The following is a 144,179-nucleotide window of genomic DNA, read 5'->3' as shown; positions in this document are numbered from 1 at the left end:
GTTTGGAGGCGCGGCATCTGCCAGAAAAGCCGCACCTCTGCATGGTTTATGACTGTTTATATTCTTACAGCACTTTAAAAAAATAAAAAATAAAACTTTTAGCCTAAAACAAAGATAGATTAAATAATAAATACGTTTATGTTTTAACTTTATACAGAATGATATAATCTGACAGAATTTCAGCCTCACTAAGGCAGAAGTTTGTTTGTTGTTCCTGTTTAATTGAAAAAAAAAAATCAACAAACTCACAGAGCTCTGTGGTGGATTATTGATCAGATTACAGATTATGTGAAAGAGAGCCTCAGTTATCAGCTAATAAAAATGGATCTGTAGGTTACATAGATGAGGATATTAACACTGATTAAATGGTTGAGTTTATAAACCAAATAAACATTCTTCTGATAATCAGATATGTAATATAAAGAATGCTTTTCTTAATCCACCTTATTCCTAGTCCCCATGATTCTTTGCGTGAAATATGGGTGCAACTTCCAGTCCCTTCTATCTAAATGGGACTTTGCATTGAATGCGAGATGTGAAACGCAATTTTTAGAGAAATTTGGACATTAAAATATGTAACTTTCGACTGCTTCACCTCAATTGGGACAATATTTTTATTTCTCTGCCTTCTACTAACCTAGACAAGCATATTTAGCTAACTTTATTAGCTTCATATCAGTATAGTAATAAACAATCATGTTTTGTTAAATGAGTTGGGACACCACCTTCAGATAACATTTCTAGTTTGTGGGGTTGCTGAAATTCTTATTCCACCAACTAATCCCTCTTAAAATGTGGGAATTATATTAAATAATATTATCCATGACTGAAGTTGTCACTTCTTCAGTTTGGTAAATGTCAAGTTTTGAATTAATGATGAATTAATATTGAAAGAATTACATCCCAAATGCATTTAAACAGTGAACAACATGTTTAAAACACTGTTGTTAAAGACATTAACTTTGTCACGTAATTAGTACCACAACCGAGACCACAGGTACTGAGCATTTTAGAAAATATTCAAACATTCAGCTCATTTAACATTTTTGAGTCAACAAAAATAAAGCAATAAGTGCGCAGGGTTCAAGTTCATGACGTATTTATCAGATGAAAGATCTGAAAATCATATCTGAAAATAATGGACCCAAGCGTGCAAAGGTCTTAAGTGTGTTATTCATGACTAATGTGTTAAAGAGCATGTTTCTTATCATCTGTCATCAAATTTGCCTATTTTATAATTTTCAAATCTAGCTAGCTAACCAAGCTAGCTAACATTAGATAGATGTACTGCATTGCATGCATTGTTTGTGTGCACACATATGCAATACATACAGCACTGTTAGCTAGCTTAGCTAGCTAGCTAGTGTTAATGTGTTGATACAAAAGACTTACCCTTTCACTCACTAGTAATGAATGACACGCCATACAACCATTTCTGAGGTAAAAATGAAAAATACAGTACTTCCATGTATCAGATCATGCTGTGTAAAATAATCTTCTTAAGGGGATACTTAAACATTTTGGCAAATTAGCCCATTGCCATAATTCCTATAGTCTTAGTTATAGGTTCGTTTCCTTTAGTTGTCAGTGAAAGCTGTTTTTAGATCTGGGGGGACCAATATAGCAGCTGCACAGCTAACGCTATGGAAGCAAAACTCATCAAACTCATCAAATACACAATCCAGCAACTCCAAAACACTCTCGTGGACAAGTTGTGACCTGCACATTCACAACGCTATGAAATAATAACCTTATAATTATGTAACATTATGACACATAAAGCAAATACTCTGAACTATTTCTTGAGTAAACCACTGGGTGGAGTGACACAGTGCAGCAGCCATGTCTGGAGTGTAGTTCCAGCTTTGCATTTAACTTTAAAACATCTCCGTCTCATAATGTTCCATGATTATTTCATAGCGTGGTGAATGTACAGGTCACAACGTGTCCACGAGAGTGTTTTGGAGTTGCTGGATTGTGTATTTGATGAGTTTGATGAGGGAAAGCAAAAAATACCGTCTCCTTTCATAGCGTTAGCTGTGCAGCTGGTATATCAGTCCCCCCAGATCTAGAAACAGCTTGTACCAACAACTAAAGGAAACAAACCTATTACTAAGACTACAGGAATTATGGCAATGGGCGAATTTGCCAAAATGTTGAATCATCCCTTGAAGGGGTGACACTTAGGCTATCATATAGACTGTGTGGTTCACAAAATACATATTCCTGACAGTCACAGTTGATAAGAATCAAAGGTTCTCATGTAAGTCCGTAAGAAATGGATGTAAGGCATGTTTGAGCCAATTATGGTAGAGTGGGGTAGTAATATAAAAACTAGAATTTTATAAAATGTAGTCTATAAAAGATAAGTAACAATTTTAAATGGCATGATACCAATAACACGTTTTTGTTGAATAGCTGGAATATGAAATGATACCAACTTTTCATTACAAATATATTGCAACATCATTTTGACCTACTTATGCATCTAAGGGTTAAAGTGTCAAAACCAGCAACAAGTGGCAAAAAATGGTTAAAAGAGGCAAAAATACGTGAAAACGTGCGATAAAAGGGGTAAAAGTGGCATGAATTTGTAATTTAAACATCAAATTCTAATAATAGAATATTATAATATAGAATGTTATAGAATATTATGACCTGTTAAACAACAGAAGCTGGATTTGACCTCAGTCAAACAAAGTTATTCATCCATGACATCATCGAAGAAAAATGTTGGTGATGGCCACAAGGGAACAGGCGGGCGGGGCGGCAGAAGAACTTTTCTGAGCATGTGCAGAGGGCAACACTTATGGAAGCAAACTTGGAAAGTTTGTGACTTTTAAGGGCAGTTGTTTCTAATTTAAATGATCAGGTTATATTTCCGCACATAATAATACGCTAAGAATATAAGTGTTTAGTTTTATGAGATGTTTTTCAAGTTTTTATAGTTGGAAATGTTGAATGTTATATTGACTTTCATAAATCTGAAGGCTGAAGAATAAAAAATAATTCCTGAACTGTTTGCAGGACAGCTGAGATGTCAAACCTTTATTACATTTACATCAACTGATTATTTTTTTCTGGTTTAAGAACAATTTCAAAAACATCTTACTGCCATTTATACAGTCCAGTGTAATGTAAGAACGTATTCATCCATTTCTTGAAGCTTTTTATAACTGTTCTTTTTTTAGAAAGTGAAAAAAGAGAAATGCCTGTGTATCATATTGAGTTTTCATGCATGAAACAATGAATGAGCCTACCATCGAAGTTGTTCAGACCACACCCATCAGAGCGAGGTAGAGTTTTCTGCTTTTTCTCTCGAAGTGGTATTTCTGAGTGTGATTGAGACACAAAAGAAAACAGGCTGTTAGTCACTGAAATTATTATCCAGGTTATTTTTTTCTATTTCCCTCTGTACTCTCTCCAGTGTCAAGTTAAGCTGGCATCCTACTGTGATCAAAGGATGGAGGGGCTTATTCTTAGATAAGAAGTCACATAAAGTGTCTTACCTTCAGCCATTATTTTGGATTTACCTTCCCCAGTTCCCAGGTGGCCAAAAAAGTAATCCCAGCCCTGAGTAATGATATTAGAGCAGCTCCGGGCTTGACGTGAGACATGAGTGTTGTGGGAAACTTGTGGAAGCCTGGCCTTAGCACAGGGGGGCTTCCTATTTCCTTGTATTGTCTTTGGTTTACATCAGAAATGTGCATCCCCCACAGAGCCTGTCCAAAGTTTGACCGCTACTCAAGAGGAGCGCTCAGCTTCTTTAGCTGGCCATTAGACGTACTTTAACCATGACTATAGGACTCTTGTGGGCATTGTATACATAAAATGTTTTCTATTAGTCAAAAGTCTAGACTGCAGCAGGCCAGTTTAGCACCCAGACTCTTCTACTGTGGAGCCATGCTGTTGGCCTTCACTGAAAGACACATCTGTATGGAAACATATACTGCTCTAAAGCCTTTCCAGTCCTTCCTGATGTGTAAGCTGCCCATGCCATAGATTCTAATACAACCCCATACTATCAGAGATTGCAGGCTTTTAAACTGTGCACTGATAAGCTGGATGGTCTCTCTCCTCTTTACTCCACAGGACACTGCAATCAGTGGTTTCCAAAAAAAATAAATACATTTTTGATTCATGTGACCACAGAACATTTTTCCATTTTGCCTCAGTCAATTTTAAATGAGCTTTGGCCCAGAGAGGATGGCGTCATGTCTGGATCGTGTTCTTGTTTGCATGACACGGTTTAACTAAGCATTTGTGGATGGCACGGCAAGACAGTGGTTTCTGGAAGCCCAGTGATTTCCAGTAAAGACTCTAGCTTTTAATGCAGTGCTGCCTGGGGGCCTGAATATCATGAGCATCCATTATTGACCTCAGCCTTGTCCCTTGTACACAAAAGTCTTCCGGATTCTCTGAATCTTTTGATGTTATTATGGACTGTAAATGGTGAGATATTCACTCTTCACAATTTCACATTTTGAACATTTTTCTGAATTTGCTCCACAATTTTTAGATGCAGTTTTTTACATTTTGGTGAACCTGTGCCCATCTTTACTTGGGCACAGACTCTGCCTCTCCAAAACTTTCCTTTTATACCCAGTCATGTTACTGACCTGTTTCCAATTAACCTAATTAGTTGTACAATACTCCTCCAGCTGTTTACATCAGTCCCACTTTCTTTTCCTGCCTTTTGTTGTCCTTTCCCTTTATTTCAGATGTGTTACAGTCATCAAATTCAAAATAAGCTCATATTTGTCTTGAAATGGTAAAATGTCTCAGTTTCAACATCTGACATGCTGTTTATGCTCTACTTCAGATAAAATATGGGTCAATGAGATTTGTAAGTCATTGCATTGTTTTTATAAACATTTTACATAGTGCCCCAACTTTTTTGGAATAAGAATTATGTTAAGCAGATATGGTACAGCATTAAGAGGCATCTTTAGTGAGGCAATAACCTGTGTGAAGACATATTAGTTCTTAAATGTCCACATTTGTTTTGTTGCAGGTGATCCCAAGACAAGATGAATACATTTCTAAAGCAATCAAGCGCTTCCAGTCATAAAGCACCACAGTGATGGGGGTAAAGCAACAGTTTCTACAATAGCAGACATTACACATTTACACCTAGCAACCTTAAGATCCTTATCTTTTTGTCCCTTCCTGCTTTGCTCTGCCTGTGCTTCCCCCTCTTCCTCAGTTTCCTCCTGAGGTCCTGGTAAATCTCATATCTGTATCTCATTGGTGAAGTATGAAGCCTCCTGTTTTATCCATGGCCATAGATATTTTGACACTTTATATGTAGTTATGGTCAAAATAAGAGCATATCTCTCTCTCGCTATATATAACAAGAGAGCGATGTGCTCTTATTTTGATATATATAACATTATATATATCAACATTTTTGCTGCTCTTTGATCCATTTGAATGGTAGTTATTTCCTTGTCATTTCCTTCCAAGTCTTTCAGATTTTGGTTGCCATTTTTAAGCATTTGAGACATTTTTAGCTGAGCAGCCTATCATTTTCTGCATTTCTTTATGTTTCCTCCTCTCCAATCAACTTTTTCCCATTTTACTCAGACTTTCAGAGAAATCCACTATAACCAGAATGAACATGTGCTGCCTTCATCCTTATGACCTCATTATGAATAAATGACCTTAATGATTGAACTCCATACAGCTATTATTTTAACCAGTTAAAGATTCAATTATACAAAATCAGCAGCATGGATGTCATGACTGTTGGTTTTCCATTACTCTATAACACCTACAGGAAAAAAAATGGTTTAACTATTCTACCAAACAGTGATCTGGTCATTGATGTTGGCCTGCTATTATTTTGAGCACCACTATCAAAGTTTAGAGGATAAATATAAGCATATACAATCAGCTCAAAAACAAATCAATTTAAACTCAGGCTTTATTAAAATATTTTTAACAGACACCATCACATGGAAAAAATTGTCAAATGCAAAGAAATCGGTAAAAGTAACATGTTTCCATTTCCCAGTAGCCCACAGAGATTACATAATATTTATTTCAAAGTTTGGTTTAAGGTTTGAGCAGAAAACTTCAGTTTTAGGCTATCCATCTCTTTTTGCCCCCTGCTTAGTTTTGTTGAAGTCTTTGACTATTTGAACATGTCTTTAACGCAATCAAAAGCTTCCCGTCCCAGCACTCCAGCTATAAGTGAAACTAAATGTGAGGGATACCATGCTCCTAATCCAAGCAGTCCCATAAAACCATAAGCTACCATTTTACATGAACCCATTCTCTCCTTTGCCTTTCTGATTGTCTCTTCCTCCTCCATCCTTCTTCTCTCCTCCTCCTCTAGTTCCTTCTGGGCTTTCTGGTACATCTCGCTGGTGTAGTGGCTTCCTCCATTGAACTCCACCATTGCATCTATCTTATCTAGAAGTTGATGGACCTGGTCTCTGCTTTGTCTCTTGCCATTAATAAGAGAGTGGTATCTTCCTCCACACTCTGTGATGAGTTTTCGTAAATATTTGCTCTCTGACACAAAGTCCTCTACAGATTTACCCTCTAAAAAGTCAGCATGTGTGAACAGGACTATTGTATACATGGAGGAGTCAGAGCCAAAATTATCCTGGATCCACTTCACAGACGTCTTCTCCTCCTCGGTGAACCTCGCCTTCAGACTGACCACCAACAGAAAAACATGGGGTCCAGGAACAGACTGTTTAATACAATTCTCAATCTCCCCTTTCACGTCCTTTTTTGTTTGGCTGGTATCAAACAGCCCTGGGCTGTCCACCACAGCTATGCTCCTGCCACCATCCTGAACCTCCACTCTGTGACACTTGGCAGTCACAGACTCGGGTGAAATGTCTCTTTTAAAGGCACTTTCACGCCCCAGGATGGTGTTTCCAGAAGCACTCTTCCCTGATCCTGTTTTCCCCACCAGAACCAGTCTCAGGTCCTCCAGTTGTTTAGAACCTGGGGTCAAAAAACAAAAGACTCAATAATCAGGAGTGTGTTTATTTCAGGAGCTGTGTACAGCAGTTTGAATATTAAAATAATTACCAAATTATGAGTAATTATCAGGAAAAGGCTTGTGGTGGCTGATCTGTCTTAGAACATGATACAGGATTTTTTTTTTTTTTGACAATATCTTACATGCCAACATTTACAAATTAAAAAACACAAGTCCTTAAAACACACTGCAAAGTTCAAAAATGAGCAAAGAATTCAGCTAAAACAGGTCTGTTGGTCCTGCCTAAAACCCCACAAACTTAATCATTTGTATAGCCAATATTTACAGTTGGACCATGTCTAGTCCACATGTAGGCAGGTATTTTGAAAACAGCCCTCTCTAACAGACCACTAAAGGGGGACGCTGCCACTGTCAGGTCTAATCCAGGATTTAATTATTAATAGACCCTTTAGAAGTAGTTATGTTAACAGTGGCTCACTTTATCTTTGTTAGCTTTAGCTAAAGCTAACATAGCTTTATAAGCTGTGCAGTTAATGTTTCAACGTAAGCCACTGCAGCTGTGTTAGCTTTAGCTAAAGCTAACATAGCTTTATAAGCTGTGCAGTTAATGTTTCAACGTAAGCCACAGCAGCTGTGTTAGCTTTAGCTAAAGATAGCAAGCTAAAGCATGCTACCATTGCCATAAAAATCTCTAAAACAGGGCTAGCTTTAGTAAACGTAGCATAATCTAACTTAGCTAACGCCATTTTGTTTGCTTTAGCTTTAGCTATGTTAGTTTTTAGCTATGTTACCTACAAGTAGATTTGTTAGCTTTAGATTTAGCCCAAGATTTAGCTACATAGCTATTTTAGCTTAGTTTATATTTCTCTATGCTACCTATGTAGCTTAAATAGCTAACTTTTTTTAGCTTTAACTACAAAGCTATTGTAGCAAAATTAGTTCTATATTTTGCTACATTACCTACATAGCTTAAATAGCAAACATAGCCTCTTTGGGGTTTAGATTAAGCTAGCTATCATAGCTTTGTGAGCTTTATATTTAACTGCAATACCTAAGTAGCTTAAATAGCTAACATAGCTAATTTTAGCGTTAGATTTAGCTACGCTAGCCACATAGCTATCACCTGGGTAAATAGTCTAGCTCCATTGGCTTCAGCTGTAGCTGTGTTAGGGTGTTTTTAATTAAGGAAAAGCTTTTTCCTGTAAGCAGTTTATTTGATTTTGCAGGTCACATTTTTGGCTTCTTACTTGTAAGATAAGATAATACTTTATTGGTCCCCAGAGGGGAAATTCTGGTATCCTACCTTGTAAGGGCTTACACTTTAAAGCCTGATAACTCAAATAAATGCAAGAAAATTCTACATTTTTTTTAAACTGAAATTTTATTTAACCTTCAACTGAAATCCAACAAAAAAAAGAAACAATTTCCATAAAATTTCACATATATTTTTTTTTTCACATTTGATACATTCAGCCATTTTGGCAACTGATAATCCACTGGAAGGCTCTTTTGTTATCATTTATCAGATCGTATCCAAAACATTTTAAAGTAATTTATTGATCATGTTGATTAGATAAAGGTCTCATAAAAGTGTGTTTCAAATATGATATACAGTAATATGCTTTAAAGGGGTAAGGGTAAGGGTTAATGCCATAACCAGAACTTTAATACAGTTTTATTTTGAAAGTTTTAGCATGTATTTCCATCCTCACAGAGATGAAGTCTCACTGTAGTGGTCTGGAAAGGCACTGTGTGCAGTCTGCAGCCAGGCCGTCTTCCTTCAAAGAGAGGACAAACCTGTGCACAGTGTGACTTTACAAGTCAGAATGTCAGTTTTCCTATCTACACATATGTTCCTAGCTCTTATTTTAATGAAGAAATGTGGTCCAGCTCTGATGAAAGTACTGCTTTACTACAGCTACATCCAAGCAAATCCCCACACCTGCAGCAGCTATAATCACCTACTTCTGGTACAATTAAACCCCACCTGCAGCTACCGCCTCGTCCTCTTCAAATGACATTAATTGGCTAGGTCCGTTCTCAGACCTGGCACGAACTCAGATTGGAGCTTTACACTGTGGGTTTACCAGAGACAGACATGGAAATCTGACAATTCCATCAGCTTTGTCAAGTTACAGAAATAGTAAAAACAGAGTTTCTAAAAAAGCTCCACCCTGGGAGGAGTTCGGAAAAATGGTGTACTGTCAGTGAGCTAAAATGTGGTCTCTGAGTGTACAGAGGGTCGAAAGAAGGAGAAACCTCAGTTTTTGAAATACCTGCAAACGTGTGGACAAGGCCTTAGGCTGATATTCACAGCCCACATATTGGTTTAAAGTGTCTGCAGAAACGTTCAAATCTGCCGATATCAATACCATTCTGATAATACTGTGCATCCCTAGTGTGTGTATGGGTGTGTGTAAATTAAGAAAACATATAAGTCCTGGGCTCTTCATTGACTTGTAAATTACAGGTGCACATTGGTTCCTCTAGGTTCCTAGAGGTGGAGGAGTGCTCTTTGTCTGTGACTCTTATACACCTCCACCCACAGGTGAAGAGGGATAAGTCCCATGGGTGGAGACAAGAAAGGTGAGGCACACAGTGTTTAACAACAGCAGTCTTTTTGTTACCACAGAGTTTCAGAAATGTCTGTACAAATAAGGGCATACGGTGTTGATTGTTAAATAAAATGATCATTTCCTTGGCTAAATCATACTAATTCAGTTGGCCAGTACTGGCATCTTTCTTTATGTGTGGGCATCAAGCTCATGAACTAAGGTGGTCCATTTGTGAGAAAGCGTGACCACTGAAGAATTAAACACCAGCCACCACTAGATAAAAGTCATTCAAATGATGGATTCTACAGGGTGTTTTACGGATGTACGGAGTTTGTTTTAACTAATTTATTTCAGCTATATTTTGTCATTTTATTGGCTTCACACCTTTGCTTTCTTCTTTTCTGTATACGTACCTTCGTGCTGAGTTTTGCAGTAAGCAGTTGGAGCACATAAGGTCATCAGCACAAGCAGGGTGCACCCAAGGATCCAGGTTCTAAGTTGCAACATCTCTGTGACAGCAAATCCTGTCTAAAATGTACAATTAAACATAAAGAATTAAGAGGTTTAGTAAAACATATATATGTATTTTTTTCGCAAATCATTTCCCCTTTGTTCAAACATGTTTTGACCTACCTGTAACAGTGTCTCTGAAGCTGTGTGATGCAATCTCTCAGGTGGAAGGATTCTTTTATAGCAGCAGCCAGAGCACACCCATTTTTCAAACGTCACTTTCGCTTTCTGTCTAGTTTCATTTTTCAGAAAACAGTTCAGAAACTGACATGACACACCCACTGAGGAGTCTCAAACAGGAGGGAGCTGGTCTGTCTACAGAATTGGCTGTGTCCCTGAGAAAACCCAGTGAGTGGGAATTCCCCAGTTGTGATTTATTGATGGTATCAATGCATGAATGTGGGATCACATCTTTGCAATTTTTCAGGCATTTTTCTGCCTTTTTTGCAGCTTCTTTTTGCCACTTTCTCTCTTTTCAGCCTTTTTGCTTCTTTTCACAACCATACTATTCTTTTCTAATAAAGTTTCTCAGTTTTCTGACATCCTGGCATTTGTGCACATCATTACCAAGCTATGAAGTCTGACATGACTTTCCTGATCATTTAGTTCAATGTGTCCATTCACATTGTTAACATCACCAAGTAAGAGGGTAATTCTGTTTTAAGAGGAGGGGTTTACATTTACAAAAAGGCTTTAGCAAGAATAAATAAAAATCATTTTGTTGCTTTGATTTCGAACTCAAGGCCCAGGGGCCAAATCTGGCCCGTGGTACAGGTACACCCGGCCCGCAAGATCATGTCATATTCTCATTATAACTGGCCCTAAAATATGAGGTCCGCAGATTTCCTCCAGTATAAAAAAAATGTAAATTTAACCTTCTTTAAGTCATGAAAATGTGGGAAAAAAATAAAAGTAAAAATAATTAGATAAAAAGAAATATAGGAAAAGACATTCATTTGTGTTTTCATTTCATATTATACATTTTTCATTGCACAATTTTGACTTTATCTAATATTTTGGCCTTTTCAATTTACTCTTTTCACTATTCATTGAATATTTTGACATTGTCAATTTATTATTTTCACTATTTATTGAATATTTTGACTTTGTAATTTATTGTTTTCACTTTTTATTCAATATTTTGACTTTGTTAATTTATTAATTTCACTTTTTATTGAATATTTTCACCATTATCATATATATTAACCTTCAGGTGCACCATTTTAGATTTTAAGTCATATTTTTTCCTTAAAAACATGATTGCGACTTTCTTCATTTGGTTAACTGTGGACCCCTTTAGGCTGTCAGGTTAGACCTTAATTCAGAATCCGGATCCCTTCTGTGATTGAGTTTGATGCCCCTGCTTTAATGACAGTTGTCATTAAAGCAGGGGGTTATTTGTGGTTAAAATGAGTGACTAATAACAGCACACCAACTTCATACACCCTTTTTTACAGATTTGCAAAATTTAACATGGAACCCAAACAATAAATACTTTTAACACAGGCCTATCTAAACAACAGTTTAAAAACTTCATGACTGTTAACATGATGAGAAATCATTACTCAACAAAATGACTGAAGAGAGAGACAATACAAGAAAAGTTTGAAAAGCACATCAAAGCATTAAAGGAGTCTGGAGAGGGCATGCATGCATACAAAGTATTTTAGAAATCATTACAAACTGTTTAAAGAGTCATATATTTATTACTTTAAACAGGTTTTCTTACTCCTCTGCCTTCTTCTTTCTCTCCTCATCATAGCTGTCATGCTTTTCATACCATACATATCACACATCTGGCTGCTGCTGTGTTTTCTTTCACAGTCCTGGAGATTTTATTTCCCTGTCTACAAAAGAAAGGACGCAGAGGTCGCTGATCAGTTTCAGTGTGGCTTCGGTATGTGTTTCACTTTCTAGTTCCAAGATCCAAACTTTCATTTTGTTCATCACAGTCCAGAACAAAACTCTATGCGCCTTGTCTGCCCTCTTGAGGGCATAATGAAGAACTGCAGCATTTTCACTAAACCCAAACAACTTGCTCACCCCCTGTACTGCCTTTTCAGCCCTTGCTTCTATCACTCTTTCCCGTTAACAGTTAACCCTGCTGAAACCTTAAAGAAAGTTAGTGATACATGAAAAACACACACATATTAAACTCAACTAGAAACACTGCCTGCACTTACATGCCTCCATGAGCTATCCTTCTGCCTGACAGTGAAAGTACAGAGGTGGGTCAAGAAAGGTTTTCATGTTTTCTTTGATGGTGTAAATCATAGAAATGTGTTATAAGCAAATGCTAAACATGAGGCCTTATTGCCTTGACCTTTGACCACTGAAATGTAATCATTTCATCGTGTCAGAGTGAGCATTTGTGCAAAGTTTGAAGACTAGAAAAGCACTCAGAGAGTGCAGACCTCTGCCATCAGCTCTATCTCCCAATAGTGAAGAATCCTTTAATAACATTCCTGGATTTAGACAGTAATCCGGATGACTCAAAAAATCTAACTCGCCAATTACTACCTCCCCGGTGGGGTGGAGACACGGTGGGGAAAAGCATTGGCTTCGCTACATGTGGACTGTCATGGCGGAAGCACCCATGGTCTCACCAGACGACTGAAAGTCATGGCAGATGTTGAATATTCCTCTATTCCTCCCAGCATTGTGAGTATTGTGTGAGCTATTGTCGCTACAATTCGCTGTCTCTCTGTGTTACGCTCCGACTCGTCTCCTCGACCAGGCGTGTCTTACAAAGTCTATACACTCCAAAACTTTGAATAAGTTACTCATGTCCGCCATCTCCTGGTGGAAAATGGTAACAGCGCAGCCCTATCTCTCAATAGAATGGAATCCTTTAAAAATTCCTTGATCCAGACAGTGATCCGGATCAGTCCCAAAATCTAATCAGTTCTTCCTTATGCCATTTCTGACATTTCCTGAAAATTTCATGAAAATCCGTCCATGACTTTTTGAGTTATGTTGCTAACAAACTAAAAAACAAACAAACAAACAAACCCACCTGATCACATAACCTCCTTGGCGGAGGTAAAAATCATGTCAAGTGTTCTTTAGATATTGCACTCACAAACAAGTGATGCATACGAGCCCAGTGACACTGGCCTTTAAATGACTTTATAAATGAGATCAGTTCATCCTTGAGAGAGGATGAACATTTTTTTAACTTGAAGGAAAATCCCTAAAAATGTGATAACATGAGAACGGCCTGAAAAACAGGGGCTTAACATGAAGCCTAATGACCTTGATCTTTAACCTATGACCTCAAAACATAGTTGTGACACAAATATGTACAGGAGTCTCAAACATCCATCTGGAAAACCACTCATATACAGCATTTGGGAAAGGGCAGAACCTTTCGGAGAGTGATTGGATGAACGTTCTGTCTGTCACATGTTTACGGGCCAACCAGAGCAAAAAAACACGTGACATAACTGCTAACGAGCTGCGACCCTACCGAAGGAGTAAACTCCATATAGAACTGCACAACGTGAACCATGGTGACCGTAGACATGTCAGCACGTGACTTTTGTCGTTTTTGAAAGGAAAACGACTCAATATCATCATGTTCTGATAAAATTGGCGCTTGAGCAGCATCCACGCTAATGTCTTCCGCCATAATTGCACCAGCCTCTTGTTGCTGCTTGCTTACGTCAAGACTCCACCATGCCCAAAAGTACTGCCCCTTGACCCTGATTGGTGCTGTCACTTTCTAACCGGACCGAAACAGTTCAGATGGGAGCTTTGCAAGATGGATTCGCCAGTGAGAAGTAGAGAAACAGGCGAATTCATCTGCTTTGCAATTTTACATTTGGCCAGTGTTGGAAAAAAAATAATCAAACTACACACAGCAGTTGTTTACAGGAGATTAATATCATACTGTATGTACTTAATGTACCTGTGCAAGTGTTTCTTCAGCCCTCTATAACCATCACTCCCAAATATGTTAGAAATCCAACAGTTAAAGTGTCAGGTTTCATTATTTGTCACCTTCTTTGAAAACAGCTGAACTCTGCAGGCCAAACTAGAAGAGATTAAGCATTTTATTTCTCTTTCATTGCGTGACAAGCCTCCTTCCTCCCTCCATCCTTATCCGAATGATCTCAAACTAGACGCTGTGAACTATAACGGCTGATTGGGCTGTTGACGACTGTGTACACTCAGCCAAGACTAGCCTGTGTTCATATTTTGTTTTTTAAGTCATGGGCATAAAATAATGGGCGCTTTACATCAAGTAACCTAAGGTCATGGAGTTGAGGAGTTGACACACTTTGTGCCACAGAAGGGTTTTACCGGCTATTCATACAAGTCAGGTTTATGTAAATATTACAATGTACAGTGTCACCTATGTCTGTAAGATGCATGGCACAGGGTAAAATAGCCTGCTGACTTGTGAATGGGTCATATCTGCTTTATATAGATCTAGTTACATTTATTTAATCATTTAAGATGGTCACAGTGCAAGTCCATTATTTCAACTCATAACAAATTTGATAAAATGAAGTATGAAGAACTCTTCACTGAATCTCCTTTTAAAATAACATTTATCATTTAACTTACCATCATCAATTAATAGCGCTTTCACACTTGCACAAAAGTCCTATACTATTTTTTTTAATGGGCTGCATGAATGAATGCAAGCAGTTGATTATTCTTTGGCTTCAGTCATACATTTTCCTGCTGACCTACTTGTGAGTGTGAAGTTGGGTGAGCTTGTGTGAAACACTGATGTGAGAAATATTCAGGAACACTCACCATGAGCAAGCAGGAGGAGGTGGTGGCGTTTCTATCCTGCAAATGGTGCTCAAGCTTAATGCTGTATGCCTGTCACTGGTATGATGTCTTCAGGTCATTTGCTGTCATTCGTTTCAGTGACTCACGAACGTCACATAAAGCCAGGCATACACCGTGCGATTTCAAGCTGACTCTGACTCCACTATTGACGGTGGTATTGCAATGTTTGATATTGCAACATTTTACAAAAAAAGTGAAAGATTTTCCTGGTATGAAGGAGATCAATATTACATATTACTTTTTCTATGCAGACCCTCTACAGGTGGAGCCAAATGAAGGGAGTCAAGATTTTTGAGGAGTCTTGTACTGAGATGCTAGCTGCGTCCCTTTAACAGCTTTTCTCCCTCATTCTGCCATAAAAATGCTTTTAGCGGGGACGCTGATGTACATGTGGGGTAAACGTGGCGCATGAGACAGTGTAGTGAGTGTCAGTCACAAACCTATTCAACAAAACAGCTCTTTTATGTGAACCACAGTAGCTGGTTCATGTTTGAGAATGAGTCTTTTCTTCAAGTTTTGTCTTTATCTTACAAGCTGTTTCAAAAATTAAACTGTTGCTGAATGAAGAGCCTTTAGGAAGCCTAATACAAGTGTAAGTGTAACAAGTACTGCTTGTTCAAGTAGACTTGAAACTGTGTCACTACAACAGTGTAAATGTCCTACAGACTAGATAATGTATGCAATATTGAATATCAATATTGTGTTAGATATTGAAAGCAAAGCAGTGAATCATGTTTGAAGGACTGACAGCTGTAGATTGTGGGGAACCTTCAGCAAAATAACAATTCTTTCAAAAGAACAGACAAGGCTGAATCCAAGACAGCATCACGTTTCAGTCATCAATCCTGAGAAAAAGCCCTGCGTGTGTGTGTGTTTGTGTGAGTATCAGAGAAAGAGATAGAGAACAACAGGAACATATGTGAATCCTCTCCACGTGCGAGCAGAGGCAGGGGCATCTGGTCTTAAGTGGCAGCTGTATGTGTGGGTGGATGTTTGTGTGTGAGCTTTGTAATAGAACAAGACCACAAGTGCTGCTGCACGTGCAAGAAAGTCATCGAGGCCACACAGGAGTTAAACTGGTTGCGTCTTCCCTGAAATGTGAAATTGTTGACACGCGACAGCAGAGAGAGAAACCCTGGAATGATTCACTGCAGAGACAGGAAACAAAGATGTTTATTTATCAGATTAATTTGACTAATAATCTACACCAGACTGGTTCCTGGGCCTTTCACTACCACTACAACTAAAATCTGGTGAAGCCTTCATAGTATACTTTTAACTGTAGCTGAGCTCTGAGCTTAATGCTGCACTGAGCAAGTGTGGGTGTTTAGCTATCACAGAATAACTTGAAAAATGCCCCCCTTGACATTATAGCGACTGCAATGCCTGGTTCTCGTTCAAATGATACATTTTTCCCATTAACTTTGAGCTCTTTTCTTGGTTCTTAGGAGTGACTATCACATTCAGACTGTACACTGTCATGTAACCCTCTTTAATCTCTTTGCACACTAAGTCCATCTTTTTCGTCTGAATCTTTGCATGTTGAAAAATACAACTGAACTCATGTTATGCTAATTATTTTTACATACTGATGCTGAAACTTTCATCTATCATTTTTTTTGCTTTTTTTTTGCATCAGATCTAGTCATTTAATTGGTTGATTGACGATTCAGATCAGCACCTGCTGCTTCCTTCTCTCTCACTCACTCACCCCCTCCACTCTCTCTCCTTCTCTCAAAGTGAATCCTTAATTAAAACACTGATTTTTCCATGTATTATGTGGATATCAGTCATATATAAAAGATTATTAGTTTGTACTCACAGCTGTCTAGCAGAGACGAAGTTTCTTTGAATCTCTCCATTTTGGCACAGCGATGATGATGCATGAGCAGATGCTGTATGAAGATCTCTGTTGGGTTGGATAGAACCAGTGTGATTTTGGAGTACACTAAGTAACTTTAAAAACGCACATTGTAAAATTTGCTAGAATTGTCATGAGATGTACTCAGATGCTTCAAACAACTTCTCAGACACACAATATACCTTTGTTCTGCATGACTGATTGTGCCTTTTCTCAACCACAGACCAATTCATGAGAGCTGTACTCACAAGTATATAAACTGGGTAGGTGAGTGAAATATTGGGATGGGATAAATTGTTGACTAAAAAACGTGTAGGTGCGTACAGCTCTTCAGGAGGAAAGGCAGGCGATCCCACAGAAACAGATTAATGGCCTCATAACATCTATGCCTCGGAGATTGGCCGATTTGGTGCAAGCAAATGGAGGTCATACCAGATATTAAAATTTGGACTTGTAAGAATGAGTGGTACTGTCAACTTTTTATTGCATGATTGAATAAACTGTTTCCTTGATTCCTGATTTTTGTGTGTATGTCTCCCACAAGATGCATGCATTAAGAACAATAACTATAATTGGAAATATAGTTCATGAATTACAAGTAATATATTCATGAATATCAATGTGCGTTTTTAAAGTTACTTAGTTCAGTTATAGAGCCACAGGCTCACAGCACAAAACAATTCGCCACATTCTATGATTTTTTCCAATTTTTCATTTAAATACAAATAAAACACAACTGACTCAGTGTGCACAGTTCCAGTGTGTGACTTTTTTCTGCATTACCGACCCAAAAGAAATGCATCCCAAAATCACAAACCTAGCATGTGATGACCTTCTTGACTCAACTCAGCCTCTATAAGGTAGCTGTGATACATAGTTCTCACTATCTCCCACTTCCTCTTGTATGAAATTAGCTCTCTTTTGTACTTCTTTTTCTCCCTCTTAAACTGTATAGTGTTTTCTTTACCCCCTGTTTTGTTTCAGCTCTTTTTATGTGTCCCACTTTTCCACAGTTTCCACAGTTTTTCATTTGCAAACATGCAGTCCTTGGCCAGGTGGTTTTCTCCACCGCATCTGTAGCATTTTCTAATGTCTTGCTGGAGCTTTGGTTGTGTGTCACTGACATAACCTCAGATATTATATGATAATATTTCTATTTCATATTCTGAATTGTGGAACCTCAGATTGAGGTACGTCTGTAATTTTATTTTCTTCATGTTAATGATTTGTTGAGATTTGAAAGGGCCACAGTAACTGAGGAAGGTGGTTGTTCTCTGCTGATGTTGCTTGTACTCTTTATTGCATTACTTCCAGAGAGCAAATATTGATTCCTGATCAAATACTTTGCAACATTTATTCAGTTACAGTGGCATGGAAAAACATCCTTTAAATGAGGTGAAACCTAGAGCAGAACCAGAGTCATGGTGAACTGACATCTGCTGCAACTGTGTTGAGCTTGGAGAAAAAGAGCTAGAAAAAGAAAACCAAACAGAGAGCAGCTAAGAGCGACTGTAACAGAAATAATAAGTTATGGATGGACCAATTATTGGCCAGGCCATTTTCTTCACAATGACCCACAAAGGAGGACGTCAGTAAACATTAACTTTATAACAAGGAGCAATGGCACCAATGTTCTCCATTATACTGGACATTTGCTCGAGAGCAGTGGTTCTCAACTGATGGGTTGGGACCCAACAGTGGGTCACAAAGCACTTTTTAATGGGTTGCTCATGTGTGCTGGGGGAAAATGTGGCAAAAAGACTATCTGCAGAAGCTAGAAGTGGGCTTACAGTAAATTTTTACATGTATTTTTGAGGTTTTCCTACACTCAAAAAATATTTAGGCTATACCAAATTTAAATTTTGAGTTTTCCATGTTTTTCATTACATTTGGTTAAGGTAATATACTATATTAAAACTCTATACATAATGGGTTCACTGCATTGAACTCCATCAGCCCAGTCGTGCTGTCTGTACGATAGCACATGTGCCCCGCCCCCCTTTCAGAGAAAGTTAGACCAGACTCATCTGATCACATAGACTTCACTCAGATAGCTTTAATCGAGTTTATGCAAAGAATATTTACGTTGGGTTTAGTAATTATTGTTGAATAACATTTTATTTGATGTAATTTAGTTATACTTTACTCAAAAATCGATGTTAAGTTTACTAAATTGTTTTTATTTAGGTTTATATGAAGCATATTTACATTTTGTTCAGCTATAATGATTGAATGACATTTGATTTGATATAATTTAGTTAAACTTTACTCCAAAATAAAGCTTAAATATTACTAAAGCCTAGTATCATTTTTTTGAGTGTATGATTATTAGTACATTTATTCACATTTATGTCCTTTATGTAGTATAACCAAGCTGGTTTTCCCAAGATAAAGAGAAAATTACAAGAGGAATTACCAAATGTCCATTATACCTTGAGTCAAATTGAGTCAAATAAGACATATGCATGCAAATCCTTCTGTAATGACATGCTTTTCAACGTGTTTTGTCCCGACTCTTAAAGAGGAGGCGGTGGCCTCAGTTAGAAATATATATATATATATATATATATATATATATATATATATATATATATATATACATAACAGAAAGCAGCATAAACAAGCTATAACAGCTTCAGCTCATCTGGGGAGGCTTTCCACAAGGTTTAGGAGTGTGTTCATGGGAATTTTTGACCATTCCTCCAGAAGTGCATTTGTGAGGTCACACACTGATGTTGGACGAGAAGGCCTGGCTCTCAGTCTCCGCTCTAATTCATCCTAAAGGTGTTCTAGCGGGTTGAGGTCAGGACTCTGTGCAGGCCAGTCAAGTTCATCCACACCAAACTCTCTCATCCATGTCTTTATGGACCTTGGTTTGTGCACTGGTGCACAGTCATGTTGGAACAGGAAGGGGCCATCCCCAAACTGTTCCCACAAAGTTGGGAGCATGGATTGTCCAAAATCTCTTGGTATGTTGAAGCATTCAGAGTTCCTTTCATTGGAACTAAGGGGCCAAGCCCAGCTCCTGAAAAACAACCCCACACCATAATCCCCCCTCCACAAAACTTTACACTTGGCACAATGCAGTCAGACAAGTACAGTTCTCCTGGCAAGAGTCCAGTGGCAGTGTGCTTTACACCATTGCATCTGATGCTTTGCATTGCACTTGGTGATGTGTGGCTTGAATGCAGCTGTTCGACAGAAAAAAACATTCCATGAGGCTCTCTACGCACTGTTCTTCAGCTAATCTGAAGGCCTCATGAAGTTTGGGGGTCTGTAGCAAAAGTTAAGAAAGTTGCCAACCTCTGCGCACTATGCGACTTAGCATCCGCTGACCCTGCTCTGTCATTTTACGTGGCTTACCACTTCATGGCTGAGTTGCTGTTGTTCCCAATCACTTCCACTCTGTTATAATACCACTGTCAGTTGACTGTGGAATATTTAGGAGCGAGGAAATTTCACCACTGGACTTGTTGCACAGGTAGCATCCTATGAAGGAATACTTTTGGCAATACAGTACATATATATATATATATATATATATATATATATATATGTAGAAATGTTCACCTTTAAATTAACATAGAAATTTCAGTGCAGAAATTCTTCATAGATTCTTCAAACTTTAAAGGTCCACTAAAAATGACCTTGGGGGCCTGATCTGGCCCCAAGGCTTCCAATTGAATAGACTGGCCCTAGAGGGTATTTAACCACATATCACCCCTTAAAGGAGGACGCTGGAGGAAAAATGGCAAAAACTGGTGGGAAAAAGTGATGTAAACTGGTTAGAATACAGCAAAATTAGTGGTGTAACGAGGCAAAAATCGGTGCAAATTGCGCCAAATAGATTAATAGTGGCAAATAGTAGCAAAATTGGGCGGGAAAAGTGGTTAAAATTCTTTCAACATTAAAACCCGATAAGCTGGTAAAACACACATGCATTGATATCATCAAAAAGTCACAACTGGGCACAGCCCAGTCTCTGGGGCAAATCCAAATCTGTGGGTAGGCCTGTGTGCAGACTTACTTCTTACGGATTTTTTAAATAATACTTTGAGTTCAGCATACATCTCATCAAATGACCATGTATATATCATACATTTAATTATTTCTATGCAAATATTTTCATACAAATTGGTAAAATATATAATTTGAAATCATTTAAAAACATTCTTAGTTTTTATTTTCAAGGTATCTGGCAACCCCCTCTCAGTATCCCCGACCCTCAAGGGGGTCCTGACCCCCACGCTGAGAACTGGTGTGCTAGAGTATGGACTAATGGGGTGTCTGTGGACAGCCTCTAGTAGACATTCACTGAGTTATTGCCCCGCCCCCTCCATGCCTACAGTCTACATAAAGGAAAGATGAATGGTTGTCACACAGCAACAGTTACTAAGGAAACTGGGCCGCTGTTTGTAGAGTTACGAGGAGAATTTCAGCTTATTTTCTCAGGTGAGGGAAATATTCTATTTCCTTAGAGCAGATGAGAATGGCTGCAGCTTTATTGCTTTTTTCCTTGTTGGGCCTAAAATGGCTCAATGGAAGAAAAGGTTTGCTACAAAAATACAGCCATTAGGAGCCTTTCTTTGTAGCATAAAAAAATGAAAATGTTTCCTCAAACGTCCTTATCCTTGTCTGACCACAGCACAGATAGTGTTCTGAGGCTTTTAAACACGCTTACTCACATATTCCCACTCTGCTCCTGAACAATGGTGTCCAATTAGAGCAGTGAGAGTAAAAGAAGCTTCTCTCACATTTCCTTTTAAGAGACAAAACAACACAGGGGATCTCGGTGACATGGTGTGATGATCACGTTCAGTGCGCAAAGAGGGGGATTGTGAGTTCACACTTTTATCACTGGATGACTGCGTAGGAAAGGAGTTATTACTTCATTTATATTGCACATGAGAAGTAACGAGACTATCTACATCATATTTTGTTGATTGCTAACAATGAGCACGTTTTGGCTCCAGAGAGGGCACTTTAGCACAGGTTTTAGCTCCCAAGAGGTCACTTTATCAAGCATTTTGGCTCTCGAGGGCACTTTAAGACAGATTTAAGCTCCCAGGAGGGCACATCAGTGCGCGTTTTGCCTCCCAAGGGGGCACTTTAGCACGTGTTTTGGCTCTCTAGGGCACTTTAACACACATTTTAGCTCCCAAGAGGGCACTTCAGTGTACGTTTTGGCTCCCAAGAGGGCACTTTAACACATGTTTTGCCTCCCAAGATGGGCACTTAGGCACGCGTTTTGGCTCCCAAGAGGGCACTTTAGCACCTGTTTTTCATGGTGTGATGATCACGTTCAGTGCGCAAAGAGGGGGATTGTGAGTTCACACTTTTATTACTGGATGACTGCGTAGGAAAGGAGTTATTACTTCATTTATATTGCACATGAGAAGTAACGAGACTATCTACATCATATTTTGTTGATTGCTAACAATGAGCACACTGGATAAAATTACACTGGTAAAGGAAGTGCTTTCTAGTTGTCTGACAACTCAAAGCACTTTTACACTGAAGGTCACACTTACCCATTGTCACCCATTCACTCCACTTTGACTGATGGCAGATAGGACTCTGGAGAGAGGTTATCAGTATAGCTAACCCCGCTCCTTTGCATCCATACCTATTCACACATCACATACACAGCAGTGGGAGCAAACTGGGATTAAGAGTTTTGCCAAAGGAGGCTGGCAGTTGCAAGCCAACTGGCCTCCTTGATACTGGAGTTAAGGCCTGTCAGTGAGCACCTAATGCACACAAGACCAGTGGCGTGCACAGACTTTTCAAGGGCAGGGGCAAAAAAAAAAAAAAGGGCACATTCAGCGCGTTTTTTGCCACCCAAGAGAGCAGTTTATTATGTTTTAACCAGCCAAGAGGGCAATTAAGTGTTTTTTTTTCACCCAAAAGGGCAGTTTATCATGTTTTGACCAGCCAAGGGGGCAGTTTAGTGTGTTTTGCCAACCAGGACGGCACTTTAGCACACGTTTTGCCTCCCAAGAGGGCATTTTAGCATGCGTTTTGGCTCTCGAGAGGGCACTTTAGCGTGTGTTTTGGCTCCCAAGAGGGGACTTTAGCACACGTTTTGGCTCCCAAGAGGGCACTTTAGCGCACATTTTGGCTCTTGAGACGGCATTTTAGCACCCGTTTTGGCTCCCAAGAGGGCACTTTAGCACACGTTTTGGCTCCCAAGAGGGCTCTATAGCATATGTTTTGGCTCTCAAGGGAACTTTAACACATTTTGGCTCCCAAGAGGGCACAATAGCATATGTTTTGGCTCTCGAGGGAACTTTATCACACATTTTGCCTCCCAAGAGGACACTTTAGCATGTGTTTTGGCTCCCAAGAGGGCAATTTAGAGCACACGTTTTGGCTCCAGAGAGGGAACTTTATCACACGTTTTGCCTCCCAAGAGGACACTTTAGCGTGTGTTTTGCCTCCCAAGAGGGCACTTTAACACAGATTTAAGCTCCCAAGAGGGCACATTAGTGCACGTTTTGCCTCCCAAGGGGGCACTTTAGCACGTGTTTTGGCTCTCTGGGGCACTTTAACACACATTTTAGCTCCCAAGAGGGCACTTCAGCGTACGTTTTGGCTCCCAAGAGGGCACTTTAACACATGTTTTGCCTTCCAAGAGGGCACCCCCCCCGTGCACACCACTGCACAAGACTGACCATTTATTGGGTTCAGTCTTGTCTTTCCCAGTCTAGGCTCCATCTCTGTTCAACAGACTCAACTTGGTGGTAGATTTGGTCCCCAAAGGTGATGCCTTGGTGACCAGCACTGACAGGAAGGGCTATGAGGCATGTGTTGGTCCACATGGCTCTGGAAAGCAAGATGAAAGCTCCTAAATGCTCCCTGACTTTGGCAGCAGTCGGTGCTAGAGGATTGCAAGATCGTTGTTCCAGAGACCTGATTCATCACGAAGAAGGAGACTGCCCATGTACCTGTGGCTGGACACTGAGGGTTCTCAGGGACTGCAGGGTTTTCAGGGATGCACAGTTCTTTAGTTGTGACCATGGGCTTCTGGTTGCAACCCTGAAATTGCAGCTCGAACTGGGCAGGAGGCTGAAGCATGAGGCTGCAAGAGCAATGCAGAGAGATGTGGGGGCCAGGGTTTGTGACCTATGAGATAGAAGAGTGCCATCTGGGCACAAGTCATGTCCATTGGCTTACAAGGCCATACAGAGCCTCTGTGTTGCTCTGCGGTAAAGTCACCTCATGGCATGATCCTGACAGTGGAGTCAAATATCAAGGAATGATGGTCTGGTTACTTTGAGGAGTTGCTCCACCTAATCCACAAAGGCAAGCACTAACTGCAGCAGACACTAAAATTGCAAGATATTATAAGATGCAAAATTACATGTTAACAATGACATGTACTGGGGGCAACTCAGTGACTTTCAAGGATTATGCAGGTTGGGGCCCCCATGTCCCTCCTGTGATTTACATGTATGGTTCAAGCTACTAGGCCAAAGTTGCTGCACACTACAAAAACTTTTGTTAGCACGTCTTGGTTGAATTTCTAATCAAATATCAGACTCCTGGGCGTAGCACAGGGGGGAAACAGGGTACTGATTACCTGGGCCCACAGTAGGGAGGGGTCCTTGAAAAGCCTGCAATGAAAAGTGTGTTTTTATTTATTTTTTCCTAGTCATTAGTGTCATCATTGAATCAAAACTAAATGAATCGGTAAACAGGCCAAAATTGATATTAAATGGAGTAAAATACAATACTGGGGGGGCTTGCTCCTCCCTTAAACATGTCCAAATAATGCAAGTCAATTTAATTTAATCATAGTGAAATTATTGCTTATAAATGGGGAAATTAGGGTTCAAAAAGACATTCAAATGCAGAGAAATTCTTAAAAATGATGCAACATTTGTTGCCTGGCTAGCCGGTTAAGGGGGGCCCTGTGTAATTTTCTTTCTGGGGCCCAAAATCCCTAGCTGCACCCCTGATCAGATTACACTTATTTGAGGCCACATTCATGTCACAAATAAAGATAGAATTCTTATTTAAGATATAGACTCAGAAATGAGGCCTGCATTGCTGATAGGAATATGAATTCTGCAAACGGAGCAAGTATAACTTGTATATGTCATGGTTTGGGTTTAGTTATGTTAATTTTTTAGTTACTTGGGTTTCTGGTGCTCCTTATGTTTGTTTTTCTACCTCCTGGGTTCCCTTGTCTTTAGTTTCAAGTTGTGTCAGTTACCCTCCATGTGTTCCACATGCTCCTGTTCGGTGTTTCCTGTTTTATTTTGTAGTTTTCTTCTCCTCGTGTGTGTCCTCTGGCTTTCTTCCTGCCCTTGTGTTTTTTTTCTCCACCCTGATTGCCTTCACCTGTGTCTTGTTCTCCCTCACCTGTGTCATTGGCCTCACCTGTCTCCCAGTGTCTAATCACCCCCTGTCTATTTAGTTTCTGGGTCGCCCTGTGTCTGTGTCAGTTCGTCTGCATATCCTGCCTGTGACTCCCCTGCGTGTAACCTCTTGTGATTTTCAAACAGTGTTCCCTCGTGTTCTTTTGGTGATCTTTAGGTTTAGTATTTTGGCCTTTTTGTGCATTTTGATTTTGTTAGCACCTTTGTTGTAGTTTTTGCATTTTTAGTTAATTAAAGAGTTTTTTTGTGCCTTTGCAATTGAGTCCTTCCCTTTTGAGTTTTTACCAATCCTGACAGTATATATTGAAACAATTTTTTTGCAGCATGGGGCTTCATGCAAGGTCTGTTGTACAGTATAAACTTCCTCTACATGCAGAGTTGGATCCTGCTGCCATCCTTTATTCTGCATCATTCATTCTGAGGAGGATTGTCATGGAGGTAAAGCAAAAATATTCTGTTAATTTTTGATCTGACAGGCAGGAAGAGCCCACAGTGTGCTAGGCCTACATGATAAGTCATTTATAGACTTAAGTGTAGGATGGGAAGGTATATGCCAACTGGAATCCCCAGCTTTAATTTGGCTGCTGTGGGACGTGTGGGATTCGGGTTGCGGACTTGTGGCTATCACGACTACAGCATAACACACACAAAAACAAATGCACACTCATACACACACAGGAAGGACAAAAACAGAGTGGGCAGGAGAAAGAGTTGCTATCTACCAGATCTCTGAATCCGTGTTATGCAACAGGCAAACAGTCAAGTTTCTGACTCAACATCCTCCCACCTTCTCCTTCACAGTGAATGGGTGGCACAGTCACACACACAAACTCAGATAGATAGATAGATAGATAGATAGATAGATAGATAGATAAACCAGCTTCTTATATTAAATAGCAAGTCAAGGTGCTATCAAAATATTTTATTTAAAAACATGTCATGTGCATGTACTTTCATAATGCAATAAATTAGAATAAGCCCAGTTCCTTATTCACAGTTTTTTTTCGCTCTGCACCACTTCACCTCATTCTCTAAGAGTCTTTCACTGAATTTGACATTTTTCCAGTGGTTTTCCAGGCTTTCTTGCCACATGTGGCCCAATAACTTGTCGCAGATCCGTGCTAAAACTCGGCCGCCGGGCCAGTGGGTACAGGGCACCGCATGCATCTTCGCCCCCCTGGTTCTTGCTCCCTCTTTCTCCCGACGCACGGCCTGTGCGTATTGCCTGGTACGACCTGAGGGAGACTTTGCGGTGCTGGGACGGGCCCGTTTCAGTAGGGAGCCCTCCTCGCTTTGCCAAAGTCTCAAAAACTTTCTCGAGATTTGTACTGTCCTTTGCAGATGTTTCGAAATATGCACAGTCCTCACCGAAAGCTTGGAACACCTCTACTTTCGATATTGCCCTCTCTGACTCCAGGAGATCCACTTTATTGGCGCAGATCACCAGCGGAACTTGCAGCTGTGCGCACTGATCTGGCGCAGACGATTTGGTGAGTTTGGATTTAGCAGCCAGGATCTCCCCTCGCAGGGCGCACACCTCTTCAAAAGAGCTCCGGTCATCCAGACTGAATACTAAGAGGAAAATATCTCCTATGGACAAGATATCAAAGTGGAAAGGATATGAATTATTTTCCTCTCAGTTATGTTTAACGCACACTACTACATTCTTCATGTTAAAGAAACCTTTACGCATGCACTAGCCACATGCAGTGTCCTTCTGATCAAAGGAATAACCTGCATTTATTCTTATTTGTATGTCAAAGAGATGATCAAAGGGAAAATACGCACCAGTAAGGATGGATAGCCGCCGCTTGGCTGGGAAATCCCTCTCCTTGGATGCATCCAGGATGTCGATTTGGTAAGTCTCTCCTCGAATACGAAAAAGTTTCCTGAGGAAATCTTCTGAAGTGGGGTTGTAGTCCTCCACAAATCCGTCCCGAAGATATCTCCTGAGGATGGAGGTCTTTCCTACCCGTGGCGCACCAAGAACCACGATGCGCTTACTGTTCTGTGGCTTGGTGGAGTGAGGGGGGTCTTGTCGGTGCTCTTGGGCAATCTGGCGCTGCCGGGCTTGACCGTGCAGAACCAGAGCTGCCAGCTGATCCAGCGGGGATCGCTTGCAGGGATGACTACTGTTAGCAGAGGAGAGCTGCCTCATGGCTGACTCTGAACGCGTCTTCTTCTCCTGTTTCCACTGAGACGTGGCCACTTTAAGTATCCCCAAGCCTGATTTTATTCCCGATGAACTGAGGTGCTGCGACGCGTTTTTGTAAGCCAGTAAGAATTTGGAGGACCCGGCACACTGTCCGTCCATGTTCCCATGAAACTGAGGACCGTCTATGGAGCGGCTGAGCTGCTGGTGCGGAACAGGGATGGAGGTGGTCTTTGCGCCGGCGGGGATGTTGCTCCTGTCCATAGCTTTGACACTGCTTTGCGCTTAGAGTCCGCGCAACAAAGTGCACAGATTGTACAATGTTCACGTTCTGAAGGTTGCCTTCGCCTATGGCGCAGTATTGTTGTCAGTGGTCTTTATATAAGCCTTCCTACACCCCATGTTCACGTGCGTCATGCTGAGTAGCAGGAGGGGCTGTTAAGTTCCTATAAGGAGAAGACTGTTTTGAGGAACTTAGTGCTCAGATAGAACGGTTCCATAGCTGAGCATAAAAACAAATCCGTCTGGATTTTTGTTTCAAGGTTTCGAAAGCCCTAACTAATGATTCAAACTTTATTATAGCAGCTATAATAATAATAATAATAATAATAATAATAATGATCGATGATGATGATGATAATTATAACAATAGTAATAATGTAAACCATTAAAGGTGTAAAATCTGTCGGCCTGTAAGCTGGTTTCCTTTTATGTTATGATGCACAGGGTTTTATGGAGGCTAATAAAGATAGAAATAAGAAAGAAAGAAAGAAAGAAAGAAAGAAAAGAAAAGAAAGAAACTTTACCTAGGCTATTTCACTCAGTATAACAAGATGTCCTGTCAGCGACATGACCCATATGCCTCCTTCTTATAAAATTGTTCTTACATCTTGAATAGAGTAGGCCAAATATTGCATTCCCAAAAAACAGAACAGAAATTGCAAAATTGGCTCAATATAAATAAATTCACCCAGGCTAACTTGTTGCAAACCCCCGCCACTATGGGACGCAGGCAAGACGTCTGTATCAGAGAGGTCTTCGAGCTGCAGCCAACTGCAGCTAACGGCTTCCGTTGTCATGGTTACGAAAGGAGCGACTCACTCACCTAAACATACTTGAAGCTAAGTGCAGCGCTAGCTTAGTTAGCACCGCTTTTTTCCTCTACCAAAGTTGTAAGTGACAGTATATGTCCAGACAGTTTGACCAAATTATCGGCATTGTATCACCGAACAACGAATATAGACCTCTACCTCACCCAGGTAAGCAACAATCATGCGTGTCTTTCTATTCTCTCTCTCTTTATTCATCCTCCTCCTCGGGTGTTTATCACAGTTTAACTTGTCCACCTGTTTTAGGGGTTTCCCTTATGACCGTGAATAGCCTTATCCATGCCTTAAAAAAGTCTTAACATAACATTTTAACGAGCGCTGATGGAAGTATAGACAGACTAGAGTAAAAATATGGCAGAAGTGGCTGATTCGTTACGTGACTATAGATGCATTAAAGTTTTCACCGATATAACTAGGGTGTCAGCTTTACTGAATGATTGCAGCTATAGCTATACATCACGATAGACGTCAATAAAGTATGATAAAGCTCCTGTGAGGAGTTTTCAACTGAGTATGAATGCAACTAATACTAGTGCCTCTGTATGACCAACAAAGGCAAACAATAACTACAAGACTCATTTTTGTCGAAAGTGTCTAATTGTCTCTAGCCTAACGGTTAAACTTGAGTCATTGTGAGATTGGTCCACTGTTCATCTGAAATAGCTAGTGGAGCTTAACGTCCAAACTAACAAAAACATGTCGCAAATACGACGTTCCTACTAAGTTTCATTCACTCTCAGTTCATGAAAAGCACTTTTACTTCGTTCAGTGTGTGTAGCAGCTCTGCCTCTCTTGTGGTGGCTAACCACCGTTAGTCTTCTAACCGTTAAAATGACACATGGGACTCTTTAGCCGACCAGCTAAACAAACGATGGTGCGCCATTTAACCAATATCTGTGCAGTTCAATGCATTTTTGAAATGTAATTTCCCTGTATTAATGAGCAGTATTATACTATGGTCAAATTAAATTGACTGGTATTATTCCTTTACAATAGTTTGTGTTTATCATCCTCTGTCCCTGCTTTTCTCTCCTCCATCATCTTCATCCTGCTCTCTGTCTCTGCTTTCCTCTCCAGCTCTAGAAGTGGACTGTTACTTGGGCATTTTTAAATGGAGGAACAGCTGTCCCACAATAGTTTTTTCCTGCTCTATTTAATGAAAATTTCACTCTGTTGGCTAATTCCATTAGTTGCTTCTGATTCAATAATGTCTCTAGTTACTAAAAAAATAGATAAAACACTTTCCATTCCAGGCTTCCCAAGCCACCCCAACCCAAGGTCAATAAAAGAAAGTGTTCAGTTACATGTACCTTTCTCTGTTGTATTGCTGTTTGTTTATAGTGTGGAAGCAGCTAGTCAGTGCTGATAATGCACAGAAAGGAGTACAGAAATCTCAGTTAGAAAGTGGGTCATCATCATAGGCTATTGAAAGTTGAATGTGAAAAGACAAATAGAAATACTGCAGCAATTTCTTGTCCTTGAGGGCCAAGGGTATCTCATGTCTGAAGCAAATCAGAGCATATTTTCTAAAGAAATGAACTGAGGCTGTAAAGGAAAACATGGAGGAGGCAAAGTGGAAGAAAGAGCAGAGACAAAAAAGCAAGGTTTACAAAGTTTTTTGTGGAAATGGTAGCCAGCTTTAATCAGACTTTTATTTGAGCTCTTTTCTACAATGTAAACAGGAAGGTTGATCATTGTTGCACATGTTGTGAAATTCAAAAGTCAAAAATTAGGGATAGTAGATCATACAGAGAGTTACTTGTATCATCCACTCTGCAACACATAAACAGGCAGACAGTTGTTTCGGTCCTCCAGCAAAGAAGATAAAAACTGCAGAGGAGCTCTATATCCTGGGTAACAACCAATCCAAGAGCTCTAGTCTTAAAGGCAGGGATATTCAGTAGCTTTCCTTGAGGATATTTATGCAATAAACACCTTACTGTATTGTGGTGTAAAGTCTTGATTAAAATTAGACAAACTACCAGTAATTTCTTTGTAACAACAAATCACTGTAGTTTTAATCATCAATCAATCTATCAATCAAGAACTTTATTTGTCCCCAATAGGGTCGATTCAATGTGCAAAATATGGGGAGCATAAGAAACATACAAGACACATAAAACATGTAAAAGAACATAAAAACATGGAACAGCACAGTCTGACACATTTAAGCACAAACTACATAAAACAAGAGACAAATTGAAAACCCTATAAGGAAATTGATCAATTATTTTATCACACTGGCTGTCACAACGTGCAAAATAAGGAATAAAACTATCTCTTCCTACTGGAGTTACGAAGAGAGATGGCAGTAGGAATAAAGGAGTGTTTGAATCTGTTGGTTTTGATTGGTGGGAGTCTGAGAGGGGAACCTGATGGAAGAAGCTCAAATTGTTGATGTAATGGATGAGAGTTGTCTGATAAGATAGACCTGGCCGTATTGTACACCCTTTAGTTGTACAAATCCTGAAGAGGTTCCTGAGTCACACCAATTATTTTACTGCAGACTTTAACTACTCTTAAAAAGACATTTTTGTTTTTAATGTTTAGGGATTGAAACCAACAGATAAAAGAAAAGGTGAGCACTGGCTCAATAAAAGAACGATAAAACATATTTAACAAGGACCTGTCAACCTGGAATTTAGCAAGCTTTCTGAGACAGAAGAGGCGCTGCTGGCTTTTCTTTGTCACTGCGTTAGTGTTATGCTCAAGTCAGTTTCTTAAAGATTATAGTACCTAAGTACTTATAGGACTCCACTATTTTAATGTTCTGTCCATTGATTATAGTGCTGGCAGGAGAAGGAGGGAAGTTTCTGAAATCGATCAACATGTCTTTTGTCTTGGTCACATTAAGTGATAAGAAAGAATCCTGACACCAAGTTGTAAAGTAATCAACAACGGGACCATGAGAGAGTTCCTCACTGTTCAACAAGCTAACAATTACAGTATCGTACGCAAACTTTAAAATATGCTGTTTAATGCAGTTGTTGTACAGTATGTGTAACTGCATGTGTCCTTGTGTCTGCAGCTTCGCATCCCAAAGCCACTAAAGTGACAGCAAAAATCGACACTCATGGCAAGTGAGCAGGAAGTGAAGCCAGATGATGAAGAAAAGGAAATTGCTTTGGGTGCTCACCAAGCAAATCCTGGTCCAAAGCCCCACGTTCCAGGCTATCCATGTGAGCTATTCTCCGTTACACTCATGAGCAAGACAATTCAGTACTGAATTCTCTTTGCTATTTTCCTTTAGTAAAAGAGGATGTAATCTTCCCACTAGGGACAGCATGATAGCAGTATCAGCAGATGTTAGCTTATAAAGTTAAATATTGGTAAAAATAAGTAAATAAATGAATACTGCTGATATTTATAGTTGATATATCCGGTGTACATATCATCAGTATAAATCATGTATCCTGATTCTCTCTAAGCTCTATTTGACTCAGCACTGAGGACACCTGATTTTTTTTGCAATAGAAAAATGTGTTTATCAGTATTGGTATCGGTATTAACTAAAATGATTTCTGCATATTGAATACTGACAAAAATCCAATATTGTACATCCCTTCTTCTCAGTACAGGGATGGATTTATTGGGTAAATGGTATTTATATTACAAAGAGTATGACTTTTTATACACTAAACTCTGGACAAGTGAGCCAAATATATAAGGGCATATTTTGTTGGAGTTGCAAACAAAGACCATGTTATGTTGTCACTCTGTAGTTTCTTTCTGATATGTTTTTGTTTCTTCTGTGTACATTCTTTATCTTTTTATTGATGTATTTAATCTAATATCTTAGAAAATAGCCATTATTGTCTCAGTGTTTTGTAATAAAACTGCGCACCTTAAAGATGCAGAGAATATGACCTTATTTTGAATATGCATCCTGAAGGCTGTTGTTTGTATCCTTTTTTTCACTTTGTGGACCTAAAGGGCTTCAGCTCAATGACCAAGGGATGATTCTTCCACACTGCATCCTGGGAAATATGGAGAATTTCAGGATTTATTGCGAGGCCAAAGGGGAGACAGAGGTAAAACCAGTACTAATAAACATAATTCTGTTTCAATTCTTTCAATCAATAAAAGCTCACCTTTTGTTTTCAATAAATACTACATTGACAGAGTTCTGTCTGTCCTTCCTCTACTATCCAGTTGTTGAAAAGGATCCCAGTGTCCCAGAGAGATCCAGGGAGGCCTCACACTAAGACTGTGAAGAAGGACAGTGTGAACCCCTCAGGTTACAGAAACATTCAGAGTAACGCTCTGCAGAACTGGAACACCCATATGACACAGCGCAGACAGCAGCAGGACTTCTTATCTGGTGAGCTCATTAAAGAGTGCAAAAACTCTCATAAATGTATTTTGATTCACATGGTATTATTTGGGAAACTTTCTTCACATCTTCATACATACTTTTCAAATTGTGATTCTTATGATCAGACATTGAAGAGCACCATGTTTGTTCTTTCATAACCAATTCTGTGATTTGATTACACATTTATGTCTACTTTATTTGCATGTCTTTATCATCTGATCTTCCCCACTCCTCTAAGATCTGCTTAACAGGCCAGTGGAAAACTTATTGATGAACCAAGCTGACCATTTCAGAGAAACTCAGGAGCGGAGGGAATTGTTAAATCAAGGCACACCGCTCCCCCACCGTGGATATGTATAACACACTTGCTGTCTCTTTCCACATTATCCGTCAGACTTATATGTCATTTTATATTGTTCTTATATAACCAAAAACCCTTACTGTCTCAGTAGCTTCTTTAAGAGTGTGTTGGGTTGTTTCAATGCATTAGGGTTATCGTGTGGGAAGTGAGTTTTGGACTCTGCCTCAGCGTTATGGGGATGACATGAGTGGCATCTCAGCTACTCTGACTCAGACAGAGCTGGGCAGACGGGAACCTGTCACACATGTCGGGCAGCCAAGCAGCATACGGAAGGAATCAGGTACACAAAAACATACTTGAGTAGGCTGTGTCCTCATTTTCCCTTCTGAGTATTGAGCATTGATGTGAACCCTTGTCATATATAAATTAGATAAATACTTTGTGAAGAGAGAGTTTCGGTCCATCTTTGCATTAAGGCTGATTCCGATGCATCAATAGAAGGAGAGGAGTTAAGGAGAGACATTTAGTTGCATTATTCTACAGAACTGGTGTCATCCAATCCACACAAGACCAAGCAGTGCTTTATTGTGAGAATGACTGTGATTTTTCCTCTTCTTAGGATTACCATGTGATAAGACTCTGCGTCCAAGCTCTCGGACTTGGGACCAGAGTTCATACCTGCAGCAACGATGCCAGGAGCTTGGAGAGGTTCTACAGGATACGGACATGAAAAAGCCGGTAACAAAACACAACAAAACAAAGAACAACTGTCATGATAAAAACCTCATGATTCTTCAGCTATCTGGCTGACATGGAGCAACCACAATACTGGTAAATGAAAAAAATGTTTCTTTAAATCTTAGATTGCAGAAAATAATACCTGGGGTCATAGGTGTTGAAACTATTTTCACACAAATGTACACACACAGTACTGACATAATACTGATCATGGGTTTGTTTTAAAATTATTTGATAAATTCCCAGCTAGTCAAAGAAATAGAATGTAAAATATTGACTTCCACAACAAAGTATCTTGGACATTTCCTTAAGAAATCAAGCCGCTGAGGGAACATGGCCCTGTTTCAAATAACCTTGACAAACAGTCAGACAAATGAACTGCTATTATAGTTACATACTGCAGAATCAGTGCCGGAATAAACTAGATTTGGGACATTAAGATAACTGTAGTCGGGCGCAAACTGCCATTTATAATTCTACAGTATTTATTCATATACAAAGGTGTAAATTTATCTCATAGGCAAATTCAAAGAAGAAGCTGGGACACATGATTCATTACAATTAAATTTGGTGCAGAGGACTAAGTCTTTATCAGCGTCAGCCTGGTAAATAATAGAATATACTAAAACAATCAGTAAGTACTTGTTTCATTGTATTAAAAAGGTTAAGCTGAAATTTGTTTGAATCCCATGTTGAATTTATTGAATTAAGCATTTCTATTTGCGTTTAACTTTAAAAATATAAATGTTGGAATGTTAACTTATTTATATTTTTGTGAAATTGAAAGTAACTAGAGAGACTGACTCTTTTCTTATCTGATTTCTGACCATTACCGCCCACTCCTGCCCGCTTTTTGCAACAATCGGGCATAGATTCGGCCAATCCATGTTAGATATTCAGAATTACAGACAGTGGGTTTAATTGTATCAGTGTGTTCACTTATGCACTACCTTGACAAAGTTTCCTCCCTGAATGAAGGAAAAGTCTAAGTCTATCTACACATCATTTATCATCATTTATTTTTAAGTCATACAGAGGTGAAATTGTTTCCTGATCTCTGGAGAGTTTTCAAATCATAAAAACTGCAGTGTACTTCCATCAGCTCTCACAGACAGTAGACTAATTTTTACCTTTATTAATGCTTTGCTGTTACAGTCCTCATCATTAGATTCTTAATGCAATAAGGCCAATTTGCATGGAAAAGGGTGTTTTTTTACCCCTAAATAACTGCATAATGGCTCAGCATCTCTGCATGCGGTGCTTGTTTGCTGTGATTGGCTTACTGTATAACGAAGGGATAATTAAAGCTGTGCCTTTTGACTTTTTACAAAGTTTCAGTGCACACACTTTATTGTGGAGCTTTACAAAGCATCATCTGTTTGGCTACATCGAGCTAGACACATACTCGAACATGTTTTACGCAGCACCACTAACTACAACTGACAAATAACAGCAAATAAACCGGGATTTCTAACACTAATGTGTGGCACATCTCCTGTGTTAGCTTATGTAGACCTTTAAGACCTATGGGAACGCTTGCGCTCCCATTGCATATCTATTTTCAACTGTGGGTAGAATTGCAACTAAATGAGTTAGAGCAATAACTTTTCTTAGGGCCGTCAATAGATTAAAATTTTTAATTGCGATTAATTGCACAAATTTCATAGTTAACTCGAGATTAATCGTAAATTAATCACACTTTTTCATCTGTTGAAAGTGTATCTGACAGGACTATTTCTCAAGATTTAAATACCCTTATCTAGATGAATGGAAAAAAATGTTTTCCTTATGCAAATGTTTGTTCATGTCAACAACCCAAAACAACAACAGATAATGTCCAGAAAATTCTCTAGACTAAGACCAAAGATACTGAAGGCTCCAAAAATATGCTGAGAGCATAACATGGTAAACTCAATCCCAACAAGGAGAACAGATGGAGATACTGACCTTAATGTAACATTACTGAATAATACATTGTAGAGTCTACCTTCAGACTAGAAGTTACTCCTCTGTTCTCAGCAGCTTAACACAGAACAGCAGATCTAATCATCACACATGGACATAAAGAGCATGGTCAGTGAAGTTTAAGATCATTCTTGATCTTTCACACTACAGCAGATAATTTCAGCTTCACATGGGGGAAATAAAGGCTCACAATCATCCCTTTACACCAAGAGGACTCACAACAGGATGATACAGAAAGAGAGACTAAATACAGTTAGGGAATTAGACTACAGATTACTAGAAAGAGTCAAGTCACTGTTCACTGTTCACTGCTCTGATGTGAGTAAGGTAGACACATCTGCCCTATTCAAGAGAGAAATTAAGTTATTACTTTAAAATGTCTGCTATTATTTATCATCTTTTTATTTTCTAATTAAAAAATGCCCAAATGTAAAATAAATGCTGACAGTAAGAAATGACTGTTATCAGTCCAGTAGATTTACTGGAATGATGTCAATAAACACACATTTGAAGCTGCTTTTCAAAACTCATAAACACACAAAGTAAAAGAAGTCTCAGTGGAGAATTTTTAAGGTGTAGTAAGAGGACTTAACCGTCTTTTCATTCTTCAAATCATAGAAGAGTTACAACCACTTTTTTCTTCATAAATAAAGGGGACCCACAGTCTAAAAATGCTTTTAGCTTATATTATGATACTCTACAGAGCTTCTTCACTCTCAGGCTCACCTGTAACACCTCTGGTCCTGTTACACACCAGCCTGTGCTGCTCTGTCTCCTCCTCCTCCTCATGAGAGCTGCATATTCACCAGGGTCAGACAGTCTCCTACAGGGTCTGCAGTCTTTAAAACTTTTGCTGCATCTTGATTGACTGTTTTTTTTTTTTTAAATTTGGCGTTTATTTACAGTTCCAGTTGATCGTTTAAGCGCATAAGTTTCGTTTTCTCCACATACTTTCACTTTCAAGCAGGAGCTGAGTGGGGATGGGAGAGGTAAACGGACCTTTAGGAAACGTGATCGGACCAGTCAACAGTCAATATAAAGGGTCAGTGCGGCTGTAATGCCGGTTCATAGCAGATATAGATAAATAAATAAATCATGCTGGCCCAAAAGTGGATCCACCCACCAGGAAATGCCTGGTATGCTAGATAGCGAGTCCATCCCTGCTTGCAGAGTTGTCTGAGCATCTCTGTTGTAAACGAATCCAGCATGGAGGGGGCAGCTCTGCATTAGTGGTGTGCATGGCCAGCGAGTGGTACAGGCTATTTAAGACTACGAACTCCTGGTAACTCAGTTCATGTCAACAGTAGGAGAAAACAACTTCAGTTTTATCTGACATGATCTGAAAGCTGAACCTGCTTTTCAAAAGCCTCTGTCCTTTATTCATTTCTGCTCGCTTGCACTGCATCACAGCACTGCTTCCTGATCTGGCATGCATTAATCGTGCGACAAAAAAATAGTGGCGTTAAAAGTAATTTGAGTTAACGAGATATTAGCGCATTAACTTTGACAGCCCTACTTTTTTTGCATATAAAACCAGAGGAGTAACACTAACATATCACACATTGTGTGTCCCAGAGTACTGTTTCCTTCCAGGTATGTCCTTCATTCTTTTGCAGAAATGTAGTACGAAGCACACACATCAAAAACAGTATACTATAATATTATCTGGACTGCTGCCTTTCACAGTACTTCCTACTTTACGTGTACATGATGACGTACGATGACGTTTTGTCTGCACAAACCTACAAACCCACAAACCTAAATGCATTGTTTTTTTGCTGGTCATGAGTCTCACTTGTTGTCGTTTCAACATGGCCTTCTGCAAACATATGTATGCTCAAAAGTATTTGGCACACTTAAAGCTGTCTTCTTGCAGATTGGGCAAAATTTCATTTTCTTTTCGTTTTTGCCTTCTATGATAGGTCATAAAGGGTTAATATGAGCATGGTCAAGTGCTTCAAAGAGAGCTGACTTTAATCAGGGATTGTAGCTGTTTTAGCTGGTGCTCCAGGCAGGAATATTCCAACAGTAGATATATCCAAGGCAAACTTTGATTATACTGGAGGGTTAATGGCGATGCTTTTTGTAGTGGTTTTGAGGTGATTGAGTCTATTTTTTTTTTTATTTCTGTTCCAGGTTAGAAATGTGCTTGGTCCAGATCATATGGCTCTAAAGTATGATTTCATGGAAAGTAGCTCCTGCTAGGCTGATAGGACCATGCACTTTTCACTATAATGAGTGGGTAGGAAGGTTTGCAGACCTGGATGAGTGAGATCAGGTGGGTTAGAGCTGTTTGTTGTTGTTGCTGTTTTATAAGAGAGCAACACGTTTTTGAATTTGATGTGAGAAGCAAATGCTAGCCAGTAGAGCGTGATAAACAGCGGGGTGGCGTGTGCTGTTTTTGGCTGGTAGAAGACCAGTCACGCATTGGATGTGCAATGCAGGGAGGCCTGCCAGTAGGAGCTGAAATGTATGACAGCAGCCTGTAGGAGTTGTGTTGTGTCACTCTGGCAGGTATTATCTGATCTTTCTGATATATAGTCCTTAATAAATTTATTAGACCACCTGTCATAAAAACGAGAAAACATAAATGTTTTAGAAATATTTCAAAAACTTGTTTAAAACTAAAAATGGTATTGTTCTTTATTTGGCAAATAACAAAGTGAAACAACTAAATAGTCCTTTTTCACACATAATAACCAGAAAACTTCATATTTTGTATGGCCTCCTTCGGCCTTGATAACAGCTTGCATTCTTGCTGGCGTTGTTTTTACGTACTTTTCGACAGTCTCTTTTGTTATTGAGTTCCAGTCCATCAGTTCCAGTACTTCAGATTCCTTTTTCTTGGTCAAATAGTCTCTGCACAGCTTTGAAGTATGCTTGGGGTCATGGTCTTGTTGGTATATGAACCCACTACCAATCAGATTCAGTCCAGAAGGGATTCTATGATGCACTAAGATGTTGTGGTAGACGTTCTTGTTCATGATACTGTCGATTTTCACTTATTTGCCCACGCTGTATCCACAAATGGAACCCCATACCATAATGGAATCTCCACTGTGTTTCACTGTGGGTGCAATGCATCTGGCATCAAAACATTCTCCACCTTTTCTGCGGACATAAACACGACGATTCTGACCGAAGAGTTCAAACTTGGACTCGTCTGTCCAGAGTACCTTCTTCCAGTCATCAACAGTCCAGTGTTTGTGCTCCCTGGCAAATCTGAGGTGTTTCTGGATGTTTGTCAGGCCTCAATAATGGCTTCTTCACAGCTATTCTTCCCTTTAAGCCTTGTTCTCTCAGTCGTCTGCTTACGGTCATTCTGGAGACTTTCTCAGACTCTGATCTAGAAGCAATCATCTCTGCCTGAAGATCAGCAGTGGTCTTCCTTCTGTCTCTAGTACTTCAAATCTTGAGGTGTCTGACATCTGCCTCAGTTAACTTTGGTTTCCTGCCTCTTCCTTGGCGCATTTTGTAAGTACCAGTCTCGGCAATTGACTCCAAAGCATACTTGACCACACTGTGAGAACACTTTATGTCTTTCCCTATTTGTCTCAGAGACCATCCAGCATCATGAAGTGCTTTAATGCGGACTCTTTCATTTTCAGTGAGCTCTTGACATTTTACCATTTTGAACAGGAATGAGGAATTTCAAACTGAACTCACCTTTTCATACCCAAATTTGAGCCGACTCACTGGCCTTCTCTGAGAAGTCAGAAATGAATCAAGCATAACATTCAACCACTAAAACTCATTTTTCTGTTCAGGAATGCAAGTAAATAACTATAATTTCATATATTAATCAAGAAATAATAATGTGCTTTACTATTTTTTCAGTTTTTTTTGTAAATCAGTAAATTTGGGAATTCATGGATAACATTAATAATTATATTTTAACATTAAAAATATCATTTGGGTTAAAGAGCTTCTACATATTGGTGTATTAACCATTGCAGAAACATCAAAAATGATTTTGGTAATTACCAATGCTGTTAAATTAGGGCAGCTGTGGCATACACCTTACTTTGGGTGGTGGTCTAATAAATTTGTTAAGCACTGTGTGACAGGCCATATTGGCAAAAAAACATGGAGGTCATGAGATCCCCAAAGGTCATGACGCTCAGGATCAGGGCAGTCCATGTTTCCATTATAATCCATTTTAGAGAAACATCCACCCCAGACAACTTAGTATTACCCACATTTACATCATGTACTTTATTGGAAGAAACAGGTGGTAGTGAAGAAGGCTATTGCCATTTTACTTTCACAATAAAATAATTAATCAAAGAAAATACAATTACCTCTCTCACTCGTATCATATTATCTCATAAAGATATTTTATGACGGAAGCTGCTCTGTAAAAGGTCTGAGTAAATATGTAAACATGTTAAATCAGGGGGTTTATAAGGGGTGGAGTGAAGATCGTAGGCCTCTAGCTGAAACATTCTAAAATATAATTTCTCCGATTTCATCCTTACAGCGTGTAAAATCTGCTATTACACAACAACATAATTCCCACTTTTTTTCAAATGCTTTTGTTCTTTCTAATAACGTACAAGAACCTAATTTCATATGCACAGCACAGATCTAGATTGCATCTGATTAGTTTCAACATGAAACGGCTTCATTATTGGCCCACTCGTTGTCCAAGCACACAACCCACTGAAGCTGCTCACACACTCAGGACACTGTGTCCCTCTGGAGCTGCTATCTGCTCATGATCAGTCTGTATCTTCACAAACAGGCTGTGATCATCCTTTCTTTGGCACACTATTCTGGGTTTTCTGTTCAAACGTTAGCGGCAAAACATGGGCATGGCGGACAAGCACGTGTACATGTACAACCACAGCAGGTGCATTCATATGTACACTGAAATGTGTCTGAGTATCTTCTGAGTATGGTAACATTTTTAACCAATTAAATCAAATGACCTGTCCAATGTCAGTCAAAGTTAGAATGCATATTAGGATTAAAGCCCCTACTCCACAATTACTCTAATCTCACCAAGGGTTTTTTTTATGATTTCAGGTCAGAAATATGTCATTACACATTTTGAGTTATAATCACCTGACAAGTCCAGGTAATTTCTCATTTCAGGATATAAAGACAGAAAATAAAGCTTGAATTGCTTTTGATAAAGAAAAGTATCTGCAAAGGGGGTGTCTCTAGTAGTACGTATATTTACAGTGCTGTAAAAAAAAAGTATTTGCCTCCTTCCTGATTTCCATACTGTATGCATACCACTTAAGATGTTGCAGTTTCAAATGCAGCTTTTTAATGATGATTTCATTTATTTAGGTGTTAAAAGCCTTCCAAACCTACCTGGACCCATGTAAAAACATAATTGCTGCCAAAAACTAGTAACTGGCCGTATCGCCCTTGGCAGCAACAGTTGCAAGCAAACTTTTACAGTTACAGTAAGCTTTACCCACCTCTTACCCCCCTTTATGCTTTAACCGCCTCCAGGGACAGCGTAGCTACCTGTTTTCTGGGGGTGGTTTGTGGATCCTCGGCTTTAAAGTTTGGGAACTGTTGATCTAAGGCAGTGTTACACAACGCGTGCCTCTGGAGTCACATGTGGCTCTTTTGTGATGGTTACGTCTTAATTTGAAATATTATTCCCCTAGAAAACCTTAAGAAAAGCAAACTTTGACCTCAGAAATTATCCAGTGCAAGTCACATTAATCAGGTTGTTTCTCACGCTTGTACAGTAGGCTTTAATCAGCCACTTTTAATCAATTTTTGCTGCTTTCAGCCTATTTTTGCTATTTCTTTTCACCTATTTTTGCCACTTTTGTCCTGCTTTTTGCCATTTGCTATTTTCCCCCTTTTTTGCCATTTTCTGCCACTTTCTGCCCATATAAGCTGCCTTTTGCCATTAAATGCCACTTTTTCTTCTTTTTTGCCACCTTTTAACAGCTTTTTGCCCATTTTTACCAACTTTATGCTGCTTTTTGCCCGTTTTAGTCACTTTTCATTGCTTTTTCGCTACATTTTCACTGCTTTTGAACATTGCCACCTGTAATTCATTTTTTGTCACTTCTCACACATTTTTGCCTCTTTCTGCCCATTTTTGCTACTTTTCCTCCCCATTTTTGTCCATTTTTTGCCGCTTTTTGGTCTTTTTTGCCACTTTCACCACTTGGCCCTTGCTAAGACATTTTTCAACTATCTTGCCCCCCTGGTTGAGCAGGGTTGAGAAACACTGATCTAAGGTGTTGTAGAGAATAGCATAGTAGAAATAGTTATAGCATAGTCTTAAATCACAATGTCAGTCTTAAACCTAATCCTGGTAGGTGTAAATTCACTTTTGAAACACTGTTGCCATTCTGCATCATTTTGAAAAGTGGAATTACTTGATATTGAGGAGAACCAGAGGGTTTCACTTGCTGTTTGGATTGTACAGTGCATTTACTTTGATAGATTACATCCTTTAGAAATGTATGATACCTTTTTTTGTACTCAAAAAACTGTTTTCCATGAGTGGAGATAGATAAATCTTTTTAACAATTGAGTGCTGTTATATTACTACCCTACGTCACAGATTTTATGTTTGCTGGTAGAAAATTAAGGCTATTGGTAATAGTTATCACCTAATAATGATGCTTTGTGTTGCTAACATTTATGTTGCTTTGTGCAGATTAATAGCAATTAACAGGGGACACTTTCAACTGTTCTTGTGTTCAAAGATAGTTAGTAAAGGTCCCATAAAAATCGACTCACATCAAAATAGGATATATTGATATTTAAAATTCTAAAATGATTCAAAATACCCAGGAATTAATGTATTTAAATATACTTTATTACATCCTGAGTGATTTTCATCAACAGACTGTCTACTTTCCTCCGTCTGCCATTTCCAACACAGATACAGCAGGAGGATATGTGGCTCTGGCTGCACAGTAAGCAATAGCTCCTAGTGACAGTAATGTTAACCAGGCTGTGTTTGCCATACTTACGTACTGCCAGCACTGTCTATGGACACTTGAGTTACTCAGCATGTACTGTTTTCCCAAAAGGAAAATTCTAACACTCACTGTGGATTCTGCAATCCAGGTAAGAGAGGCCTGACACAACATGTATGCAAAATGTGCTAAACCAAAGTAATGTAGCCTATGATTGAAACTTTTCAAAAGGTCACCAGTGAACACAGTCACTTGTGAAAATGTAACACCTGCTCTCCCCCGGCATTGTTTACAGTGACGGCTTTAGATTTATGATCGTGTTTTTTCCACTGACTAGTGTCCAAAAACAAATACGTGTTCCACATAAGCCTACATGTTTTATTCTCGTTAAAATATTTGCAGTTTTATCCCAAATTGCTGATTTTTGCAGGGGGGAAGTGACTGATTACATTTACTCAGTTACTGTAATTCAGTAGGGTTTTTTATGTCCTTGTACATTTTTGAGTAAATTTTGAAATCAGTACTTTTACTTCAACTTAAGTAAATTTTATTTAGAGTAACTGTACTTTTACTTGAGTACAATACTCTTGTACTCTTTCCATGTCTGTTGACTTCACAATAGCACAGAGTAAGAGAATGATTCCACATCTAATCCCAAAAAAGCAAAAACTGTTGTGTTGATATCTGAGTGTTGAATATTATTGATTTTAACTCCCAAAATGTACTTTTAACTCAATTCTGAGGAAAATGGTCTTCGGTGTTGAAGTTATTTGACAGAGTTGGCCCACCAGTCTTAGTCAAAGAGTCAACTGCTCTGAGCTTGGTCCACTGCCATCTCAAATCGCAAAGGGTTTGAGTTCCCTGCCATGCCCTTTGGCAAGAGTGTTTAGATCTGTTTTAGTGATCCTTGCTGGGGATCTTTTGGTCATATTTTTGGTATATTGTTGTTTTTGATGTTAAACACATTTGTACTATGAGTGAAGTTATCCATCGAGTTAGAGTTAATGCCTGGGACTTTTGGCAATCATAAAGTACATAAATGCATTAGTGTGCATTGCCTTGCTATGAGGTTGACTCTGATAGTGTAGTTTACATGTGGTGTGTACCAATAAAAACACTTTTAAAGTGGTATATTTAATTTTGAGGTTTATTTACAATGTCAAATTTTCTATGTGTTTTACTTCATTAAGGAGGTATGACTTTACCTGAACAGCTTGGTTGGAGATCTGTTCTCTTGTTGTTTTTGCCAATAAGGAACACGGAACAACTTTACTGAACATCAGTGGCGACTCAGTACTTAAAGTAAACTTTAAATTGAATACTTTTAACTTTTCCCTGATTAGATGTATAGACCAGTATTTTTTATTTTCACTTAAGTAAATTTCAACCAGAGTTGCTGTGCTTTTACTTGAGTACAATGGTCATGTACTGTTTCTTTGTTATTTATGTAATCAACAGAGAAAAAAACATGAAAAATTTGCTTAAAAAACATTATCTCTAGCCAAGCATGTTTCACTAAGCATTTTAATGTCAAATGATAATAAACAGCTCCTAAATGGACAGACTGGAGCAGATGCTGAAATCATCACCTATTTTTAAGAAATAGAGAAAGTGTTGTAAATCAGGAATTGTTTTGTATTGAATTGTGACCCACAGAATCGGAATTGCATTGTTAGATACTTTTGAGATACACATCTCTCAAAATTCAGCATCTTTAAATCATGTGTGTGATGTCTGTTTTCAACAGCTCAACAATTGTTCACTGGGTACTGCCTCCTGGCCAAAAAAGATGCATCCTTATTTCCACCGATGGTCAGAAATGATACTCAGCTTTAATCTTGGCAGTGGAAAATTTAAACAAAAGCTGTTTTGTATGTGGCCTTGACTGACACCAACCTGTTGACAGCAGCAACAGCAATTAAAGATTGGGACATGAAAATCAGCCCTACTTGCCGATTATTTTGTCTGCAGTTTAAGTTCTTAGGCAGTTTCATAGCATGTAAAAAAAGTGCAGTTTATTTTGCTCCAATGGGGCCTTGCAGCTCTTCCATAAACTCATAACTGTTCAGCTATATGCAGAGAAGGTACGGTTATAAAATGACCATGTATGCTCCCTTAATTCCTTTCATAGAGTAGTACTGTTGGGGTGACAGAGTCTGAGAAAAGGGGTTCATGCTTTCTCTGCATCACAATGACTCCATCAGTGGGGGCAGAAAGTGCAGGTGTAAACATTTCTCCTCTGCACAGCCAGTTCCCAGTTAATCCTATTAACACATTAATTAACAGGTGCTGTTTAAGGGGAGGTTTATTCAAATTACATATTTTTTCTGTTCCTCTCTCTCTCTCTCTGTCTTACCCTTTTTTCCATACACACATCAGTATCAGTGACATAAGACAAAATGGTAGCAGTGTGTTCTGCCAGGCCGACATAATGTGATGCTGAAATAATTTGTGACCTGAAGTACGCTCCAAAAGAGACAGACTGTCCTGTTGGCAGCTGATTTGCTTTTTGTGGCATATATGTGCAAAGGTAGAAGAGAGATGAAGGGGACAGGGTGGAGTTTTTAGGACAGGAAGGGGGGCTCTGGAACAGTGTTCAAACAGAGAGATCCCAAGAGTGTTTACATCACATGCCTCACTCTTCTATCAGGTAACATTATTTTTAATGCATCAGATGTAAAGCAAACCATACCTATCTGTTTCCATAGCTAGGCTAACTGCTTCCAGACTCCTGTTTCTTTATCATCACAACCATGAGACGGAAATCAATATTAGGTCTAAATGTACAATGGATGTTTTTCTTTAGCACCAGTCATTTTCTTTAAATTGAACATTTTGGGAATGCACAATTTGTTTAATATCTCTATCAGCAGTTTTACCATATGCAAAGGCTGGCAATTTCCTTGGGCCATGTGTTCCAAGGGGCGTCTAAAATTACTTTCAATTAATAGGGTCTACATTTTTAACATAAATACAGGGTTGTGGGTAAATAAAATAGCATCGAAATAGATTTTGGTTGTCCAAAACTGTCCCTGAGGAGGACCCCTGGCCTCAAGCGAGGTCCAAGCCCCTTCAAAGAGCCACAGAAGTCTTTACATCAAACACATTATGGTTATCTAGATTCCTTTTTACATTTTATTGCAATGTATTAATAGATCAATATTGTAAGCGATACATTTGAAAATGGAATTGTTACAGAGAAACATATATTGAATCACAGCAAGCATTTTTTTTAAGTTACACCTGGGTTGAGAGAAATTAAGCTAGTAAATATGATTATATTATGCTCTTCCCAGAAGTGAGGAGCAACTAATGTTGAGTATTTGGGTATTTATATTTCAGATTTGGATGTGTCCTGTAGTTTTCTGGCTTTATTATCTAAAACAAAATGCTTCAAGATATTTGGTTCACTCACTATGATTGCTTATAGCTAAATGGAGAAGAGCCTTATATTGATCTTTGCCTGGAGCCTACAGATGACTCAAACTACCCCTGAATGCCTTCAATGATATATAAATGAGTAGTAACAAAAGAAATATTTGGAACCCACACAAGTCGGACAAAAATATCATACTGTTCTTGTATCAAATGACAATTTGTTTTGATTTAACATTTTTAGTATCCACTGATTAGAAATATACATTCAGTATGACTGTTTATGGCCATAAAATAGCAACCTGTTGGCCACAATATCTGATCTAACCTTGAGATTATTTTACCTGAACTAGGATCAGTCCAAAGAGTCCACAGGGAGGGAGATAGAGGAGGATTCTATGGAGGTTTATCTCTCTCTGCTGCTAAAAGAGCTTCAATCTCTTCTCCTGCTGAGCACACGTCTGAGCCCCTCCAGTCATTCTTACGCATGTCCATTCAATCAGAACCCACCTGAGATCCCTGCACACGTTTTGAACAGGGGCATCTCTGTGCAGAATTTCGGATGCCTTTTTGCGCTGCACCAAGACCAAACATGCCGACCCTTCATGTCCTAGGACAGCCTGTGTCAAGATTAAGATTCAATACTCAAACAATTTTTATACCGTTATTAGACAAATTGTTACTGTTTGATGAGACCTGGCGTTAAATACGCTACAGTATGATGTGCAGTTTAAATGTAAGCAATCAAAACTACCATTTCACTTCTTGTTAACATAAAATTAAATCACATATAAATAAATTCAGTAGATATTAGTTGGGCATTATGGTTTTATTGTAATGAGGGATTCAGGGATCACATTCATTAAGGCTCAACATGCAAGAAACTGGTAAGAGGTGCAGACAGGACTGGACTCCATCAGAATGAGAGCAGTGTGCAGTTGTCTATGCTGGTTAAGTTCTTCATCTTTGTAACTTGTTACAACAAAGTTAGACAAGAGGAATACTTCTCCTCCAGTCTTTAAAAGCATACAGTCTGTATCAGCCTCTCTTATGGACAGCATGTTTGCTGAGCGGAGGTGAGGCTGCAGCTGTGCTGCTGTGCATCTTTTTTCACGTTGTTCCTCCCTGCTCTAAAGAGAGTTTAAGCTCTTCCTTTGCTATAATTAGATATAGTTCATAATACATGGTTGAAAACCTGTTTTAAATATTTCAATTTGTAGATATGGAAAAATAATATTTTTGACAAATTTCCCTCTTTTCCCCAAAACATCCCGCGGGCTGGATGACACCTGCTGGCGGGCCTTGAGTTTGACACCCACTTGCCAAACCAAATACCACATCCATCACAACAGAATGGTTTTAAAGTAGAAAAGTCTGGGTGCAACTAGCCCACCTGCAGTTTAGACCTTTCACTAACAGAAAACCCATAATCATAAACGACAAAGTCTGGCAAAGAAGAACTGGGACTGTTTAGCGGATGGGGCAACATAACAAAACCAAAACTCCTCAGTGACTTCTCAGATGTTTACAGACTGTTGTGTTAAGAATAGGGCATTTTACACATTGGTAAACATGGCCCTGTCCCTATTTTTATGAGATGTGTTGCTGCCATCAAATTCCAAATCAGTATTTTTAGGGAAATGGTAAAATGTCTCAGTTTCAACATCTGATATGTTGTTTTTGTTCTATTGTGAATGACATATGGGTTTATGAGATTTGCAAATCATTGCATTCGGTTTTTATTTACAGTACAGAAAAGTGCTCCAACTTTTTTTGAATAGGGTTTGAATCCTCTTCTGTTTGATTCAATGTGAAATTATGTAGTATAACATTTAATATCTGGGATGGAAATGTTTAAATGTTGTACATTATGCTTACAAGCACAACACTGAAAAATCAAGGACAACTCTAACAGTCCATAGGTACAAAGACAGGTTTAGATGGTATTTCTCTTCATGCTATTGATGTGGGCTGAAAATGGTTTTGACTCTACAGAATGAACTTTTTGCTCTCTTCTCCGTGTCTCTGTTTGTAGGACATCAGTAAACTGGAGGTGATTGGCTCGTGTAAGCCGCTCACTCATGTCACAGAGTGCTCTAGTCCCTCAATTGAGAAGGAAGCCAATGAAAATGGGACAAAGAAGAAAGAGAACCTGTGAGAAAAAATGTTTACTCTGCTTTACTGACATTTCTGATATTGTCCATACTTCTCAACCAAAAACATTTTTTCAAGACTGAGTAAGTCAAAATCAAGTCTTTATTGCTGCCTGCTTAGTTATTAGCTGTTATTTACTCAATGATGCAGTCAAATAACTGTTAAAGTCAGGAAATGCTATGCTGCTCTGATGTATGTACTGGTTATTTGGACAGTAAAGCTACTTAAAGGGACAGTCACATATAAAATATATATTTGTTTGCAGTTATGGTGGGAAATGTGATAAAAAATGTTGCTGTTTACCAATAAAGCTTAAAATTTTTCATTCATTTCAAGGATAAGATTTAAAAATCACTATAATGCATATTCATTCTGACACATGACATGGACCTCTCTTTGTCTTTTAAGGATCTGACCTCTGAATGGGACACAGTTCAAAACAAAGTGACTCATTCCTTGTGTTCACTGAGTAGTATCACTCTGTTCTTTCCAGAGACCCACTGGCACAGTATGATGATGTTCACTCAGATGCCCTCCCTGGTCCTGCTTTGAGGTTCTGTGGTCTGCTTGCCCGTTGGACAGGAAACTCTCCCATTAAGCAGGTACAGAACAGCCTGTACACTATGAGGTGGTCACAGCAAATGGTTGACACAATGATGGACCAAATGTAAGACTCCACATGAGTGTTGTGAAAGATTTTGTTCAATCCAGGTCAGTTGCAAAAAAATATATGTAACATTCAAGGTCTGATGTGGCAGGCAAAAGGAAGAGGTTAAATTACTCAAAATGTCACAAAGACCAACAAGAAGACTGTTGGAACAAGGTAACACAGCAGAATGCGCAAAAAACTGGCAACATCAGGAAGGGCATAGAGGGATTAAATTCACAAATAATCTGGGTGAGGTTGGGGTCAGAGACAAGGCAGGACGCAGGGAACAGAAATAAGGGTCACTATAAACAATGAATGGATAAATGAAAACAGAACATGACCTTGACAAAAATGGCCAATAGTGCCAAAAACACCAACTCTTAAATATAATCACTAACTAAGGCCAGGATCATATTAGACACAGGAATTTATTCAGTTACCTCCTTATGATAACAGCAGTTTCCAAAAATCTCTCCCTATCAGCAGGGACTAGGGCTCCAGTAAACTTTTTGTATCTAAGTATTCTATTGATTCTTCTGGCGATTAATCGAGCACTCTAATAAAAAATATTGTATTTTTTTAATCACTCACTTTTGCTTTCTCAGGAAAAGTAGTACTAGACAAATGAGAAAAGAAGCTGGGCCCCTAAAATAAACTACTTCTACATTAAAAAATGGTATTTACAAGTTCTCTTCAGAAAAAATATTCTACAAAGTACAACAAAGTTCTGATGACAATTTACATTTCTTACAGTTACAAGGAAAGGAAGTTAAATAATTACATTAGATTATGCCATATTTGGGGTTTGGGATCCTCTCCCAGGAAATTTTTGGTGCTTAAACTTTATTTCTTCTATTGTAGTTTATTTCTATTTTCCAATTTGTTATTAAAGTAAAGGGACACTTAATCATTTTGAAATCCTCTATTTTATGCATAAATCTAATCTTTCACGTTATAGCAAGAATAAAGCTCCATCATTCACACAGTGGTCTGATGATGTCTGAAAAGTGAACCTTTAGATAACAGGAATATAGTCTATTTTTTTCAAAGGTTGTTCACTTTCATTTTTGCACATTTTTTGTTTGTGAGTTCATCCACCATAAAAATCTAACCTTTTAAGACCATCCACTGACCTGGAGAATACATTTTAACTGATAAAGCTTCTTCTGTGACCTGTTGAATCCTGACTGTATGATAATGAACTTCAGCCTATTTAGTCTCTCTATCCATCACTGTCTGTGGCAATAGCGTGTTTCTATTTAATCGGTGTCAATTTATTTTCAGTATAAGTTTTATTAAATTATTCAGGATGCTGAATATGCTGCAATCAAGATGTCAGTGTGCTGAATTTTAAATAATTTATGATTAAATGTATGCGCACGCGGAAGAGAGAGAGAGCGAGAGAGAGGGAAAGCATCAAAAAAGGACTTGAATTGTGACGCCAGATGGGGTTCTGTGAAATCGTGGGGTTAATCAGAGACGTGTATGAAATTCCCTGAAGTCTGCAGACACAGACTGAGCGCTGTCTCACACCAGAAAGTCATGCAAGCAGCGCGTAAATTTAGCGATCTGCATAGGTTCACCAGTGCAGGCGAAGCCACAGGCAGTGGATGAGTAAAAACATCACTGCATCAGCTTTTCTTCTCTCGTGATTTTAAGCCTCGTATCATGCATGTTGCGTTATAGTAACAGCGAAACGAGTGCACTGTGCCACACAAATAGCCGTCCATGCGAAACACAGCATGGCGTGATGTCCAAGCCTACTGCATGGGCATATATGGATACATGAGTGATTTAAGCGAAGCTTCGAGGCAGATAATTGTCTTCAAGGAATTTTTTGAATGGAATCACTTGGATAATTTGAGGAATCATCTTAGCCCTAGCAGGGACACACAAACGTTGGATATTTGTTCCTCTGCCTTTTCCCCTAATCTCTTAACCCTTCTGCAATATTGTCTACCTGATAGATCTGATAGATGCCTTGTGCCTCTGAAACTTGACATGAATATTTTCCTAGATCTAGTGAAGCCAGTGACTTGCGTGAAATGACGTCCAGGCAAGATTTCCTCTCTTACATGTGGCATTTATGTCTGCAGTGTAAAAGCTGTCAATTCTTTTATCCCTGACGTAGTGGCATTCATCTGATGAGTGTCAGTTCCACAGCAGACTATACCTAAAATGTCATGGTTTTAACTCATGCTCACCTCAGTGCTATAAGCCCAAAATGAACACAAATTAAAGAGTTTTCCTCACAATCAGTGGGAATCAAATTTGGTGCTATAACACCATCTTGATGTAGATTAGGGTTCCAGGTAGTGAGGATATATAACCATGGAGTGGCTTTATACTCAGTGCCAATCAGAAGCTCAAGTTGAAATATTTGATCTACACTGATTTTTTAGTGTTAGCTTTTTTCAACTGATTGTTATCCTCCCCATCTGCACAGACTGGCAAGGGAAAAGTAGTACCAAACCTTGATGTAAAATATTATTCTTATGCTAAAATCAGTTTTGAAATAAGTAGGGGGAAAAGTAAACTAGCTCACATAAAAAGCTATGGGATGATCATGTGTTATGTGTTAACAGGATGTGTGATATGTCAGCTCAGAAGGACAACTATTTTTTACTTTTAGGTAAATGTAAATAAAATGTCAAGTTGTCATGTTATGTTTAAATTTAATACCAAGAAAAAAGAAAATTCTGTTTTTGACAAGAAAGAAAGAATGTTGTGAGAACAAGATTTTTTTTTCAGCAGTCTAAAACAGATATAACAGGTGGAATTATGACCACTTCTGTTAAAAATGACCATAATTTAGTTTTCTACCAGAAAAGTATTGGCGGTTGTAGCAATAAGGACTCAGATTAATGAGAAGTATTGATAAAGGTGTCATTACCAATGAATATTAACAATACCCATCCCTAGTAATCAGTGTGGATAATTTCCACCTCTGCCAATATTTTATCTGTATACAACTATGCCTGCTGAGATGTGACTAATCAATACAGCTTTAAGTACAAATTCACTACAACAAGAAACCAGTACACTTAACATTGTGAAAATCAAAACTCTTATGCTTCCACATTTATCTATAGGATCTGTCAGTACAGTTTATTTTCCTCCTGAAAAAGGAAACACTGTGACTGAAAGCCAATATTTTCTACAGATTTCATCTTGCTGCTTCACAAAAGCCGTCTGTCCAGGATTTCATTGTTTTTTCCTGAATAAAATGCCGAACTTGGCAGCAGCCTTTTGAAAAAGGCAAAACTACAAAGTCCACTGGCTGAGTGAAGTGTCTGTTACAGTCAGTTTCTCTGTCAGGATACAGAAGAGAATGTGTGGAAAAACTCAAATAGATTGCAATAAAAAAGGTTTTGCACAAATAATCTTTACATGATTTATTAGATGTGCATAGTTCTAGTAGTTTCCTAGTACAAAGAGTGAAAGATTTAAACTGGAAATAAATATATAAAGAGGCTAATCTGAAATTAACAAATACTGAGTAAACAAAGTGGTTGGAGTGCAATAAAATGAAATGTAAATGTACAAATAAAAATATAAGCAGAAGTAAAGGAAGTAGACTGGGTTGAAAAAAGATGTATTAATTCAAAATTTGCAGAGTTATATCACAGACTGCTGAGTAGTCATCAGAATGACTCCATGACTGCTAAGTGACTATCAGAGTAACTCAATGACTGCTGAGTGGTCATTAGATAAACTCTGTGACTGCTGAGTGGTCATTAGAGTAACTCTGTGACTGCTGAGTGGTCATCAGAGTAACTCTGTGACTGCTGAGTGGTCACTCAGCAGTAACTCTGTGACTGCTTAGTGGTCATCAGAGTAACTCTGTGACTGCTGAGTGATCATCAGAGTAACTCTGTGACTGCTGAGTGGTCATTAGAGTAACTCCGTGACTGCTGAATGGTCATCAGAGTAACTCTGTGACTGCTGAGTGGTCAACGGGATGACCCTAATCCAAACATTAGGTTCAGGGTTATGCTGGTAAAAAAAAAAAAAAACTCTGATTGGTGGAAAGTTTGAAACAGTTTCTGATCAGCATCGCTCCTCTTTGCCGGGTATCAGGAAATAGCCAAGGGGACTGCAAATCATTTTCTACTTGGATCAAAAATGTACAAAAAGCAGAATCGGCTTTATTAGCAAAGTATGCTTACACAACAAGGAATTTGACTCTGGTTAGGTTTGCTCTTTAAGAATGGGAATAAAAATAAATAGATTAAACTGAAGAAGTATGAAAACTGAGATTTGAATATGTAAACGCTCTTGTTGTTGTTTTAACTAGGATATACAAGTCCATGAGGATTAATGGTATGGTTGCAAGGTGTGCAAGAGATGCAAGGATGTTGGATAAACTTGATCAAAAAAAATAAACTGTGCATTGATGTTGCATATTTACATGACTTAGTTAAGATACTTTAGGATAATTTACACTACTTTTGCAAATGTACAGTGAGTTTCTATCTTGGTGACATAAAGTAGTAAAGAGAGAGTGTATGATATTTTAACATTAAAGAGGGCCAAAGTGCTCATGAGATGAAAGTTCTTTAAAATAAAAGATTTTCTGATACTTTGTGATTGTTAAGCATTCATCAGAGAGACAGCCTGGGCAAAGAAACTGTTCCTGTGTCAGGCTGTTGAGCACGCTCACTAAAACGGTGTGGGGATTGGCTGGATTTATGTGCTTAATCAAAGCATCCAAATTATCCAGACTGACTGAAACAGACGTTAAAGTTGTATAAACACTTCTTTTACTCACTGTAACAGAGAACAGCAGGGTTTTGGTTAAAGAAGTAGTTGTACCACAGCTGTACTTACAAACCTGTGCTGATGACAGTTACAATGTTGTAAACTAACGATGCTATATGCTGTATTCTTTGACACTTTTGACACTTTTGGCATGTGTTTCTTGAATTTCCCCCCTCCTCACCTCGAAACATGAAATGACCAGGGAGAAGTAGGCATCAGTGAGACCATACTTTTTGAAGCTCTAACAGGAGAAAGAGCTTTTACCCACCTGGAGCTGCACAATGTGGGCAGCACAGCCATCTTCTACAGCTGGCAGCAGCTTCCCATACCACGCTACTTCCCTCACCTGATAAAACAAAGAAAGGGTCCACACTTCTACTTCAACTCCTCCTCTGGTACAAACAAACAAACACCATCAGACACCTGTTCCTGCGGTCTTGCGTCACAAACTGTTTGCTCCTGTGTCAGCACATCTTTCTGGGTCTCTCAACCAGAACATAACTCACTTTCCTGCTTTCCATATACACCCCCTTCCCCCCTTCACAGGTGTGATCCTTCCAGGTGATACAAAGAAGGTGGAGTTTATCTTTAAGTCAGCTAAGCCAGGCATCATTAACGAGCTGTGGCAGTTCAGGACCCACCCTTTGTTGCTGGAGGGAGCCTCCATACAGGTCACATTGACAGGAATGGCTCTGAACCGGGACACAACTGCAGAAAAGAGACGTTTCCTAGAGGTGCTGTACAGTCAACGGTGTTTGAAAACAAGGCAGAAAATGCATGAAACATGAAGCTGTACTTCTTTTTGCATGTGTGTTTTGAAAGCAGGAAAGGCTGGAAAAGAAAGTGACAATTAGGATGTGCCAATCCATAATCGATGAAATCATGCAGGGGATCAGCAGCCCAGAGAGACCCAGCTCTCCTGCAGAGCTCTACTTCACTGAAGAGCAAAAGTTTTTAAGCAAAAATCCCAAGGTAACCCCTTCATTGTTCAGTTACATTCTCAGAGCATCTCATGGTAATGTCATTCACACACTAAATTTCAAGTGCAGCAGAGACACTTAGGCTTTTTTAACCCTTGGCACCCCAAGCCAGTTCTTACAGTTTTTTAACCGCCTGTATTCAATGCAATAATGCCTGTAGAACCTCAACCCTTTTGAGCACAATCAACTTACAGACATATTCAGGACAACTGGGACTATCCAGAATATGTGTGTTGCAAGGATCTCAGATGAATGTTTTAAAAGTTATACGACCAGAAACACCAAATAAAAGAACAAAATGGAAATTAAATCTCACTAAACTTTAAACAAATCACACCCAAATTAACAGGGAAGAAGACTTTTCACATCCGCATTTGGTTCCTACAGGCCTTGTCTATTAGGAGAAAAAGTAACTTTCTGAGAACCACACTACAGAAACTATCACCATGACTTTCACTGATTTATCTCTATAAAACTAATTCACATTTTGAGCATATGAGATATTCAAAAGTGTAAAATGTGCATGATTCCCATTTTAAGAGTTCAAATGTCCTTCTTCAAAATTTGGACCATAGAGGACTATTTGTATTACATGATTCCCTGCTACCACCCAAAAAAAATAGAAGAAGAAATGAAAGCATCATGTGGGGTTCTGAGGATTAAGGAACTTCTGATTTGAGTCTGTTCTGGCAAAGCTTTATGTCTTATCACTTTGTTGATCTTTTCTTGCCAAAAAAGAAAGGGGTTGTTTTTGGAAAAGAAATATTGTCTTTATGTACATCCCACTTTTTTCATGGAAACACAACACTTATTATTAGGGCTGTTAAAGGATTAGTATTTTTAATTATGATCGATCTTGGAAATTCTTTTATCGTGATTATTCACATCCTTTTTTTAAAATCACATTTTAAACTCACCATATTTGTAATTCCAAACTGTTTTTGCATCATTTTGAGTTTTTCTGTCTTCATCTAAGTGTAATTGACTTCCTGTTTGGACACAGCCTGTCTGTGAGGTTTTTAAACTGAAATGAGACATTAATGAGCAGTGCTGGACTTATTTCAAATTAGAGAGACACTGCAGTAGCTTAACCAAGGTGTGTTGAAAGGGAAAATAAGGCTTCCAATAATTTAAGAAATATTAGTGCACTCATTGTAGAACTTGATTAATTATGATTAATGCAGTCAATCTTGACAGCCCTACTTATAATGAATATGTGCTAATGTAAAACTGTTTCTTGTGTGTTAATCCATAAAGTGAACTAACTTCAGTGTAAACCACTTTGTTTGTTTGTGATGAAGCCTTCTGGTTAGGGGGCTTCTCACAAAGCACTCTAGCAGTGCTTGGAATATTAAGTCAGTTAACGCTGTCACTTTCATAAGCTTTTCTCCTTTGATATGTGATATGTATCCATGTAACCAAGAATATTACAGTCAACTAAAACTAACAAAATAATGAAATGTAGAAATTATTTTAGGAGACTGACACTAAAAATGCAAACAAGGCTAAAACTGTACTGTGTTCTTACAAAACTAAGATTAAAAAAATGAGAGACAAAATATCCTCAGTTTTTGACATACTGACTTGCACGTTTTTTGTGATTTGTCTCAGGCACAGTGATTTCCATTTTTGATGAGCATGTTAATTGCAAAAGTTAAAAATGGGATATTATACAATATTCTTCAACTTTTTAGATAACTTTTGGGGACCTAGGACACTGACTTATGGACTTATGCAAGAGTGGCATCAAGTTGAGTGAATAGCATATATTTACATATTCAACACGAGATCTCCAATAATCTGATAAACTTATACCTCTAACATTAAAGTTAATATGGACCATTCAACCCCTTTCTCTAGCCACCCAAGCCTGGTTTGATATGATTGTTCAAGACTGCACACAATATTCTTTTAGGTCTTGAGCTGTATTCATATATCAAATTCAAATAGAATAAAAGAGTAAAGTAGCCTATTTGATAACTTTTTTTATTTTTTTATTTTATAATGTTTACTTTTTCTGGATTTTTATTCTCGTCATTTATAGGTATCCCATATTACTGAAAACAAAACCTTTTTCTGTTTTTTTTTTTTGTTTTCAAAAATACAAAGCAAGACAATGACGTCAACAGATCACATGACATACATTTAAAGGCGAGGAAAGGAGGGGGGTGTTCAAACTCACACTGGTACAGTTTATCTGAATTATTATTATTCTCTTTCATACACAAATATGCCTGCATAATTAGGATCAGTCATATTTTTATTCCATGATTTTAATCTACCCCTGATAGTAGTCCGCAAGGCATCTAGTTGACTATTGCCACAGAGACCTAAGGCCACACTCTCCCTTGATTCAAGTCTAAAAAGTCCAGTTATGTATGTTACAGCAGTCCAGTTTCCAATTTTTCCAGTTTTCAAGTATTTTCCTCTTTGCAGAAAAGAAAGCTAAAGCAACAATACATTGTGTAGTCTTTAGTTGTGTAATGTCAAACATATTTCCAAGTGTGCACACGTCAGGACATTAACGTATACAAACATCCATTGATATTGTGTCACATTGGACCTGTGTATTATCTTTATTTGGGTAATTTTACATTTCACACAGTGTTTTCACATTAACAGCAGCCTTATTCCAATAATCTAGTGTGTTAAGACACAAAATTTTATTTTACAGGGATTTTTAGTCATGATACATCTATGCTCTCCATATATCTGTTTTTTTTTTTTGCTTTGACCTGTTCCTGGACCAAATGACTTGCTGTCCTTTTGTTTTTTCATTACAAGCTCATGCTAGCACGTGAACAGATAATACATCATAACTGCTATTATCTTAAATCAGTAACTGTGCTACAAAGGATTATGGCTTTACTTATGTTATATGGAGGCTAATTAAATTGTGTTTTAAAATAGAACATGTTGCTACCCTGCAATTTAGATTCAAGAAGGATTTTTCCTTACAAAGCCACATCTGCCATCACCAAATAGAAAATGATAACAGCTGTCAGGAGACACTCATTACATTGTGCATTTTCCTTTTTTATAACCTCAAAGGCAAGAGAGACTGAATCATGATTGCCGACGGAGTATAACCTCATCCTGTTGTCTGTTCACGTGGGTTTAAGGTCACGTTAATAATTCTCACAGAAAAGACTGCTTGATTCTTGGTTTTAGTTGCAGTTTCTTGATGACACGGTGGAGGACCTGAACAAATTGTGGCAAGAAGTGAATCCAGGACAAACTTGGGATCTCTCTGTTGATACACTCCGACAGGTAAAGACATTATGTGGTGTTAAAGTGAGTGATTACGCTCTAAGACGGCAGATGTAGATGTAAAATCAGCAGTTTGATCCATATAACCACTCCGTTTGGGTTCACCCTTCTGTTCAAATTTTACATCATGATGATTCATTAAAGACGTGAAATATACATATAGTATATATAATATATAGATGAGACTCCAGACAAATGGATTTCCCTTTGGGGATAAATAAAGTTATTGTATTGTATGCATCCATTAATCTGATTCTCTGCTACAGGCTGTGCTGGCTCATCCAGATCTGGTAAAGAATCTGGACCAGTTTAATTCTCTGGTTCTGCAGCTTTGTGAACCCTCTGTTCCAAAATACAAAAGTTCATCAGCAGCTGCAGTAGGGTGAGACATGCACAGGCATGAGTCATACAGCATCTCCATTACAGCTTCTTGTCTGTGTCATACACCCACCCCCAACATCCGAAGTGTAGATACTGACAAGTTTTTGTGGTGTGTGCTGCCCCCTGCAGGCGGCAGCTGTGGAGGAAACTGCTGGACAGGACAGATGATGAGGCCGGGAGGCTGAGAAACCTGCTGTGCCTTCCACCAAATGACACATGGAGCCAGGAAACAGAGGAATCCCTCACCTCTAATACTGGTCAGACTCACAGTAATCACTCAAACAAAGTTTTATGAAGAAATACTAAATTCATGTTGTGTGTTATTGCAATACAGATATGGCTGACAACAAAGATGAAACTGATGAAAATAAGGAGAGAGCAGCTGCTAAAGAGGAGAGGAGTTGGATGAGGTCCGAAGTTAAAAATGACAGTAAAAGAGAGAGCGAACCAGCTACAATGGAAAAAGTGGAGGTGAGAGGGCAAAAGGTGTTTCTGTTGATGCATCATTTCATCATTGATACTGTACATCTAAAAGTAACAAAATTAGTCTTGTGTTTGGTACTATGGGCTGCATCCCTTAACTACTTAATTTATCAGCAATATTATATTAGAGCATTGGTTCCCAACCTCAGGTCCGAGAGTCGCGAGGCTCTGTTTGCTTTGAGGTTGCCAAAATAACATTCAGTCATACTAACTAAAATTATGATAAAAAATTTATGAATAGTTCATGCATAGGTCTCTCGATAAGAAAACCTTTGTGTGGGGCTATTTTGTATAAATTTGAACAATGAAAACTTTTAAATTTGAGGTTAATTTTTTACATCCATGTATCACTTTTGGTTTGTGTTGGTCCTGGGGATCCTTAGCTCCATTACAAGTAAGGGGGGCTCATAGAAAAAAGGTTGGGAGCCACTGTTATGGAGCCCAGTTTGTGTCGTGCCCCATTCAATAAAGAGTTGGAGTTAAATGTAAATAAAAAAGAATGAGATGAAGAGAAAATCCTAAACCCTGAATTCATAGAAATAGAACAAAGAAAACATACTGGATGTCAAAAATGAAAACCATTACTACTTGAAGAAAAGGATATGCCCATTTTGAATTTGAAACCATCAACACATTCAAAAAAATTGGGTTAGGGTTATTTTAGCACTGTGAAGCATCCCCTCATATCATGACACTCTGAAAGTTTGAAAATTTGAGTCTCGGAATTTTAAAAGTGAAAAAATCTTGCTTGGAGTAGAATTTCTGAGGCTCACCAATCTGGGATCTCCTTTGTTGTGTTTTACATTTCAATGCTGTGCCAAGTAATTTAAATGAGTTACATGTCAGGACTGCAGACAGAACAGTTTAGCACAGGACTGTTTAACTTAAGAGCCATGCTGTGGTAATATAACCTTGCAAAGCTGATGGATACGCCAGTTTCCTTGTTTTTCACTGGCGAATCCATCTCGCAAAGCTCCCATCTGAACCATTTGGGCCCGGTTAGAAAGTGACAGGACCAATCAGCGATGAGGGGCAGTACTTTCAGGCGCAGCAGAGTCGTGACGTAAACAAGCAGCAGCAAGAGCTGGTGCAGTTATGGAGGAAGAGATTAGCATGGATGCTGCTAAAGCGCCAGTTTTATCAGAACTTGACAACATTTCTTTGTTAAAAGAAGAAAAGAGAACAGCAGTGAGTTGTTTTCTTTTCAAAAATGACAAAAGTTGAGCACTTACATGTCTATAGTCACTATGTTTCGCGCTATTCCTGAGTAGCTGCGCACGTGCAGCTTGATAGCGGCTACGTCACATGTTTTGTTGCTCTGATTGGCCCGTAGAGATGTGACAGACAGAGCGTTCACCCAGTCATACTCCAAATTTTTTTCAAAGCCTCTGCCTTTTCTCAAACATTTCCTATTGAAGCTTTCCCAGATGCATGTGTAAAACATATCCATCTGGCATGTCAGGTTAGTGGTAATACATAATACATAATACTTAGTTTTGATTTAGTTTCAGTTAACTTAAATGATTTTTGAATTTTAGTTTTAGCTATGTAGTTAGTTTTGGTTAACTATAATAACCTTGGTCATAACCTCAAATAAAAATCATTTCAGAATGAAAGAGAGCGTTTTTTATGCATGCTCCCTCTTTAGTTTCCCCTTTTACTTGTTTTGTAAATGTTGTTGTTCTCAAATATTTGACAACATTTACGTGTTGGGGTCATGTGACAGAAGTTTTCAGTAATTCTAATTCACTTGAATGACAAAATTAGCATGTTTCTTGTTACAGAGTACTCTAACAGATGACTTTATAACACATTACCTCCCACATGCTAACCTGAAGCCATTTTAACAAAATACACTATGTGTTGTCCTACCAGAGTTTTAAGTATTTCACAACTTTTACAGTCTTTTGTTTCAACAGTCCTAACTGTTTGTGAAATTGTTTGTATTATTATATCCAGATTGGGCATATACTTCTCCAGAAACACTACATTTCTCAGTTTCAACATCTGAAGCTTGTCATTTTGCTATTTTCAATAAAAAATGAATCCTCACATTTTGGTTTTATTAGGACTACCATGTCTTAACTTTCCCAACTATTATCTCACAGTCTGTGTTAGACCAGCAATTCTGCAGTCTGACTTCATGTGAAAAGCTAATACCCAGAGGCAGTGTTTTCTTACCCAAAGATATAATTTGAGAAGCTGAGCATAACAGTAATAGTCACTTCTTTCCAGCAGTGTTGGCTGGTCAGGGGAGATAATGAGCAAAAACTGTTCATTTTAATGCAAATTGTTGTTTTCTTGCACCCATTCCCCTCATTATACCCATTATACTTTTGCATCACCCTGGTCACAGTTGGGAATTAAAGAATCCTAGGAGCTCACGAGCAGAGGGACTGAGGGCCTAAATAAGCTGTGTTGGTCAAATATGGATGAGATGCTGAGCCTTGTTGGCTCAGTTTGTCATGTCATCCACTGTGACCCAGGTGTGAAACTGGCTCAGGACCCGTTTCCTTTCTCTTCTAATTGTTCACGTTGTCATTTTCAGTCATCAAAGGACAGAAAAAGATGTACTATTAAATTTAGAAGTATATCAGCATCCTGGTCCCGTCCGTATGACAGGACTGAGTGATATTTTCCTCAGTGTGGCGGCTGAGTCATGGGGAAGGTACAGCTTATTACTCACAGGACACCATGGTAACAGAACACTGCATGAAAGTCCTCTCAAATTGTGTGCCCAGGGTATGAATTATTAGCACCTGGACCAGTCTAAGCCATCTGTGTTACACACATACACAGCTACTCACACAAACAGCCAAATCTTGACTCAAATAGTCAAAACAAAACACCATCAAATACCTGGCATATTCTACCACATGAAGTAGAGACGTGTTGATCAGTAATTCACTCATAACCTTTTCCCAATTTGTTCTCACTTAATCTGTTTTTTTTTCCCTATGTTCAGGACAGCAGAAAGAAGAAGACAAGAAGGGATGAAGTAAAGAAACGTTCCAGAGAAAAACCAGAGAAGGAGTTGCCCATGACTGAGAGTGTCATTCAGCAACCTCCTGAGGATGCTGAGCAAAATGAAGGTCCAAAGATAATGGAAATCTACACAAGACTCCTGCACAGAAAGGTCAGTCTTTAGTAATATTTCAGTTATGTTTTATTTAATGTAAACTTCCTGTACTGAGTCTACAGACTCTAGGTATGTTCCACATCACATACTTCTGTACTACATACTTAGGGGCAGATCCACTGAAGCAGTAGTTTTCAGTGAGTCACTGAGAGAAGGTTGCCAGATGCCTTAAAAAACTAATATTTTTTAAATGATTTCAAATTGTATATTTTAAACAATTATTATGTAAATATATTCAGAAAAATAGGTAAAGATTAAATAAAAAGACAGTGATTATGTGAGATTTATGATGAAATCAAAGAAAAGGTTTAAAAAATCTTAAAAAAAAAAAAAAAAAAAAGTAAGTCTGCACACATGCCTGCCCACAGCTTTGGCTGGGCCCTTAACAAATCCAATTCTGAAATGTCTGTCAATTTTCAACCACCTTCAGGTACAGTGGTGGTCCTCAGTCTCTGGCACCTTTATTTTGGGGGTTGTGTGCTGAAAATTTGAGAACCCCTGTACTAAATAATAGAGCTTTTTTGCATGTCTTTTTGCTGTAAAGATGGCAAAAAACAAAGATTGCATGGGGAAATGCATGCTGACTCCGCACAAAATGCATGCAAACCGCTTGGCTGAGCAAACCGTGCCCTGTCCTATTAACATGTATGGAAATAAGGAGTAGGAGGAGGAGTATTCAACATTCTGTGCAAAATTGCTTCTCTTACATGCAAATCAACTTCATTAAGAGTAGCACCTAATCCACAAAAGGCCAACGCTAACTGCCATGGACACTCAAAATGGTGCAATTTAACACCAAATGACAGCAGGTATTGAAATAGACAATTTTTTCTCTACTCATCTTGCTTCTCCCTTCTCCTCTTCCCTTTCTCTTTGAAATTTTTTTTCTCTGTCTCACTCTGTCATTTTGATGTTGTGATCTAAGTGCGAAGCCACTGATGTGGCACTCAACCTGTGGTAAAACATGTGCTAAATGTGCTCAGCAGCAGGCAGGTTTGCAGCTGCATTCTATTAGTGTAACTTCTTTAGTGGATAAGTTGCAAAACAGGAGCTATTTCCAGTTGCAAATCTCACGCTGAAGTCGCCGCTATTTGGGGGATGCAAAAAATCTTGGTGGATCTTCCCCTTAATATTTTAAGTACATTAGTGCGCAAAGTGCATCTACTAGTACACGCGGAAGAATGTGAAAAGGGAGTACACCACTACATTCAAAATAGCCTAAGAACTGAGTGTGGAACAATGGACACTTCCTACTCTTAATGAACGCCTTGTTGGTGATGTGGTGGGTCTGTTACAAATTGGTACCAATCGCATGCTAGCTAACAGTAGCATCAGCTATCTAGCTCATGTTCTACTAGCAACAGCAGCACATTTCAGGCATTTACGTCATGGCGTGCATTCAGTTTATGTGTGATGTACTGCCCTCTTTACTGTAGAAGATTCTTCTGTATTAGATGTCTGGTCAGATTTTTGACACGTTGTAAATAATCAGCAGCTAATATTAGCTCCGGTAAGTTAGTGGTGAATGTTAAATCTGCTCTTCTTTGTCTGTTAATTTCATAATGATCTTTACACGCTGAAGCAGAGGAGGTATGAGACACTGGCAAATACTAAAGGCCCATTTTTAGGTGAACTAAATAAGCAAGACAGCCTTTGATGCCTATGTTTATAACACAGGGAGGCTATCCTTTTCTTGATGGATTACTTGAAAGGGCATAAAGCAAGAGTATACTACTCACCTCTCAAGGCACAACTACACCACTGTGTGTATCCCACTGAAGTACACTGCAGCCAAGTATATTAGTAAAAGTATGTGAATTGGACCACACTCTTCACAGAGCATGCAAAGAGAACCCACACTCCCTGTAAACAAGGTTTGTAAAGTGCATATTAGGTATTACATTCCCACTTCATTTCCCTGACAGTTCATGCTCTGTGGTCTCTTGTTTTAATTTTTCACAAATAGCACAAAAAGAAAATCTGTTTTTGAAAAGTGCCTACTACATACTACTGTTCAAAGTAGTATGCTGTACAGAAGTTCAGAAAGTATTCAGACCCCCTTTGTTTTTTACATTTTATGTTTCAGCCTGATGTTGCAGTCTTTAAATTATTATTTTTTCTTTAATCTACACTCAGTGCCCCATAATGACAAATTGAAAACAGAATTTTATTTGATTTTTTTGCAAATTTATTAAAAAGAAAAAATGGAAATAACACTGACATTAGTATTCCGACCCTTTACACAGTACTTATTTGAAGCACCTTTGGCAGCAATTGCAGCCTCAGATCTTCTTTAATATAAACAGCAAGCTTTGCACACCTAAATTTGGGGATTTTCAGCCATTCCTCTTTGCAAATCCTCTGAACCTCAGTCAGGTTGAATGGGGGCCAATGGGGGACCACCATTTTCAGGTCTTTAGAGATGTTCAGTAGGGTTCAAGTCAGGGCTCTGGCTGGGCCACTCAGGGACATTCACAGAGTTGTCCCTGAGCCTTTCCTCTGTTGTCTTGGCTGTGTGCGTAGGGTCATTGTCATGTTGGAAGGTGTGGTTTATATGCAAACCACAGTCTGTATACTAAAATTGACTGAGTAAAAGACACCTGGGAGTGAATCCAAAATGTTATGAGCTTCCCCTATTGACTGGTAATGATATAGAGCATAAAACCTGTCTCCTCCATGTTAACACATGGTACATGGGTCAAATTATAAAGTTTAACTACACAGAATGTTTTTTTAACCATAAGAGTTATTTTAATGCAAAACAGAGTGTGTAGTATCACGTTTGATAGCTCTATGGATAAATGTGGTTTCATACATTGGTCTCAACCGGATGAGCAGAGAAGAGGAGGAAAGACTAGAGAAAATGTAACAAATACTACCAAATAGTACTCCAACCTTCCATAAAACTTAGCATCTGCTCCATACTGATCTTTTCTATGGTTTTGATGTGAAGGATGAGGGAAATGTCAGAAACTATCTGAAGGATATTTTGATGTTACTTTTTTTGTGTACAGTGAAAGGAGACCACTAGGTGTTTTGTCTGTATTGATGAATTATGTAAACATACTTGGCACAAACTCAAATCTGATCTGATTTTGATGTCTGACTTAGTTTAGAGGAAGTCATTTATAGTTTGTTAAATACTAATGAACATCTGATGTTAATAAAAGACACGTCTAGTTGTTGTATGGGAATGATTGAAACTTTTGTGTTTTGGAGCTTGATCCATTCAAATCAGCGTCTTTTGCTTTATTTCTTTGACAAAAGTCTGTTTACCATAACATTTTTTCATTGATAACAATACATTCTCATATGCTTTGAGCTCTAATTACATCAATGTGTGTGTTTTTTTTTTATCTGGCAGGTTTATGCTCTGATTGAAGAACTGATTGACAACCTGTGTGCAGAGATAGATGAGCAAAATGCTTTAACATGCAGGCACTGATTACGCACAGCTCAATGCAATAATTACTGATTACATGGGATCTGTTACCTTACGTTAAATCAATAAAAAATATTTTATTCTGCATTGGTTTTGAAATTCACTGTCCCATTCATTCTTTCACATTCACCCCAGCGGCTCTCCGTTAAGAGGAGTGAAAGTCACAAATATGAAATGATCTGTGGTGTTTTAATTTGTATTCGTTGATTTATTTTGGTTAACTTCCGGTTTCCGGAGTCTCGTGCTGGCTGCTAACTTTACTCTGCTCTCCCTGAGGCATCCACCCCTCCCCCCCGGTGCTGTGGAGAGTCCACACCTGCAGCGAATCACTCATTTGACGGACACTACTTAAGATCGGCTGCAGCTCTCTACAGTGCCAGAGTCTTGCAGACCTTACCTCACGGTAACTCCAGCTCCAGGCTCACTCTCTCTCGAGATCTTCAGAGAAGTTTCCTGTGTTCTTTGATGATTGTTATCAGTGATTTCCAGTGCTTGCATTTTTGTGAACTTTCCTCTAACGTGCCTCTCCTCTTCTTCCAGTGCCTCCAGCCCAGATCACCGCAGCCAGCATCAGCTCACTCTCTCACTCACCTGGACTCTTGGAATCCCCCCTCCCTTGTTCACTTACCTGCACAATAAAACTGTTTAAACCTGCTCCTCCGTTTCCGCATTCTGGGTCCACCTACACTACCGAACATAACAGAAGACTCAGGCCAGAAATGGATTCAGCGGACTCGGACACTCTCAAAACTGCAATAACCCACCAAGGACAACGCCTCGGACAGCACGAAAAACATGCTCAAATGTATATTGCAATCCCTCCAGACCCTCAGCACTCAAGTCTCTAGTATCTCTGAACAATTACTCTCCACCAATCAACCTCACCACCATTCACCAGAGCCTCCACCTGTTAGCAATCAGCCACCCAGTGTAGATCCTTCACCTTCTCCTCCCCACCCCCACTTTAGAGAACCTCAGGTTCCCCATCCAGATTTCTTCTCTGGAGAAATAGGCAATGCTAAGGATTTCTTATTACGTTGTTCTTTAATTTTTGATCAGCAACCCTTGAGCTACCCCACTGACAGGGCCAAGATAGCCTTTGTTATTAACTTGTTGTGCGGGAAGGCTTCCCGCTGGGCCACTTCAGTTTGGAATAGTGAATCCCCTGTGTTAGCTTCTTTTTCTGAGTTTTCCAGTGAGTTATGTCGAGTTTTCGATCACCCCCTCCAGGGTCAGGAGGCTTCGAAACGCTTATTTTCCCTTTCCCAGGGCTCTAGATCCGTTGCAGATTTCTCTGTTGAATTTAGGATTGTGGCATCTGAGAGTAGGTGGGGGGAAACCGAACTTAAGGGTATTTTTCTTAGAAGCCTTTCGGAAGAACTCAAAGATGAGTTAGCCTCCAGGGACGAGCCAGATTCTTTAGAGGAACTTATTTCATTAGCCATCAGGATAGACAACCGCTTGAGGGAGAGACAGAGAGAGAAGAGCCAGCATCGGGCTTCCAAATCACGTCCTGTAGCCCCCTCTTCAGGTCAGTCAGCTCCCCTGTCCCCCTTTAGACCGAGACCTCCTGCAGACTCTCTTCCTCCTTCTTTAGATGAACCCATGCAACTAGGCCGAGCCAGATTGACCGCCAGTGAACGCCAGCGAAGGTTTAACCTTAGGTTGTGTGTATATTGTGGTCAGGCGGGCCACTTCCTAGCTAACTGTCCCCTGACGCCAAAAGACAGGGCTCACCCGTGAACGAGGGCACTCGGGTGAGCCAGACAACCTCCTCCTCTAGCCCTCCCCTGCGTATCACCGTTTCCTCCAGTGTCCTCTGGGGGCGCGATTCCGTCCCCATCCAAGCGCTCATTGACTCCGGTGCTGATGATAGTTTTATTCAGGACAGCCTAGCCCAACAACTCCAGCTCCCCCTAGAACCTTTACCTGCGCCCAAGAATGTCACTGCCTTAGATGGCAGACTCATTGCTAAAGTCACTCATCGGACCGTTCCCATAACTCTACTCATCTCCGGTAACCATCGCGAAAAGATCCAACTCTTTGTTATTCCATTACCCCATGCCCCCATAGTCTTAGGTCTCCTTTGGCTTCACTTACACAACCCCCAAATCAATTGGCAAACCGCTTCCATAACCAACTGGAGCATCCATTGTCACTCCCACTGTTTACGCTCTGCTAATCCCTCTGTCAGTCGGGTCCCGGTCGCTCCCACTCCTCCGGACCTCTCCAACGTTCCCCCAGAGTATCATGACCTTGCTCTAGTCTTTAGCAAAGAGCTAGCCGTGTCCCTTCCTCCTCACCATCCTTATGACTGTGCGATAGATTTACTCCCCGGCGCACCCCTGCCTAGTAGCCGCCTGTATAACCTCTCCGCCCCAGAGAAAGCCGCCATGGAGACTTATATTCACGATTCGCTAGCCACAGGTCTCATTCGCCCCTCCTCATCTCCTCTAGGGGCAGGATTCTTTTTTGTTAAAAAGAAAGATTCCACGCTCCGCCCCTGCATTGACTTTAGAGGTCTCAACGACATCACTGTCAAGAATAAGTATTCCCTTCCCCTGATCGACCCATCTTTCGAGCCTCTCTGTTCTGCCCAGGTCTTTTCCAAATTAGATCTGAGAAACGCTTATCATTTGATCAGGATCAAAGAGGGGGACGAATGGAAGACTGCGTTCAAGACCCCGTTAGGCCATTTCGAGTACCTTGTTATGCCATTCGGGCTCACTAACGCCCCCGCTGTTTTCCAGGCTCTCATCAACGATGTTCTTAGGGACATGCTTAACAGATTCGTTTTTGTGTATCTCGATGACATACTCATCTTTTCTCGCTCGCTCCAGGAGCATAAACAGCATGTCCGTCTCGTCCTCCAGAGACTCCTAGAAAATAAACTGTTTGTCAAACCAGAGAAATGCGAGTTTCACACTCACTCAGTGAGCTTTTTGGGTTTCGTTATAGCTCAGGGCCAGTTACAACCAGACCCTGCCAAAATAAAGGCAGTCACTGAGTGGCCCACTCCCTCGAACCGCAAAGAACTCCAGCGATTCCTTGGTTTTGCTAATTTTTACAGGAGGTTTATCAGAGATTATAGTAGGGTGGCTGCTCCCCTCACCAGACTCACATCCCCCAGCTCCCCCTATCGGTGGTCTCCTGAGGCGGCTGAAGCCTTCTCCCGGCTTAAGACTCTGTTTACTTCAGCTCCTGTCCTGAGACACCCAGACTCCTCCCTCCAATTCGTGGTGGAGGCAGACACCTCAGAGTCTGGAGCAGGAGCAGTACTCTCCCAAAGGGACCCCAAGACCCGGAGACTTCACCCTTGTGCCTTCTTCTCACGTCGTCTGTCCCCCTCAGAGAGTAATTACGACGTTGGTAATAGAGAGTTGCTGGCTGTGGTATGGGCTCTTCAGGAGTGGAGGCACTGGCTGGAGGGCACTCAACTTCCCTTCATCATCTGGACTGATCACAAGAACCTCGCCTACTTACGTACAGCACGCAGACTCAACCCCCGTCAGGCCCGGTGGGCTCTGTTCCTCAGCAGATTCAACTTCACCCTATCCTACAGACCAGGTTCCCGGAACATCAAACCCAACGCCCTTTCCTGCATTGACTCCCTTCCTCGGGATGATGTGGAGCCAGACCTGATCCTCCCTCCCTCATGCATAGTCGGAGCCGCCACCTGGGACATTATTCAGACCGTCAAAGACGCCCAGAAGCTCCAACCTGATCCTGGTACCGGACCCCCCGGTCGGCTCTTTGTTCCTGATTCTGCTCGCTCAGCAGTGCTCCAGTGGGCCCATGAATCCAAACTCACCTGTCATCCCGGTTTTCAAAGAACCCTCAGCTTCTTGCAGCAAAGCTTCTGGTGGCCTAACATGAACAAAGACACTCGAGAATTCGTGGCTGCATGTTCCATCTGCGCCCGAGGGAAAGCATCTCACCAACCTCCTGCTGGGTTACTGCGCCCTCTGTCTACCCCTGGTCATCCCTGGTCCCACATCGCCCTGGACTTCGTCACTGGTCTACCGCCCTCTGATGGCAACACGGTTATCCTCACCATTGTTGATCGTTTCTCCAAGGGTGTCCACTACGTCCCTCTTCCCAAACTCCCCACCGCCCTTGAGACAGCTCGCCTGCTGGTTCTCCACGTCCTCAGGCTCCATGGGCTCCCCAGCGACATTGTGTCAGACCGCGGACCTCAGTTTATTTCACGTGTCTGGAAGGAGTTTTGTAATGAGCTTGGCTGTCAGCCTGTCCTCTGGATACCATCCGCAGAGCAATGGGCAAACTGAAAGAGCCAATCAAAGTCTGGAAGCTGCTCTACGCTGCGTCGCCGCCCATCACCCCAACTCCTGGAGCTCTCATCTCCCCTGGGTAGAATATGCCCACAACTCCCTCACCTGCTCCGCCACCGGTATGTCGCCCTTTATGTGCTGTTTTGGGTATCAGCCCCCCCCTGTTGCCGGAGCAGGAAGTCTCCGTGTCTGTGCCCTCAGTGCAGCAACACCTGCAGCGCATAAAGGAGGTCTGGAGAACGGCTAAGGCTGCGCTCTCGCGCACAGCGGAGCGCAACAAAAGATTGGCGGATGCGCACCGCGTCCCCGCCCCTGATTACCGCCCTGGCCAGAAGGTCTGGTTATCTTCTAGAGATTTACCCCTCGAGACCGAATCCAGGAAGTTAAGTCCTCGCTACGTGGGTCCATTCGAGATCACCAAGATCATCAACCCCTCAGCGGTGCAGCTCAAACTCCCGGAATCTATGAAGATTCGTCCCACTTTCCACGTGTCCTTGCTTAAACCTGTGTCCTCCAGTGATCTGAGCCCTCTGGCCGTCGCCCCTCCACCCCCCCGGATCATCGATGACCACCCGGCCTTTACCGTCTCGAAGATCCTGGACGTCCGACCACGGGGTCGCGGATTCCAGTTTTTGGTCGATTGGGAGGGGTATGGCCCTGAAGAACGCTCCTGGATCTCCCGAAAATTGATCCTGGATGAGGATCTTCTACGGGAGTTTTACAGACAGCATCCTGACAAGCCTGGTAGGATGCCAGGAGGCGTCCGTTGAGAGGGGGGTACTGTGGTGTTTTAATTTGTATTCATTGATTTATTTTGGTTAACTTCGGGTTTCCGGAGTCTCGTGCTGGCTGCTAACTTTACTCTGCTCTCCCTGAGGCATCCACCCCTCCCCCCCGGTGCTGTGGAGAGTCCACACCTGCAGCGAATCACTCATTTGACGGACACTACTTAAGATCGGCTGCAGCTCTCTACAGCACCTGAGTCTTGCAGACCTTACCTCACGGTAACTCCAGCTCCAGGCTCACTCTCTCTCGAGATCTTCAGAGAAGTTTCCTGTGTTCTTTGATGATTGTTATCAGTGATTTCCAGTGCTTGCATTTTTGTGAACTTTCCTCTAACGTGCCTCTCCTCTTCTTCCAGTGCCTCCAGCCCAGATCACCGCAGCCAGCACCAGCTCACTCTCTCACTCACCTGGACTCTTGGAATCCCCCCTCCCTTGTTCACTTACCTGTACAATAAAACTGTTTAAACCTGCTCCTCCGTTTCCGCATTCTGGGTCCACCTACACTACCGAACATAACATGATCAAAGAAAAGGTGATCAAACTTGTTAAGTAAGAAAATGAAAGGATAAATATGTGTTTGAATTAAAACTGAAGTGAAAAATTCTGAATTGATTTGAGTAATTTGAGGTTGATCTGATTAAAACTGTTGCAATTTGCTGAAAATATTGGAAAATTTAATCTTTTTTTATTATTTATTAATTATTTATCATTAAGAGAGCAAACATTTTCATCATTGTTTAAGTCCCTGTAAAGTGAAATCTAAATGTTGTGTCTTAACACACTAGATATGTTGGATTATGGTTTCTTTAAACATGTGAAAACGCTGAGATCTGTGTGTGACTGGATTTTTGTTTTAGACCGTTAGAAAGTTGTTCACTTCTCTCCTGGCTTGGTTTTGGTTTACTTGAGGAGAACGTGCTCTGTTTTTGTTCATCGTGTACATCGGTACATTTCTCAAATCTATCAGCCATGGTGGCCCCTGGGTCATTAATGGTACTTGATGTCCCCTTTAAGGTTAAAAGTAACAAAAAACGATAATAAAAATATAGGTGATGAAAATATATTTGATTCAACTTATTAAACATCAAAACTGGATGTGAGATTTAATGATCTCTTTTAATTATTTCCAGAGGTGTGCAGTCAGGGGCATCAAGACTAGCACTGTTATCCCTGTTAAAAAATGAAAATATTTTCTTTTTATTTTCATAATCAAAAAGTTATTCTGAAATGTCTTTGAAACCACTTGTTCAGTATGCAACTCTATTCAGAAAATGGATGTTATGTTGGCCTACGCCCTAAACACATCACTGCTCCTCTCCTCTGCCGTGGCCAGTTGCATTGCGAGCCCTGAACTGAAGTTGGGCGTTACTATTGGGGTTACAACGTTGAGTGACAGTGCCATCAGCCAATCCAATTTGATGTGTTATTGACATTGCCCTAGGACAAACAGTGTTTCTTGTGTTGGCCTGGTGTTGCCGTTCATATGAGCAGAGATGATTGGGCCATGGGCAGGTGCAGCATGATGACGCATTGTTAGCCAGCTCTTATGGGAATAATTACCAGCAAGCGTTGATTCAGTTACAGACCTGCTTTGGGTGCAAGGTTGAAAAAGGGAGATTAGCTAAACTTAATTTCAGCTCACCAAAGCCAGGTGGACCTGTCTGCTCTCCGGTACAAGCCCAAGCACACGTCCAGGCATTATGAATGTCGTTCATTTAAAGATCACATATTATGCAAAATACACTTTTTCAGGCTTTTCTGACAAAGATATGTGCCCCTGGCCTGTCCACAATCCCCCAAGAACCAGAAAAATGAATTCTCTTCCCCACCTCTCACCACCTGTCAGAAAATGTGTGCTGAAACAAGTTGTTCTCAGATTTTCCCCTTATGATGTCATATGGGGAGTACGCACCCCAGGTTTGGTTGGCCCTCCCCACTTGGAACAAAGTTCTGCCCTGAGAGGAGGATCAGGAGGGCCACATTCATTACGCCACATCCATTTCCTGAGAGGGGCGGAGTCAGACAGCTCTATGACATTTAAAGCTACAGACACAGAAACAGCTCCTTCTGAGCAGGGCTGAAACAGAGGGGTTTTAAGAATGCAAAAATCCTATACTAGAGTGTTTTTTCAGCAACAGACTTCACAGGCATGTTTTGGGGACCTCTGAGATCAATGTAAATGTCTTAAAGGGGTAAAATATGTGACCTTTAAAATTAATCGTCGTAGTTAGAGCGATTCTTCAGGGAGGATCACAGGATGGATTTTATCTACAAGTAATGGGTGAGTAATGTTTTTTCCCCCTGGATAAGATTGGCTTTGCTTAAATATGCTTTTGTTGTTGCTTTTAGGTAAACTCTCGTACGCTCACACCAACATGCATGAATAAGCACACACACACTCACTCTCTCTGTTATAAACATTAAAAGGTCAATGAGAGGGAAATATTGTGGTCATGTGTTGGGGGAGGGGTACTGCTGGCGCTGACTGATACCCCAGCACGCCACTGTTTGTAACATGTTTTTGTTACTTTTACATTTATCTTTTATGTTTAACTTTTTTGCTTCAAGTTTTATTGTTTACAGCAGGCATTTTTTGCTACATACATCTTTAACCCCCTAAGACCCTATGGCACATAGGGGGACATTACATTCTAGTAATAACTTCTATTAGAATTTTTGAGATAACCGTCTGAAACATCCACTGAAGATTAAGTAATTCTTTTGAAATACTGGTTATTTTAGTATATTTTTAGAGTTTCTTCAGAATTAAATTTTTGAATATCAATATGGAAAATTAGGAGGGTTTTTTTTACTTTATTTTTTTCATTTCAGAAATTTTATTGGGCAGCAGGTGTCCTTTGAAATTTCTATAATTCTGTGGAAATTTCAGGAATTTTGATCAGAAAACTGGGAAACTTTCTGTCATTTTCATGGAATTTTGATGAATACATTTGTACATTTTAGGGAATTATTTTGGGGCATTCTTTTTATTTAGGTTTTGGCACACAGTTAACAAAAAATTCCCCAATTGTAACAAAAATGTGTGATGGGGGAATTTTTTTTTGTTTGTTTTTTCAGGAATTCACATGGGAATTTGGGGATTTTTTTTTTTTTTGGATTAAAATTAAGGTTTTATGAAAAAACTTCACAGAAAATTTTCTGAAATATTTGAAGAAATTTTGGGGTACTTTTTATAAGAAACTTTAGACATATGTTGTGGAATTTTACCAGAAATTTTGGGTAGTTTCGTTAAATTTAAGGGGAATTTGTGGACATTATTGATGGTCAAAATTAATTCCTGTTCATGAACAAGGATGAGCTAAACTTTTCAGGTCTTGATGATCCCTAATAAGTGGGGAAACTAAAAATGCATTCCAAACAAATGGGTCTCAGAAGGTTAAAAAAGATAAAAAAAAAAAAAACTAAACTCTTAAAACTAATGTCTGAACTGCAAAGCCTTAGAGGAGGAGAGTGACCGAGGAGCTGACTATTTAATCACTAATTTACCTTTTGGGAATTTTGAATATATGGAACTGTTTGTACTGTTAATGATGAACGATGATTTTTTCATTCATCATTTAATTGCCACTTTTCATCAAATTGCAACATAAGTCAACCTCGAATTACTAAAAATCAATTCGCACTTTATGCTTTTCTTTAACTTCATTTATAAGAGTATTTTTCACGAGTTTCCATCACCTCCACCTTTATTTTTGGGGTATTTTTCTTTAACTCTTCATAAACAGTAGCGCTGACTCTGCAAACGAGGCGCCCCCGGTCCCTGCCTCCCCTTTCACGCTCCCTGTTGTGATGCTGTGTGTGCTGAGCGTGCGTGGACTGCCGGTGCCGTATGCGTGTATGAGAGAGGGAGTGAGTGAGCCGTGTGCTGTGGCTTATCCTTGTCCTATGCGGATTTCAGCTCTGACTGCCTGCCGAAGCGGCTCGCAGCATCAGCAGTAGGCCGGCCTTTAGTCGCTGACATCCTCATTTAAGGCTTCCTTTATAAACAAAAATGCCTCACTATACGTTTCCTGTGTGACGTTAGCCGGGTTGAGGCGCGTGAGGGGCTCCTAGTGGTGGTCGCACTGGTTTAAGGAGTCCGGAGAGGAGGACTGGAGAGGAGGTAGCAGAGAGCAGGGGATGCCGAGTGAACGAGGCGGGAGATAAGCGATGGCAGAGGTAAGCAGCATGTAGTCTAAATGACCGGGGGGTTATTTCTGTGGCTTTTTGGCGGCAATAATGGTCCTATCATGTGGATATAAATATCACAATGTATCGAGCTGTTTCCCAGCTCCATGTTGGGAGTTGGCCTTACACAGGATAACGGTGCTACACAAGGCAACCGCACATGGACTCCACCGCGTGTGGGTGTAAGTGAATGTGTGTGGAGGTTGAGTAATGTTATGCATAATGCAGACCCTCCACGGCCGCCCTCCTCCACTCCATCGCCACCTGACATATACAGTACACCTGCTGCCAAAGCACGCATGCGCACCTAGAAACGTGGACAACGGCGTGACGTTGTTTTTCTGTTTGAGCAATTTGACGCATATGAGCGGATCATTTTATCTGCCCACGTTTATAACTTAGGCTATCAGGTGGGGTAGAGGTATCAGGCTAATGTTTTACTTTAAATGCAACCCGAGCATGATTTACTCTCGCGATATTTAGTCTCACCTACCACTACTGTCTCTGTGGAGATGAGCATCACGACTTGAGTCAGTGATTTCATGAGGCGATTTATTGTGGCTGCATGTGTCTCAGAGCAAATTTAAGTCACTACAACCAGATGAGTCACTTGGAGCTTGTAGCTATGAATCACAAAACGTGTCCATATCCCACTAAAAGCACCGTGGGTGCTCTCATTGTGTCCACAGAGATGCTGCATTATCCACAGAGCAGCTCCACAGTGTGTCCCTGCATGGCTCTGATCACAAACATCAGTCTCAGTGCTGCTTGACATTTAATCAAATATACTCATTCAACTGAGCTGTAGCTGTTATCTTATTAATCATCTGATTCATACAAGATAGATTTAACACTTCTGCTTTAAGGACACACACTAGCTTGTTATTGTGGATTTACACATGAGGTAGTGACAGTCAAATAGGGGGAACTCAGAATAACAAAACTATTCTAAATTGTACGCCATTTAGTCCAGACCAAGCAGTCTGATTGGGCAAGCGGTCTTTCATGAGTGACAATATAGGACGTGTGAAAAATGTGTCACCCTAACTCAGCATGGAGCTCTAAAATACTTTGAATGAGCTATATTTACAACTTTTTTATTATTATCAGTCTATCTCGTACATCAGATTACACACCAGACTCTTATTTCCCTGGTTTTATGATCTTTTTTACGTAAGGAAAAAGGTGCAAGAATGGGATGCCATCCCACAGCAGTGTGTGACCAGGCTGGTGACCAGCATGAGGAGGAGGTGCCAGGCTGTTGTGGCTGTGTGTGGTTTTTCAACATGCTACTGAAGCTCCTGTTGGTTCAATGCAGTGGTTCCCAACTTGGGGTCTGGGACCTCCTGGGGGGCACCAAAGATCTCGGGGGGGCGGGAGGCTTTGTCTGCTCTGAGGTTGTCAAAATTAGATTTGCAAATATTAAGCAAAATCATGATAAAGCAATTAATTAACAGTTTATACAATGGTCTTTTGGCAAGACAAACCTGCGAACAGCTGCTTCATTGGTGTTTTATCAAAAAACAATTAAATGGATGTTGTTTTTTGGCAATCATATGACAATATAATTTTTTCGTTAGGGTCTTGGGGGGGCTCAGTTTGTCTTTGAAACAAGTTGGGGGGCTCCAAGGAAAAATGGTTTGGAACCACTGGTTTAATGAATAAATTGTTAAATTGCCAGTATGTCTTGTTTCTACAAACTTCAGTCATCAAATACACCAAACAAGAGTCAATGGCAGAATCAGCTGTTTGGCACTGGCAGAGAGGATTTGGCAAATTTTTCATGGGCTCAACCCACATACTCAGCTCTGCTGCTCATCCCACAAAAGCATGTTCCTTATGAATATGGTACTTTTTACAGGCTTTCAAAGGGTATAAGATTTGTTGCCAAGAAGCATTGTTACAACAAAAAAATAATCTACCAAACACAAATTTCCTTACTTTTTGTGCTAAGCTTAGCTTTATCCAAGCTAATCACTACACCAGCAGCAGCCTTAGCTTCCAGCTTCTTAACCCGCCTTTACTTACGGTCTGTTCTTCTCAAATGATGCTGATTGGTAAGGTCCGTTCTGAGACTGGGCACAGTTGTTTTTGATTGAGGCTTTAGCTTCTGGGTAACAGAGTTGTACACACTCTTCATACTGCACTATGTGCCACTATTGTAAATGGTTGAAGGGATCCATCATGTTTGAACTTTTTGTTGCAACACGTTTTCAGAGTTTTTTTTTACAGAAAGTTTTCCTTTTTGCTGACTAGCTCCTCTTCTCCTGCGCTGCTCCCATCTTTCTCTGCATCCATGTTGTCTCGCCCACTGCATGCAGGTATTGTTGTTGTAAATGAACTGGATAGCGGTGTGTTTTTCAATTTCAATTTTGATCAGAGGGAGAGAGGAGGGGCAAGGTGACGAAGGACAGACAGTGACATGAGAAGAAGATGAGCTGGAGTCTGCACGCAATAGGTATAGTTTTATCTTAACTACATTGGTATAGGAGATAATCAGGGCTTGACTTTAACTTTTTTGCCCACCAGCCATGGTGGCTAGTGGTTTTGCAAACTTACTAGCCACTCGGTATTTCCACTAGCCACCATTTTGGTGTTTGTAAACTATGTGCTATATGCCAAATTTGGTACACATGGTATGACATCCACACAATCTATTTTCTCTCATCAGTATGCTCATTATCAGCCCTCCTCTTAATAAAGTCTTCTCCCTGAACATATGAATCACCACACTACAGAGTTTTGTGTCATAGTTCACTGTTACAGACAAGACTCTTCGATTTTTTTTCTTCAATGGATATTAAGTTTATGCTAATATTAAAATGCTGACTGTTAAGTGATTGTTTATTAGAAAAGAACTACAGCAGATTCACATCTGTAATTTTCACTCTGATAGATCTCCATCAGAGAATATTGAGGGTCACACTTCTCCTCTCCTCCCCTCTATTGTCCTTTAAACTTTATGGTGGAAAAACTCTTTAAATGTGTGAAATAGTTCTAAAATGTCATAGGCTACATTACCTGTTTAAATGATAGATGACTTACGTTTGGTGCATGAAGCGCACATTTGGACAACATTAAACAACTGGACTGTCTGTTGTTTAGTTTTAGAAGCAAAAAAAAATCATTATTTAGTTGAATTCTCTTTGACTCCCAAGTTATCATTTATAGACTTTTATCCTTCTGCCTCTGTTTCTCACTGCCCTGCAGTAGAGCTACTACTTTGTGCATTAGAGTGTTTGGGATAAGTTGTGGAACAAACTGAGTTGGTGAAGGTAAAACACAATCTGATGTTGATTTTAAATTTACTACTATTTCCTGCGTAATATTTGCTTTTGAAAAGCAACTTCACATTTGTGGTCGAGATGTTGTACTGAATATTTTCACTGCTGTGATTTTCTTGGTCACACAGCCTGTGGCCTTGTGCCTATGACCAAATCACAGCAGTGACAATAAACACCACTCTCTCTCTCTCAAGAGATAATGCATGATTATTTAGAGAGGCTTAAAATATCAAAATATCCCTGAAAAGTCAATGCCAGTCAAAAATATATTCTGGACTTGTTGGATTTCTGATAGAAAAGGCCTAACAACTGTCAGGGCGGAGAGGGTTTTCTCCACAGCTGGGACTATAGTGAACAAAAACGTCCTGTTCTTGATTCAGAAAACCACGATCACCACCTCATGTTTATAGGTAAAAACATGTAGGGACAAGATAGCACCAGCATTTTTTAAAACACCATAAGCAGCGCAATTTAATTTGTTTTTGTTTTACATTTAATTTCTAATCCGTTCATTTAAAAGTTGACTATCAGTAACAAAATACCTGTTAGAGGCCTTTAATGGTGCTGGTGGCTAAAAAAAGTACATGAGAATTAACATGAACTACTTTTGCTTTTAGCTCAGTATTTCTTCACTGCAATCTGTAATCTAATTTTAGAGCGTCCTCTAGTGGACAAATGTGTAACTGCACGGTGATTCAAGCAACTGAATGTGTTACATACATATTAATAAAAAATGTGCATAAATATTCGATTACTATTTGAAATCTGTAAAAAATAATAAATGAAATTCGAATGGGACTGTTGATAAATACTTACAGCCCCAGTGAACAGTCCCAGTGGTGTTTTTCTCCTGTGTCATTCCTCATGAAATGCTTCTTCCATCTCAGCCAGACTGTTTAAAGTTTTATTATTGATCATTTTCTCATTCCACTATACTAGAGTAATCTTAACTTTAGATTAATGGTCAACTAAGGCATTAAAATACATGGAGGGATCTATTTAGAGTGGAAATATGGAATACATTAAGTACAAAACATGAGGCACACAGCTTGCAGTGGGACCCCTTGTCAGTCTATCCAGCAGATTTCTATCTGATGAGCACCAGGTTATTTTACTTAGACAACAACATTGCTGTCTTGTTATCTATAACCTAATTCATTATCCATATATGTATTTTGGCAATTATTTCTAACTATAGTTGAACCAGAAGCTAACAAGTACAGTCAAACTTTACTAATTAATGCAGTCTGCAATAACAAGCTGCTGTAACAAGTTATTAGTTTGATATGAAATCATGTATTATCATATGAGATTTGATTGCTTGCAGACTTTGGTGCAAGGAAATTGGGTGAAATTACACAGCCTGGAAGTTAACACTACACCTTGATCCACACAAACCTTATCAACATGTACTTCCTAAAATACCATTGCAAAAAATTACTGTATACTGACATCTTGCCCCTGCTAGTGTCTTTGGAAATACTGTCCATAATGCCACTGCTGCCTCTAAGGCAAGATGTATTGTGTAGCATTGTCCTCCACATTGAATATAATGGAACAAATGAATTTTTAACGCATGTGTTTTTGAGCTGTGGTAATATCTATCTTGGCTTTCTTAGAGAGTCATTGGCACATTCCTGTACCCAAACCCACTTCTGCAGCATGTGTTGTCCACTTCCGTGTGTGTCCAATCCCGCCAGCATCTCTGACAGTCCATGTTAAATATTCAGAATAACAGACAGTGCATTTAATTAGAAGAATGGTAATGCGCTCACTGAAGCAAACTTTGACAAAGTTTCCCCCCTGAATGAAGGAAAACTTAGGAAACCCCTGCAACACTGACAGTCTCGTCATGCATGACAGTGCCACACATGGATAGAAGAGCTGCGGGGAGCTTCACTGTTTTAACTCCTCGCTTTAGCTTTGTAATAGCGATGCCAGAGTAATTTACTGACCTTACACATCATTTATCATCATATTTTTGAAGTAATACAGAGGGTGAATTGTTTCCTAACCTTTGGAAAGTTGATGTATCATAAAAACTGTATTGCACCTCAGTCAGCTCTAACAGACAGTATGTTAATCTTGATTTTATTTCCACCATCCTCAGTACTAGATGCTTAATACATTATGGCCACTTTGCATGCAAAGGTTTATTTTCCCCCCAAATAACTGCATAATGGCTCAGCATCTCTGCGCACTGGTGCATAGTTGCAGTGATTGGTCTACAACCTAATGAGGAGAGCATTAAAGCTGTGCCTTTTGACTTATTTTTAAAGTTTTAGAATAGTAGTAAGATAGTAGTCAGTAAGTTTCAGCCAGAAATAATAAACTTTAAATACAGTAAATAAGGATCTTATCTCGCTGAAGCACTGATCACTGACACAAGTTATTCATGATGAAACGTTAAGGTCCTTTTTTTAACTCAGTTATCTGCATTTACATAATGATTTTTGGGTTTTATTGGTGTGTTTTAACCCTATGGATTCCAGCGCAGCACCGGCCCTACGATTAACATGTTCATTTTTGATAGGCGATGGATTTGAAACCAGATAAGATAGATTGATCATTCTTTTTGCATATAAAAACTGGGGAGTTACACTAACATTTCACACATTCACCATGTTTCACAGCACTTTTTCGTTGCAGTGATAGGTTTGTAAAAATACACAATGAAGTGCATATAAAAATCTTTATAAACAAGACCACAGGTATTTGCAGCACTTCCTGAGTTGAAATAAACATCATCACGTTTTGCGCATTAGCTGTCACATGATTCATACATGCCCCCCCCCCCCCACAACAACAACAGGAAGTGATGTATTTTCCTGGGAGATGTAGTTTTTTTCTGCGGAATACACCGAAGAACTTAGCCTGCATACATACTCGCCCTCGCTCTCATTTCACCCCTACTTTATTACAAAAACACTCAGACACACAACCCACACACATACACACAATGCTGACACACTTCCAGACATATGTAGTCATGGATTCGCAAAATTCAAGTCGCGCCAAACAAACCACTTGTGTGAAGCTTTCAAACTAATTACAGCGTCAGATGAAGAGTCCAACTACATATCTGGCTCATTTTTTTTACAGGTTAAAAAATTGACAGACTCCAAATAAATTTCCTGTGGTTCCAAAGGATATTGTGCAACTTTTTTACATTTACAAATTTGAGGGACACAGCTATGCAATTTCTGTATTTTGAAATAGATGTGAAAAACCAAAAATTATTTTCTTTTTTTTTTTTTTTTAGGTTTATTGCACTTTTAAGCAATTTATTGTAGTAGTTAAGACACAAGTCAATACATATTATTAAAACTTTGGATATAAGGGTTATATCGATGTAAAGCAAGTAAAAATACTCCCAAAATGGCACTACAGTATATAAAAATGTAAGAATATGTCCTAGCGGACTTGCACAATGGTAGGTTTTAAAGGGTTAAAAGGGTTTTAAAGAGCTGGCCTGCTTTTACATTGGTAGATGTTTTAGTGGCTGTTAGTGTGGCAGCCAGCAGCACATGTTCAAAGACATATATGTCTAACACAGGTCAATGTATTATAAGGATTAAATAACATAAATTGCTTGTATCTCACATACTTTATAGAATTGTCTCTCTCCTCTCAGCAGACTTTTCTTCTTAGTGTTGTTTTGCAGACAGAGGTCACATTACTTATGTAATATGAATGATCAGTTATGGTGTGGGGGTTAGAAAGGGCAATAAAAGAACAACAGTTTCAAACAACTCCAACCTTTAATAACCTCTGTATGTCTTTGTGCATCTTAGTGTGTATCTGTTGTGTGTCCACATCTGAACACAACACAAAGCTGAAGATGAATTTGCAGAAAGGTGATACATGGTTGAAGTTGCTGAGCTTCACTCTCTTCTTTGTGCCCTTCACCGACCCTCTCTCTTACACTCTCTCTCTCTCTCTCTCTCTCTCTCCCTCCTTCTCTCTGTCTCGCTTGCACATACAAACATGCCACTCCTCCTCAGAAATGTGTCTGTGTCCTTGCTGTGTGCATCTCAGTTCCTCTGTGCTACTGCTGATGTCTGCTTTTCAGCAGGATGAGGCATCTAGTGACTTGTTTTAATGTGGCAGCATCATGAATGGTTATGAAGTAGCAGTAAACAGACATGGAGAGGGTTTGTTTTTTAACTGTTAAATCAAATTTGTATTGTTGAGAGTCACTGCTTTAGCTGCTGTTGTCTGTTTTAACAGGGGATTTAAGAACTTTGCCTTGCACAGCTCTTAGTGCTGAGAATTTATCCCGTTTCAATTTTAATCACAAGTTTGGCTAAGCAGGATCATGAAAACTGTATTATCGTGATGTAATGATTACGGTGCCACATGTCATGTTACACTAGTTTGGTTTCTAGGTTTTGTCATGTGATACATTTTTCAGTGTTTGTTGTTATATTTTGGCCAGGAAAGTAATTGTTGTTGTTTTTTAAATCAATGTTATTTTATGTCCTTATTGTGTTTTTTTTTTTTAACTAATCATTTACATTCAAAAATGCTCGTTTTTCCAAGTGTTAAGGGTATTCTAACTTAATAAATGCATGCAATGCAGATGTAAAATCTGTTTTCAAATCTCAAGACCTCCACTGTATTGACCCGCTTCTATCACCACGATACAGTTGAATTAACGATACCATTACATCTCATTAACATTAGTTAAAAAATTATACTAAAATATTTTTTCTCACAGTTTTTGATAAATTATTTTCAGCAACTTCAGTCCTGTCCAAAACTACTATTTGATGTTTGGGGGATTTTAAGCTTTTAAATGTCAGTTTGACTGGTCAAGTTCAGCAACAATTCTGATGCTCATCTTTGTTCTTTAATTAATGCATCAAAATCAGTTTTGTCAGAAAAATGGTACAGAGTTTACTGCTGGTCCTTTAAAAAAAACATTATCATGTCATTTGCAGCAACAAAATTATTGCAAAATAAAAGTGAAAAATTTTACCCATTAAAAAATGTCCAGAGTGATACTGGAGGGTTTGATCTTAATATCAATCAATATAATAGTGATAATGATTTTTGCCATAATTGAGCAGCCCTAAAGAAACCCCTTAAAGCATTAGCCTCCCTAGCATTAGGGGCTCCCCTCCTGCAAAATTCCATACATTTCTTGTGCATCAGCAAATATCTATATAAATATCCAAAATAAAACAGGCAGGCTTAATTATACTCACAAATAATGATCTCACTATAAATTCATTTCAGTAAACGTCTTTTTTTGGTGACATATTCAACATGCTGCTGTAGTTATAGTAAACATTTTTTTTCCCTCTTGTTATTCATTCACTTTATTCAATATGTCTTTCTTCCGTCATAGAGGGGCTCATAACGTTTGTCCTTAAGTTAAGGAATGATAAACTTTTTAAACGTAAGTACTCCCTATAACTTATCAAAGAAACAAATATCAACACATTACTCATAATTTGGTGTTCAAATGTAAACCTTCTGCAGTTTCAAAGTTGCATTAAGGCAAATCAGAAGCTTTCGACTCAGCTCCCTCTTCACCACAACAGTCCAGGACTAGCCCGCAGTACTGCTGACGCTGCACCGATCCACCTGTCAGTCTCGTGCTCCCTTTTACCCCCACTTATGAACAAGACTCCAAGATACTTGAACTCCTTCACCTGAGGCAGACACTCACTCCCCATCCAGAGGGTGCAATCCATTGTCTTCAGGCAGAGAACCATGGCCTTGGACTTGGAGGTGCTGACTCTCATTCTGACTACTTTGCACTCAGTTGCAAACCGTCCCAGTGACTGCTGGAGGTCCCCAGCTGAAGAACTACATCTGCAAACAGCAAAGATGGAATTCTGAGGTCCCTGAACCAGAAACCCTCCTCCCCTCGACTGCACATCAAGATCCTGTCTATAAAAATCACAAACAGAATTAAAAATTAGGGGCAGCCTTGGCAAAGGCCATCACGCACCAAGAATGTGTCTGACTTTGAGCTGAGAATATTAACACAACTCTCGCTTTGGTTATACAGGGACCCAATGGCTTGCCACAGTGGCCCCAGGATCCGCTGTACCCCCCACATGAGGGATATGATTGTAAGTCTTCTTGTAAGTCCAGAAAGAACATGGAGACTGGATGAGCAAACTCCCATACTCCCTCAAGAAGTCCTTGCATTTTAGCACTTTATACATCACCACCCTGAGCGCAGCAACTGAGCCTGACTTTCACTCGTATCCTTGGGTGAAGACGTCAAATTTAGTCTAGCGTGTTGTCATTTCATATACAGTAGCATGACATTAGCTTTTTACTCCCATCAATTATATTTACGAACCAAATAAGATTCTTAAATTCATGAAGATTATCATTATTAACAGAAAGGTACATTTCATAAACTTCTACTCGACACTGATCTTGTTTTCAGCAATGATCCAAAAACCCATTGAGAAATCCCGTAGGCTCGCCGCCGAGGGATGCTAACATCCAGGTTTTGCCTTCAAAATTATGTCATGACTGCATGACTCTATTACTTGTGTCTTCAGCTTATTCAACCGACATGCCCACACCATCGTGGAGCAGATTTTACTGCCTCAATCTTCATGATTTAGAAGCTTAATTTAATAAACTTGGAGATGTTTCATTTGACTGAAATTTGACCTTGTAGTTCATAACATAGTAGCCTGCCAACAAACCTGAATACAGATTTATTACCACTTTACATGGTCTTTAAGCCTTTTTGATAACCTCAGTTATGAGGTGAAATTAAGCAAGTGTACTTAGATGCATCTATAACTAATACTGTAAAAAATATTTCTAATGAATCCCTCCAATGTGAAATCAAGTCTAGTGTTTTTTAATCAACACAGTAAATCTAAGTGATTTTAGACATTGACTTTACTTGATTTAACAGTTTCAAAGAAAAAAAATTAAACACTAGTTTTGTTTAATCTACTCAAAAATCTAAGGTAATGTGACTTGAGTTTTTTTGTTCATAAAAAAAAAGTTGTAAATACAAAGATTAATCTACTAATCTACTTAAAAAGGCATGCATGATGCTGTTTTTTTTTTTTTTTTTTTTTTTTTTTTGAAGTAGATCAGGCTGGATATTTTTTTTATTAGTGCAGGAGCTAAGAGGGCATGCATGTTGTTTTCTAAATTATTTCCTCTTTTATTCTTTTTTTTTTCTCGTTCTACAAACACAAATAAAAGCCATTTAGAAAAGCTGATGTTTAGAGCTTATTTTTAAATTGTACAGTAGACATTTGTCAGTGAAGTATCCAAAACCCAGGAGCATGTGAGTAAAGTTTGTGTGGTTTGCAGACAAAAATCAATCAGAATGACGTCTGATTGTAAAAGTCAAACTGTGTTTAAATGTCTGTCGGTTTAGTGAGTACGTAACTGGAGAGTAAAGGGGTAGTCTAGAGGAGAAATCACAGCTCTGATTTTGTGGCTAAAATATGATCTGTGTCAGCGGCAGCTTAGTCCCAAGCACAGGGAGAAGTATCAGTGAAACCCTTAATGATCAATTCCCTGGTGGCCTCTCTGAGAAATGAATTTGGGAGGGAAAAATAGGTTGTGTGTGTGTGTGTGTGTGTGTGTGTGTGAGTATGTGTGTAATGGCCTAAATAAATTAAGCCACCAAGAATCCTCATCAGACACCTGAGTACCAGAGCTTTTCTATGGCCTACTTTATGCACGCATACACACGTTCAATGATCAGTCCTTGTTTATTCTTTTTAGATGACAAAGACTATACCAATACCAGTAGGTGCAGTTGTCATGTCATGTGATTTTTTTGTTTTTGATATCAAAACTTTTAATCAAACTCCTGCAGAATGTCAAAAAGAATGCCAGTGTATTTCTGCAATTAAAAAAGAGTTTTTGCTCATGATCTAGCTGAATGAGCGAACCACAAATGATTTCTCTCTTTGTCTCATGGCTCTAACATATGCCAAAAGATAGGATGCTGCTAAAGCGCCAGTTTTATCAGAACTTGACTAGATTTCTTCATTAAAAGAAGAACAAAGAACAGCAGTGAGTTGATTTCTTTTCAAAAACGACAAAAGTTGTGTACTGACATGTCTACGGTCGCCATGGTTCGCGTTATTCCTTGGTAGCAGCGCACGCGCACCTCGGTCACAGCTACGTCACGTGTTTTGTTGCTCTGATTGGCCCGTAAAGATGTGACAGACAGAACGTTCATCCAATCACCCTCAGTTTTTTTTTCCAAGGCTCTGCCCTCTCCCAAACACTGTATATCAAAGGTTTGAAACACATCCATCTAACATGTCAGGTTAGACCAAAATGATGCAGTTCTCAAAGTTTAAGTCATAATTTCTTGATGGTTCTTACATTTTTACCTTAAAAATGGGCTGATTGAATGTGTTCAAACAGAAGAAAATCTTCTTCATCAGTGATGTTCCTAGACAAACTATTTCCCATCTGTTTAAATGCAAAATATAGTTGCATTTAGCTGTGTCAAGTGTACATTCTATAAACAAATGTTACATTGCAATGGTTAAACAACATCACACCTTAATGATGCAAAGTTAGTTCTCAGAATGTGACTAATGTTGACAGCCATAGCACTGTGGCCCTTTGAACTCTTTTGCAGGTTAAAGTCCATGTTCCTAAGCTGAATATCGACCCTGAATGTTTCAGTTATATGTGAGTATAACCTGAAACTGGCTCTGGACAACTTTATCCCCATCTTTTAGAACAAAATCGGGCTAAACAAGACTTTACAGCAGAGTAAAGAGCATTGGGGCGGCAAGGTAGTAGTCATTAGGCAAGACTACTGTGGCTACTAGTTGCAGGAGGCTAAATTACATTTGACCAGGATTGTTGGCCTGAACTGATAGAAAAGCTATATAATTAGTTTAACCAACTCATAATTTTTGTGCAGACGGCAAGCCTTTTAGTCAAAGAAACAAGGCAAATTTGGTTTTCCTTATTGAAACAAAGACAGTATTTCTTTTGATGTGAGGAAAATGCTTATTCAAGCAACATTTTTGTCTGTAATTGATTGTGGTGTTATTTACGCTACATCATCCTCAAGGAAAGTGTTGTTTCATGACGCCTTGTGATTTGTGTAAGGTCTGGGTTTTTACACCATCACTCTCTGGTACCAGAAAGTTGGTTAGTCTTTTACAACTGAAGGATGGGACATTGTTATAGGGCCATATGAAGTCTGTTTTATTTTTGGCCAAATTCCTGTTTTTCTATTTAATTTTTTAGAATTCTGTTTTTTACTTTTACACTTATTTTACCATCAGAGGGAGTGCCCTGTTTATGTTAGTGAATAAATGTTCACTGATTAAATAGAAATAACCTTAAATTTTGTTGATTTATTGAAATTACTGATGGCTGCTGCAATACAAAGTTTGGATACCCTAATAGAGACGGATGATACAAAGGGTAGCAGGAAAATTATTACAACATTATAAGACATCCATAAAAAAGTTAAAGTTTGAGTTCTTCCATCTTTGTCTGTTATGGTCTGCTGTTTGTTGGATGTGTGAAACTTCTCATGATGCTGTCTTGGCCAGAAATCCCTTGTGAAAGCCCATTTTCTGATCTCACTAGAAAACTCATGGTCTGGTAATGGTCAAATAAAAACAGAAACAAAATTTTAAGATGAAAACAATGTATTTTTACGTAATTATGAGTTTGTCTCTTCTTTTTCTTTCAGGGCCGTCGTGAAAGAGAAGAGGAGCCTTCATTGCCATAGCTACAGCTCCTCTCTCTTCTCTCCTTTCCTCCTCCAGCCCCTATTCCCCCTCTTATCCTCGTCTCTTCACCTGTAGAGTGTTTGCTTTCATCACTTTTTCAACATCCTCCATCATCTGTCACCATGACGACCTCAGCCCTGCGTCGACAAGTGAAGAATATTGTGCACAACTACTCAGAGGCAGAGATCAAGGTATTACTAATACTCTCCTCAAGGCTTGCAGCAGCTTTTATGAGACCGTTTTGGATGAACAATTAATTATTTCTTTACTCTGATATCGATGTTAAGTCAAAACAAATCAAACACATCAGAGGATAATTCTGTAATGCCTCTTATAAATGTCATTTTTTCCTTTTGTCCTATGTCATGAAATATCTGAAGTTCCATGACAATATTACAGTGGATAAAAGAGAACATTATAGTGATCCACGATATTGAATTTTTGCCAATATCCAATATATGAAGATATTTCCAAACTTATTTTAGTCGATGCTGATACTGACATAAGCTGATGCATTTTATTTCTATTTTTATAAACACCAAGGGGCAGATCCAAAAAGACTTTTTGTACCACACTAATAGCGCCAACTACAGCGTGAGATTTGCGATCGCAAAGAGCTCCTCTTTTGTATCTGAACCCCTAAAAAATTATCACTAATACCATTCAGGTGCAAACCCGCCCACTGCAGAGCGAGTTTATCGCATTTTGCCATCAGTCAAGTGGCACATCAATGGCTTTGCCCTTGTATCACCAACATCACAATAACAGAGTGAAACAGACATAATGCAGCAAGACATGCAGCAAAACTCATGGGCTCATGAGGGGATTTTGTGTGACTCAGAGACTAGTAACAAGGGAAAAATGCACTGACCAGACACTGGTGCCACTGCTGTTGTTACAATATCACATATAAGACATTGTCACCCAAACTAATACAGTAGGTCTGGAAATCATTAATTGGACACTTAAAGCTGAGAGAAGTCATTCTGAAGAGTGTTATTAATACTACTGTTGGCCATTACGCATGAAATAGCTGTTTATATGAGACAGAACTGGTCTCTTATCAGACACTACAGTGTTCTTTACATTCTTTTACAGGTAGAGCAAAGTGTTTCAGGATCCATGTTGTGTTTATTTTCACCTAAATGCTGTATGTAAAGACAGTCCCTCCAACATTCTCATTTGCCTGTTCTCTCCCTTTCAAAAGCATAATCAGATCAAACAATTTGAAAAAGGAATGCTGAAAACCAAAATGTCTCAATGTGCCAATCACGCACTGCATGCACTGTTGTGTGTGCGTTGTTTCATTGTACAGAAGCATAAACAATTTACACACAATAATTTCAGTAAATGGACAAGAAATTGCTTAACATACAGTTAAAATTCCTCCATGTATACTGTAAACGGGGTGAAACTGTGTGCTTTTGCCATGAGTTGATTTTTTTAAAGGTGTCCAGTATTTATGCGTGCTGCTCCAATGTTTGACCTTGTATTGTAAAATATTATAAGCCATTTTAAACACACCAATGCTCCACAAATACTTTAGCTCACAGGGTTTTTCTTTTACAAAGTAATAATGCTTTCAGATAGGAAATGATGGACATAGCAGCAAAGGCAGATATTTATTTCATTAATGACCAATTTAATATTTAAACATGTATTTTATTCTAAAGTGGCTTATGCTGTGTTCCTTCAGGTTCCACAGAGCAATGTTGCTGATAAAAAAAAAAAAAAAGTTCATCTAAGGATACACAGTAACAATCGACTGAGGGAAAAAAAGGCAGGGAAAGCAAGATTGGGAGAGAAAAATAGTGCCGTTTCAATACCTGGTTTAATTTGGTTTTAGATTGCACCACTTTTACTGCCTGTTACAGTTAGTGCTGGCCTTTGTGGATTAGATGCTATTTGTAATGAGGCTGATTTGTATCTGAGTGGAGCAAATTTGCACTGAATACTCCTCCAACTCCTCATTTAAATACATGTCAATGGGACAGGGCACAGTTTGCTCAGTTGAACAGTTTGCATTCATTTTGTGTGCAGTCAGTGCAGATTTCCCCTTTGCATGTGCTCTGTTGATAAGATCTTTTTTGCCATTTTTACAGCTGAAAGCCACTCAAAAATCCACTATTCTTTAGTGGATCTGCCCCCAAGTTTCTCCTGTGCAAAGAGAGGCTGAGTCAAGTGGAGCTGGGAGAGCAGTGGGGAAGTAGACAGTCTGATAGTTGTTTTGTGTTTGATGTTTCATTAAAAAATATCTGGTTGGGTTCATGTTTGACTCCATTGAGAGTACTGCACACCAGGCAATCATCTATACCTGATGGTACAGTTGCACATTCTGCCAAAATTTAAGGTAGAAATATGATTTAAACTGTTAATATCCACTGCAGATATATCGCTGTAAATGTCAGCAGAAATGTTCATATCTGCTGGTACCAATATTCAACTTTTTATCTGTCTAATGTATATCAATATCATACCAAAAATATTGTTCATCCCTAATGATAAGCATGCGATACAGAAAGAAAAATAAATTAAGTCATTGTTTCTCTGCAGGTACGGGAAGCCACCTCCAATGACCCATGGGGCCCGTCCTCGTCGCTCATGTCAGAGATCGCTGACTTGACCTTCAATGTGGTGGCGTTTGCCGAGGTCATGGGCATGGTGTGGAAACGCCTCAATGACAGCGGCAAGAACTGGAGACATGTCTACAAGGTGAGCTCATGAAAGACCAGAGTCAGTCCTTGTTACTTTAGCTTCTCTGTGACTGTTGCTCACTGACAAACACTTCCCTTCCTTCATCTCCTCCCCGTTTCATTACGTTCTAATAATAACTCTTATCCTCCTCCACAAAACAACTACACCTTCACACTTCTGCCTGCTGCTGTTATTTTTATGTCCAATGCTTTGTCTGAATGCCTTTTTCACTTTCAGTTTTTAGCCATGCTAGCAGCACAGCTTCCAGGAAGGCAAGTAAGGTCACAAAATGACTAAAAACATCTGCAGATTTTTTCTTTTTTAGGTTTGATACTTTAACATGCAATCAAACATCGTTCCATTTTAAAACGCATGGTGTTGAAAAGTATCAAAAACTGTTAATACAAATAAAGTCCTGAAATATCAAATTTAATTATAGATTTTCACAGTATCAAGATGAATTATAATAACTTGTGACTCTCATTGATGTTTTCCTTAGCTGAACCTTGTATTATTTGATATTCTGTAAATGTACTCTTTAAATATGGTAAATATTATACCTACTACACATAGCATTATCACTGTAGACTTATCAGCATGCATCAAATGTTACATTTTAGTTCAGGTACAGCTTAACAGAGCTGCTAGCATGGCTATAGACTTGCGGTTTTGGAAGACATATCCGTCCTGCATCCATCTCATTGCCCATATCCCAGTACATCCCCATTATCAACTAACATTGTACACTTTTATACAAATACAATGGAAATATGAAGGTAATGAAAGAAATGCTTGTACATCAGTGTATTGATCAGCATTTTCCCCCAGGCTCTGACTCTGTTGGATTACCTGTTGAAGACGGGATCAGAGAGAGTGGCTCAACAGTGTAGAGAAAACGCGTTCACTATCCAGGTACTGAAGGAAAACTTCAGAATGGGAGTCCACCATTAGAAGTGCTGCTTTGTTGTGTTTATTGATTTAGATGATATTTTTTTGTTAACAGTCAAACTCACTGCTTCACTTTGTTCCATTTGAAAAATGTAAGAGTGATTGTACTCTTATACACAATAGTAGTCTTTTTACAAATGCTTAAAACTCCCGAAATTTTCAGGGTAAGCTGCATGTGTGAAGACTTTTTTTTCTTTTTTTCTTTTTTTTTTTTTTCTTTTTTTTTTGTTGCAGTGTGACAAAAATATCTGCACAAAATATCTGGCAGCATATTTTCACACTTCACCGGCAGACTGAGTTGTCCCCTTTTTTCCTCTTTTTCTGTGTGCAATGGTGCATATGCACTCTCTTTTCCTCCCTGCACAGAGGTAATATATCAGTAATATGTCTGGGAATGCAAAGTAATGCTCTATTCATATTATTTGTTTTCACAGTTAGCAACAATGGGAAGCTCCATCCAGATGATTACTCACGTTATTTAAAGCTTATAAAATGTTAAAGGCAACTTCAGCACCCAGAATAACCTGCAAGTACCAGTTAACTTCATCCTATCATACATATCCCACTTCTGACAGTTTTAATAATTTCCTTGGATAATATTTCAAACATTACACTATTTATGTCCCCATTAGACAGGGAAATACCCCCACTGTGAGGGTTAGGGTAAGTGTGAAAGAGCAACTCAGGAAAATTTCAGGGGCAGTCTGTCCTGAAACTTGTAAGAAACTCTCCCCTTAGCAGCATTCAATCACTGCTGGTGATAAATTGGGTTTTTTTTTAAATCAAGGAAAAGTACTTTTATGGATGACTGAAATACTTTTTAAAGAAAAGAATAACATTTAAATTAATGTTAAAACATTTGTAAAATGAAAAATTTGTCTAAGCTTTTGAATTCTTTTCTAAAAGATGGAGTAAATTTCTCCAATCCTTTCAGACTCTACGTGACTTCCAATACGTGGACCGGGATGGCAGAGACCAGGGAGCCAACGTGAGAGAAAAAGCACGCCAGCTGGTGTGTCTCCTCAGGGATGAGGAGCGACTGCGCCAGGAGAGGAGTCAAGCATTAAAGACTAAGGAGCGAATGGCTGGTGGAGGCAGCGGCGGAGGTGGGGGCGGTGGTGGGGGGGTGTACGGAGGTATACCCCCATCTTATCACCCAGGCAGGCGAACTAGTCAGCCCAGCATGGCTGTTCTGTACGGGGAGGAGTTCAGCCGCTCCAGAGGCTCTCCATCCTCCTTTAACTGTGAGTATCTGTGGACAGTCATACCTTCTGTCACCAGTGCTCACTTTGTTTAGCTCCTATTTTTGTTCTCCACCAAATCCTGCGGGAAATATCTCTCTCTGTTGCTGCTTAATACTCCATTATGTCCACAAGCTGGCTAATACTATCTATGTGCTGTTGGTTCTGAGCAGGCAGTGACAGTAGACTGTTAGAGGCTCATTCATGACCGTTTCATTTAATGAGCTGAACAAAGTCAGCAACAACTAAACTATAAAATGCAGCTTTTCAAAAATCAGATAAGTCTCAAATCATAGTCTTGTGTCTGAGGCATTAAATTTACCAGTTTTCATTTAGATAACACCAGCTTAAAACAACCTAAAGGCTCTTGTTACCGCAAGACACTTTACAAAAGGAGCAGGTCTAAACCATACTCTTCATTATACTATATACAGGAAAACAACATTGTGCAATATTAGCAAAGCACTGGGCACACACTGCATTTGGATTTCCACTTATTTATGATGTTGCTGTTCAGACAAGTGTTTAAGTCTCCCGCTCATTTCTGTATATCTTTAAACGCTCCTGTTTCCCATATGTGTGGAGCTGACATTCCTCCAGTCCCCATGATCATCCCCACCCTCTTGCTTTTTGAAACCTAAATGTTGGCATGTCATTGATTTAGTGTGTGGCACCAGCTTTAGTCTCAGACCACAAAGATTTAGCCAGATTTTGGCCCAACTGCAGCATCACAGCTCAGCGTCCGAAAGTTGGGCCCCAATATGAGCACCGGGACTGACAAACACATATCTGTAGTAAACATAATCACTGACACATCATGACCACAATTTGACTAGGCTACTATGTCAGGATTTTTCTTTGGTCTTCCATGAAGTTTGACACCCTGACATCACATAAAGTGAGGCTAGCACAACTATGCTAAATGGGCTGATTTCTTGATGTGTTAAAACATTCATACCTCAGGTTCTATAAGTTCTTTTCAGATGACGTCACACAGCAAAGAACTCCCCTCAGGGGACAAGGAATGCTTTCAGCTTAGAGAAACGCTATCAAAAGGCCATGTCATGAGCAGTTTACAACTATACCAAGTGTTCAAAGTGTGAAAGTATAAATATACGTAATTATTAAGCTACATTTGTGTTCTGAAAGAAGTGAAATATTCAGGCAAATATGAAAAAAAGTTGAAAAACTCACAGAGAAAGGCAGGGTTGTCACAGAACACTCCTGTATGATCTTTCCACAAAGCAGTCTGACCATGATGCCATAGTTAAGCACATTAAACTCTGATCTTACCTGTGTTTCCTCAGCTGAAGTTTTAACCTTCCACTCATTGTAACAGGAAATCTGTCTCTTTTTTTGTTTTGTTTTTTTGTTTTTTTAGAGATCCAGATCATTTGGCTCAGCTCATTAGTGCTGGTTGTTTAGTTCCCAAATGGCTCTTCATTTGGTAACAGTTCAGCCCCTAGGGATTAAAAAAACGGCAAAGAATAGAGGAAAGGAAACAGGCACTCAAACAGGAACAAGCTACTGTGGCTAACATAAAAGTGCTGTTTCGTAACACAAGTTCATTTGTGAGTGGCACATTATTACTCATCATTACTTAGTCACTCAACTCACAAGGTTTATTTGGTTGATATTGCATTATTGTATTCATTACAAAGCATATCTGTAACAAAACAAGGATTTTTTATATGTGAAAGGGGCTCCACCAACCTCTTAGCTCAGTGCAAGACTCCTTTAGACTCTTGTGTCCCCTCATCTGTCTAGACAAGGCTAGATGCTAGGAGGTCTGCTGGACTGAGTATTTGTGATATTGATAGCCTCCATGGCAGGTACATATTTTAAACAGTGGTAAATATCATTTTTTTGCAATGTGTAATAATTAGGGATGTCACGATTTCCCATTTTCATGATTAATTGCATTATTTAACTTTACAATTAGTTAATCGTAACATTTCCTGAATACCGTCATAGTTAATATGTAGCATTTATTGATTGTTTACACAGCAGGTGTGATTTTTGTTTAATTCCAAATGGGATTATCATCATTTTTCTTGTACTTTTCGATTACTTTACATTTTTGATATATTACTTTGTTATGAGAGCATCCAAAGATGGAAATAAATTAAAATTAAAGACCTATAAGGAGTGTTCATGTGATTTTACTAATCCATGGTAGTGTGAAATTAATTAATGCAAAAATAATCGTGATAATCGTAAAATCGTGATTATTTCTCTGACAATAATCATACCAAGAAAATCTGTAATCGTGACATCCCTAGTAGTAATCGAATTCAATGAATGTAGGAATTTTCTGATAAGTACAGCCCACAAATCCATGTAAAACTGTTAAGTACTAACTTTCCTCCGCTCCCATTCATCCCCAAAGGCTGTCCCCCACTTCCTGACCCCCAGTGGACATCCAAGATCATGTGATTGCAAACAACCCTCTGGAGGACAGCCAGTCTGTATTGTCCTCTTCATGATACATAGCAACAAGTCCATACTTGTTTCTTCAAGGTTGTTTTTTTTTTTTTTTCAAAGCACAGGACTGTCAACATCACAACGACTGCTCCTGCTGGATCTTTAATTGACACTCTTTGACCCGCCTTCCCAATGATATATAAACTTGCACGCTGTCGCAGAGACAGAAGTGACGACAGCAGGCGATGAGTGGTCGGGATCACACTTTCAGTGCGGTCAGTCTGTCGACTGAGTCTTGAGAGAATTTTGTTGCATAGTCTGACATGGTGCAAACGTAAGACAAAAAAAATGATGTAGTCTGTAGTCTGCCTTTACTTGCCTTACACTAGCCCCATACTGATAACCTTCATCAATATATATATAAATAATGTAAATGCATCAATCCATATAACATTAGTCATTTGATATGTTTTTGTTGCTAATATACAAGCTACAGCTGCTTAAATTCAGAACCTTTCTGCTGCACTCAACAGCTTATTCTGGTTGTCCTTGTGGATAAATGGATTGAGTGTTAAAAATACACACTGGTATTGAGGCTGATCCCGACTGAAATGCAATTTTCTGCTGTTGCCCAGCACTTTGGACAATCCAGCACATAGATTATCAATACTGCAGTGCAGGCCTGGAAATATTCAAATAAGCCCTACACTTGCTCTGCTCCTTGCTCTGTGTGTCGGGCAAGGAAACTTACATCAGTCTGACCATACATCCCTCTGTCACTGTTTTCTCTGCAGCCTCATCCTCATCCCCCCGTGCCGCCTCAGACCTGGAGCAAGCTCGACCTCAGACCAGCGGGGAGGAGGAGCTGCAGCTCCAGCTGGCTTTAGCCATGAGCAGAGAGGAGAGTCAGAAGGTACAATGACACAAACACACAATCACACACTGATATTATGATGATTTCCTCCTGTAGTGCGTCAGCATACCCTCCCATCATGCACATTCTCCTCCTCTTTATCCTAGCCACACATCTCGGTGCCTCTTGATGATTCAGATAATGGAAATTTTGTTACAAAAATTGTGAACATTCGCCCACCTTCTTTTAGCTAGCCTTTCCTCTCCCAGTTACCATAGTGATGGGTGAAGACCTAGAGATTGCTTAAGCTTTAGCCAAAAGGAGAATGAGAAGGTACAAACATAAAGAAACACTTCAATCTTACCCCTCACATTTATTAATCCTCTTAAGAGTATCCTTGTGTGAATGTGATGACGTCGCTCTCATCTTTACTGAAGTTGCTTCTCTTTGTCCATCAAATTACTATTATCTTAATGTTTTCCTTCCTAAGTTGGCTTACTCTGAATGAAAAGCCTCTGCTTCATCTGCTACTTAATCTTAAAGTTCAAGGCTGTTTTAAAGTCCATTTTTATTGAGACAGTATACCATATCAGCATATCATATATATCTCATATATTGCTTTTTCTCCTTCAAAAACAAACCCTCTATTTAAAGAAGGAAATCTAAAGCAGAAAGAAAATAAATGAACTCAATCTTTTATTTTCAGTGTCCAGTATATGTAGGAATCAATAATCCTGATAATGATCAAGGATCCTTATAGGCTGTGATTAAAGATGGAAATACACTGCCCATAAAAAGTATTCAACCTCTTGGATGTTCTACCCTTGTATTAGTTTTGTAAATCACTCATGGTCAATAATTTAAAAACTCTAATGGTGAATTGAAAACAGATTTTAAAAAGTAATGGAAATGAAATAAAAGAATGTAATGTAAAATAGGTGATTTAAAAAAAAAAAAAAAAAAAAAAAAAGCATCCAGGGGGTTTTATTTCTGTCATCTCTTAGTCTCTTAAATGAAGTTTTGGAGCCTAACAATGACTGTTGCCATATTGATAATGCCATCTCAAGCTAACTTTTAGTAAGTTTCAACTGAGGGTCCAAAGGGGTCAAAAGGGGTGGAGCTGAAGCTGGCCTTCAGCAGCTATAGATCCAACAAGCCCACCAGTCAGTCACATCAGCTACACCCTTACATTAGCATCGCTCTAAAGCCAGGTATAGACTGTGCTTATTACATCCGCTTCAGACATGAATACTGAGTCACGTAACTCATCTGGAAGACATGCTGACTTTTGGTCTGATTGTGCACCGTTTGTTGTAGGTGTACAGACTGGTTGGATGGATTTCTGGCATGTTTCATGGTTTTGTCGCACAACTGCACACACTCCTGTGTCAAGACCAGAGCCATGAGTAGAATCCTCATGCTTGGGGCATTTTATCTTTGTAAACTGTCAGACAACATCTTTAATCTTCATGAAAACAGCACAGATACTCTTTATTCTTCAGTCTCTTTCTTCTTCGAAATCATTAGACAGTGATCAGTATTAGTCAGAATTAGACAATACTGAACAACTCTTTTCACTTAGTCAGCTTGTTTGTGTTTTTGTGTGTTTATATATAAATCTATGCTCATTTTTAGTAAAGTGATGATGTGATGCTGCCCCTGCAGGAGCAGTGCTGTCGCCAAGGAGACGAGTCTCTGTTACAGAAGGCCCTGGATGAGAGCAGGAGAGAGAGCCAGTCAGGGACACAGGAGGTTAGTTTAAAAATGTGTGTGCATGCCTTACAGTATGTGTGTGGGTGCATGCATGCCACAAAAGTGTGTGTTGGATTGGAGAGGTGGGCGGGTGTGTTAGTAGGTGGTTGCTGGCAGACATTTGGAGTGGAGTTTATGCTGCGGGCAGTGGGAATGGGAGAAGACATCGAGGAACGTGGAACAGCAGAACGAGGGAGGTTTGGGGAGGAACAGCAAAGAGAGCTGAGAGAGGAGAAAGAGGTGTCTGCTGAATGATAATGACTTTGTCTCATCTAACCTTGAGCTCAGCATGACATTTCCCTGAAAGAGCACTCCTTATCTCATAGCACACCAGCTCTGTTACTTATTGGCCGGTCAAAGAGCCAATCAGAGTCGCTGCAGCCTTATGTAAAGGGCGCCCCGTCTAGTAATGTGTTACATGAAGTTACTTATTGACTAAATCTTGATGCTTTTAGGTGCTTTGAAAAATATTGGAAAATAGACTTAAAAATAAAAGTGTCAAAGGGCTGTTTAGCCATTCTTTGACTGATGGAGCGTTGATATTTTCACAAGGTCAGATAAAGGTCAGAGAAAATCATGTTTTACTCTCACACATTTAATGATATGTTATCTTCTTTTTATTTAATGCTTTTGTTTGAGTAGTTTTCTCACTGTACTTTGAACATGTATTATGTTATATCACCTATGAATATGAACCTTTTTTCTGCTGCTCTCATTTAGAGATGTGCAAGGTTTGAAAACCTTTCAACAGCACAAACTATTGATTTTTGTCTCAAATTTCTCAGAAACACTTTTGTTCTGTCTGTAGTCAGCCATGCTGGATCTGGTGGACATATTTGGGCCCTCATCAGAGAACAAACCTCCACCCAGGGACCCTTGGAACTCTACCCAGCCCACCTGTGATATCACCTCTGACCCCTGGGACTCTGTAGGTGGGTAGAAAGTCATTGACTGACCCACTCAGCAGCACAATATGATGCTAGATCTTCAGCACCATCTCTTTCCAGTTTATTATCCAGTTTATTATTGATAAGTAGAGAACAGAACTGTGTGAACTTAGAATCAGTGCGCTGAAAAATTTACCACTGCTTTAAAACAGGTAAGACACCAAATTTTAGATAATATTTCAGATCAGAATGCAGAGGAATCTCTCCATTCTTTGACAAATGGCAGAAATCAAGGTTAGCAATGCACTTAGGACTAATAGTTGCCTATACAATATAGTGCTACAGTGTTACAAGTGAAAGTCCTGTTTTCAAAACTTACTGATAAAATAGTAAAACAATATTTGCACAGAAAAATGTAAGTTTCTTAATAAGTCATAACAGATTATTGCACTTTATTCCTCTGCGTTATAACTAGGCCCATTGATGGAATTATCTATTAATCATTTTAATATACAGCTAGTAAAGGTGACTTTATTCAAAACTACTGAGTAGTCTGTTTGAGTTTCCCCACACAGCCCAGTAGCCTACATTTTTTTAGTTTAGTATCTTCTTCTGTCCTGATATTTTGTACAATCAACCTGAATATGGAAGAAGAATAAATATTCTATCTATCTTGCTTGTTGCGTGTGTGGTGTGTTGAACCCAGAAGGCAGACCAGGATTACGAGTTTTGACAGATTTATTGACAACATAATAGTGCAGGAAAGGGGGCGGGGAGGCGGGTCCATGAGTCCGGGGTAGTGAAGGGCTCCAGTGAGAGAGCGCGCTGGGTTTGGGCGTGGTTAGAATCAAGGCAAACACTTGCACTAGAAGAATTACTTGAAATGAGCATATAGAGGAAACCAGAGATTGAGCCAAAGTACCACGGTGAGAGGTGGACAATACTCTGGCGCTGAGGCGAGAGTCTGCAGCCTTCTTGAGGGAGAGCTTGATTGCAGAGCAGTCGCAGGTGTGATCAATTACCCTCAGTGCCACGGGGGGAAGGGAAGCAGCCTCAGGAAAAGCAGAGCACAGTTAACTACACAAACCCAGGACAACAGAACCGGAAATCACCAAAATAAAACAAGTGTAGACGAAATCACCACATCCCCACATCGAGATACAGATCTCAATTCAATAAGCTGAACTTGTCTTATCATGAATAGTTCCTTTTAACGAGTTAACTGTTCTGTCCTTGATGTGTCACTCTTCACAGCAGTCCACTCTAGCACTCCTGTGATTGGTAGCCCTTGGACGGCCCCTCCCTCGTCTTCAACAGCATCCAATCCATGGGCTCCATGTGCAAACTCCCACTCAGACCCCTGGGAAGCAGCACCCGTCTCCTCCAGTCCTGTCAACCATGTGTGGGACAGTCCGACAGATAGAAGTAACTTTCAGAAAACAGTTCCCTCATCAGTATTCATTAACATTTAAAACTTTTACTTCTACACACTTCTTAATATTCAACTGTTTTATTTTAACATTCAGATGGCGATGTGGCTGATCCATTTGTTGACCAGGAAGAGGAGAAGCCAAAACCGGAGGTTCCTCAAGTGTCCTCCCCTCAACCTGCAAGTCCCACTGGTAGTGTGAAGAACGACATGAAGTGGCACACAATTCAACATTAACATATAATGTTCAACATTTAAAACATAAAACTGACAAAAAAAGGATGCATCCTTAAAGCGAGAGTTAAAAAATAGCTAATGCAATACTTAAAAAAGATCAAATTTAAAGTACAGAAGTGTGTAAATTAACCTTGTTCGTATGCTTAAGTTCAAGTCCATAACTAAATATGGCAGTAGCAGTGCTGATGGTTAGGGGACTTTTTTGTTTACTTAAGATGTTATGGCAGTGGGAGTAAAAGAGGTCTGAAAATTGTTTACAATAAAAAACAGGGTCTTACAGAAGTAATATGTCCTCTCCTCAAATATTCTTCATTCCACTAGGAGTACTGTAAATAAACAGCGCAGTAGGACTAGCTAGAGCATACTGTGGTGTCTTCAGCAATATGCATAGCAAAACTTTGTGGTAAAATTGTTTTAAATGTATTAAATGTCCCAAGGATGATCACAGTAGCATGAATACTTGTATAGTTGTATGTTTTCTAGAACTGTGGTGTAAGCTGTCTGTCTCCCCTTTGAAAAAAATTTTCACAGAAATTTTGAACTGGTTTACACACATAGGAGTAGAGCCACTAAGATTTTTTATGCTGCCTTAATGACACAGAAATAAGCACAAGATTTCCGCCCGCCAATAGCTCCTCTTTTGCAACAAATCTAAAGAAATTTCTCTTAAGTGATGCAGGAATTAAAAGGCCCACAAATTTTACACAGCACCATTTAACCATTCCTGCGTTCTGTTTTTCTTGCAGAAGCTGAGCTGTTTGGGGTAAAGATGGAGTCCGACCCCTTTGTTGAAGCAGATTCTAAACCAGATCCATTTGGGACGGACACGCCAGTGAAACCCCTGGTAAATGGGCGAGAGTCATCCAGCCCAGAGATGTTCGACCTATCCCGGCTGGCTCCTCCGCTCAGCGCCCCACCCACACGTGTGTGTCGAACCCCAGAGGCCTTCCTGGGACCCACAGGGGCTTCACTTGTCAACTTAGACGCTCTGATACCGTCTAACCCCCCTAACAAGACGCACAACAACCCTTTCCTCTCAGGTAAATGACTGCACAAGAATTTGCATGCTTCTTAAACAGAAAATTCTTGGGCCTCCTTAGCTGAAGCTATGCCTGCTGAAGAAACAGGCATGAGCTGAAGAAGAAACTAGAAGAAACTAGCTGAAGAAATCTGTTTTTAAAACCTTCTTGCATAGTGTTTAAGAAGGTGCTGACATTCACCAAAGTTTTATCTGTGATTTTTTCTTCGCTCCAGAGCAGCAAAAGTGTAAAATGTTTAATTTGGACTGATTAGCACTACTTTGAGGCATCAGCCGTTATTATAATGTGCATTTTAATTCAGTGTCACTCACTTTAGAAAATTGACTCCCCCCTCAACCAGTTTAAGTCTTTTTTTTTTTTCTTTACTCATCTGGAATGCATCCTTTTCTTATAACAGTATGTTGCATGTTCTTTCTGATGAAGCACTGTCTGCACTGTTTGATCTAAACCAATAAATGGAGTATATTTGATATTCACTATTGGTGCTGATAACAGGATTTAATCATCCTCTTTGGTGTCATTTGAAGCAGCATACATCCACTTTAGAACTACTGAAATATTTAAAGTATTGTGACTGGTTTTACAGTTTATTTCAATTTGGGTGTTGCTGACATTTTTCCTCCTCTCCTCTTACTCCTGTTCACCTTCTGTGTATGCACACTGCCTTGTAGTCTCATGCCCTTATATGGGCTTAAAAGGACTGTTTTTTATGCTAATTACGAGATACCTGCAAATGCTTCCAGCTTTCAAGCACCTAGCATTCATTAACCTCAAGAACACAGGTGCAAGCAATTCAGCACTTTAAGAGCTTAGTCTTAGAAAGATATTGGTGAATGAGGCCCATTGTTTATTATTTCTCTTCTTACTGCTTTTTCTACTTCTTTTCAGGTCTGAGTGCTCCGTCTCCAACCAACCCCTTCCACTGCGACCAGCCTCGCCTCACCCTCAACCAAATGCGACCACACTCCACGTCCCCTCTGCCCCCCCACATGCTCTCTTACAGCCCGTCGCTGCCCCTCCCTCTACATCACCACCCACCAATCCTCCCCTCCTCTCTCACACAACCTCCTGCAGGACTCCTGGACATTCCTTCCAACCTCCCGCAGCCCCTCCTCCCCCTCTCTCCCCGACCGGCACCTCGCACTCAGTCCCAGACCCACACACACAGCCACAACCCCTTCCTCTGAGACCCCTGCACCAGAAAGAGTCAACAAAATTGACTCTTTCTTTTTGGATCAATCTATGCTGACGACGATGAGATTTAAATGAACCTGGACTGAACCATGGATTATGTTCTGATGTCATTGTGCACACTTGAATCGGATCAAACTTGGACTGGATGTATTTGTGTCCTTCTGAAGACACATCAGCTGCTATATAACCTGAACTCTTGAAGCAAAGCTAGCTCACGAACACACATATGCACTCAGGCGCACATGAACACAAACACGCACACATCACCAGATGAACAGGGTGTATCCTAACACTCCCTTTGATGCCTTTTCCCCATCAGCAGTGATGACTAGAAGCATCCTCCAATTACACACACAACTGCTCCGTTAGGGATAATTCCACAAATATGATTGTCCACCATCAGGATCCTTACCGCTGCTGCTTCACCGACAAGAGCATGAATGCATCCCACCCCTGAGAAACAAACTTTTCTGTTCTGCTGAGCATCTGAAAGAATTCTTCAAATAATGGGTCAAGGTTGGAGTCATTATTGTTGCAAAACTCAAAAGGGCATTTTAATGTTTCAAGAGAATGACTTATTGATTTGAACTCTGTTTTTTCTTCAACCTTTTTCTTAAAACATGGTTTTGTGCTCAAAATGTTTGCTTGCTCTCACATCTTCGGTTGCTTGCTCACATTTCCTGCACTTGTGCTCAAAATCATTCTCTTCTTAAGTGGGTTGCTTCTGTTTACTTGTGAAGCTGCCCCTCTCTTTTTTTTTTCTCTGCACACTTATTTCTTCTCTGGGATTTTTTTCTGATAAACCAACCACTAGGAAACAGGTACAGAACTTACCAATCACAACTGCTCTGCTCACACAGTCTAAAATCAAAGAGGCAGTTTTGAGCACAAAGCCAGGCTTAAAGGAAGAGTTTAAATAAATTGAGTTAAAAATAAATGTCATGCTCTAAAACATATGCCCATTTTGCGGCAATAATGTATCTGTAGTCGAGTCGTATCTTAAGCTTTTGTGGCCAAAGTTTGACCATGGACTTCCAATTGCATTAAGACTCAGCAGGGCACAACTTTTCCTCCCCCGGGCAAAAAAGTAAACAAGCCCACAGCCACCACACAGCATAGCCACTGCTATTTTTATCATACTACAGACACCACATTATCTGAAGACTAATGAATCACCTCAAAGTGCTGAGAAGATTAATTCTGTAGGATGGTGTCACACTTCTTGTTGTGCAAATATACATTACAGCACATTAATTAACTTGAATGTTCATGATTATTCTTTTTTATAGTGCATTTCCACCAAGCAGTCTTATTTGGTTCAATATGCATTCACTTGCGTCAAAAGTTGGGAGAGGTGCCAAAATAACTGATCCACAACATCATACTTTTTTGGCACTCTTTAGTTTGGGTACCAAGAGTACCTATCTGCTAAAGTGGAGCTTGACTCCCTTAAGCCCGTGATTGGTTGAAAGTCTTCACTTCCCTGTGCGACTGCAGCAATAATGGACTAACAGAAAATACACCATGTTTGTAGTGAGCTGAACAGCTCTTCTTCCATTTTGTGAAGAAAAAAATCGAAGTAAGCAAGTTACGAGTGATTAAGGCTGCCACCCTCCAGCTGGCTGGTCAATTAGTTTGTCAATGAACCCTAGTCCAACTAAAATCTTTTTTGGTCAGACAGTCATGAGGGCAATCAAGTAGGGAAAGAGGGCCAGTGGTTACGAATGAGGCAGTGACAGAAAGAAGATGAGATTTCCTAATTGGTTCACAGTGGTTACACACTAAAAAACTTGGAAATACTTTGACAACTTGACATACTTGTACATGAAGATGCAGGTTTTTGTTGTATTGATGTTGCGCTGCAATTTTCTTCTTTGCCACAGCCTCTGCCCCTGCTTCCTGTTTCATTCACCTATCAGCAAATATGTTTTATTAAGTCCCTTTATAATCAAATCAAAAGTTCTTAAAGTTTTTCTATATGTCCAATGAGCGGACATATTTTTATTTCACTTCAGTAAATATACGCTGCATGCTGTTTGGACAGTATTGTTGCAAATATTAGACCGCCAGGCTGAAAAAAGTGGGTGCTGTTAATTACTATCATTATAGCATAAGACAAAACCATTATCTATAGTTATATTGTATATAGCAGTAAGTAGTCATTGTGAGTGAATACAGAAATGATTTGACTTTAGGCAGGTGGATGCTGATCATCTCGAAGTCAGTTGTTATTTCAGTATAGGAATGGGTGGCAGTTATGCTGTGGTATTGAAAATAGCCATGGTATTGCTTTAATCACCATCATAAAGACGCTGTGTTATGAAGGAAGAAATTCCATTATAATTTTCCACCAGCAGCACCACTGCATGTGTGTGAAGATGCTTTAGAATTGATGACAGAACTTCTGTCAACGTTAACAGACCGATTTGACAAACAAGGAACACGTGCATATATACCTTCTCATACATACTCGTGTGCCACGGCACAGTGCTCTGGTCCTCTCTAAAGTCAAACTTTTAAATGTGCACCACTTGTTGTATTGTGATCCATGGCAAAGTGAGTTTAAAAACACATAATTCTTCTCTCTGGTTGTAGAGCAGTGATGAGAATTGACAAACTTCCTCAATAACCATACCTTCTGCGTGCTGCAAAAGCAGCAGGTACTGAAACCATCAGAAGGTTTTACTTATCCGAACCTCTTTTTATGTGACTTGAATTGAATCAGTGCTTTTTGGTTATTATAGGTGTTCAACTAGTCTGTAGCTTTATAAAATTTCTATAAACTGAGCTCATGGCTGGACAGAGCTTGGCATTGATACCAAAAAGGGAAATAAACAATATTTTTGGCCAGTCTTAATCTAGAATTAAAATTAGAGACAAATTAGAGAAAAACTTCATTTTATCCTCTGTCCTGATGTAACTCAGTTTCCATCAACAGTTTTTTATTGCACTATTTAGATTCAGTTCATGTCTAAGGGTAATGGAAACGCAGCCAGAGTAACTATAAATGAGTTTATGTGGAGATAATGTGAAGGTGTTTTTTTAACTACCAATTGGTTGGTTTGTCTGAGTTTACTTTCAGTTTTCCATTTTTCTTTAGCTGACTACAGCCCTTAACCTTGCAAAGCAGATGGATTCACCCGTTTCCGTGCAAAGCTCCCATCTGAACCATTTGGGCCCAGTTAGAAAATGACTCGACCAATCAGCGTCAAGGGGCAGTAATTTTCAGGCACAGCAGAGTCGTGACATAAGCAAGCAGCGAGAAGAGGCCGGTGCAGTTATGGTGGAAGACATTAGCATGGATGCTGTGCCAGTTTTATCAGAACTTGAACACATTTCTTCGTTAAAAAGAGAACAAAACAGCACTGAGTTGTTTTCTTTTCAACAAGAGTCTACAGTAGCCATGGTTCAGGGTATGCAGTTCTCTGTGGAGCTTACTCCTCGGTAGGGGCACCAGCTCGGTAGGGGCTACAACGTCACATGTTTTATTGCTCTGATTGGCTCGTAAAGATGTGACAGAACGTTCATCCAATCACCCTCCGGGTTTTTTTTTTTTTTTTTTAAAGGAGCTGCCCTTTCCCAAACGCTGTCTATGGGAGGTTTACCAGATGGATGTGTGAAACAAATTCATCTGGCATGTCAGGTTATATAGCTCCAGTAGTAATATGTCATCAGCAAAGGAGCCAGTTTTATAGATCTGGCTCTTCTCTTCAAAGAACAAGAGCCAGCTCCAGTCTAAGTGGCAGTTTTCTTTTTTTCCAATATGTAGTTTTGGCCTTATTATGTCTTTATTAAGAGGAGGACAGTGGATAGAGTCAAAAACAGGCATAACATGGTGGAGGAAAGGAGCCGTAGGCTGGACTTGAACCCGGGCTGTCCGCCTACATGGGGTGCTAACTAACTACCCAAGTTGCGCTACCAAAGTTGCAATACTGTGTCTAATTACTGAGCTGAGCCAAATGATCCTGACTGACAGGATCATTTGGATCCTGACGTGCCAAACTGAACCAAACCAGGCCGCTTGGTGAAAGCACATCATTCAAGTATTAATAGCAAACTTCACAAACCTCCCACCAGGAGGTCATTAGCCACACCAGGTAATGAGTGGATCTGCAGATAGTGATATGCACCCACTTCCCTTTGTAGCTGTTTATATGTGAGGGTATTTTTTAACAAACACTGCACTGTCTGCAGTGTTGTTCACACACTTCATTGTAAACTGAGGACAGACAAATCAAGTTTAGGTTTCCCTAATGTCATGCCCACTCATTCTAGCTCATTCATATGAGCTCTTTCTCCCCCCAGAAGTGTTTTAAAGTTATTAAAAGTATTACAACTACAATGTTAATAGTTGATCTGTCTGACAGGATAAGCAGACATATTTGATTTCTTTGATTCAAGTTGGGAAAAGTCAAAAACACATGATTGTGTTGACAATGATTGAAAAACTCAGTCCTGCAACATGTTTCACTTCGCAGGAAGTATTGTAGACATTTTACAGACTATTATAGTAATGGACAAAAAATCTATCATATGCATCAGTGAACTTTATATCTCATAAAGTGGCAAACTGACATTTAAATGTTTATACAACCTGATAGTTTTATGGTGCATGAGTTTTATGGTGTTCCATCTCATATCGCACAGCCCCAAATGAACTTTCAAACTTAGACCTACTCATGGTCAGCTGGAGTTGGAGCAATCTCCTTTCCTATTTCTGCTTGCATTGTCCTGAAAAACTTTGTTTGAGGTGTTTCTTTATACCACAGGTGTCAAAAATATTTTGTTCCATCACATTACACATCAAGCCAGAACATTTTTTACAAACAGAATTTCCAGCTTAGATCTGGCCACTTGCTATTGTAATTAAAAAGTGAATCAGACTCGGGCCCCAATCAGCCCTACTGGTTCTGCAGTCCATGATTTAACGTTGAAGAAGGTCCAAAAGTTTAAGACTTGTGCATTTGACTCTGTTTGAGAACTAATAGACTCAGGTTTTCCTCCTAAAATATACACGATAATGGCTCACTACATTGTTCCTTTCAAGCTTTTAACATCTCCTAAGTGAGTTAAGTTTCTGCCTGAACAAATCCCCCCAGCAGTGTCTAGATGAGATGTACTGGACTAAACCAGCCCTCAGTAAGACTTTAGAGTCTCATCCAGACCTACACTGATTGTTCCCTCTCTCCACAGCTGACCCACAATGCATTCCCAACTGCTTCATATTGGCACCATGGAGGAGGAGCTAAGGGGGGCCGCTTCGCCCTGATCCAAGCTCAGTTGATGAAAAGGCATTTAACAGGGACATCACTGATTTAATGACAAGTAGATGGGGAAGGAGTAGAAAAGTAAAGATTAGTCAGTTATTTTTATGTTAAAATCTGATCTGACATGAAGAGATTGTTGGTCATCACTGCACTGAACCCGGACCTGAATGTTAAATGCCTGCCCATAGATACACACAGGCTTAGTACATATGTATTTAACAGAATGATACCTATAAAGTATTATGAAATATCAAACCAATAAATGAATGGTGTTTGCATTATAACTCTGTGTTTTTATGATTGATTTATGGGTTTATGGGCATTTCCCCCTTTTGTCCTCTATTGCTACATGTTCACCCCTGAATGTTTCAGGACAGGCTGGCCCTGAAATCTTCAAGACATAACATTAACGGATATACCTAACAGCAGGAAATAGGTGGCAAGACATGACTTTAAAAGGTGGAAAAAGCAACCACATCCAATGCGTTTTATGGAAAAGTGCATACTTTCAAACGTATCAAAAGTATATGACTGCATACTGTAAAAAAGTCATAATCCTCATCATCTTTTTATGAATATTCACTATATTGCCAAAAGTATTCACTCACCCATCCAAATAACTGAAATCAGGTGTTCCAATCACTTCCATGGCCACAGGTGTATAAAATCAAGCACCTAACCATGCAGACTGTTTCTACAAACATTTGTGAAAGAATGGGTCGCTCTCAGGAGCCCAGTGAATTCAAGTGTGGTACTGTGATAGGATGCCACCTGTGCAACAAGCCCTGTCATGAAATTTCCTCGCTCCTAAATATTCCACAGTCAACTGTCAGTGGTATTATAACAAAGTGGAAGCGATTGGGAACGACAGCAACTCAGCCATGAAGTGGTAGGCCACATAAAATGACGGAGCGGGATCAGCAGATGCTAAGGCGCATAGTGTGCAGAGGTCGCCAACTTTCTGCAGAAAGTCAATCGCTACAGACCTCCAAATTTCATGGAATGGGTTTCCACGGCCGAGCAGCTGCAACCAGGCCATACATCACCATGTGAAATACAAAGCATCGGATGCAGTGGTGTAAAGCACGCTGCCACTGGACTCTAAAGCAGTGGTATGCAGCTCTCGGTGCTCTCTAAAGCTCTCTAAAGCAGTAAGGCGCGTTCTCTGGAATGACGAATCGCGCTTCTCCATCTGGCAATCTGATGGATGAGTCTGGGTTTGGCGGTTGCCAGGAGAACGGTACTTGTCTGACTGCATTGTGCCAAGTGTAAAGTTTGGTGGAGGGGGGATTATGGTGTGGGGTTGTTTTTCAGGAGCTGGGCTTGGCCCCTTAGTTCCAATGAAAGGAGCTCTGAATGCTTCAGCATACCAAGAGATTTTGGACAATTCCATGCTCCCATACTTTGTGGGAACAGTTTGGGGATGGCCCCTTCCTGTTCCAGCATGACTGTGCACCAATGCACAAAGCAAGGTCCATAAAGACATGGATGAGAGAGTTTGGTGTGGATGAACTTGACTGGCCTGCACAGAGTCCTGACCTCAACCTGATAGAACACTTTTGGGATGAATTAGAGCGGAGACTGAGAGCCAGGCCTTCTCATCCAACATCACAAATGCGCTCCTGGAGGAATGGTGAAAAATTCCCATGAACACACTCCTAGTCCTTGTGGAAAGCCTTCCCAGAAGAGTTGAAGCTGTTATAGCTGCAAAGGGTGGACTGATGTCATATTAAACCCTATTGATTAAGAATGGGATGTCACTTAAGTTCATATGCAAGTCAAGGCAGGTGAATGAATACTTTTGGCAATATAGTGTATCTTACTCATTTCACACATTCGACCATGACTTCACAAAGAATTTTTACTGGAGGGCTGGAAGGAAAAAGTCTTGTGAATTCTGTTTCTACACACACAGCTCACACTGAACATTTTGTGGAAGTGTGAAATTATTATGAGACACTAGGACACATTAACCTGACTCACTCCCTTTAAAGTGACTGATCTAATTCAATAGAGGTCCAGCCAACTGCTGCTAATAGTATCACAATAAGAAATGAAATGGATCACCTGAGTGTAGTGAATGTGTTTCAAGTGACTGTAGTATAAAGACACCTTTTTCTGGAAGGTCCAGTCACTGGTTAATCCGTACTCCTGGTTACCATCACACTATGAAGACAAAAGAACACACCAAGCAACTCAGAGAAAAGTTGACTGAAAAGTAAAAGTCATGGATGGATGTAAAACATTTTCTGGGCACTAAACATCCCCTAGAGTTCAGCTTAATCTACTGTATCATCAAGAAATGGAAGGAATATGGCACATGCATAAATCTGCCAGGCAGTCCTTGCAGACTGACTGTGTAAGACAGAGACTAGTGAGAGAGGCCACCAAGACATGTATGAGTACTCTGAAGGAGCAACAAGCTTCAGCAGCTGAGACTCTGCATACAACTGTAGTTCTGGTTCTTCACCAGTCAAGCTTTATGGGAGAGTGGCTTGTTGAAGAAAACTCATCTTAAATCTTAACTAAAGTTTGCCAAAAAGGCATGTGGGAGACTCCATGGTCAAGGGGAAAATAGTTTATTGGTCTGATGACACCAAAATGTGTTGTTTTTTTCACCATCAGACAAGGTGCTATGTTTGGCAGACACCAAACACTTTATATCATCATCAACACACCATCTCAACCGTGAAGCACACTGGTGGCAGCATCATGCTGTTGGGATTCTTCTCAGCAGCTGGCCCTAGAGGGCTTGTTAAGGTAGAGGGTGAAATGAATATAGGAAAATCCTGGAGGAAAATGTTATTCAGTCTGCAAGAGAACTAGGGCTTGAGAGAGGATTTATTTTCTAGCAAGACAATGACCTGAAGCATACAGTGAAAGCTGCACAGAAATAGTTTAAAGACAGCATGATGATGTCCTGAAGTGATTAAATTATAGAATCAACAAAAGGGTAAAACATCCTCATTTTATCTTGTTGCTCTGATCAGCCTGTTGTGAATGTCTCAGACGGAATATCCGTTCAGTTACCTTCCTTCGTATGGGACTTTTCCCTGATTAATGCAAAACACATCCATGCAATGAATACATGAAACAGTCTATCTGGCATGTCAGATTAACACTTTGTAAGACACTGTGAAAACATAAGGGGTCTTCCTCATGTCATCATCACAGAGTCTCTCCATTGGCACAAACTGACATGCACAAGTAAATGGTTAATGGATTTTTATACTTCTGACTGTTTAAAGCCCTTTAGCACCTCACATCACATTCACATGCTCATGCAGAGATGTTAGAGGATGCTGTGTAAAGTGTCCATAAGTGTTATCTATTTATATTGACACATTCACACACTGGTGCATATGCCACTTATGAGCAATTATTTTTCAGCGTCTATCCTCTTGTGCTTTAACATGTGGGCTAGGGAGCTGGAATCGACTAACAGACAACTGACTTTTTCGCCAAGTCATAGCTGCACCCTGGTCTGTATTTGCTGTAACTGTAATTTAGATATTTAAAACAAATCTTATCTTCATTTGGGACTTGTATGTTATCTTTGTTTTTTGTTTACTTGTAAATATGTCTATCTCTTTATCATGGTGCAGGCATCGTCAGTATCAGGTTAACAGGATCTGAAAGGTGGAATTCTATCACCTCTCCTGTTTAACAGGTATGAGTGGTTTCTCTCAACAGTGAAATGCTGGTAAGACTGGATACATGGTTGGTGACAGACTTTTTAACTAAGAATGCCATTTGGACATCCTGTCACCTTACAGTGCTGGCTTACAACAACTTCTGAGAATCTGCTTAAGTTATTGTGTGCAGTATGACATTAGGTTTAACAGTAAAAAGTGTCATAATGATAGTCAAAGTCAAATATGATTTAAAGCCCATCTTTCTTCATCTCTGATCAGGCCCTTAGTGTGGTGGACAGATTTAATGTCTGATGATGATGATGTTCATCATCAGTGCTGCAAATTAGATTACAAAGATGGACAAGTGCAAGTCACATGTTTGTTAACAATAATGTCTCTACTGTACTGAGAGATTTCATGTACAAATTTATGTGTGAACTCATTGTCCAAAGGTTTTACTAGAATAATCAGATTTATCGCACAGAGAGGACGGGAAGTTGGCACTTTTGACTATTTAAGAGCAGAACAGAGGATGTCATGGTGAGTTCTTTCTCACCACTAGGTGGCAATGCTGACCCAGAGAACAATAACTACTGCTGGCCTGAGGGAACATAAAAATGTCTCTGAAGCAACAAGGCAGTCTGGGCACCAAGGTTCAACAAAGTAATACTTTTAAGTTAACTACTGTAAGTGTAAAACTAAAGCAGTTTATTTCCCTGACACTTAAACCTTCTTGATTTATCACATTTAATGGTGACATCATACTCTTTTACACATTAAACACAGGTCCCATTGGTCTAAAAGAAGCATTTATCCTGTTCTCTAGTCAAAATATACAAAAGATCAAGCACCAGAGGAGCTTACAAATCAGCTCTAAGCTGACCACTCTGCTCCTTTATGCTATGGAGTGGCCCAACAAAGTACAGCTGTGCACTTCCATGGCTGTTGGTGGAAATAGATGGGTGGAAACTCCAGGTGAAGGACAGGTATTCATTAATAAGTCATCTCAATGTCACAGTGGACACAGATTCTAAACAGACCATCAGAGTTCATGTTTGTAGACACAAAAGAAACTGAGGAGTGGGTTAAGAAATGTCCTTCTGGGTTTTTTTTTATTTTATGCTTGTTGACAAGCAATCTTCTCCGGTGTTGTGGACAAAGAGCAAAAGAACACCTTTTACACAGGAAGCACACTAAACCACGCAGGTACCACCTTCACAATAAAACTCTCAGGCCCTGTAATAAAATAACTGTTATGTAAAAATTAAGACCATTTCCACAGGCAGAGGGGGATTAACTAAGTGGGTAACTTCACTCATGGTGCAAAAGTGTCAAGCCACAAAAGCTTTTTCATTGTTTTTAAACTGTTTTAAAGTAAACATGTTTACAGTATGTAAATAAAGACATCATTCAAAAACAAAAGCCACTCTAATACCAGGAACAGAAAAGAATTTTAACAGTCATTACTGCAGAGCAGGCTACATCACGTCACATTTAAATACAGTTTCCTCTGAGTTTATAGTCAGAAAACATGATCCCCAAGGGCATGTTGGGATAACTGTCTATGTTTTTTAAACCAGCGCATTTAATTTTGTCATTATAGTAGAACCTATATTTAGAATAATTGATCAGTTGATAGAAAGAAAATTAATTTCCAACTACAACCCCAATTCCAAAAAATTGAGGCACTCTGTAAAATGTAAATCAAAACAGAATGAAATGAGTTGCAAATCTTATAAATCCATGTCTTATTCACAATAGAACATAAACAACATACCAGATGTTAGGGTTACAACTGTTACAATTACAATTGTGTAGCATCCTCTCTCCTTTAAATAATAGTCTGTAAACTTCTACAAAGTGAGGAGGCTGGGTATGAATGGAGCATTTTAGAGAGGCAGAGTCTCTCAGAAGTAAAGATGGGTTCACCAATCTGCAAAAAACTGCAGCTAAAAATTGTGGAACAATTTCAGAAAAAAATAGAAAAGCACTCGGAGAGCGCAGACCTCCGCCATTAGCCCTATCTCCCAGTGAAGAATCCTTTAAAAAATTCCTGGATCCGTCCCCATGTGCCCCCCACCACGGCATTCGCTGATTACTCCCTCCCTGGAGGCGTGGAAACACAGTGAGGTAAAGCATTGGCTTCGCTACGGGTGCCAACAGATGCACCCATGGTCTCAACGGACGACTAGAAGTCATGGCAGAGGGTGAATTTTCCTCTATTCCTCCCAGCATTGTGCGTATTCTTGCTACAATTCGCTGTCTTTCACGCTGTTACGCTCCGACTCCTCTCCTTGACCAGGCGTGCGTCTTTCAAACTCTATAAACTCCAAAACTTTGAATAGAAACACACCCAAAAACTGCTGCTGGGATTGAAGTTACTCATGTCAGCCATCTCCTGGTGTAAAGTGGTAACAGTGCAGACCTTACTATTAGCCCTATTTCCCAACAGTACAGAATCCTTTCAAAAAATTCCTGGATCCAGACAGTGATCCGGGTCACTCCCAAAATCTAATCAGTTCTTCTTTTTGCCATTTCTGACATTTCCTGAAAATTTCATCAAAATCTGTCCTCAACTTTTTGAGTTATGTTACTAACAAACTAACAAACAAACAAACTAACCAACGAACAAGCCCACCTGATCACATAACCTCCTTGGTGGAGGTAATTATCCTTAACATAAAATTGTAAAGACTTTGAATATCCAACCATCTACAGTACATGATATCATCAAATGACTTAGAGAATTTGGAGAAATCCCTGTGCACCACAGATAAGGCCAAAAGTCAATATTGGATGATCTTCGGGCCCTCAGGAAGCAATGCTTTAAAAACAGGCGTCATTTTGAAAATAACTGCCAGTCTTAGGAACACTTCCGAAAAATCTTTGTCTGTCAACACAGTTTGCCATGCCATCCAAAGATGCAAGTTAAAGATGTATCGTACAAAGAAGACGCCTTATGTGAACATGATCAAGAAACACCACACTCTCTGAGCCAACGCTCATTTAAAAGTAACTGAGGCAGAGTGGAAAACTGTTCTGTGGTCAGATGAACCAAAATTGGAAATTCTTTTTGTCATGTTCTGCAAATTAAAGAGGAGAGGGACCATCCAGCTTGTTTTCAAACACACGTTAAAAGTCTGCATCTCTGATGGTACTGGGTTGTATCAGCGTCTATGGCATGGATAGCTTACACACCTTGAAAGGCACTATCAATGCTGAAAAGTATGAAGAGATTTAAAAAACAAAATGGCAAAAAGCCCCAGGACTGTTAAGTAGCTGAAAAACTACAAAAGACAAGAATGGGACAACATCCCTCAACAAAATCTCTGGTAACTGGTCTCCTCACTTTACAGACTGATGTTACATAAAGGTAAACATGGCACTGTCCATACTTTATTAGATGTGTCACTGCCATCAAATTCAAAATGAGCTAAAGTTTTCATGAAATGTTAAAATGTCTCAGTTTCGCCATCCGATGTGTGTTTTATGTTCTATTGTGAATAGATAGCCTAGAGTCTTTAAGGGGCCAGTGAAGGAAGAGCTTCTGGAGTATTTTCAGTTATTAATCCAAAAACAGCCCCAGACAAAGAACAAGTAATGACACATGCCCACCCTACTGTAAATACCTGAACTTTCTTAATTTTAATTGTGTTGCAACAGTAACTGTTAAAAAAGGGAATGCAGATAAATGTACACACCATTACACAGTTATCTTGCCTATGTATTTCCTTTTAGTATAATGAAAAAAGATTATTTGCCACCCAAAAAAAAAAACATTTTACAGTGCATTGAATAATAAAAATGCAGGACTCCTCTGTCTTTAAAACAATATAGTTGAGCGAGTTAAAGTTAAAGTAACTAAAAAGACATGATAGCTCTTCTTCCCTCTTGAAAATATTTCAGAATTAACATCACTCTGTTCCATCGGCAGCTTTAAATGAGCTCTAAAAAAGTACCAAGGCAGCATCCAGCCACCTCAGTCTCTTATCTGTGTGCAGAGCCATGTATTGCTGCAGAAGTCAAACAAAAATGAACAAAACTCTCTAAAAGGTCAAACACACAATCCCCAAAGCAAAACTAACAGAATCAAGGAAATCTAATCATGCTCATAACACTCTAACACGCTTCCTTTCTCTTTCATGTCCAGCATTTCTGTCCAAACAGAAATCAAGTGCAGCCTGGTCACAGATCTAAACAGCTGCAGTCTCGACCTCCACGTTCATTACTGACATTTGGCGATGATTTGATAGAGACATGAAGTAAACAGGCAGCAGTGACTGATTGTGAAATAGTTATGAGAGAACACAGGATATGTTTTTATTGCTTAACAGAGAGGCGCTGAGGACCCTAAACTGATATGATTCAACCATCAGAGTATTAAAATCATCATTTAGCTAATCATACATTATTATTATACATAACTATCTGCTTCTATCAGTCTAACTAAATCATACAAAAATCTGCTTTTCTTTACAGCCTCAATGAAAATCTCTAGGAAAGGAAAAATGAATGGAAAATTGAATGGTTTCTCCCCCAAAACACAGAAGCACAATAAATGAGTCATGCCTTTGTTAGCAATTTCCATATGAGTAGACAAGCGAGCAGTCTTTCCTCTAACTACCCCATAAGGCAGGTGTGAGTGCATGTGCTGTTGCATCTGGACAATCAGGCCAAATTCTCTCTTTTATCCTGAACTCAAGCATGATTGAATAATTCCTGATCCTGGTTTCGGTCCGTCGCTCCTTCTGGAGCTGTTGTTCCTGCCCCTCAGTAAAATATTAAGCGAATGTATTGATGCATTCATTGAAAAAAATGAGCCTACATTGATCAAGCTGCTGCTATAATGTGAGTTATTCTGCAGTGCATCTTCTCTATACTGTTTGGTGTCTTGATAAGACAGAAGTGTTTGTATTATGATATAAAATTCAGGACTTTATAAACACACCTCTGGAATTTAGCCAGAGTGCGAAGACGCTCAGTTGATGTACTTCTAAAGTGGAAGCACATAAACCAGCTTTTCCTAAATTTATCATGCTACAGCCAGGGGTGTAGCTAGAGACTTTTGGCCCCCAGAAAGAAAGTTACACAGGGCCCCCCTTAGCAAGTCAGCAGGGCAAAAATGTTTCGCTGTTTTTATCAGTGTCTATGCATTTTTATGTTTTTTTTTAAACTATAATTTCTCTTTATTAATAACACCTTTTATTCTATGGTAAAATTAAATTTTCCTCATATTTTTTTCTTCACAATAGTTTATGTGTTTATTAGCATTCCTGCTTTCTTCTTCGCCATCATCTTCATCTTCCTCTCTGTTCCAGCTTTCTTCTCCTCTGTCATCTTTATTTTGCTCTCATGCCCTGCTTTCTTACCTGAAAGCCTTAAAGCCATCAACTAAACCATTGTGTGCACTCACCTCTTTTTGAGAAGAAGTTTGTATGGAGTTGTTTCTCCTCATTCTGCCTCTGTTCTCTTTCTTTTTTTCTTTTGGGCACCTGATTTAAAGTGTTTAGGTGGAATCACTCCTCCAGTTTACAGCCACCTTTTTCCCCTCCTCCAGGCTCAGCTCTCCAGTGCAGCACTGGGTGGACTTTACCTTTTTGGACTTTTTTAAAGAGAGGAGAAGGGGCCCCTTGTATTTTATTTGACTCTAATACAAATTCCAGTCTGTTGAACAATTCTTTTAGTGACTTTGACTCAATCATGATAATAATCACATAATAAACAAATAAACAGATAGACAGACAGATAGATAGATAGATAGATAGATAGATAGATAGATAGATAGATAGATAGATTACACATTTTTCATTCCAGGCTTCTCAAATGCCCTCCCTACCGTGGGCCCAGGTAATCAGTTACCCCAAAACAGCAACACTTACTGATAGAATATTGAGAGCTTGTAGGAGTACAAAAAGAAATTGCAAAAATCAGATTTTAATTAACATTAATTTACTATGCTGCACACACAGTTACACACACAGTCTCTCTCCTTCACTCTGTCTTTTATTATTCTTTTACTTTTTGTAAATAATATTGGAAACGATGGTCAAAAACAATTTTTCAGCTCATCCTGTTTTTCAGTCTCTCTGCTCACCAAGCTAAACCTCTAAAGCTGTGGCTGCCAATATCAACACACACACTCAGTTTTCCCTTTTAAAGCTAGTGGAGAGCTGGAGAGCTGCACTGTTACACTGTCAAAACATGTCTGATGCTGAACAACAAGTGAAGAATGATAAAAGTCTGTTTCTACTTTAATTAGATTTTAATAAACACATAGATGCCTAAAATTACTTGAACTACTATTTTCACATCAAAGACATCTTTGCATTCATGGACCCTCAACACTCTAGAGGGGTCTAAACAAGACAAAGATGCAGTTCAAGCCAGTATCAATGGTCCTAAAAGAGCAGGTGGCAGTGGATGTTTAGTTTTGGTAAATTTCCATCTGTTATCTTGTGATTGCTGTAAGCAATCTCCATGGAAAACGAAACATTTGCATTTTTGGTATGATAGGATAGCTTTAGGGCGTTTAAAATACCAACCACAACCGTTGATGAAAGCCCTTCTTTAAGTACAATAGCAATTTAATCTTGGCTATATAACAGAATCAGTTTAACATTGTTGATTATTTACCTTTTTTGTTTATATATAATTAATATACAAATCATTCATTTATTTCTTCGTTAAAGATCATTGACATTCACCTTCTGCTGGGGGAAAAACTGTTTTGAAGCGGTATAGCTGACGTCACTCTTTAAAATCATTGACGTCAGCCTAAGCCAATCACATGTCTGTCCGTGTTTTGCAAGAGCCAATGAGCTTTTGAACTGTATTGTTTGCGGAAGTTGAGATGCTATCGTTCACACTGCTAGTTCGGTGCAGCTTTTTTCCTCAGAGTCACATTTCGTCCTGTCTCAGATATACATATTTAATACTGATAGATGTCTTGTGTTAGTATGATTCTATACTACAAAAAAAACTTTTAAAAAAATGAGTGTTTTATGACATTATAATTCACATGTTGCCAGCGTGAGCCATTGCTCGTCACCATGAGTCTCCCTCACCATGCTTACAGCCTAGTTTAGCCGCGGTGGTTCTCCAACCCTTTACTGTTTATCGGCTGAATAGTGGCCTAACGGAGGTTTTGTTGAGGAGAGAGGTGGCAGGAATACGAAGACATGAACCCACCGAAGAGGCTCCGCACTGCTGAGGATGAAGTGGAAACACCAACAGAGGGGCGGGAGGAAGAGGAGAGGGGAGCAGTGGATGTGGTTGGTTATAACGTTACTCGACCATCCTTAACTTAAGCCGTAAATTTACTTTATACAACGGAATATACAGACTTGGGTGGAAAGATTAAAAGAATGTTGCACCCATGTAAAAGTAGTGAAAAGAAGTGAAGGGAAATGACTGCAAATCTAATCAAGTAACATTATAAAGTGTTATTGTTGCATTTTGGATTTTCGTACTCTCTAATTCTAAGGGTAATTGACTCCCTGTTTGGATACAGACCTTTATTTTGAAGGAAAATATGAATGTGACGGATCCCCCTTTGTGATCAGGTTTGTCTGTGATTAAGTAATTGCTCTCGATCAGTGCTCTATATGAAAATAATAGCACTCTAATAATGGGTACATTTTACTCACTGGAAGTCTTAGTGCTAAACCAGTGCTGACTGAATTCAGACAGCATGTTGCATGAAGCCTCATCAAAGATCAAATATTTCAGCTATGTAGGAGAAATTAAGTGTAATCACATCAACAATTAAGAATTTTAAGCTGTTTTCTTTATCTTTTATAAAATATTATAAAAAAATAACTGGATGACTTGCCTCCTTACCATTGTTAAAGTTTTTTCCCAGTTTTTCACACAAAAGTGACAACTCTGCTGCACCTTCCCAAATTTTTAAAAATAATTTAGATTAAGGGTATGCACATGTGTTTATAGGTTGCGTTGGCTTTATAATGTCTTTCTGTGTGTCTTGTGTGCTCAGAGTATTGTCATGCCAATGTACAATGCGTCCTGCTGGTTGGATGAATGTCTGCAGGCCATATCAATACAAGACTTCACTGGCACAATGGAGCTCTCTGTCTTTGACGATGCAAGCACTGTAAGTTTTCGTGGTTTTTCATTCACACTTGCCTAATTTGTCTCAGATCTCAGTTAAGATTACTTCTCTGTGTTTGCCCTGTAGGATGACTCCAGAAAAGTAGTGGAGGGTTGGAGGGAGCAGCTGAAGTTGAGGGGGATCTCTGTAGTGATCTCTGGTCACAACTCTGCCCAGCCCAGAGGAGGTGAGTTGGTGCTTCAGCTGGTAGACTTATGTATGAAGTCAAAAAGGGAATACACAAACAAAGGAAATTGATAAAACAATCATGATTTTATGGAGCATGACCCCTAAAGTCTTCATACCACTGCTCATAATCTGAAGTATTAAAGTTAAATCTATACAAATCAGTAAAAAAAAACATCCATTACTTGCTGAGATATTGGCATTCTCTTATTTTTGATGTAGCTCGTAACAGTTTTTGCTCAGGTATCCACAGCTAGTGCTGTCTTTTCTAGATCTTTCTGAAGTGTGTCTATCTTTGAATGCAGAAAAATAATGTTTAAAGCTCAAGATAAAGCTAGCAAGTACATCTAGCAAGTACATTTTGTTTAATATTATGTCAAAATGCCAATAATTCATGCCTCTGATTCCATTTAAAAAAATATTTTGTTTAGATTTCTGCTCTGTACTGTCCACATAAGTTATGATTAAATTTAAGATTCTGTGCAGAGATTTTAGCAGGTCATTAAACAAACTCAAATTGATATTAATGTCTTCATCACCGACAAAAGAACAAGAGACAGTCAGCTAGGGACAGAGTGTTTCTGTAATTGCTTTTAACGTCTGTCGTTGCTGCTGATTTGTGGTCAGAGTTACGCAAGGAATGACACAGCAAGCCACTGAAACAGAATTTCACAGTGACCGATATAGGGATATGTTTTTTTAAGGCTACTTATGTGACTTTTACATGCACATGTCAGGAGATAAGACATACACTATGAAGAAAAGTATTCAGCCTCCTAACTGTTACATATGGTCCCCCTTTTGCAGCTATAACAGCCTTCACCTCTTGGAAGGCTTTCTGCAAGTTTTTGGAGTGTTTCTGTGGGAATTTGTGCCCAATCATTCTGTATTTATTTATGTATGCATTTATGAGGTCAGGCACTGATGGTGGACGTGAATGACTGGTTGCAATCTCTGTTCCAGTTCATCCCAAAGGTGCTCTATTCGTTTGAGATCAGGGCTCCATGCAGGCCAGTCAAATTCCTACACACCAAAGTCATCCAACCATGTCTTTATAGTCCTTGCTTTGTGCACTGGGGCACAGCATGTTGGAATAGAAAAGGACCTTCCCCATAATGCAACAACCTAAAGAAAGTCAAATAGTAAGTAGCCTAAAAAACGATGTATTGCCAGCTACTGTAGCAGAGTCAGCCATACTTCAGTCAATTAGTCAGCTCTTAAATGGTGCTTGTACACTGAAACAAGGACAGTAGCCTAGTTAAACGGCCTGATCGAGCTGTGACTGTAGCTCCACTCAACTGTACGTGTACCTCACTATGATGTATTTTCTCTCTGGGTGGCAAATTAAAAGCTGTTAGATGAGGGCATTAACAAATGCAAGACCACACACAAAAAAACACAGTGCTTTTTTGTCTTTCAGTGGGATATGCGAAGAATAAAGCAGTATCTCAGAGTCGTGGACAATACTTGTGCTTTCAGGATGCGGTAAGTGTGTGTGTTTAACTTCTTTTGTCCAGCTGTTTTTCATAACTCACACAGTAGTGAGTCAAAACTAATACCATCAAATTGGTTTGTCCAAATATACAGGCTGTACATGGACACGCACTCAGCCGCTTAGTGAGTGTTTATCAGAGCTGTCAGAAAACAGGAGTAATGGGGTCAGAGCAGCGTTTGATAGATGTGTGCTTTCATGTGACGGACAGCTCAGCCTTTGAAACACAGATTTAGTGGGGGTTTTAATGGAGGCTAAAATATCAAAACTACAAATCAAAGCCAGCCAAGATCTGACTCTATATTCACGAGTTATAGAATTTGTCAAAGACTCTTCTTTGCCTCTTGATTGTTTCTGAAGTGGAAAGACTCGATGACATTTGATTACTCTCTCTGAAAACACTCAACTTCCTCTGAGTTCTCGTGCATTTGTTTCTCCTCTACTTCTCGAAACTGTTTATATCCGTTCCCCTAATTCCACAGAAACATCTCAGACCTAAATTTAACTCTTTTATTTTTATCACCCTGTTTTGAAACTTCCCTTGCTTTCACTTCAGCTTGTTGGCCACAGAAACAGAGAAATAATGTCTTTTTTTAAGCTCAGGGCAATGAAAAGGATATTGCAACACTTTCTGACTCTATATCCTCATTCTGTCCTTATTTAAGTTAAATTATTTTTGTATATTTTACATTTTGTAAATAATTTAGACAATTTTACTTTATTTTTAATAATCCTTATTCATCCTCTCTTGATACTCACTTCTTTTCTATATAAAATGATGGAGGGACAGAAAGTATCTCACTTTTATTGAGTCAGGATACCTCATGCTATGACAGCAAAGGGGTTTATAAAGAGGCATATGTGTTATCTATTGAATTATTGATACTTTAAATGATATTACATGCTGGAAAATTTGACTCAGATAATTTAAGTAAAACCTTTTTAACCAATCCACTGTGCCCGGTCATCCTAAAGGTTTTGTCTTAATAACTGTGATCTGGTTTTGGCAATCCACTTTGTTGCTCCCGAGGATCATGCAGTCCAGCAGACGTTTATCCTGAATCTTGAACAAAGGAAAAACTGGAACGGATCAACCTGATCCAGGGACAGGTTTTCTAAGGATTCACAAATTCAAATCACCAGGGCTTTAAAGAGGACTTCAAAGTACATATTTTGTCCACAGGGGGCGCCACATTCCACTTAACCTAAAAGATCCTCACAGCTGCTTTAAATAAAAACTGTTTGATGTTCATGTCTGATACTGACAGGTGGAAAGAGAACATAACTACTGTTCTCAAGTAAAAGTACAGGTACTGTGGTTAATATTTACTTAAATAAAAATACAGGCTGGCCAATTAATAAAAAATAGATTAAATTGCAATATGGCCTGTAATTTTCAAATTGCAAATTTATATGAATACATTTTTTATAAATTATAAGTTTAGATTTTATTCCTTTATTGTCATTTTAAAAAGAAAAATACAGTGAATTCAAGGCACAAGGTAAAAAAACGGAGCTTGTATAAAAAAATTAGAATTACAGATGTAACTGGGGCTGCAAGCAGCACTAGAGGATGCTGCTCCTAAATATGGGCAATAAAAATGCACAAACAACTCACATGCACACAGCGCACACATAGTCAGTACCAACATATGTGGTAAATATTAAAAGGATAGTGTGAACATCAAATATTTGAAAAAAAAGTGCAAATATGTGTAAAATATAAAATACTAAGACTAATATTGCACTTATTGTAGCTACAGTCTGGCACATTTAAATGTGCCAGATTGTAGCCATAAGCTAAGTCCCTGACAGATTGATGGTATACGTATTAGTATGTACATCAAGGATGTACATAATAAAAATAAAAAATAAACATAAAATCAGACAACACGCAGAGACCAAATAACAAACAGTATGATATTATCCAAAGACCCACATATAAAAATACAGATGGTGGCTATATGGCTTTGCTTAAAACTGACCAGGAATAAAGTGACCATTGCAGTTAAAGTGTGTAAGGTGTTTAGGTGCATAAGGTAACGCCCGCCTGAGAGCAAGAGTTCAAACAGATGATGGGTGGAATGGGATGAGTCCTTTGAGATTTTTTTTTGTTTCTGGAGGCAGTGGGAGGTGAAGAAGTCTTCAAAGGCAGGTAGGTGTGTTTGTGCACTCTCTAAAGTGTCTTTTTATCAGCTGCAGTGTTGCTGTTATACCAAACAAGGATGCCATAAGTCAGGATACTTTCTACAGGGCAGTGGTAAAAGAACAGCAGCAGATGTTGAGGCAGGTTGATTTTCCCGAGAGCTCTCAGAGTGTAGTCGCTGCTGTGCTTTCCTGATCAGGCAGTGATGGTTGGGTGTCCATATGAGATCCTCCGAAAGATGTATGCCCAGAAACATGGAGGTCAACACCCTTTCCACACTTTAACCATTTAGTTAAAACAACCGTGTAAAATTGATGTACTGTTACATGGATCCAAAAGTTTTCTTAAAAGTGTTCCTGTAATCCAGTCTGAGTCCACCGTCTGCGGGGATGATGATGGGTTTTTTTGGTCCTTTCTTTATTTTTGTCCAAGGTTTTCAGAAACACAAACTGCAGATTTTGTCTGGACAGAAACACATTTTTAAAAACTATGCAATCATAAAAGTTTTAGGTTTTTTTTTATGTTTCTATAGGCCTATAGGCTGGCCTTAAGGTCTTCCTGTTTATGCCCTTGCTTAATTTTTTACCATTGAAATAACATTGCAACTAACAACCCCGTATTGTGTGACAGCCATCCCCATGATGGGGTTGGTTGTCACAATGTGTCAGAGTGTCTTTGATAATTAATTAACTCTTTGTTAAGATAAGTTGGAAAATGATAGTAATACACATTTGAAGCTAACACCTTAAGCTTCAATTTAATGTAGGAATGACTTTTGAAAGATGTACCAGTGATGAGCAGTTTGCAGTAGAGTAAATGTATAACAACCAACCCTGTTCTCCCCTTGCCAAACATTTCTTAAAATATTCGATGAAACTTCATCATGAAACCTCAACAAACCAATAAAAATGTCCCCAAAATTCCATGTAAATTCCTGAATATTTTCTAACAAATTCCCCCAAAAATTTCAAAGCAATATCCCCTCAAATCTCAACACAAATTCCCAAATAAATGTTTTCCCTAAAATTCAATTAAAATGATGGAAATCCCCCCCAAACATTGTGGAAATTTAAAAGGACCCCCCCCCCCCCCAAATCCTCCAAGTATTTCAAGCAAATAACTTTAACTTCATTAGCCATTCAGGACAATTATCTTAAAAATTCTAATAGAAGAAATTATTACAATGTTGTAGGAAAGCCAAAAAGTAATGTCCTGACATGTGCAGGGATTTTCGAGGTTGAAATAAAAGGTATGTTTTTGACATAACTGTTGTTCTCCAGGATGATGTGATGTTGCCACAGAGAGTTCGGCTACAGTATGAAGCATCTCTCCTCAAACCAAACTCTGTAAGTTCCCCTTCAACTATTTGCTTACTCACTTCCTTCCCTCCTTTCACCTTCTCTCCCGCCTGTTGCCATCACTCCCCCTCCCCACCCTCGTACACTTTCTGTGACCATCTGAACAACTTCTCCCTGAAGATCAAAAATATTCATGTTGTTTTTGTGAGAGAGCGTGTGTTTGTGCTTGTGTGTGTGCTTCCATGCAGTTGGCACCCTGAGCAGTGTGGGTATCCGCTGTCGATGCTTTCTGTGGCCTGCTGGGTCAGGGGTTAAAGGCCATGAGTCTGAGGGAAGTGAGGGAGACAGAGTGGAGACAGCAGGCCTGCTGCCATGCATAAACAGCCGGACTCACTCTACTACGGCTGTAATATTTCATGGTCCTGGATTCAGAAAAAAAAAATGGGCAAAGTTTTAGTCCTGTATTATCTCCTCCATTATATCAGGCTCTATGCTTATATTGATCTCTTGTCGAGGAACATGGATGCCTAAAAATTAAGATATGCCCATCCGAGATATACTAAAGCAAACCCCTGTTTTTTTTCTTAACTTTATGAAATGGAGGATTTAAGAAAATAATTGAGTTCAAGCCTACTTTTTTATTACTTATCATTGAAGCAGAAATACAGTAAAATAATTATAATTGTAGAAATTTTGTACTAAAATGCCTAACTAAACATGAATGCTCCTATTTTATATAATTTTTAGTCTGTCGTGCTGTTCTTTTGGTCTATCTAATTAATGCATTGGTGATGGACAACAATTATTCTCTGCCATCAGCTGTGCTTACTGTTGAGCAAATGCCCCATTTTACAGATGAATCCAACCCCTTAATGTGGCCTCACTAGACATTTCCAAATCATAGAGACACATTGCTCAGCTCCACCAATCTGTTTGTTTACTTCTTGATTTGAATTTAGGACCCGTTCAAATAAAGACCTGCATGCTATTAGGTGAACTTACTAAATAGTAAACCACCATTTTGATTTCAAAGATGTTTATCACATAATGAGATAGAAAAGCTCTCTGAGGTGTCCTTCCTGGCTAGAACTGCAAGTGATTTCAGAGTACGTAGCTTGCAGCTAGCCTTGCATAGTTTATGGATTGGCCAAATTCCACATCTGTCATCAGGCAGATCCAGCTTGCAAAGCTTCAGTCTGAAATGTTTGTTACTGGTCAGAGGATGAACCAACTAATCAGCATCATTTGAGGAGAACTTGGCTGTAGCTACAGGTGGGGTTTAGTTTTACTGCAAGTCTGTAAACAATGACTGCTGGTGAAAATATTAGCTTGGATGTAGCTATAGCGGCAGTCTTATCAGAACGGGACAGCATTTCTTTATTGAAAGAAGAGCAAAGAACTGCACTTCAGTTTTTCTTGGCAGAACTTTTTTTTCGTTCTACTGACCAGAACAGCGGTAACAGCTGCATGTCGAGCTTGCATTTATAGACGACACAAATAAAAAGTCCCCACACCAGGGATCTCCCATATCAGGCTTTTATTCGCAATGATTTTAATTAAAGATTGATAGGGGAGCTCCTTGGTGTGCAGACTTTTTCTCCTTGTCATCTACTTTGTTTTTTGATCCAGCGCCCTATCCACTGATGTGCATGTTCCACCTTTGATTTTTCTAAGCTTGCATTTATATCCTGGAAAGCATCAAGCAGGGCCAGCACATGTTCCTGCAGTTTCTGTGCCTGCAAGGAAAGCCAGAGGCTAGGAGAGAAGCAGAAAAAAACAGAGCAGAACAGGCATCAGTGACAACAGAATGACACTGGTTAATCAGAAGCAGAATAAAGGAGGAGCTGGGGTGGAGGAAGGTTGCAAAAAGGGGTTTGCAGATGGAGCAGCAAAGAGGAGGCAGACTAGAGCAGCTTAAATAAGGCAGCATGCATGTGATCAGCCAATAGCGTGCTTAGAAGCAGGCTGTCAGCTGATTAGGGTTTGTGTGAGATCAGCCGATCTCAATTATATGACAGCGGCTGACTCAGTGGCCTTCCTGAAATACCACTATATGCTTGATTTGATTATTTGTACCCTTTTTTTTTTTTGAAATAGTATGATCAAAACTTTAAGTGATGTTTGCAGCAAACTTCATTCTAGGAAATCACAAAACTTAAATTCTTTACATTTTTATTAAACAATAATTTTTCATGGAAATTAACTTGTTTGTTTCCCCTGCAGCTGATAGGCTGTAAAGTACAGAGGCTTCCAGAAGGATCTACTGAGCGTTACACTCGTTGGATCAACACAATCACACAGGAGCAGCTCATCACACAGGTATAAGCCTGCAACCTGGTAAAATATGAGTGTTTCTGCACTCATACTGTGAATCCATTTGTGTCAGGGAGGTCATGTGCCAGGCAGAAGCCTGAGCAGATAGAAACAGGATGCATACCTGTCATCTGCAGTTTCCACGGAAATGTGGCGGTGGTCTTTACAGAGGACACAGCATCAACCTGACCTCTGTGATCATGTCTCTCCCTCCAGAGGAAACAGGTCAAACTGCCAGCTGTGTGGTGAACAAGCTGATAGGGGAAACTGTTGGCAATGGAAAAGAAAGAAAATAGTTCTGCAGACTGTATCAACTGATCCTGCAGTAAATATTTTAGTTTAGAGAGACATTCACTGACAGTGAAGTATATTTAAGCAAACCTCATTTCTTTAGCTCTGTATGAATGAATCCCTTTGTCTTCCACTTCAAAACTAAACAATTGAAAAATTCATGGAGGGCCAGGAGGAAATAGTTTAGGGTGGCAGTGACTCAGTATTGCGTAATGCTCACAATAGATAAAACATAAATGTTCTTTATAATTAACATTGCATCTGGTCTGTTTAAATCTTCAAGTGTGTCGGTACGAACATGAACCTAAAAAACAATTAATTAAACCTTCTTTAAGTTTGTTGTCTAGACCCAATGATGTCTTACTGAGGCAAGTTAACTAAATCTCTGTTGAAAATAAAAAACATCATGTTATAAAAGCCCCAAAATGTCTGGGTTTGATCCCAAAAATGATAGGGCTTCTCTACACACAAAAAAAAGGTGATATATGAGGACAAGAATTAAGCTCGCTTTTTTCTTTTAGTTATGAAAATGTTTGTCTTTCCACCAAACAACAGAAAAGAATAATTTGTGGTGCTGATAAGAACTCAGATTGATAAGGAAATTTGGATTGAAAATGTGACTCATTTAGCTGCTTTTCTCTGGTGAGTAATGTTGTTTAAGGGCCTGTGTCCACAGCTAGCTTTTTTAGTGCTGGCAGTACAGAAAACCACATTTTCAGACCTCTTCTCACCAGTAACATTGTTTTAGAATTGCTTTGTGCTTCATATTTCTGTATTTCAAGGAAATATCATATAAAGACATGCAGACAATGTAATGCAATTCTGTCCTGACAGCAGCTGCAGAAAACTATTCTCGAAAAAAGATGAAGAAAGATGAGTCAGATTTATTTCAGTAAGTGTGGCAGATAACAGTTGACGCTGAGGGTATTTTTTCTGCCCAGGTCACTGAACATTCAGAACACTGGACTACATTGGTTTTGAATTGAACATAAACACTGACAGTGCTAAAAAAAATCTGGCTATAGACACAGGCCCTAAAGAATGTGGTACAGTGTTAATTTTTCCAACTAAAACTATGACTAAAAATGTTCATCAAAAGCCTTTTTTTCCATGAGAAAGACTAAACCCAAAATAGATCTTTGATGACTAAAACTGACTAATAGTCAGTTAATTTTTCATCAATATGACTAAAACAGGAACAAAATTCACTTTAGTCTTTGTCAGACATTCAAAATCCATGATAGTTCTGCACAATGGGTTAATCTGTTAAAATATAGTACAATGCATCTGGTAAGTTTTCATATTTACTTTTAATGTTTACTCAAACAACAAGTGTATAGTCCCAATTCTGCTAATTTGATTTATAGTGTTTTTTCTAACTTAATGTGATTTAAAATGACAAATCTGAACTTTTTACATTTTCAGCAAATTACAACAACATCGCAAAGAAACTGAAATATGTTGCAGTAATACTGAATACCAGGAGAACATTTTAGAAAGGTTTATAAGTATCAGAAACTAAATACTGCCTAATCTCAATGTAGGATGGCATAACCCAGGGGCGTCCGTTTTAGGCCCGGGGGCTGAATGTGGCCCACGGTCCATTTGAACAGTCTGAATCCAGAATTCAGTCACATTTAGATCTCAGTGTTTTCCCATGTCTACAGCAACCATATTCCAACATATCTAGAGTGTTATACACAAATTTTATTACTATAATTTTGTTACAAAATATGAATTAAATGATCAACAACTGGATTAAATATTAACTAAACTAACAAAGGAAATAAATAAACCAAAAACATAGTGCAACGAGGAATCACTGTGCTGGGGATCAGAGCAGCAGAGCAGAGCTGCAGCAGCACGAGCAGAGCAGGGTAGAGCACAGAGAGCGTGATGATTAACCCTAGCCTTATACACCTTGGGAATGGCCAGATCCACCCAGGTGTGGCAAACCTCACCTACAAACCTGCAGGGAAGACAGACAGACACTAGTACATGGGCAACACACACATAACACTACAGCAGACCCTAGAGACAGGAGGCCGTCACAGCAGGGAAAAACATAGTACCAATAATATTCCAGGGGCCGAGCCTATGGCAGCTAGGGCCAAGCAGGGCCCCCTGAAATCTGATTGGCATCCCCAAAAAGCTGGCAATGATTGTCTATTCGCCTTGTCAGACATTAAATCATTAGTTAATTAGTTCAGGCAGGCCATGGAGTCATTCTGTGACCAGATCAGCTGATGTAATTCAAGCTGACAGCCAGCGGATTTGCTCTAAACACACTACTGGCCAATCCCTCTCATGCTGCTTTATTAAACTGCTCTTGCATAGCCATGCTCTGCCGTGCTCTCTGCAAGTTTCTCTTGCAGCCCTCCTCCACCCCAGCTCCTCTTTCATTCTGATGTAATCAGTGTCATTCAGGTATCATTGATGCCTGTTCTGCTCTGGAGTTTTTGCTGCTTCTCTCCTTGCCTTATGCTTTCCTTATCAGCGTAGGAAGGGCAGGATCGTGTGCTGTTCCTGCTTGATGCTCTCCATGAAGGCACATGGGAGGGGAGGGAGATCCCAGAACAGCCACACCCCAAACATAAATAACAGCAATAATGGCAAATAATGAATTATTTATAGCCATAAATCATGTGTGTTTCTTGACAAAGATCCTGACTGAACAAGCCATTTAGGCATACTCAGTCACTTAGCATATCTTAACCTATATTACATTGGTTTTACAACATTTTATACATTGTGGATATCAAAGTGGCCCCAGCACCCTTATATATTCCTGTATGTGCCCCTCAGTGGAAAAAGTTCGGACACCCCTGGCGTAACCCAACCAGAAAGCACTATCACATCAACACAAAGAGTTTAGCATCCTTAACTGATACTTCAGTATTATGAAATGAATATTCTATACTAATACTATGCTTTTTTAATGCTGTTACACATTAGGAGAAACTATTACCACTTGTCAGTTAGTGGAAATTTTTGCATACCACATTTACAGCTCACATGTTGACACCTGATTAAACAGTAACATTAATCACTGAATGCTAGCAGAGCCGGTCAAGAATAATGAAACCACTGGCTGCTTTTCTATTTATGTAGAAATGGAAGAACACTGTTGCTGTCTGAGCAAAACACACTGTCACCTAGGCTACAAGATGACCTGGACCCAGTCTCTTTAACACACACGGTCTGCGTAACTCCTTAGCAGACATTCCAGGATATTCATGTGATATTAAGTTTCATGGAGCATGAGAGTGAGATCATGCATTGATTCTGCAGGCTTAAAAACAGCTCCTTTCTCCTTTACTTTCTCTTTCTTCACTTTATCTCCCTAAACTTTAAGGTTTCTGGGGAAAGAAACAGGATCTAACCGAGTTAAACTGGAGATTTACTCCAAATGCTGCTGGTTTAACGTGATCCAGAGCTGGACCCTGGGTGTTCATCTGTTGGTCATTAGATATGGTTATCCTAAACCTTTTCTACTCCGCCGACTCACTCTCTGTCCCCTGCTTTCCCAGAACTCATTTGTATTCCTCTTATTCATGCTTTTGGCCACAGCTCACATCTGCAAGAAATGTTGCAACATCACAGCAGAAAGTGGAGGAGTTTTACATAGGTGAACACAAACACAACTTCCACACACACACAGACTTGCTAGATTCTGTCCAGCTGTTCATCAGGCTGAATCCAGATGTTTTTCACAGTTTTCATCTGTGATTCATTTCAATTTAACACAGTAGTTATCTGCTTCAGCTTTGAATGGTCACGCACACATATGCACATGTAAACACACAACACAACGTTCTTGGACAGAGGAGCACTTTAACCTGGAATGACCTTGTGATTCAACGGCATTATTGCACAAAACACAAAGAAGAAGGGGGAGAAGACAAAAGGTTCAGAACAACGGTTGATTAACGGCTAACAGGCATTAATCAAAGATTTAAAAAAATAGAACTGTGGAAGCCATAAAAAAGTTCTTGTATGTTAAAGATGTTGCGGTTAGAGCAAGAAGGAGAGGCCAAAACAAGCTCATTAGTCATCAGTGTGCCCTTCCCCTGCACACTTCAGGAAGCCCACCCCTCTGTAAGAGAGCACATGTGGCTGCACTCTAACCTATTTTGTTTGCAGGATTAGAATTTAACTTTTGCAGACACCTTCCCCGTGCTGAAAGCCAAGTGGGAAATTTCCCTGAGCTGTCTGCCAAATCCTGCACAGGCTTTATCTGATATGGGTGTTACATCCTCAAAGAAACCATGTTTGGTTTTAAAGGAGAGCTAGTCGAAGAAGTTTTCTCCATAGTGTGTGTGCAGGTTTGTTTGAGAAAATTGTTAGGGCCTGATTTCATAACTTTTTAACTGGGGCAGCACCCTGGGATGCCTTCTGGTGTAGTCAGGGCTGCCTTCAAATGGTTATAATTCAACCAAGAATTACCATGAATATGCAGGTCATTTGGTATCCTAGCATAAACAATCGCAATTGTCTCGTATGCCCTTTGATGGATGAATAGGCTTACTGAACAAGAATCATGCCCCACGTGATTGTGCCATCAAAAGTAACTTTATCATATAGCACCTGTATAAACTAAGGTTTACAAAGTGCTTTGATAATAGGCAGAATCACAAATAAGACATAACATCACAACATAAACACAAAAGGAAATATGAAAAAACCCTAACAACCCATGAAAAACTCAGCCAGCATTGTTGCCCCAACATCAAAATAACCCAGCAGACACATTATAAAAAATCAGAAAGACATAATAAAAACCAAGAAACTGTCTCATAGGTTTACACAACCATTTTGTTAGAATAAAGGCAAAGGGTGCATTATGTCCAATATGGTGATATTTCCAAACTCCTTTTAGGATTATACCAATATCTACACACTTTTTGTGTCTTCAGTGCAAAGAGAGGTTAAGTCAAGCAGGAAAGTTGACAGCCTGGTAGTTGTTTTGCACTTGGGGCTTCATTCAAATGTTCAGGACTCATGGTGGGCCTCCTTGAGTGTGTGGTGAGCCAACCACTTGTACCTGAGAGTACAGTTGCACATTTTTCAGTTGAAGGCATATATATGATTTATAGTGCTAATATTTATAGATGAGAGATGTTTGTTTTTATTGATACTGGGGTGACTTGAGATTGCTCTCATTTTATCAAACAATCAGTCAATCAATCAAGCTATCTCAAGACACTTTACAAAGAGGACAGGCCTAGACCGTACTCTTTTGTGGTCTATTTTAATAGACCAGTGTTAAACATTAATGACCCTGTAAAATTAAATCCCAAATTTGTGTCGTAACACACTTGAAATGTAGGAATATTGTTACTAAACTTGTGAAAACACTGAGATCTGTGTGACTGAGTTTTGGATTTAGACCATTAGAATTTTTTTATCCCTTTCTTTTGCAGGGTTTAATTTGGCAGGGCAAATATGTTGACTGGCCACGTCAGCGGTCCACAAAATGGGGAATTACCCTGCCCCTCTAATGCAACGATATAAAATCACCGAGCAGTTCATCTCAGTACAGTAAGCCAATGTCACTGCCTTTATTGAAAGTTAACAGCCTGTTAAATGCTGTTTTTTGTTCATTGTGAGGTCAGTTTCTCAAATACATATACCTGTCACAGTGGTCTATGGATCATTTAAAGCATCATTACAGAGGGATTTGAGCCAAAACAGACATCTCTGCTCTGGCCCAGAGCCAGGTGGCTGCATTCTGATCTTAGTTCAACATAAGGTCAAGGGGCAGGCTAAAAGCTGGAGTGCTCATTTAGTTTTTACTTGAACTAGATGCAGCAAGTGTAAGTGAGTAAGCAAGTGTAAAAGCAAACCCGGGGAGGGGAGGGGGCAGCAATCACACCATGGCAGGGTTCGAAACAATCAGGGCTAGTGTGAAAGCACCCTTAACTTTACTTAACTCAGCAAATGAGAGATGAGGAAAACCTGAAGTGTTAAATATAGGATGAGAAAATGAATCTGAGACTTTATAGCTCTACACTGTCATGACATAAATGTGATTGTTTCTCTGGTGGCTGACAGCTCCAGCAGAGCAGAAAGATGATTCCTCCATTCAGGTTGTAACATTTTTTTTAATTTGAGAGGATTTTATTTCTCATGAGTGGGTGTGGCCACACCATACTAGAGCAGATTTTACTGCCTAATTTTTCATGATTTTAAGCTTAAGTTTTTTAACTTAGAGATGTTTTGACTAAAATTTAACCTGGTGGTTCATAACACTGGCCTGTCATACAACAAACCTAAATACAGATTTTTAATTACTCTACAGAGTCTGTAATATTTTATTAAATACTATACACCATTATAAGAATGCATTGATCACCATGAGCACAGCAGTATTAAGTCCCGTTACAGTGGGAACATAAACTTTCCCTCTAAGGGCAGGACTGTGAAGCAGACCAGACTCATGTTGACTGCGCTTGAGAAGGGTGCCTTGAATGAAAAAACGCAGAGAAATTCTGTGATATATGACATATGATACTGTAAAGTACTACATGACATGCCATGATACTATGCTATACAATACGATGTCATATGAAAGACTACAACATGATCCAGTACAGTGTTGTGCAATTTGGATTTGGTGCATGTAAACATCTCCATGGCACATCTAAGTAATTAACCCTGAACAACCTTGTACAGTTTGACAGAATTGAGGAAATGTACTATGACCAATGCATCCAAATTGTGATCTCTTCTTATGTCTCAGGTGTACACTTCTCACGGGCCCACAGTCATCATGCCAACATGGTTCTGCTCAAGGAGCTGGTTTCTGAAAGTTGGACCATTTGATGAAGGAGGCAAGGTGAGTCTGCTCTCAAACTGTCCCCAAAGCCTTACCATGCGGTGTTGTTTCTTTCCATTTGCCTAATATGTTGGCTCCACATGTCGAGTAAAAGCATCACCAAGTTAGTCTCCCTCTTCTGTCCATGTTCATTTTAAAGTCAGTTTAAAATCTGTTATCTGTACCCAGATAAGATTTGTACAAGGATGGAATGAGGCCTGCAGTTGTTTTCCATTGCCACGTGCCCCTTTGATTAGTGGGTTAGATCAACAGTCTGTCTTCATGTTCCTACAAGGACAGCCAAGTGAATGGTTATACTTAAGGGAACAGAAAAAAATGGCAGCAAGGAAAGTTGAAACTAGCTTAGCTTTATAAGCTGTTTGTGGCAAAGGCTTAATTAAGACCAGTGGGATTTTTCCCAGTAACTGTAAGACAAACTAGTTATAGACCTTGGCTTGTAGTAATGTTATTCCCCGATTTGCTGGTAATGTGAGGAGTTTATAGGTAGAACCTCATGGAAAAAGCCTACCAAAGACTAAAACATTTTTTAAATTGTTACCATTTGTTGCAAACATATCCAGGAAATGGACTACAAGTGTCGTGTTCTTAGTGTCAAGCCACTCCTGAACCACAAACATCCTCAGCGTCTTTACTTGGGCTAAGGAGAAAAAGAACCGGACTGTTGCTCAGTGATCCAAAGCCCTCTTTTCAGATGAAAGAACATTGTCTTTTTAATTTGGAAATCAACGTCCCAGAGTCTGGAGGAAGATCAGATAGTCAAAAAGTCCAAGGTGCTTGTGATCCAGTGTGAAGTTTCCACAGTCATTGGTTGTTTGGGTTGTCTTATCATCTGCTGGTGTTGGTCCACTGTGCTTTATTAAGCCCAGAGTCAGTGCTGTCAGCCATCTACCAAGATATTTTAGAGCACTTCATGCTTCCATCTGCTGAGAAGCTTTATTGAGATACTGATTTATTTTTTCAGCAGGACTTGGCACCTGCCCACAGTGAAGCCAAAACTATCATAAACTGGTTTGATGACCATGGTATTTCTGTGTTTGATTGACCAGCCAACTCACCTGAACTAAACCCCATATGGAATCTTTGGGGAAATGTCAAGAGGAAGATGAGAGACACCAGGCTCAACAATACAGATGAGCTACCATCAAACTACCTGGGCTGCACAACACCCCAGTAGTGCCGCAGATTGATTGCCCCCATGCTGAACCCCCACGTTGAATTGATGCAGTAGTTCATGCATAAGGAGCCTTGACACTCTGTGTGTGATGAATCTAGAGTAAAATGCACCTGTATACTCTAAAAAATAACATTTGGGGAGAAGAAAAACACTTTTGATGCCTAGGAAAAACAAGCTAAAACGCCCTTCTCCAGTGCCGTCATTATTCAACATCTGCAACAGTTATTTCACACTTTACTTCCTCCTGTGTAGGGAGTCCCTGAGGACCTACTCTTCTTCTACCAAAGTCTTCGCCAAGGAGGGGGCGTGGCCAGAGTGGATGAGTGCCTGCTGGTGTACCGTTACCACGAGAAGGCTGCAACACACTCTGTGACTGAGTCAGTCTCATCGTCAGCAACACACACACACACACCCATAGTTGGACACAGTGTTGATCCTCCACCTACTCACAGCTGCTGACAGGCATCCCAGATTCTCTCAAGGCTCAATATAAGGCTCGTCACACATAAATATGCTACAAATGCACGCAACATTTACACAGAAGCAGGTTTCATATTCTTGAGAATTTTGGAAAATGTTTTTGGAATTCCAGACACTTTCCCAGCATACAAATCAGGAATCTGAAGCTGTTTTCTTCTCCAAGGAATGTTTTTGTGTGTGCGTGTGTTACATAGGATCTGACACCCCTGCTGTGGTCTGTTTTTCAGCAGGGTCATGAAGTGAGTGCAGGTGTGTGTGCCTTTAAGTGTAAAACACGCCACAGAAGAAGGTCTTTCCTGCCCCCTCCTCCTCCCCTCACACCTCCCGTCCTTTCATCCCCTCTTCCTGTTATCCCTTCTTCCTTCCTCCTTCCTTCCTTCCCCCCTGCATACATCCACATCTCGTATATCTGCCTGTGTTGACGCACTCTTTCACCCGTCATCCTCTTCTCTGTTTTCATCTATCATCTGCCTATTTTTGGATGTCTATTTCAAGCTCGTCTTGCCTACTTTCCACTCTCCCCCACTTCTTGTCACCCCTACACATCCACAGCTCACCTACTTCCTCAAATAAAACCATTATCTCCCTGCTGCCTCTCACACGGGAGTTGTGAGAGTGAGTTAAAGAGGTGTGAAGGTAAAAATGGTGGTAGAAAGTAACTGAGGAGAGGCATTCTTATCACAGAACTTAATGTAAATGGAAGTAGGGTGGGCAGTATCCTTTCTTTTATACCCTAAAACCTTCCCAAAACTTTCCTGTGATGCAATTATGCAAATACGATTCAAATTAACAAATATTTGATTTTTAGTTTTGCAGTCATTTTTTTGGTAGAGCTACTTCTCCTGTCGGTTAACATCACTGACATCAGTCTCACACATGTGTGATAATTAGTTTGCCAGGTGAGCCCTCATTAATGGGAAACTATATAAGGAGATTGTTCCACATTATTAAGCAAGTCTCAGGTTTCAAGCAATATGGGAAAAAAGAAAGATCTTTCTGCAGATGAAAAGTGTGAAATAGTGCAGTATCTTGCAAAAGGTATGAGCACACTGGATAGTTCACAAAAAATTAAGAGAGATCATTATACTTTGAACAGATTTGTGTGTGATTCAGAGCACAGACGGGTTCTTTCTGATAACAGCGTGTTAGGGAATGTTTCTTTAAGGCAAATTCATCATACTAAGAGAGCAGCTGGGGAAAAATCCACTGGTAAGTAGCAAACAGGTAATTGGATCTGCTGGTGAGTCCCAAGGACCTGTTGATGCAGGATCCTACAGAGGCTTGTTGATGTATGTAGAGCTGTATTCCAGCCACCCATAACCAATACCCACAAAGAGAAATTATTGCAGTGGGCTCATAGATATATGAAGACTAATTTTCAAACAGTTTTATAGACTGATGAATGTGGTGCTACACTGGATAGTTGCTGGATGGCCACCATGTCCCAACAAGGCTTCAAAGCCAGCAAGGAGGAGGCGGAGGGATGTTTTGGGCTGGAATAAAAAAAAGTGAGCCAGTAGGCCCCTTTAAGGTGCCTGAAGGTGTCAAATTACCTCAACAGAATATGTGGAGTCCCTAACTGCCCATTTCCTGCCATGGTATGAAAAGACAAACCATGCCTTATGAAGTAAAATCATTTTCATGCAACACACACTGAGGCCTTGGCTGCAATAGGCATAAAGGGAGAAAAAATCATGGTGTGGCCACCATCACCCCCTGACCTCAACCCTATTGACAATCTGTGAGGCATCCTTAAAAAGAAGCTCTGTGAGGGTTGATGGGAGTTTACTTCAACAACGCAGCTCTCGAAGGCTATTCCAGCATCCTCAGAGGAAATACAGGCAGAAACTAAACATGGACGTATGAGTTCAATGGCTGAGAGAGTTGTTAAGGTGATATCTAAGAAAGACTCCTGTGTTAATATGGAACTTGGTCTGTAAAGATGTTTTTTATTTAAATAGTGTATAAGAAGAATACCTCCTAATGCAAAAAATGAAAAAAGATTTTCAGTGTTCAAACCTTTAGAAACTATTGCATGCTTTAAAGCTCTGTTTTGCACAATGATTTGGAAGATTGCATTGAAGTTATTTAAAAAAAAAGAAAAAGCCATTTTCATCATTGGTAATTTTGTCAACATCGAGATTACAGTGTAATTTTTGATGAATGAAAAATTGTATTGGCAGCCAATTATTTAGACTATTTGGGAAAAATGAACAAAAACAGAATATCATAATAATTTGGAGCACAGTGGAAAGGAAGGCCGTAAATGTTATTTATTTTTGAATTGTTAATCAGTGATGAGCCTGTTCAGCTGTGAGTTCAGTGAGGCTGATGGAAAGCTTAAAATGAAGAAACACACTACTTCAATGCCCATAATAACCAACAAGTACCTTTTAAGTTCAGGTGAAAATCCTATGCAAAGAGTTAACATATGATTAGATGTTTGTAAAAACATTTAATGGTTTTTATTGTGCCTGATGTTGCAGCTACAACAACATGAGACATTTGTTAAGAATAAGGTCTGGTCATTTCCCATCACTGATCACCCTCAGAAAGAGGAATTAACATGTTTTCAAACTTACTTTTCACATTACGACCAGCATGCTGCACAAATGATCGAGTCCTTTTGATTCCTTGACCCTGGACTGACAAATTAGGCCAACATCTTTAGCAGGAGTACTGTTATCATTTTTATAACATCTTCACACACAGGCAACACTGCTGCCAGAAACAGACTTGCATTCTTTGGGCGTTTATTATAAACATGCGCTCATCACACAGCACCACCTTCATGATGGCAATTAAGGCAGCATCATGGCTATTTTTAAATACCCAGGATATGGTATTATGATATTACCCCTCATTCCTTAATTGAAGTTTATTCTCTAGCTGTGGATGGGAATATGTACAAGAGTGTGTGAAAGTGTGTTTGCCTTTTTGATCTGTGAGGTATTAGGGGGATGAAGTCTCCAGCATTTGTATACAGATACAGTTTATAGGAAATTACTGCCATGTTTCTGCCATGTCTTACAATCAAAGCCTGTACTGAGATTCTGCAGAGACCACCCATGCTCCACCGTGGTGGTGGGTTTTGGTTTGTTTGTCATATGAGGCCCGGTGTTAGACCAAGAGAGACGCTCACATCAAAAGACGAGAGCGAAGAGCCTCCTGTGAACGCGTCTGCATCATTACTCAAGACCAGTGTTTGTGTGTCTTGTGTGTGTGTGTGTGTGTGTGTGTGAGGGAGGGAAGGCTGGTAGGAAGAGGTTAAGAGCATGACTAGTGCATAAAAGCATAGAGAGTAAAATTATGTGTTAATGTGTGTGCACAGCTATGTGTTTAAGTCAAAGTGCAGGGTTGAGGAAATGTTCCTTTTATGCACAGTTTAATTTAACACTCAATAGAAAGCTTGTAGATCATCAAATACAGTCCCACTATCTTTATTCTTTATTTTCTACCCAGTTGTGCTAATTGCTTATATCTGGTACCTGTGTTAGATTAGAAACACTAGATGAACTAGACATTTGGAAGGCATATGTACAGTGTCAGGATCTCCAAAAAAGTCTCGTGGACTCATATCACCAAATAAACAGGAAGTTTGCTATTTTGGTATTTTCCAGTAAACAATACTGGTTAAAATCAAACATTTCCAGGCTTCAGTCTGGGATTAACTACTCCTACTAAATGAATTCAAACCCTGTGTGATATTTTGTGTAGAAATAAAAAAGATCTTGTAGAAAAAAAAAGAAAAAACACTGAAAATATAGTGCTAAAGGGGCATGGCTCTGGCACCTCCTTTAAGTTTGATGCTTTGCCATGTGACAGGAAGTTACTGTTATTCTAACATACAGGGTGAAACCTACCTAAAACTGTACTTGTGTGATTAAACACCACTTCTTTAAAGGAACCCTGCATGATAAGACATGTTTACCTTATTGGATTGGCATTTGTGTCTCTTATATGTAAATTACACAAAAACACACACCACACATGCACATTTTAAACTGCCATGTTTTTAGTCCACACTGCATCCAGGTAGTGTGACATCATCTGGCCCATTGCTCTTCAGCCAATACTCTCACTAAGTCCCTATGCAGAAGTCGCACATCAAATCTTAATAATGTGAATCTTTTTGCACTGTTTGTGCAAAAAAATTTTATAAATAATATTTTTTTAAAAAAGGTTAAATAAAAGCTCTTATGTAATAGTGCAAAACATTCAATTATTCTCTTACTCATCTACTATCAAAGTAGCCCTTAGTTGTAGCCCTGTTAGTAAGTCGGTTCACTGTAATGTAATCATTTATCCACTGGAGAACTATAATGTCTGAAAAAACGTAAAAATTATGTTAGCTTTTAATTTTCTAACTTAGGGCTATATCTTCAAATGTGTAAGAAGTTTTTACTTTGCATGTTTTTAGTCACATTGTTTAATCAATGTCAGGCTTTCTCATCTTCAAAGAATTACTTAGAACTAAGTTGCCTTGCTCACTTTTTAATGTTAAGTTTTTTTTACTGAGTGAAACACTTCCAGAATGTGATCTGGAAGTGTCCAAATGCCTGCCAAATTCCATCATCTGAGAATGACTGTGCTGCGGGGGCTGAATTTGCCACTGAGCCATTTAGCCACACCCACAACAAAAAGTCAGTGAAACAGATACAGTGCAACACTTCAAACCAGAAAAAATCCCAGCTTGTAAGTTTTACATTATGCAGGGCTTTGTAAGGCCTCAACAAAGATGGGAAATGGGATATCAAAGCAGTAGTTTATGCTCTCCGTTGTTTTTTTATACACCAAAGCCTGGGTTTTAAATTTCAAACCAATAAAAAGTATCACAAGGATGCTGATAATGACTATTCAGGTTTAAATTATTTTAAATATACTGTTTTTTTTGTTTTTTTTTTTTGTTTTTGTAATTTCCAGGAAAGTGGTGATTTTAATGAGCTTCAATGAGTTTCAATAACACTGTCAATTTTGCTGTGTATTTTACTTTTTATAGAAGTGTGACTTACCTAAACAACCTGGCTGGAGGTATATTCCTTTGTCGCTGGCAATAAAGAAATTTGATATTCTAATGTACAGCTCCTCAGTAGCTACTCAGTACTTTAAGTTAACTTTCCTTTGTTTCCAGGGAAACTATTTGGAAGTTGAGGGTGGACTTCCTGCAGGAGAGAGTTCTTAGCCAATGGGAGAGCTTCACCGTATGGAACGCAGGGAAACAGGGACGCAAGCTGTACCGCAGTCTAAGCCCAAGCAGTCAGAAGAAGGTACTCAACTCAAGCTTTGTATTTGAATGAAAGCTCATCATCTCCTTCCTCTGTCAGTGTGGACCAGCTTTCATTTCCATTTGTTTTATCTATCAGGTGAAGGCTTTCTGTGATGTTGATGAAAACAAGATTGAGAAAGGATTTTACACATATGAAGAATCCAAGGTGAGATCAAATACTATGCAGTTACAGTATTTTTCTGTGGAAGCGGGGTAAATTACCTTAACTTACAAAGTTCTCTAAAAGAGGGCATAAAGTGTAAAAGCATATCATTCGATGACATATACTTTCATATGTTTCCTTTTATTATATCATGTTATATTGTATCATCTGATCGTAGCATATCAAATGATATCAAATCATATCATTGTGTTTAGTACTGTATCATATCATATTTCAAAGCTTTGAGTCAAATGATTGTCAACCCACCACTTCTGTAAAGTGCTGATAAACAATGATGTGTCTTCTCTGTGTCTTCTATGTTAATCACTCCAGCAAAGACCGAAGCCTAAAATTCCAATCCTGCACTACAAGGACGCCTCGGCCCCTTTCATTATCTGCGTCAAACTGGTGAGCAGAACGCTTGTTTGTGTTGTATGTTCTGTTGTTTCTGACCGCCTGTCCCTCAGGTCCGTAATCTAAGTTAACGACATAATGACTGAGGGCGTGTGCATGGCACAGGACATAACACACACTCACAGAAGGCTGTCAGGAAATGGGCAGAGACAGCAGCCTGATCTTTGATCACATGAGGCTTGTGCAAACATCAGATGTTTTTGGCCACTTGTCAGTTTTGATCATTTGTTTTACCCACTGTTAGTATTTAAATCTATTGCTCAACCACCACCTAAGATCATTGTATCTTTTTAATAACTGTTTCATAAAATGCACAAATACACACATATAAAGGATCTGGGAGCCAAATCACTAATTGCCTATTTACCACGTATCCAGACCCAGACATCAAATCTAGAGTGACCCCTCCTACGGGTGCTACTAATTGCTCAATTATGGGAATTAGGCAACGTAATCAAATTCAGAGGAAAAGCAGACCTGGACTCCATCCCTCTGTCTCTTTTCCTCTTTCTCTCTTTCGTTCTTGATGACTCAATCACTTACACACATGAACACCTGGACTCAATCAAGAGGTTTTTTTATATCCAGATGTTGACATTTTATTACAACAAATACACATTTAATTTAAACTTTTGTACTTTTCTGTGGATAAACCAGAAATACTGCTGCTGAGTGTGAATGTCTTTGGCCTGTTCATAACTTTTGACTTCACTTCGACAGAACAACTTAAAAGAAAAACAACTAATGCTTTTTTTCCACAAATTTTACCCACATGGGTTCTGTTTCATTGTTTTGTTTGTAGGACATGACGGGAGGCGTTCTGGAGGAGAATTTGAACTCTCTTCAGCTGAAGGAAGGAAAAGACTTCTACCATTTCAACTGACTGCTTAGAGCAATGGATGGGGGAAAAGCAGAGGGTCACTGGAATATTCACTCACAGATACTGAAATATAAGAAGATGATAAGAGGGAATGAGTGAGCTGAACACTTTGATGGTTAAAATAGGAGATTTCAAATCCTAATATTTTACGTTTAACATGATGCCATGGGAGCTCTTCCCCACTTTTTCCTATCAATGTGTCAAGCCAAGCTAACTGGACTGACTGCGGTTCCTTTGAATTATAAAACAGTTTTTTCTAATCAAGTATTCTGAATTGACAAGAGGTGGTCCGTGAGTGCTGATATGGAGTTCAACATCACTGGGGCTTTTCTACAGTGTGTATCGCTCCACCTCAGCAAAGTTTTCTGCAGTTATGTAGCAGGTGGAGTTTTTCCTGATCAGTTTAGCTGGTGCTGTTGAATCACCAAACAGATTCTTGTTGGATTATAATTTAAATAATAAAGATAAATACACATTAAAGTCAAAACCAACAAAACATTGTCTTTATAGTTTTTATTCTAATTAAATCATCACAGATGCTGCTGTCTCTCTGCTTGGCAGGTGCAGTGCTTTTCATTAATCAGTAAGAAGCATCAAGTGTCCACTATTCCTGTTTTCACTGACCTGTGAAAATCATTTTAAATGTTGTTGACCCATCGGTCCGGTTGCCCTGTTCCTTATTTTTATATGTGGGAGTTGGCAACATGTCCATGCATAGCCTTTAAAATGTATTATCATCAGTAACATCCACAACCCCCCTTGCTTTCTCATCCAGAGGCTTTTTAAAAACAGCTGGAGAAGATGAGAGGGAGAAGAAGCGGATGGGTCTCGCTTCTCTGCTTATCTTGCAACAGGTGCAAACTGTTCTTCTTGTGTTCGGTTATGCCTGTTTCTTCCTTGTCTTCCCCAGTTTTTTAATAGCGGTTAGCAAACACTACTGCCATTGTCATAACATTACTGCCTCTTACATTGGCAGATAAATCCCTGTCACATTCTTAAATGTTGTTCAATTTTTTTAATGGTTTGGACGTATTTGTTGTGTGACTATATGCACTGAACCATGACCCCCGAACAGTGATGGTTCAGATGGATACAATTGCTGTTACACCCTTAGCTGATACCAATATGTAACTTTTTAGACTAAAATCTGCCGATAATATTGTGCATCACTAGCCTAGACAGCAGTAGAATAATCTCAAGGAATTCTGCCCTGGCATTTTAAGCAGCTTTAGATATGGAAATTGTACCCATGAAAAGATACGTCACATTATTTTATCTTACACCACTGCACGGGACAAAGCTAATATCAGATGTCCCGTCCTTTCTTGATTCCAAATGGTCAGTGAAGAAAAAAAGTGGCGTAGAGCATGGTGGTGTTCCAGAGTTGAACTTTTTCTACTGAAAGCGCTATGAGACACTGGCACTGATGACATTCTTGTACTCATGGTTTTGACTGTGTACTGAAAACGCTGAACTACATTAGTTTTGTATTGAAAGAGGGCGCTGCCAGTCTTTGATATGCTGGCTGTAGAGCTGTTGTATTTAGCAATATCACTCTTGAGGTTGTGATGTTGTCTTGGAGCACTGTTGTGTTTAGCTTCAACAACCAAAACAGGGCAGGGCCGTTATTCAGTACATCACTCCCTCTTGTGCAATATTGCTCAACTAAGTGACAGTTATCAGAGTGGTGTCTATCATTTGTTTTTTTTTTTCCTAAAAGTAGACAAGAAAGAGAATACAAGCATGTTTGAAATATAAAAATGTTACTTTGAAAATGTAAACGTGGCCCCTCTAGGCTTATATAAGGTGCCATAAATGAACATTTAAATGAAAGAGATTGAAAAAAAATAAAAAGATGGATAACTCACTGATTATGGTAAGATTTTATACTTTTTCATTATAGATTTCAGCCATTTATCACAAAATCAAAAACCACAGGGAGAATAAAGTGTCCTGTGTTTTTAATCAAGTTACAGTTTCAAACTTGTTTCAAGTAAAATGAGGTGATCTGTGTGAGCCCCGCATCACAGATGGTTTGACTTACCAAGGATGGATTTTTCATGAGC

The 144,179-nt window shown here is 39.4% G+C and overlaps 5 protein-coding genes across 5 annotated transcripts in view; 3 read left to right on the top strand and 2 right to left on the bottom strand.

The window, feature by feature from the left end:
• The window catches only part of LOC121508865, a 16,717-nt gene extending 6,561 nt beyond the window's left edge, over nucleotides 1–10,156 (bottom strand). The window contains exons 1-6 of the mRNA XM_041785980.1: nucleotides 10,150–10,156; nucleotides 9,930–10,044; nucleotides 6,138–6,963; nucleotides 3,895–3,919; nucleotides 3,510–3,684; nucleotides 3,261–3,332 (exon numbers count right to left, since the gene is read on the bottom strand). Coding sequence (XP_041641914.1) covers nucleotides 3,261–3,332; nucleotides 3,510–3,684; nucleotides 3,895–3,919; nucleotides 6,138–6,963; nucleotides 9,930–10,023 — 1,192 coding nt within the window. The 5' untranslated portion in view covers nucleotides 10,024–10,044; nucleotides 10,150–10,156. The remainder of the gene's footprint in view (nucleotides 1–3,260; nucleotides 3,333–3,509; nucleotides 3,685–3,894; nucleotides 3,920–6,137; nucleotides 6,964–9,929; nucleotides 10,045–10,149) is intronic.
• A 15,950-nt stretch (nucleotides 10,157–26,106) lies between these two features.
• On the bottom strand, nucleotides 26,107–27,493 carry si:dkey-27j5.5 (GTP-binding protein Rhes). The gene is made up of 2 exons (XM_041785967.1): nucleotides 26,866–27,493; nucleotides 26,107–26,667 (listed from the first exon to the last, which is right to left on the bottom strand). The coding sequence occupies exons 1-2, from the start codon at nucleotides 27,491–27,493 to the stop codon at nucleotides 26,120–26,122; spliced, it is 1,176 nt and encodes a 391-aa protein (XP_041641901.1). The 3' UTR covers nucleotides 26,107–26,119.
• A 3,918-nt stretch (nucleotides 27,494–31,411) lies between these two features.
• On the top strand, nucleotides 31,412–65,199 carry LOC121508861 (mycbp associated protein). The gene is made up of 17 exons (XM_041785975.1): nucleotides 31,412–31,517; nucleotides 32,272–32,369; nucleotides 32,491–32,659; nucleotides 32,892–33,007; nucleotides 33,144–33,294; nucleotides 33,574–33,692; nucleotides 47,973–48,091; nucleotides 48,585–48,693; nucleotides 53,704–53,896; nucleotides 54,048–54,235; nucleotides 54,327–54,473; nucleotides 57,653–57,751; nucleotides 58,018–58,133; nucleotides 58,262–58,389; nucleotides 58,467–58,603; nucleotides 61,581–61,751; nucleotides 65,119–65,199. The coding sequence occupies exons 1-17, from the start codon at nucleotides 31,412–31,414 to the stop codon at nucleotides 65,197–65,199; spliced, it is 2,247 nt and encodes a 748-aa protein (XP_041641909.1).
• A 9,153-nt stretch (nucleotides 65,200–74,352) lies between these two features.
• On the top strand, nucleotides 74,353–103,421 carry epn3b (epsin 3b). The gene is made up of 12 exons (XM_041785860.1): nucleotides 74,353–74,452; nucleotides 87,425–87,655; nucleotides 90,018–90,176; nucleotides 90,987–91,070; nucleotides 92,041–92,350; nucleotides 95,566–95,684; nucleotides 97,290–97,376; nucleotides 98,185–98,308; nucleotides 99,518–99,688; nucleotides 99,790–99,885; nucleotides 100,676–100,969; nucleotides 101,858–103,421. The coding sequence occupies exons 2-12, from the start codon at nucleotides 87,587–87,589 to the stop codon at nucleotides 102,154–102,156; spliced, it is 1,812 nt and encodes a 603-aa protein (XP_041641794.1). The 5' UTR covers nucleotides 74,353–74,452; nucleotides 87,425–87,586; the 3' UTR covers nucleotides 102,157–103,421.
• Nucleotides 103,422–117,925: 14,504 nt separating this feature from the next.
• On the top strand, nucleotides 117,926–143,832 carry b3gntl1 (UDP-GlcNAc:betaGal beta-1,3-N-acetylglucosaminyltransferase-like 1). The gene is made up of 12 exons (XM_041784195.1): nucleotides 117,926–118,336; nucleotides 119,059–119,175; nucleotides 119,260–119,359; nucleotides 120,779–120,843; nucleotides 124,277–124,342; nucleotides 126,518–126,613; nucleotides 133,641–133,736; nucleotides 135,163–135,287; nucleotides 140,522–140,657; nucleotides 140,754–140,822; nucleotides 141,153–141,227; nucleotides 142,036–143,832. The coding sequence occupies exons 1-12, from the start codon at nucleotides 118,244–118,246 to the stop codon at nucleotides 142,114–142,116; spliced, it is 1,119 nt and encodes a 372-aa protein (XP_041640129.1). The 5' UTR covers nucleotides 117,926–118,243; the 3' UTR covers nucleotides 142,117–143,832.
• Nucleotides 143,833–144,179: the final 347 nt, after the last annotated feature.

Source organism: Cheilinus undulatus, linkage group 4 (assembly GCF_018320785.1).
Source record: "Cheilinus undulatus linkage group 4, ASM1832078v1, whole genome shotgun sequence".
In the NCBI taxonomy this organism is placed as follows: Eukaryota; Metazoa; Chordata; class Actinopteri; order Labriformes; family Labridae; genus Cheilinus; species Cheilinus undulatus.
The sequence above is the reverse complement of the archived record's forward strand: the minus strand, read 5'-3'. Positions and strand labels throughout refer to the sequence as shown.

Excerpts from the sequence above, each read along its gene's own strand:
- epn3b (XM_041785860.1), top strand. The coding sequence starts at position 87,587 with ATGACGACCTCAGCCCTGCGTCGACAAGTGAAGAATATTGTGCACAAC. Across the intron at positions 90,177-90,986 it reads ACTGGAGACATGTCTACAAG|GCTCTGACTCTGTTGGATTA; the intron begins GTGAGCTCATGA and ends ATTTTCCCCCAG. Across the intron at positions 91,071-92,040 it reads AAAACGCGTTCACTATCCAG|ACTCTACGTGACTTCCAATA; the intron begins GTACTGAAGGAA and ends CAATCCTTTCAG.
- LOC121508861 (XM_041785975.1), top strand. The coding sequence starts at position 31,412 with ATGGCAAGTGAGCAGGAAGTGAAGCCAGATGATGAAGAAAAGGAAATT. Across the intron at positions 48,092-48,584 it reads ACAAAGAAGAAAGAGAACCT|AGACCCACTGGCACAGTATG; the intron begins GTGAGAAAAAAT and ends TGTTCTTTCCAG. Across the intron at positions 57,752-58,017 it reads CTGTTGATACACTCCGACAG|GCTGTGCTGGCTCATCCAGA; the intron begins GTAAAGACATTA and ends TCTCTGCTACAG.
- b3gntl1 (XM_041784195.1), top strand. The coding sequence starts at position 118,244 with ATGAACCCACCGAAGAGGCTCCGCACTGCTGAGGATGAAGTGGAAACA. Across the intron at positions 124,343-126,517 it reads CTCTCCTCAAACCAAACTCT|CTGATAGGCTGTAAAGTACA; the intron begins GTAAGTTCCCCT and ends TTTCCCCTGCAG. Across the intron at positions 141,228-142,035 it reads TCATTATCTGCGTCAAACTG|GACATGACGGGAGGCGTTCT; the intron begins GTGAGCAGAACG and ends TTTTGTTTGTAG.
- si:dkey-27j5.5 (XM_041785967.1), bottom strand. The coding sequence starts at position 27,493 with ATGGACAGGAGCAACATCCCCGCCGGCGCAAAGACCACCTCCATCCCT. Across the intron at positions 26,668-26,865 it reads GCGGCTATCCATCCTTACTG|GAGATATTTTCCTCTTAGTA; the intron begins GTGCGTATTTTC and ends TCTTGTCCATAG.